Raw genomic sequence first — 144,179 nt, 5'->3', positions numbered from 1 at the left:
TCAGGTTTCTATAAGATAAGAGCATGTGTTACATTATCTACAACTGCAAGAATAGGATCCTAATTACAATAAGTTTTATTCCATGTATGTATTATATTTTAAAAGGTACTCTATTGTCATATATTTCTAAAAAGAAGAAATAAAAATTAAAAATGAATTCCAAGGTAAAAAAAAAAAAAGGGATCATATGTTAGCTAATATGTCACTGTGAACATAATACCTGAGAATAACCAGTTAGAAGAGAAACCATGTACTTCGTGCTTATAGTTTCAGAAGTTCAGTGCTTACAGTTTCAGAAGTAGTTCAGTGCGTGGTCTACCTGACTCCATTACTATGGGCTCTAGATGAGACTAAGCATCATGTCAGAAGGGTATGGTGAAGGAATGCTGATTAACTCATAGAAACTGGGAAGCAGGGGTGTGGGGAGGGAGATAGAAAGAGAAATAGGAAGAAGAATGTAATCCTAGTAATCCTATGGGGAAAACCAATAGTGATCTACTTCGTCCATTCATGCCCTTTCCTAGTAGTCTAGTCAAATTATTAATCTGCCAAATGGATTAATCTGCTGATGAGCTTGCATTTCCCATTACCCAATCTTTTTATTTATGAATATTTCTATTTTACTTAACAGATAAGCTTTTCAAGGGACATTGTTAGATCCAAACCATAATATATCATAAATAAATCATTGTGCATATAAGCAACAGAAACTTATTTATCATTGTTCTGGAGGCTGAAATGTACAAAACCAAGGTGACAACCTCTTTAGTGTCTCGTGAGGACTGTCTTCCGATTTGTAGAAGGAATTTTCTCAATGAATCCTTACATGGTGGAAGAGGTTCATGAGCTCCCCCTATATCTCTTCTATAAGGGCACTATTCCCATTCATCAAGAATCAGCTACTAATGAAGTCATCACCTGATAAAGTTCTCTTCATAATACTGTTATGTCCTTTGCTCATCATTTGTCATATAGTTTGGTTTCAAACAATAAAATTGGGGGGACATAAATCATCAGAACATAGAAACACAGACATGTATATGCACACATATATAACACACACACACACACACACACACACACACACATATATATATATAACTAAACATGACAAAAGAAAATACATATGTAGCAAATATAGATTGTGAAAATAGTATGCTGTATTCATTTGTTTTCTATTAAACTTATTTTGGATCAGTGGTTTTAAAAAGGAACATATGATGCATTAAAGTGAAAGTTTTTAAATATAATATGAGGGCTCAACAATTCAGAAAGTATTCAGAATAATATCAGGAACAATGTATTAAGTTATAGTTTTTACTACTACTATTAAATTTGTTAGGTTTGACTATGAGAGACATTATTTAATGACTGAGTTTTTGCTAGTGTAGTGAAATTAGCTGCTGCAAAGCAATATTTGAAGTATTATGAACAATTTACTTTTAAATTTTCATAAAACTACAAACAAGATCTAAGTAATTTATTTCTTTTTTAAACATCTCTCAAATTCTAATACACACACACACACACAAACACACACACATACACACACAAACACTCCAAATTTTGTAGGAACTATCTGACCTCAGCACTGCTGTGAAAGTTTCACAGAAAAAACAAATTAGAAATATGTGCAAGCATTTAAGCAAATTGTTAGCACTCTAACTGAATAGAAATATTAAAGTTTTAAGATACTCATTTATTATATTTTATTTATTTGCAAAGTTAATACTTTCTGTAGTAATTGTAAATAAATGTATTAAATCTGCTTCTAAAAGCTTTAAATAGTAAGCAAGGAAAATGTCAGCAAAGGAATGGGCGGGATGTTCCTGTCAGATAAAGTAGGTCATTGTACAATCATAAATATAGAAAAAAACTAAAGCATTAAATATTATCATGACTATAATAAAATTTACTCGATCCACTGAAAGTTATTTAATATTCAGATATTATGATCTTAGTTTTTGATGTGTGTTCTATGTGCTCTAAACACTGGGAACTGTGTCAACCTTTCCTTCTGTTTATCTTTGCCATGTAGTATAACAAAAGACTTAAAAACTTATTATTAAAGTTCAGTTCTGGTACCCCCCCCCAAATTATTGGTAAGTTCACGACATAATCTGGAAGTGATTTATTGGTGTAAGCATGAAGGGTAATAAAGTCACAGTTGGTGCACTGTAACTACTTGTTCCACATAGTCGAACTGTATCACAGGAAGCAATGTCCCATATCCTACACCCACTATCCTCCACCCACACCCCAGAAATGCAGGAAGACTTAAGAGGCACATATAACTATATAAACATATCCATCATAGTAAAGAGAGGCCACTGAACTCTTGAAATATTTTCTAATATCAATCTAGAAATGGGAAATTATAACAAATATTGTTTTCTATTGAAATCTATTTTTTTTTAATTTTGAAAGCATTTCATTTTCCATTTGTGGAAAAAAAAAAAAGCTTTAGTTTCATGGTCCACACCTTTGTAACATGAAGCTGTATGCATCACTTAGGATCTACCTTTACATGCTATAATATTTTGCAGAACGGTTGGAACAATGAAAAAGCATTTATCCATACCAGGTCCACTTGTATCAGTTTTCCACAGGCAAGACACAGTGAACTCATTAATGGCAAATTGAAGCATCAGACAGAAAGACTTGACCATGGTGTGTTAGAGTATTTTATGCCTCAGAATGACTTAGTTTTTAACTTATTTGAAGAACTTATTGAAAAGTATTTTGAACATCGTTGAAGAGTAACAAAGTGCATGGTCTTCAAGCTCAACTTCCAAAAGTGGACATCACTTTTGTATTGCTAAGAAATACTTTTGTTCCCTGTGAACTGCAAACATTAGCAGACTGCTGTCTCATTCAGAATTACAGAATGATTCACATTCAGACATCACAGGTGAGTTCTTAAAACAAAATTATTATTGAAAGTCATTTGTATTATTTTAATAATGAATTTTCAACATTAAATCTTATCACAAAAAACAACTAAATACTTTTTTCCAATTTCTATATACAGTCATCCTTCAATATCTGCAGAGGATTGCTTCCAGGACCTCTGAGAATTCTTTGAGTTTGTGGATGTATAACCTCTTTACATAAAATGTGTACTAACTGTATATAACCTATTAGTTATAATACTAACTCAATGTAAATACCATGCAAATAATCATTATACTATGTTGTTTAGGGAATAATTAATATATTGTTTAGTAAATTAAAATCTGTACCTGTTTAGTTCAGATGCTACTTGGATTTGTTGTTGTTTTTGTTGATCTCAAGTATTTCACTGGTCAAAACAAATCCTGTGGTATAGAATTCATAGCTACAGAGGGTCAATTAATATGTATTCTTCAGTTGATGTTCTCATAATTGGTTAATATATAACACATCAGATTGTACTATCAAATTAAACTTCATACTGATGATTAAATTTTGAGAATCTGAAACTTGATAATTTATAATAATAATAAATATTTTCATTCCTTTTTTAAAAAATTTATTTATTTTTATTTTTACAGACTGCATTTTGATTCATTGTACACAGATGGGGCACAACTTTTCATTTCTATGGTTGCACATGATTTAGATTCACACCATTCCTGTAATCATACATGTACATAGGGTAATGATGTCTGTATCATTCCACTATTTTTCCTACCCCTCTCCCCTCTGGACTCATTTCCCTCTACACAATCCAAAGTTTCTCCATTCTTTCTCCCCCGCTCCTGTTATGTATCATGATCCACTCTTTAGAGAAAACATTTGGTCTTGACCTTCAGTATTTTGGGATTGGTTTATTTCATTTAACATGCTATTCTCCAGTTCCATCCATTTACCTGCAAATGCCATGATTTTATTCTTCTTTATGACTGAATAATATTCCATTGTGTATATATTCCACAGTTTCTTTATCCATTCATCTATTGAAGGGCATCTAGTTGGTTCCACAATCTAGCTATTGTGAATTGAGCTGCTATTTCTTTATATCCTTTTTTTTTTTTTTTTCAGTGCCAGGAATTAAAACTAGGGCCTTGAACATGTGAGGCAAGCATTTTACCCCTTATCTACATCCCTGACCCTCATTCTTTGTATAATCGTATCAATTATAACAATGGTGATAAAAGCATATTTGTTAATGTATTAGGAAAAGAAAAACAAGCAATAAAAATAGTAACTAACAGTATAGCTGATAAACAAATAAAAAATATAGAGGAGTTATGGAAATGATTTAGTTTAGAGAACTACTACTATTTTAGTCAGATTTTTGTTGCTGTGACCAAAAAGATCTGAAAGGAACAGAACAACACAGAAGGGCTCACAGTTTTAGAGGACTCAGTACATAGACAGCCAGCTCCATAACCCTGGGATGGAGGTGAGGCAGAACACCATGACAGAAGGATATGGCAGGGGAAAGTAGCTCAGGACATGACTACAAAGAAGAAGAGAGAAAACTCTGTTCGCCAGAGACAAAATATAAACCCAAAGGCAGCCCCACTGTCCTACCTTCTGCAATCACACCCTGCCTTCCTACATTACCATCTAGTTCATCCATCTCAGGTGATAAATCTACTGATTAGGTTACACCTTTTATCAACTAGTCATTTCACTTCTGGAATTTCTTGCATTTTGTGTGGGGGATACGTCATATCTAAACTTTAACAACTACTTTAAATTAGAAAATCTTAATGATTTGAGGGAGATAGTTGTCTAATATCTGGAAAGATAAAAAACAAACAAAAAAAGTTGAGATTAAAAATCCTGACAAAATTTCTTTAGAAATTTAAAGATATTCAGAGATGGAAGAATAAATCTTTCTTGATTTTTACTCTAACTAAAATTATGACTTATGTTTCCATGATCAAAAATCCAGTGTACAGATGCTCTTCAGATTACAATGGGATTATGCACTGCTGAACCCAATGTAAGTTAAAAATATTGTAAGTGTAAAAAGCATTTAACACACCTAATCTACGGAACATCCTGGCTCAGCAGCACCACACACTGTGGACTGTTGGATGATTACCCTCTTGACTGCATGGCTGACTGGAAGCTGTGGGTCATGACTGCTGTCCAGCATTGAGAGTGTCATTATAGCATATCACTTGACCAGGAAGAGATCAAAATTCTAAACTTGAAGAGTGGTTTCTACTGAATGCATGGCACTTTCACATCATTATAGAGCTGAAAAATCTTTTTGAGCCATGCTTTGTTTTGGCATTTTGTAGTACCTTTCAAGTAGATAAAGCATCTTGATAACTCATTTTATACAGGTTCATTCAAGTGTTTTGCCCTGGAAAGACAGAAGGTCTTGTGAAAAAGATCCATTTTCTGGATCAAATTTTAAATCACATGAATTATTGAATCTCATTTGGGAATTAGAGACTTTACTACATTCAAAATGGCATTTCAGTTACTAGTGTATATGTGTGTTGCTATTGACCAAAATAATATAAAATGCTTTGTTTCAAAATAAATCTTGTTTATTGTTCTTATGCCATTTGAGGGAGATACTTGTCTATTCTGTGGACAGAAAAAAAAATGCAAAAGCAACCTTGAGATTACAGAACCTGACAAAATTTCTTTAGGAATTTATAAATATTTCCAGTTCTTGGAAACAATTATTCAGAAGATTTGAGAGGAAGACAAGTGATTGTTGTCACATTTGGTTTCTGGACAGATTCCATTAGTCAGCCTACACAACCCAACCTACACATTACACTTGGCTTCAAATGTCAGAACAGGCTGTGACAATAAAACTGACACTTGGGAGCATAGCCACTTCCTGGCACTGCAAGCCATGATTTGGGACTTTAACAAAAATGCAACAGCTGAATAAATCAGCCACTCTTTTGGGAAGAGAGCCCTACCCAGAGAAGCACTTTAAGGTGAAATATGCATAGGAAGAAAAGTACAATGAATGTCTGAGAAAAATATATCTATAGAATCAACTGGTCAGTCTCTAATTGTGATGGTGTCTAAAATTTTCAGGTTATCAATTATGGGGAGATAGGGATCTTGATCATTCAAGGTTGTTTCACTTCTCTTCACCCAAGTAGACTTTTAGGTAAGTGGTTGTTTTGGGGGAGAGATGATTGGTCCTACAAACTAGAGTGCACCTATGTTTAAGAAGCTAACCTTATCAGGAAAAAATAGGACGGATGTTCTGGGTTTCTAGTTTAGGACATGCAGAGAATCAAGCAATATGTGTCCTAAGACCTGATCAGCTTGTTTCTTTTTATTGATGCTATGATCCCAAAATAATTGTTTCACCACATTGTTTGCTTAGGTATCAATGATTTAGTGGTATCATCTGTATTTCTTTTTGCTGAGATTAGTTTGTTTTTTTATTTTTAACTTTTATTGTCTAATTAGTTGTACATGATAGTAGAATGCATTTATACATTTTGATAGATCATACATAAATGCTGTTTATAACATGCAGAGTGTAAATACAATTTTGAAACATTCAAGCCAAAAGAGGCCTCATGAATCATTTGATTCAATTGTGTGTTTTTAATTAGTGAGATTACACCTCAAAAAGTTTAGGTGGGGGCAACACTTCCCTGCCGGGAACATAGGCCAAACCAGCACACAGCCACTGGGCGAGACTTCCCTTCTGGGGAAGTAGGCCCAGAGACCTGGGACGAGACCAGCCATGCCCCATCCCACAGTCTAGTGCACCTGTAACTGACCATCTGTCAACATGTGGAAGTGCTTCTGCCCACTAGCAGGGAATATACCCCACCTGGAGTCCACCACCCCTAGAAGGGCAGCATGCTTTTTGGGATCACTGCATTATCAAGTTCCTCCAAGACTTTATGCTACTGAAAACTAGGAAAGGGAAAGATACATGAGTAATATGAGAAAACAAGTGAAGAAAGTGTTCTAAACAAACCTAGATGCTACAGCAATAAAATCCAATGACAGCATGGCAGAAGAAATGTCTTAAAGGCAGTTCAGAATGTACATAGTTATGCAAGCATTGAATATCATAGCAACAAACAGTTAAAAGAGCAAATGCAGGAAGCTAAGGATCATTTCAATAAAGAGATAGATATTTTGAAGAAAAAAAGATATTCTTGAAATGAAGGAGACAGTAAACCAAATTAAAAACTCCATTAAAAGCGTAACCAATAGGATACAACACCTGGAAGACAGAACCTCAGGCATAGAAGATAAACTATTTAATCTTGAAAACAAAGTTGACCAAACAGAGAAGAAGGTAAGAATCTCCAAGAATTATGGGATATCATGAAAAGACCAAATTTAAGAATTATTGGAATTGAGGAAGGCACAAAGAAACAAATCAATGAAAGGAACAAACTATTCAATGAAATAATACCAGAAAATTTCCCAAATCTGAAGAATGAAATTGAAAATCAAATACAAGAGGGTTATAAGACACCAAATGTACAAAATTACAACAGACCCACACCAAGGCACATTATAATTAAAATACTTAACATACATAATAAAGAAAGAATTTTAAAGGCTGCAAGAGAAAAAAAATCAAATTACATTCAGGGGGAAACCAATATGGATATCAGCAGATTTCTCAACCCAGACCATAAAAGCTAGGGGCGCTTGAAACAGCATTTTTCAAGCTCCGAAAAAACATGGATGCCAACCAAGAATCTTATACCCAGAAAACTTACATTCAGGTTTGATGACAAAATAAAATTATGTTATGATCAACAAAAGCTAAATGAATTTATGAATAGAAAACTGGCACTACAGAACATTCTCAGCAATATATTTAAGGAGGAAGAAATGAAAAACAGCAATGTAAGATAGCAAAGGGAGGAACTACCTTAAAGAAATAGCCAAAAAAAGGAGAAACTAAGTCAAGTTAAAAATCAAAAATAAATAAAAATGACCAGGAATACAAATCATATCTCGATAATAACCTTGAATATTAATGGCCTGAACTCATCAATCAAAAGACACAGCCTGACAGATTGGATTAAAAAGAAAGATCCAACAGTATGCTGCCTGCAAGAGACTCATTTCATAGAAAGAGATACTTTCAAACTAAAGGTGAAAGGATGGGAAGAAAAATACCATGCACATGGACTTAGCAAAAAAGTGGGGGTATCCATCCTCATCTCAGATAAAGTGGACTTCAAGCCAAAGTTAGTCAGAAGGGATAAAAAGAGTATTTCATACTTTTAAGGGAAGCATAAATCAGCAAGACATAACAATCATAAACAATTACAAATGCCCCAATGACCCATTCATGTACATCAAACAAATCCTTTTCAATTCCAGGAACCAAATAGACCACAATACAGTAATACTAGGTGACTTTAACACACCTCTCTCACCATGGGACAGATCTTCCAAACAAAAATTGAACAAAGAAACCATAGATCTCAATAACACAATTGATAATTTATACTTAACAGAAACATATAGAATATTCCATTCATCAATGAGTGAATACACTGTCTTCTCAGCAGCACATGGATGCTTCTCTAAAATAGATCATATGTTATGCCACAAAGTTACCCTTAGCAAATACAAAAAAGATAGAGATATGACATTGTATTCTATTAGATCATAAAGGAATGACATTAGAAATCAATGACAAAATAAAAAACAGAAACTACTCCAACACCTGGAGATTAAATAATATGCTACTGAATGATACATGGATAACAGAAGACATTGGGGAGAAATAAAAAAATCTTAGCGGTAAACGAGAACAGAGATACAACATATCAAAATCTCTGGGACACTACGAAAGTAGTACTAAGAGGAAAATTCATTTCATGGAGCATATTCAATAAAAGAAGAAAAAATCAACAAATAAATGATCTTACACTACAGCTCAAAGCCTTAGAAAAAGAACAGATCAACACCAAAAGTAGTAGAAGAGAGGAAATAGTTAAAATCAGAGCTGAAATCAATGAAATCAAAACAAAAGAAACAATCAAAAAATAGAATAAAAAGTTGCTTCTTTGAAAAAAATAAACAAAATTGATAAACATTTAGCCACACTAACAAAGAGAAGGAGAGAGAAAACTCAAATTACTAAAATTCAGGATGAAAAAGGAAATATCATGGCAGACATGATTGAAATACAAAACATAACTAGAAGCTATTTTGAAAATCTATACTCCAACAAAACAGAAAACCTCGAAGACATCAACAGGTTTCTAGAAACATATGATCCACCCAACCTGAATCAGGAGGACAACACAATTTAAATAGATCAAATTCAAGCAATGAAATAGAGGAAGTCATCATAAGCCTACCAACAAAGAAAAGTCCGAGATCAGATGGATTCTCAGCTGAGTTCTACAAGACCTTCAAAGAAGAGCTCATTCCAATACTCCTCAAAGTATTCCATGAAATAGAAGAAGAGGGAACCCTTCCAAACTCATTCTATGAAGCTAATATCACCCTTATACCAAAACCAGACAGAGACATATTAAGAAAAGAAAATTTCAGACCAATATCCCTAATGAACATTGATGCAAAAATTCTCAACAAAATTTTAGCAAATTGCATACGAAAGTATATTAAAAAGATAGTGCACCACAATGAAGTGGCTTTTATCCTAGGGATGCAAGGTTGGTTCAACATCTGGAAATCAATAAATGTAATTCACCATATCAACAGACTTAAAGTTAAGAATCATATGATTATATCAATAGATGCACAAAAAACATTTGATAAAATACAGCACCCTTTCATACTCAAAACACTAGAAAAAATAGGGATAGTAGGAACATTCGTCAAGATTGTAAAGGCTATCTATTCTAAGCCTATAGGCCAATATCATTCTAAATGGAGAAAAACTGAAAGCATTTCCCCTAAAAACTGGAACAAGGCAGGGATGCCCTCTTTCACCACTTCTATTCATCATCGTCTTTGAAATTCTAGCCAGAGAAATTAGAAAAACCAAAGAAATTAAAGGTATAAAAATAGGAAAAGAATAAGTCAAACTATCCCCATTTGCCAATGAAATGATTCTATATTTAGAGGAGCCAAAAAATTCTACCAGAAAACTTCCAGAACTCATAAATGAATTCAGTAAAGTAGCAGGATATAAAATCAGTGCTCATAAATCTAATGCATTTTTATACATAAATGATAAATTCTCAGAAAGAGAATTAGGAAAACTACCCCATCACAATAGCCTCAAAAAAAAATGAGAACTATAGAAGAGTAAACACTAAAGAAAGAAATTAAAGAAAACCTTAGATGATGGAAAGATTTCTCATGTTCTTGGATAGGCAGAATTAAAACTGTCAAAATGGCCATACTAACAAAAGTGCTATACAAATTTAATGCAATTCCAATTAAGATACAAATGACGTACCTCACAGAAGTACAACAAGCAATTATGGAATTCATTAGGAAAAATAAGAGACCAAGAATAACTAAAGCAATTCTTAGCAGGAAGAACGAAGTAGGGGGTATCACAATACCAGACTTCAAACTATATTTTAGAGCAATAGTAACAAAAACAGCATGGTATTGGCACCAAAATACACAGGTAGATCAATGGTACAGAATAGAGGACACAGAGAAAAACCCAAATAAATACAGTTTTCTCATACTAGACAAAGGTGCCAAAAACATACAATGGAGAAGAGATAGCCTCTTCAACAAATGGTGCTGAGAAAACTGAAAATCCATAAGTAGCAAAATGACACTGAACCCCTATCTCTCACCCTGCACAAAACTCAACTCAAAATGGATCAAGGACCTTGAAATCAGACAAGAGACTCTTCATCTTATAGAAGAAAAAGTAGATCCAAATCTCCATCATGTCAGCTTAGAATCTGACTTCCTTAACCTGACTCCCAAAGCACAGGAAATAAAAGCAGGAATCAATAATTGGAATAGATTCAAACTAAAAAGTTTTTTTCTCAGCAAAGGAAACTATCAGCAATGTGAAGAAAGAGCCTACAGAGTGGGAGAATATCTTTGCCATTCATACTTCAGATAGACCATAATCTCCAGAATCTATAAAGAACTCAAAAAACTTTGCACCAAGAATACAAATAACCCAATCAACAAATGGGCTAAGGAAATGAACAGACACTTCACAGAAGAAGATCTACAAGCAATCAACAGATATATGAAAAAATGTTCAACATCTCTAGTAATAAGAGAAATGCAAAACAAAATTACCCTAAGATTTCATCTCACTCTGATTAGAATGGTGATTATCAAGAATATAAGCAACAACAGGTGTTGGCAAGGATGTGGGGGAAAAGGTATACCTATACATTGCTGGTAGGGATACAAATTAGTGCAGCCACTCTGGAAAGCAGTGTGGAGATTTCTTAGAAAACTTGGAATGGAATCACCATTTGGCCCAGTTACCCCACTCCTTGGCCTATACCCAAAGGACTTAAAATCAGCATACTACAGAGATACAGCCACTTCAATGTTCATAGCTGCTCAATTCACAATAGCTAGATTGTGGAACCAATCTAGATGTCCTTCGATTGATGAATGGATAAAGAAACTGTGATATATATATATATATATATATATATATATATATATATATATATATATACACACAATGGAATATTACTCAGCCATAAAGAATGATAAAATTATGGCATTTGCAGGCAAATGGATGGAATTCGAGAATATGTTACTAAGTGAGATAAGCCAATCCCAAAAAACCATAGGGTGAATTATCTCTCTGATAAGCGAATGATGATACATAATGGGGGATGGAAGTGGGACAAGAATGGAGGAAGCATGGATTGTATAGAGGTAAAGAGGGATAGGAGGAGTTAGAGGAAAGGAAAAGTAACAGATTGAGACAAATATCATTATCCTATGTATATGTTTGATTACAAAAATGGTATGACTCTTCTTCATGTACAACCAGAGAAACAAGTTTTACCCCATTTGTTTACAATGAAGCAAAATTAAGATAAAAAAAAGTTTAGGTGATTTTTTTTTAAAATCACTGTCATTAATATTATTAGTTTCTTTAAAATTTAAGTCTTCCAATTCCCAAACTAGTCTTTATTCCTCTCCAAGTGCTTTTAATACTCCTGAATTTTGTTTTTATTTATATCAGAACATTGGTCATATATTTTGTTATGTAATTAGTTACAGTCAATAACAGTATATTAAAGTCACTTTACTGAGATCTTTGAACATTAACAAAAGGGTTGCTTAGAATTCTTAGTTGTTAATTGAAAAGGATTTATTTGTATGTGAATTTTAAAAGCTAAATATCAATTTTCAGTCTCTTATAATATACCAGACACAATGATAAGTACTTGACATATAAAAACTTAAACAATGTTTGATGGAAATGACACACAAATTCAAGGCACAGGGCATACAGTGAATTGTCATTATGTATGAAATGTTATGTATCAATCAGGCCACACTTTATAAGGGTCCTGTTATCTCTAATAAAAGCTAGCATGAATTGGATTGAATAGTTTGTTCATCATTTTACAAATAAGATCATTTTATTTTCATAAAATATCCTTGTTTTTTCTCCCCAGAAACAAAATTGCATATAAGAAAAATAAGCCTCAAAATTTTAATCATGGCCTACTCTCCAAACTCAGTCCCTCAGTAGTCTTCCACATGTACTATCTATTCTAAACATACATGCATTTCCATTCTGTCAGGTTCATTGTCTCATTATTTTCAAATTGTCTCAGCATATTATTCACTTTGCCTGGAATATTACTGCAGATTACATTCCTACCTTTCCTTCATCTATTTCTTTTTATGGATGAAACCACCATGGATTTGGGGTTATCTTTCACATCTGCATCCTCAGAACTTATGTGAAGTACTTTCAACAGAAAAGGGCCCATTCAGAACCTGGTATATCAGTTGCCTCTGATGTCAGTTACACAGGCAGAATTCCACCTTGGAACAGCTCTTCCATCAGGATTCTCCACAGGAACAGATCCAATACTATGTATGTATATTTATGTCATCAAAGTTTTTGGAAGGAGTTAAACTACATGGTTGAGGTGGGAGGTGAGCAGGCTGGAAACCCAGGCAAAAGATGAAGTGTCTTCAGGCTGACATCTATGGGGTGATCTCTCAGGCAGGAACTCAAAACCGGATTTTTATGTTACAGTCTTCTGTCAAAATTTATTCTTCTCGGGGAAACCTAAATTTTTGCTCTTAAGACCTTTGATTGGATGAGTATCTATCCACATTATTAAAGGAATTTTCTTTCAATTCGTGTCCACTGACTATAGATGTTAATCACACCTACAAAGCACTTTCACATTAACATCTAGTGTTTGATTAACATTGAACCCTGTAGTTCAGCCATGTTGATGTAAATTTAACTATCACAAACTCTATAGATTTCATCAAAACTTAGTATTTTACTGAAGTACAGAAAGGAAGCTTTGATAATACCTTTAAGTACATTTTGTAAATTCTTATTAAGTCTGGATAGAGATTGTTGAAGATGCTCCGATGTGTCAAAAGAATTCATCCCCCCTAGTAATTTACCCACAGCATGTGTTGTATGTGAACTGGAAGAAACCTGGTAAATCCTGGCCACTGCTCTCTGTCAACAATCAGGTCCAAACTGTAATGAGAAGCCAATACAAACACTACCCTCCAAGCTTAAGTATTTGCTTAAGGTTTGTGAGTTTTAGTGTTGAGATACTGGATAGTTTTCCATGTCAAGAATAACTGGAAAAGACATAAAATGGCTAGAATTAATGTTTGATATTAAAAAGAAGGAAACTCTCCATAAACTTTTTTTTTTTTTTTTAGTTTTTAAACATGACAGTAGAATGCATTTATGCATTTTGATAAATCATATGTAAATGAATTATGGTTTCTCATTTTTCTGATTGTACATATTGTAGGATCACATGGGTCATGCAGTCATATATGTATATGGGGTAATAATGTCTGCTTCATTCTACTATTCTTCCTACCCCCATATCCTCCTCTCCCTTCACTCCCTTCTACCTAATATAAAGTAACTCTATTCTTCCCTATCCTTCCCCCACTTATTATGAATTAGCATCTGCATGTCAGAGAAAACAGTCATCACCACAGATCTTCATAATCTTTTGAGAAATCTAACCATTTGCAGTTTTTATCTGGAATTTCCCTGTGAATTTTTTATGCTTTCAAAGTGTTCTTGATCTTTGGAAATGTAGCTGCTATTTTTAAATTATTCCTAAGAGCCTAAGGTCTGGTATATTCCCTAATCTGTTTTCAATCTCAAATACAATGCTTATGGCATGAAGCATAGCACTTAAGGAATAATTTCTTATGAACAAATCCTGGATTTGTCACATAGAAGACATTCATGATGATGCATTATCTGTTTTCAACAAATAGAATGAGATTTAGCAAAAATTAATTCAGTTCTTTATGGGAAGAGAACTGAGGTCAAAATATGCGCTCCTACTGCATATTTCCTTTTAAAGCATGCCAGAGTGATAGCCCAGAAACCAATCACTCAAGCCGATGAGCCTGTTGCAGACAACTCTTCTGTTATCAAAATACACAGTATATATGCTAATAATTAAAGTCCACACTAGCATTATTGCAGTCATTTATGAATATCTATGAAATGAACATTTCTAGAAAAGTATTTTATTTGTGTTGATACAGACTGGAGTTAAAGATTAACATTAGATTACAAAAGGTGTTTATAAAGTAAAGGCACAAGGTAAAAATGCAGTTATAAAAAATAGTGTAAAGAAAAAATTAAGATTAAAAAGTGAGTGTGGAAATATTTACTCAGTTCTCAATTCAGTTACCCTGACCAGAAATTAATTTTCTTTACAGAAGGACTGATAACTCAAGCCAAATCAGTATTTTTTGCTAAGATAACTAATACTATAAAGCAACTGTAATAGCAGCATGCAACAGGAGTATCTCTTCATTGTCATGCATAAATGATGACACAAAAGTCAATAGCTATTTGACATTCTCTGTAGCACCTTCATGCTGGCAGAGTTGAACTTACTGAATGTCTGTTTTTAGTAAGATTGTAGGAGCAAAGGTTTTTTTTTTTTTTTTTTTTTTTTTTTTTTTGAGTGCTCTATTTTGTTTGTTTTCTATAGAATGAAAACAACATATGAATTCCAGCAAAGCAGTTGATGGATATATTTTTAAAAAGTAATCAAATCATTCTTTACTTACAGGGGTTAAGTCAACTTTCACAACCAAGATAATTGTCAGATTTTAGCCATCAGCATAGATTTCAGTCTTATTTCACGTCAATGCCTCTACTCTGAAGGTGAGAAGGAAGCCAAATGTAGTTTCATAGAGGACCCACACTGAAGAACTCTCTAATTCTTCCTTCCTGCAGTGATTTTGAATTTTTCATGACTTAAAAAACATCTTATTGCAGGGTTATTTATTCCTTAGACTTTCATTTTCCTAGTATTGGAGGCTTTCTGTCATGCTTTTGGTCACTTTTTTTTTTTTTTTTTTTTTTTTTTTACTTAAAGAATGGATTAGCAAGGAGACTGGTACTTTCTTCAGGTTTATAATAAATTCTTTTTCCTGAAAGGCAAGATGATACTGACTTCATGTACATGTTCCCTTGAATGCACATTTTAAAACTTGCAGTGGAAATGAATCACACACACACAAAACACTGACCCATCTTCTTTGCAGTTTTAAATTACCAATTTGAATTACACATGTTGAACTTGCTAGTATTGGCCAGTCGCCTCAGGGAAGTATTTAAACATTGTATTTAAACAATTTAAAACATTGACTTTGAAGAGTCATAGTCTCTTAGGATAACCAATTTTGTACATATCAAAATCTTACTGCTTTGAATTTAAGGGTAAAATATCAAAAATTCTAAGATCAAGCTTTCTTATAACTGTGCTGATATTTGACTCAAGAAATGCTGTTTATGGTGTTTGATCAATACGGGGAGAAAACAGATTGTTTCTTTTTTCATTTTTATTGTGTACTTGTTAATCTATTTCTAAAGGTATTATGCTAATTATAACACTACTCTTCACATTAAGAATCCAAATTGCACATTTTCAAGTTTTTCTTTTTTTTTTCAAATTGTAATCTGTTAATTACTTGTTTAATGGAGTGTGTAATTACCTACTTTAAGTTAGGAAACTGTTTCCATTTCAAAGAGAGAAACCTATTTAGAAATGAAAGAATATAAATGTAATCCTTTCTGATACAGAATATAACTCTTTAGTTCCCTTAATGGTTCTAAGTGAGAAAATGAGATTGAAAAACAGCTCATTATATTTTCTCTTTATGTCTTTGAGTATACCACATCAAACTTAGGTAAAATTTATGACAAAGATAGCAAGTTGCCATTTAACTAAACGTTTTCGGGGTAATTTTACTCTCCATTCATGCCATTTAAGCAACTAATCTCTAGAGCAGAAAGAAAAACAAGTTATTAATGAGATATATTTTTAAAGGGTTTTCTTTTTCAAATACCTGGCTAGAGTAGAAAACAAAATCATAAAAGAGATTAAGTGAGGAAACAAGATATAAGAGAAGTGGAATAATTTAGGAAATACAACAAATAATAAATAAGATTAATCAAGTTGTAGGTTTGTACATAGCATTTATGGCTTATAAGGATGGTTTAATTCTATCTAGGCAACAACAAATGTGAGTATAACCAGGATGCCTTTTTGTCACATACTGGGAAACTGAGCCTTCCAGATATGAAATAAAATGGGTCATTGTCACTCAACCATGAGCGGTACACACTCCAGACTATTGTATCCACCATAAATGCTAAGTATTTTAATGAAAACAATTAGACATGTAATTTTAGAACATGAAGGAGAATACACTTAAGGAAGATATTTTAATGAAGACTATTTACTCCTTGAGTGATCTACAATGATGGGAGTTGAAAATCAATCAGAAGAGTCCTTGAGATCAAAATCTCTATATTGCATAGGAAGAGAAGCACCAAAGCAGGGCTTTTCTTTTAGTTGGAAATGTTTGTAATCTGAGGATGACTTACTGGGAACCAATGTCAATGTCTTTAAAAAGTAATGGCTAGGTGGAGTGGTGGAAATAAATAAATAAATAAATAAATAAATAAATAAATAAATGGCCAATTTTGGAACACCAAAGTTTCTAATATCATAAAAGCAAGGAGAAAGATTAAAAAAAAAATGATGAGAATCAACCATTTCAGATTCCTGGATAAAAATGAGTAGCTTAAAAGAATTTGAAGAAAGGTTTATCACTCAAAAATGCTTGAATCTTAGTAGGAATTTTGTATCAATTTTCTATTTCTCTCTTTCCTGGTGGTAGCCTTCAAAGTCAAAAAACCTCAGAGTCTGGTACCAGAAGAGGGCAGAAGAAAAAGTTGGTGCTCCTTCAAATCTTCACTCCCTAAGGATCAACATTAATTAACTTGTCTGATAGTTGACTAGAAGGCTATCAAGCAATGATGTCTCTGTTTGAACTGAGTTTAAGCTTACCCAAAACAAAAGATCTTTTCCCAGGAGTTATGCCCAAGAAATTGGAGCCAGTAAGGAGTTAATCAAAAAGCTTAAAAGTAAAATCTTGGGAATCAGATGTGCTATAATATGACCATACAGATTTTAACAATCTCTCATTTATTCCTGTAAATCTAGCAGGATGTGGGCTTATATAGAGCTTTGCACCTGCTCAGAAAAAAGGGGAAAAAAATAGCTCAAAAAGCCCCTCAGCTATTGACTCTGTTCAATCTTGAGGGGCTCTTGGGATGCTGAAAGTAAAAGCCAAGACTGAAAGAATTATTAAGAAAATATCTGTCCAATAATTCAGCAACTATTGTCCTAACTAAACAATGACTATATTAGCTACAAACTACAAGGAATCTAAACTACAAGGAATTTAACTTTAAAAAATGAGTTCAGAACAGTCAAGGAAAAAAGAACATGAACAAAATGATCATATTCAGAACAAAACAAGACAAAACCTGGAGAAAACAGAGAAACTGATTTCCAGAGCTGTCATGTTATATTCTTCAAAACATTCAACTGTCAACAAAAAGGTAACCATAAGATGTTTGGCTCATCAGAAAAAAGTTATTAATAGAAATGATCATTGGGGAATATATAGGATGCAATTACTAGACATATATTGTAAATAAGTTTTGTTTTTGTAGTTTCTTTCCTTTTTCAATGGAGAACTTTTACCATTTTGCTCAGAGGAAGAATTTTCTGTCTCTTTTTGATGTATTCACATTTCCAGCATCACTATTTTTGTGCTTTGGAGCTTGTGATAGCTATTAAGTTTGGCTGTCAAGGTATCTGGATTGAAGGATGCTTATGTAGGGTGTTACCAGAGCAGATTTGTATGCGGGTCAGAAAACCGAGTGGGGAGCTCTGTTCTACATGTTGGCACCATCCAATGGGTTCAGGACTCGCATACAATGAAAAACATGAAGAATAAAAATCTGTCTTCAATTTCTTCAACCCTTATTGAACAGAAATGCTTTTTGCTGATGTTACACAATGACATTAGACAGCAAGTTAGTCATCCTTTGATTGTTGACTAGTACTGCTGCCTATTTAGGAATTCTTCCAGTTTTGGATCATAGACCAGGAATGCGTTATTGGCCTATTTTTTCTTCTGAGGTTCTTGCCTCCTTGCACTGACCAGTTATCCTTACTCTCCATCCTGCAGATAAACACCATGGGGCAACTTAGGCTCTGAATGTGTGAGCAATCTAATTCTCTATTGTAATCACACATGCTGAAAAACTCTAACACTGTCTCCCACTAAGTAAAATAAGATTTCCTTAAACACAAGTGTCATGATGCTACTATAGCCAATCTGATCACTGAGGTGGCTTCCAAATACAAATAGGTAGGTAGTGAAGACAGAGTAGATATGCTGGACAAAACCATGAATCTCATCCCAGGTAAGAGGAAGAGCAACATTATGAAATTTCATTATACTATTTGAACAATTACTTTTGGAATTTTCCATTTAATATTTTCACACTATTATTGGTCATGGGTAAGTAAAACTGGAGAAAGAGAAACAAGATAAGCAGAAATTTCTGTAAAGAAACTCAGAAAAAATAATGTTTTTTTGAAAGGATTCACAGGCTCATCTGAGCTTTAGCTACACTAACCACAAAAATAAAATAAAGATGAGTCAGGGTATTACACTGGAAATGAAAGAAGGGACATTAGTTCTGGCCTCACAGACATAATAGAGATTATAAGGGAAGATTATATTAATGGTACACTGAGAAATTAGATGACCTAAAGGAAATTCAAAAAATGCCTTCAAAGACATAAACTATTGTACTAACAAACAGATATTTACTGTAAAGACCAACAAGTAGATCTAATAGTTAAAGAAGTATCCACAAGAAAAGGTAGATGACCGGACAGATGACTTCACTGTTGACTTTTATCAAATATTTTAAAAAAGAATTAACACTAATTCTTCACAGACTCTTCAAAAAATTAGAAGAGGGAATGATTTCACACTAATATTATGAAAGTATTTTTATTCTAACACAAAAATCAGACTTCAGAGGTAAAGAAAACTCTATATCAACATCTCTTATGAATATAGGTGCAAAAACACTAAAAATTCCCAACAAAATACTAGCAAAACAAATACAGCAACATGTAAAATGGATTGTTACCATATCTACATGGAATTTATTCCATGAGTATAATGTTAGTTGGAAATATAAAAATTAGTCAATATAATGTATTTTATTAATACAATATAGGAAAAAATGCACACAATCATCTCAATAGATGCTCAAAGGATCTGACAAATTCCAGTATCTTTTAGTGACACACTCAAACTTGGAAGAAAGGGGAATTTCTTATTTTGCTAAAGGACATCTGAAAAAAAATTAGTTGATATCAAAATACTAAGAAAAAAAGATTAAAAGTTAAAGTATATCCAGATTAGAAAGAATTATATTTCTATGTTTAGAAGATATAATCTCATATGCTTAAAAAATGTGAGGGAGTCACAAAACAAAACAAAAAAACAGAAACCAAAATTTTAGAGCTAATAAATAGTTCATTAATATCAATGGCAAAAGATCAATATACACGATGTAATTATATTTTCTCATTAGCAACACATGAAATGAAAATTAAATTTAAAAAATAGTTAATTTACAAAAGAATAAAATCTTAGAAATAAATTTAATAAAAAAATTAAAACACTGTAAGTCAAAAATGACTAAACATAATTTAAAGATATTGAAGGAGACTTAATTTTTTAATAATAATACCCTATTTTCATAGATTAGATGATTTAATACTGGTATCAATAAATTGTTAGCAATAAATCCATATATATCTGAGCAATTTGTGTTTAAGAAGTGCTAAGTCCATTCAGTGGGAGAAATAATAGTTTCTTCAACAAATGGTACTGGGAAAATGGGACATTAAATTGCAACAAAGCAAATTTGGGGCCCTACCTCATACTATACACAAAAATCAACTCAAAGTAGATTCGAACCTAAATATAAGAGATTACATGTAAAATATTTTTTATAAAAGAGGAGTAAAACTTCATGACTTTGGATTTGTCATGAGTTCTTAGTTATGACACTCACAGTATGAGCAACAAAATGAAAAATAACGAGTTAAACTTTGTAAAAACGTTAGAGGTTGTAAATGCAGCTCAGAGGTACAGTGTGAGCTTAACATGCATGGGGCCCTGGTTCTATCATCAGCAGCACGTAAACAAACAAAGAAACACATTTTTTAAATATTAATAACACTAGACAGAAAAAAAAATACAGTTTCTATAGTGGGAGAATTATTTGGAAATTCTATACCGTATATGGATCAAAAATTTAGAGTATTATAAGTAACTGCTAAAGCTCAACAACAGAAAATCATCATCCCAATTAAAAAAAAAATGACAAAAGATCGGAATAGACCTTTTTTCAGGAAAGATATACAAATGAGCAATAAGTGTATGAAAAGATGCTTTACATCCTCAATGCTTAGCAAATAAATGCAAACCCAAACCACAATGAGATACCACTTCACACCAACTGGAATGGCTATAATCAGGACCGATAGTAGCAAGGGTTGATGAGGACTTAGACAAAGAGGAACACTCAGAGGAAAAAAAAAAAAAAAATGGGGCAGCTGTTTTTTAAAAGCACTTTGGCAGTTCTTCAAAAAAATATTTTTAAATGTTAAACATAGAATTACCATATTACTCAGCAATTTCACTTCTCGATATATACCCAAGAGAATTGAAATCACATGTTCATGCAAAAAGTAGTACCTAAATGTCCACAGGAGCACTATTTGTAATAGCAAAAAAAGACAATGAAAATAATCCCAGTATTCATTCAACTGAAAAGCTGATAAACAAATAATTGAATATTATTTGACTATATAAAATGAAGTATTGTGAGATTATACAACATGCGTGAGTCTTGAAAACAATATTTTAGTGAAAGAAGTCATAAACTAAAGGCCACATGTTTTTATTTCAAATATATGAAATGTCCAGAATAGGAAAATACATAGAAATAAAAATAGTTTAGTGGTTGTGAGGAACTGCAGGTAGGAAATGCAAAGTGATCACTAATGGGTATGGAATTTCCTTTGTAGTGATTAAAGTACCAAAACTGGTCAGTGGTAGGGTTTTGAACTATGAATATAATAAAAAACACTAAACTCTGCATTCTAAAAGTGTCGACTTTGTGGTACTTGAATTATATGTCAGTTAAGAAACAAAATAAAACAAAAACGTACTATTGACTAGTTATCCATTAGGAAGGAGTGTCTTACTTTCTACCCCACCTCAGTGAAATTAGACAATAAACTCTCAACTGTATGCTGCTTATCAAAGTGAATTCACAATAAAATTGTCTTTTCATTTGAACATCTCCTCATGCATTTATTTATGATATATACGTTTCCTCTCCCTATACTGACTTGCTTTGCTGATTTTTTTGGTCAGAATTTATCATTAAGAGTGTTTCTTTTACTTGTTAAAGATAAGTTTAAAAAAATAAAAGATGAAGATTTTGACATGCAAAGTTTTCATTACAGGTCTGCTTATTTTAGTACTAAATGAAAGTATATAAAAATTAAAATCACTTTGGTTGATAATTAATAGTCACAAAATCTATTACAGAAACCAAAAAGCTTTTTTTGTTTTAATGAATTTCTTTTGTTGCAACTAATCGTATCTTCTGTTTTGAACATTCCCATTTGGCTGAATATTTTTAATGAATATTGTATTCATTGAGAATCTCAATAACTTTCCACATTGTGGTTGATGTATGACAGATTCTGTAGCACAGACACATGCTGTATTAAATAAATTATGTTTTACTTTGATAATTTGGTTCGATATAATTCTATTATCAACTCAATTTATATATACATGTATTATGTACTTTCGTAATTTGATCTCATCTTTTCAATTTCCTTGTCTTTTTCAGCTATTTTTATTTTTTCACCTGCATTGCTATATTCCACAAAGAAAACTGTGATAAAAAGAGTTCTCATTCCCTCAAATTTCACAAGTATACACATTTTAAAAAATGTCATTTTAAAAAATCAATAATTATATTATTCTACATGTTTAAATGTGTTATGGAAAGAATACTAATATATTTCATTATTCAAATTTGCATTTGACAAATGTCAACACCAAAATATCATTTGATATTGCTTAATATTCTACCTCCTAGATAACAAAGATGTTTTTATGTTACAGGAATAAATACAAATATGTCATTATATTTCCACGCTTCGAGTGAGTTTACTATACTTTACATATTTCCAAGCAAGCCATTAAAAATTTAACTTTATTTATTTAACTTTATTAAGAAGGTGTACCTTGTTAGATCATATGGATTGTTTGCATATTAATAGCTAGACAACTGGTAGTACTTCCTATTGACCAATCCAATTTAATCGTTACAACGAATGAAAAGATTGAAAGGATCATTTGTGAGTGATATATTTTAAATATCTCTATGAATGAACAAGCAGCAATTTATTTCTCAAAGTCCAGCTGTCTTAATTGTAAAAATGAACAAATTTTTATATGTAAATTATTTTTTCAACATATTATGTGTAGTGTAAAAATGACTTTCACAGGATTCTGAATAATTAAGAGGAAGTGTGGTTTTATTTCAAGTTTGTAAATTAGTCTAAGATTGAGTGTAGGTGATAGTCAAACAGCTTGTTCTGTGCCTTTCAAAGTCTTCTTTATGGTTATTTTGGCAAAATAATCAATTTCCTTCCTCCTTTGGTTATTTATATATGAAGCGTGAGAATGAAATACAGATATTTTATTTCTAATCTGTAATAAAATTTATTTCTAATGTGTACATTTAAGATGCTTCTATATAAAAAAATTCTTATTGGCCCAGAGTTAATTTTTCAACCACCAAACCATTGACAGGACATTTGAAGAGTGAAAAAAACAAACAAGTACTAATGTAACAAAAATTTTATAATTTTACAACTTTTAACCTATTCTCCCAGTAGATCCGGCTATATTTTGTATTTAAATAACTCGATAAAAACATATAAACTAATATATACAACTAAAGTCATGTCTAGGTTCATTCATAAAACAAATTAGTCATTCTTTCCTTTTTGAGCATTCTAATACAGAGAATCCCAAGTTTTTTTTTTCCACAATATTAAAATATATTCTAAAAAATAATAGAAACATCAATAAAAGATATGCAATTTTAGCAAGGTTTTCTAGGTTTCTGTAGAATGTTTATGTTTTGGTGCTCTTTCCCCTTTTTACTACTTTTAGATATTTTCCCATCAAATTCTCAAAATCCTGAAAATAAGTTCAATGCTTTCTTTACTTTCTATTAGTTCTTATATTATACTGAATTAAGAGATGTTTTTATACTGTTTTGATTTTAGATGCACTTTCCCTGTTTGTAATATCATGGGTAAGAAGAATAAACATCTTATAGGTTGTTGGTGAATAAGTTAAACAATAATATTATGAGGAAAACATATGTCTGTTATGTAATAAATAAGCCTTGTCTTTTCCAATGTTTTTCTTTATTTTTAAAAAATTCATATTTGTTATGGTTTCCATGGGAGGTGTCCCCCAAAAGTTCACACATGAGACAATCCAAGAAGGTTCAGAGGAGAAATGCTTGGGTTAGGAGAGCCTTAACCCAATTAGTAAATTAGTCGCCCAGCAGGTGACTGAATGCAGGTGGTAATTGAAGGCAGGTGAGGTGTGACTGAAGGAGGAGGTGGAGCACTGGGGGGCTGGCTTTGGGGTATATATTTGTATCTGGCAAGGGAGATCTGTCTGCTTTCTGATCATCATGTGTGCTGCTTCCCTCTGCCCCATTCTTCCTCCATGATTTTCTGCCTTACCTAGAACCCCAAACAACAGAGCCGGCCTTCTATGAACTAAGACCTCTGAAACCATGAGCCCTCAAATAAACTTTTCTTTCCTAAAATTGTTCTGGTCAGATCTTTTAATTACAGCAGCAAAAAACCATATTACTATACGAGTATATGTCAGATGCTCTCAGTTACAAGAAAATCATTCAAAAATAGAATAAAACCTTTATCACCTAAAAAGGCAGAATTCAATTGATTACTGTATCAGCCAATAGCTTTTTTTCCCCAAAAAGTTATTTTTATTTTTAGAAGAATTTTTTTTTTGGCATGGAATTAATATTGTAATTTGTTGCAATATTTTTCAAAATTAACCAGTGAAACCATTTCTAATCTGTACCTGGATTTGTCTTCTAGAAAAGGTTTTCTTATTGTTTACTAGTTTCAATTACTTTAATAAGTGCAGTGGTACTCAGGGAATCTATTTTTTAAAATTTTTTATTTGTTCTTTATAGTAACACATGACAGTAGAGTCTTTTGACATATTTATACAAATATATACTAAAAGCTACTAAACATCAAATGAGGGAACAACACTGGTCTTGGCAAATAATTAAAAAATCTGAACTAGTACAGAGAGAATTTATTGACGACTGTGTCAGTAAGTGGGGGCAGGGCAATGGAACAGGAGCATGTAGACTTTGCAATAAGAGGAACTCTACTGAAATAAAAAAAAAAAACTGCTGTGAATCCAAGATATGAAGTGTCTCAAATACTAGGCAAAAAGAGTTTATCTTCTACAGGGAAGAATAAACAAGTCTAGAAAGAACTGGCTGTGGAAAGCAGCATGAAAGGGTGGGGTGATCAGCGAGTAGATCAGAGCAATTTCACCCTAGGGACAGCCTGTTGTCAGGAGAGCTGTCAAAGAGGTGGTTTGCTGGCTGAGCTTGAGGGTTCATCAAAGTTCAGGAGCCTAGAAGAAGATTAACCAAAGTTTAGTCAAGAAGTATTTTGTTCCAAATAATCAGTGGGGACAAAGAGTGAAGTTAACTATGAGGCAAAAAATGAGAATTTGGAAGATTTCTGTCTGGCTTTGAAACAATGAAGGGATGCATCTGGGAGTCTTACCTAAATGACAGGAGAAAGGTTGTTTGCTAGCAATAAAGAGGTGGGGATAACCGGGCATGGTGGTGCATGTCTATAATCCCAGTGACTCTGGAGGTTGAGGCATGAGGATCACAAGTTCAAAGGGCTGTGGATGTGGCTCAGTGGTTAAGCATGCTGTATTCAATCACTGCCCCCAACCCCCCCAAAAAATGGTGGAGACATTTCTAAAACAATACATTCCCAACAGCAACAGACTTAGGTAAAATTCAACTTTATCAGTTTATCAGTTTTTCTCTATGAAATATGGATTAACATAGACCAGAGATGTGTCTTTCCAAGAGGACAGAATTTATTTCATAATAATAAATTCTTAAGCTACATCAATCCCAGTGGCTTTGGTTTGCTGGGTACTCATGACTCACTTGGTATCATGACTATGGCAGTCATAGTTTTTGGCTCCATTCCAATATTAATTACTAATACCTATAGTACTCAACGGACATATCACACTTTACACAATTTTATATCTATCTAGCTATCTCTCTCTCTATATATATATAGAGAGAGATCTATCTATCTATCTATCAATCTATCTATCTAGAGAGAGAGATTACTAAACAGCTAAGAGAGGGCTAATAGTGGCCACAGATTTAAAGAGGCAGAACTGAAATCAAAAGCAGAATTGATACAGATTGCAGATGCCCAGGTCACTTCAGACAGTCAGATAAGGCACAACCCAGCTGAAGAACTTGTTAGGAGGCATGGAACTTGTTCCGGGTGCAGAATTATTCAAGGCAAAGCTAGGTCCAAATGGCAGGCCATTTTTCGTGGTCTGCATCAAACAGGGAGATCAAGATGAGCTTAAGCTGTGACAGTCAGGAGTTTGTCCTCTATAGACCTCGTGATGCATTTACAAGGTGGTCTGATATGATGATTAGTCAGTGTGTGCTGCTTTGCAGACCTCTCCTTTCTGGGTCCTACCTTCCTTTTATGTGTTTCAGGTAAGAGGGTTACTTCTTTGGGTGATCTGGTGTGTTTGATAAACTCACAGGACTGGTTTCTCTGATATATATTTGATACATACATACATCCATGTGCTTCTGAATTAATTCAGATAGTTCACCAGTAGTCACTTTTTAAAAGCATGATTTCCTTGGTTATCCATTTGTGCCTTAGGATTGTGCTGTGCAACTGAAGGTCATTATTAACTAAGTCTGTATGCTCCATCTATAGTGGTTGTCTGCTTGCACCCAAAAGTTAGGCTTCTACCTTAGCATTTGCACTCAAAATGAAGTATCTCAGGGCAAACTGCTGCTTTATAAGATGGAATAACTCAAAGACAGGCACATCCTCCCCCCATCAGAACAACAATATATATTATGTTGAAACACCAATAACTCTCCCCATGGACCCTTACTATTAGTAAGTTTGTTTTAGATGCCCAAGACTTCCTTGGAGACTGAGAGACAAAAACTGCAATCCTGTCCAATTTTCTAGTTTTAATGACTATGGAAAAACTAATATCTTGAACTGAACTTTCTGAGGTCTTGCCTTAGTCTCACATGACCTAAATGTATTCAGGTCTTACACTGTTTTCTACCAGGGAAATATTTTACTGAGGACTTTTAAATTATATTTTTCCCTTTATGTGAACTTGCTTGTTCACTAACTATAAATCAAGTTTATCTTATTCCCTAAGCAAGAGCCATATACTGAAACCTATAACAAAGATATGGTTGAACATTTATATCCCTAGGAAATCATAGAGAAATATGTTTATGTGTTTAGTTTTTGTAGGAAAGATTTCAAAGCTTTCAAAGATAAGAAAAGTATGTGATGAATGTCAAGAATATCAAGAATATATGTTTTTCCTTATTAAATGCGTTAACCAACTATTCGTTAGTGTAACAAATACATGAGATTATCAACTTTTAAAGAGTGATGGTTTACTTTGGCTTCTAAATTCAGAGGTCTCACTCTATGATCAATTGGCATTGTTGCTTTTGGACTGTGGTGAACAGTGCTTCATGATGTGGAGCATATGACCCAGCAAAACTGCTCACCTCGTGTCATGCAAGCAAAGAAAAAGGGAGAGTTTGAGGTTCTACAGTACCCTTCAAGGGCACACCTTCTATGGCCTGAAGATTTTGCATTTGACTCCATCTCTTAAAGGTCCCACCATCTCCTAATAGTGCCAACCTGGGAGCAAGCCTTTTAAACACATGCACCTTTGGCGGACCTCCCAGATCCAAACCGTCACATGTATTTTTTTTCTCATAGTAACATTTATTTACACTCAATGCAATACATTTTAATAAAAGTTGATCAGTTGAAATTGTTTTCAAAATTTTAATGTTTATATTTTATCATGAGTAGACATAACTTTCCAAGCATCATAACATTAAGACATATTTTGAAGAAAGAGCTAGTGAGTTCAGGTAGTTTTTAACTCTAGATATTGTACCAAATTAGTTTATTAGTTTTTCTCTGGTCATAGAGCAAATTTCCAATGCCCAGTCTATTATTTTTTAAGGGAATTAGGCAAAAGAGCATATTCAAGCCTCTATCTCAGAAACAAGGTAAATGAAAAGATGTACTTAGGCTCAATAAATGACTACTATTTCATTTCATATTACCATAACTTTTGTTCTCCACATTTTTTATTGGTGCATTAGTTCTGCATATCAATGGGATTTGTTTTTACATATTCCTACATGTACACAATACAATAATGTAATTTGGCCAATGTTAGTTGTCAGGACTTTTGGCTGGGGAGTCTATCTCCCTCCCTACCTCCCAACCCTTGGTCCCTTTCCTCTACTAATCTCCCTTTGATTTTTATGAGGTCTGCCCCCACCTTTCTTTTCCTTTTTCCTTTCTAGCTTCCACACTTGAGAGAACATATACAACCCTTACTTATTTTGACTTATTTCATTAACATGATGATTTCTAGCTCCATCCATTTTCCTGAAAATGTCATATTTTCAATTTTCTTTATGGCTAAATACAATTCCATTTTGTATATGTACCACATTTTCATAATCTGTCCATTCATCCATTGATAGGCACCTAGGCTGGTTCCATAGTTTGACTTTTTGTTTATAGTTTGTGCTGCTATAAACATGGATATGCATGTATCACTGTAGCAAGATGACTTAAATTCTTCAGGGTAAATACTAAGAAGTGGTATAGATAGGTGATATGGTGGTCAACCAATGAAATATTTTAGCTTGTGAGATTATTACATTTTTAATTAAAACTGACAAATTAGCCAGATTAATCAATTCTGATATTGTACATCAGTCTTATAAACTTGAAAAGTGCTACATTTTCAGTTTCTCTGCAAAAATCAAATTAATAAGTTTAAAGGACTTAGTGCCAAGTCCTCCTGTGGTCAACAGCAAATTCCTTTGGAACTTAAAACTATTGGCCATATCTCATCAGTGGAAAACTCTTATTATCACCCATCTTTGATGAATACAAATATTTTGTCATTGATGTTATTTGGATTTCTATATTCTAAGTCATTAAAAATATGAGTCAGGTCATTGAACTCTGTGGCATACATACAAACAAGATCAGTTGCTATGCATGGACTGAACTGTGCTCCCCCAAATTTCAAATGCTTAATCCTAACCCGAAATGTGATTGTATTTGAAGACAGGACTGTACAAAAGGTATTCAGTGTTAAATGAGTTCATAAAGTGGCTTCCTGATCTGATATCTACTATTCAAAGAGAGTCCTCAGGAGAAACAACCCTGCCATAACCTTGGTATAGGATTTTTAGCCTCTGGAGAGTTAGAAAAATAAATTTTGTTGTTTAAGATGCCCAGATTATACTATTTATGTTTTGACATGAGCAGACTAACATAGCAGTTAAGAAAAAAATATTGCAGTTGCATATCATACATTGAAGTTATTAATAGACAAAGTATTACAATTTAATTCTTTTTTCTTCTGTTTTCAAATTTAATTATACAGATGACATTCTCTAACAAAATTAGAATTTAGGAAGATTATCTTCCCACAAAAACACAGCAGAAAACTTCAAAATTATTTTTTAAATAAATACATGAATAAAAAAATCCCAGAAAATTGAAAATGCCATGAACTGAATGAAAACTTAGAGGTAGAAATTTATAACCTTAAGTGTTTATCTGAGAAAACAAATACAGGGAGTTATCATCTGATAAAAATGAGAATTTACAAAAGTAGTATTTATCCACCCTGGTTTTTTTGATATAATTAAATTCTTATGAAACTTACCTTTTCACAATTAATATTATTAGATGGTTAGAAAGCAACCTATATTTACATATACCGTAAGTAGAGCATTTGAAATGGTTTTAATATATGGACCATTTACATAATTTTTTAAAGAAGTAAATATTGTGGATCTAAGATGTTTATAAGGATAAATGATTTTTTTATAAACTGAAACATCTGTTTCTGAGACATCACCAGTCTACAATCAGAGAGTAATCAAAACTAGTTTCAGTGCTCTGAAGAAAGGATATTTCAATTCATGGAAATTAGGAATGTCTGCTGTGGTAAGGGAACTGCTGTTTGGGTTCAATATTTTGCATTTATGTAGATCGAGAACCGTCTTGAGTATAAAGCTGCACCAATTTATAACTTGAATTTTAATTAGTAAGTAAAATTCATATTAGACAACATTCTTATATGATATATATCCTGGCTTACATAGTTCATACAGGAAGGAGTTCCTTTGCTGTCCATGCAAACATGGACATTAAAGGGTATATTGGTATTTGGGTCACAAAGATAATAAGATAATAATTTGTACTAGAACTTCAGAATCCAAAAACACACTGATACATTATTAAAATTTCAATGATGAAATATCCACCAAGTTTTTTAAGCTTAAATGTTTTTATGTATGTAAGTATATACATGTATGTGTGTGTAAATAAATATATATCTACACATATATGGCATTAGAAAAAGTCACATGTCTGTTACTATTAATAAAAGTGGCGAAAAATTTGGAACATTTATAGAAAAAGGCAGCAGGAGGGTACACCAAAACATGAAGTAGGCTTATTAAAACAAAAAAGAAGTGAAATTGTCCCTATCCATTAGGGGGAAAATATTCTAATGAAATGCACAAAAATATATGCAACTGAATTAGGAAATTCCTGACTAATTTGGTGACCATTCCTTTGAGCCTTAGGACACTTAAAGTGTTCTGAAAACTAAGATTATAAAAGAGGAAAATCTGTGTTTTTAACTACAGTTTAGTCTCACAATTGCACAATAAATGAGAAATTATAATTTTTGCATGTAGGAAAATAAGCAATACTGATCATTACATATATCTAGTTCAGTCCACACATAGATGTAAAAACAAGGAGCTAAACAAAATATCCTTGTTTGGTGCAATTCTTCCTTTATATTCTCTAATTTGGGGGCAGTTTTATTGAAATCTGATATAAAGATTAATAGAAATTTATATATATGTATTTTTTCATGTATTTATTCCAATTTTGCAGACTATCTGATTGAAATGTTCTGTACCTTTGAAGAATCTTTCTGTAGGTAAATAAAAATGAATTAATAGTGACCTAAAAATTATGTTCTTCAAAATGATCCAAAAATGAGCAAAAGAGATGTAACGTTATCATAGGATGATCATAAGATAAAATTTCAGAAGTAGTTGACACAGAAACTGATTTTAAAGTGGTACTTAAAATGAATACATCTGATAAATTTGACTTTTTAATGGTTCCACACATAAAAAGTTGATGTCAATTAGCATGGATAAATATAAAATTCTTGCAAATAGCATGAGAATCAGCATTATTTTTTTGAGAATCAGCATTTTAATGCTCTTGACGTGACAATCCAGATTCAGAAGAAAAGGTCATTCATATATATATGTATACTGTATATATATATATATACACAGTAGACTTGGACTTTTTCAACTTTAAACTTTCCTTTTTTTCAACTTTAAACTTTCCTTTTCACCCTTTCTCCATGGAAGCACACAATTTTTTAATGCAGATTTCAGAGAACCCCAAATAGCCATTGAACTTATAGGCTCTGGGTTGGGAAATGACTTTGAAGAAGGATTCATTACTTCAAAGAATATCCATAAAATATTCTATAAAGAACCTCTGAGCACTTAAATGCACTTGTTAAATACATAAATTAACTGAAAGCATGACCATCAGTGTGGCAAGCTTAGAGTGGGCAGCAATTATAAGAAAATGGCCTACAGGGCTTCCACTAACTTTAAAGTTAGGTATGTACAAGCTATCCATTGAGTCTTTATAGAATTGTAATAAGGAAATCAATGTATGTAAATATCTGTATAGAGATAGAGATTTATAAATAAAACTATTCCAGAACATTAGCAGAGTGTAAATCAGGGTTATGAGAATAAGAATTTTGTTAGAATCTGAATTTTGTCCCCCAAATTCCTATGTACAAGTTCTAAGTTCTGGTACCTCAAAATGCTAGCATGTTTAGAGATAGGGACTTTAAATAGGTAAGTAAAATTAAATGAGGTCATGAGTGGGCCTAAATACACATAACTATTTTTGGAAATGGACCTGCAATGAAGTAATTAAGTTAAAATGAGACCATTAGAGTGTGACCTAATCCAATCTGAATGGTATCACTTTAGAAAAATAGTTCACACAAAAGGAGATACCAGAGATGTGTACACAGAGAGGAAATACCATGTAATGACACAGTGAGAAGGCATTCATCTAGAAGTCAAATAAAGAGGATTCATGAGAAGTCAAATCTGCTATCTTAGTAGTCTTAATTTTATGTGTCAAATTTTGTTTTATAAATAAAGTCTTTGTGACAGTGGAACATGGACTGGGTACTTATGTCTTCTCCCCATCACTTCCTAAGAGAGATTCTCTGCTAAAGGTTTTTCATACCCAGATGCCTTATTCCCCACAACCTTTCCTTTTCCAGTGTGTTTACTAGTCACCTCCCATTGCCACCAATCTCCAAGGACGTGTCTTGAAGGATTATGGGAATCAGGTACCAATACCACTTGGTGTCTCTGACAAGGACTGAAGTTGACCACCATATTCCATTAGATATTGAATTTAATGGGTCTGATATTCTCACCTGTTGCATTCACATATCAAGTGTATTTTGGTGTAAAGGACAAAATCTGTGAGCATTTAATCTGCACTAAATTGAAACAACATGTTGTAGAAAAAGAGTATGTTTGCCTTAATTTTCCCTTCTGATAGTCATTGTCATTTCTCAACACTTATCATGAAAGTAGAGTCTTCAATCCAAAACACATCGTAAGTAGTTAATGTTTCTATGGGGACACTTCTAAAGAAACCTTGGTATCATTCACTGTTGAATATTTCAATACTTTTATGAGACCAAAGTCTGGTTTCATTGACAATTTTATTCAAATTGCAACCAGTTATATTCTCTAATCACTTCCTCATTTAGTTAACAAATACAGCCACAGTTCTAGAAATTTAGCAGAGAAAAGAAATAACTTTAACCAAACAAAAAAGACCCTGCTTTCCTCAAGCTTATATATTAGTAGGATAGAACTAAATATATAAAAAAAGCATATAGATGAAAATTATACTACCATGTTATAGATGTGCTCCCAACTAGGTCATAAAGACTTTGAGCTTAAAAGTAATTAAGACACACCACATAAATGTTTAGACAAAATGTATGAAAGTAGATTTAATCAACTCTGTGACCAGTTGACTTCTACTTGGCCCAACTTTAATGTAAATGTTCATTGGCCAAATGTTACAAAAATTGTTATTTAAACTCTGTGAAATCTATTCCATATTGCCCCATTTGGCTACTGAGCTGAGAGATTCTGGACTTGGCGATTTTACTGCAATCCTTTTCCTTGAAGGTTATGTTATTGCACAATATGGGAAACCTCAATCATAATCTATTTGAATCACAATCAAACTTATCTTTCAAGCTGAAAGATGTTATGAGTTAAATAGGATCGTTTTTTTTTTTTTTTTTTTTTCTCTGTTACCTTCTGTTTTGTGCTTTTCCTACTTTTTCCTGGGGTGAAATTTTATAATATTTGGGGCAGCACTACTTGTTTACTTCTAATCTTCATTTCAGATATTTACTTATACAGAATGGTGAGTATAAGTGTGACATATTCATATATGCCTAAAGATGTAACTGTTTCATTTTCAGTTTCATTTCCCATAGCTTTCTTACTCTTCCCTCTTCCCTCCACCTGATGCCTTTCTTCTGCCTTAATGTTCTTTCTACTTTCATGACATCCCTTTTTCTTGCTGTTTTTTTCTCCCACCTCTGGCTTCCACCTATGAGAGAAAACACATGATACTCTTCTCTCTGAGTCTGACTTAGTTTGTGCAAAATTATGATCTTGAATTCCATCCATTTTTCTGCAAATGACATAATTTTGTTATTTATGGCTGAATAAAACACCATTGTGTCCATATACCACATTTATATGTACCTAGGCCAATCTTGGCTATGGTGAATTGTGTTGTGATAAGTATGGATATGTGTGTCTATCTAATGTATGTTGACTTTAATTATTTTGGATGAATGGAAAGAAGTGATGTAACTGTGTTACTGACAAGAGTTGGAATTGGGTTCCTGTTTCACAGAAGGGAAGAATGAATGCCATGAATGCTGGGGTAAGCAAGCAAGCAAAAATTTTATTAAAAGAAAAAAGTGAAAGAAAGATTCGGAACTCCCAGTGTAGTGCCACAAGAGTGCTGTTTAAGATTTGCAGCATTCTTTCTTTTAAAGGCACATAAGAGAATTTATAAGCTCCTCTTGATTGGTTCTTGATATTTCAATTATCCCACATAGGTGCAGACCGGATTACTCAGTCACTCTGGGAGATGAAAACTCTCCTGCTAGAATCACCCATTAAGCTCCACTTAACAACATATTAAAAGCTTTTCCAGCTTGCATTTATCAACTTCCCAAAATTCCACCTGCAAACCAGTTCTGAAGGTTTCTGAACTACTTGGTTAAGTGAATCACAGTAACAACTCCACTTCCCAGTACTAACTTCAAATTTAGTCAGGTTTTATGTCACCATGACCAACGTACCTGACAAGAACAACTGAGGGGGAATGTTTGTTTTGATGCTCATGGTTTCCAAGTTCTTAGCCCATAAATGGCTGACTTCATTTCTCTGGGCCTAAGGTGAGGCAGCACACCATGGGGGAAGGACCCAGCAGAGGAAAGCTGCTCAGCTCATGGCAAGCTCAGGAAGCAGGGTGGGGGAAGGAGTCACAGACAAGACATACCCTTTCAGATCATAACCCCAGTGACCCAACCCACCATCCATGCCCTATTTGCCTACATTTACCACCCAATCTGTCTGGTCAGACTGGATGGACTGATCAGGTTATAGCTCTCATTATCTAAACATTTTACCTCTGAATATTCCTGCATAAATAGAAACTTTGTGGGGAACAACTCACATATAAACCACTACAATATGGTAGTTCTATTTTTAGATTTTGGAGAAACTCCTGTGTTGATTTCCATAGCAGCTGTACCAATTTACATTTCAACCATCAGTGTATAAATGTTCCTTTTCCTCCATGTACTCACCAGTATTTATTTTTTATTTTGCATTTTTGATGATTGCAATGAGATGGAATCTCAGTGTACTTTTGATTTGAGTTTCCCTGATGGCTAAAGATGTTGAGTATTTTTTCATGTAATTGTTGGCCATTTGTAGATTTTTTCTTTGATGTGTCCATTTAGATTATTTACCCACAACATTAAGAAGACTAACTTAAGAATCATAGGTCTTAAGGAAGGAGAAGAAATCCAGGTCAATGGCATGGATAACCTGTTCAATAAAATAACATCAGAACATTTCCAAAATTCATGAAGGAGATGGACATTCAGATAAAGGGGCATTTAAAGCCACAAATAGAAACTAAAATGATCCTCTCTATGACAAATTATAGCTGACTGTATGCTTTTTGAATAAATATGAGACCACTGAGTGATTTAAACATTGATGAAGAGAAGGTATTACCTAATTGGAGATCATGTAAGACTTGGAAAAAATAATTTCTGAGATGAAAGGAAAGTAAGAATTGGTATATTTAACGGATGAAAAAATTAAGGAAAAATAAACTCATTATTAGATGATGATAATGAGAAAGAAACAAAGTTTTCTAAATTTGTTAATTTGAACTTTTGATGAAATAGAGATGAAGTTTAACTAAGTTCTCCCTTGCCCTTTACTTAATTTAAAGTGTAACTTTTGATGAATTACTCACTTTTGTATTCCCTTTTTGTGGTCTTAAGCAATGTATTATGTTTACAAGTAGTTTAAATAATTGGCTATATTCCTTCATGTAATTGGTTTTAATTTCGATTTTTGTTGTTCCAAATAATTTCATTGTTCTTCTTGTTGTTAACATTGTATAATTATTAATGCCTTTGTTTATTTCTTAGATAAAATTTTCTCTCTAGTATTATATAAAAAGTAGCAAGTTTTTAACTTTGGAAATAAAACTGTAAACTCTAAAGTAGTCTGTATGAATACTCAGAAAAGAAAAAAAGGATCATAGTGTATGTAAAAGAAAGAAAGATTTAGGTCAGAATTTTAAAGCAAAAACCTCATATGTACTTACTGAGCTTATGGCATAATAGAACTGTGAAGCAATTATTTAAAACTTTGCATTCCATAGTTCTTTTAATATAATGTCCAGTCTTATTAATGCTAATTTAACCTTAAGGTAATATCACCTTACAATAATTTTGCCCTAGTTTGTGTATGTCAACATGTGAAGCACTAGAAAGAAAAGTGACATTTTTTTCTGAAATCAGGCTTGGAAGATAGCTTTTCTTGGGTGGCATAAACTGCATTTATTGTTTTAGGATTTTGCTACCAAGTCTTTCAATCTTAAATATGAAAGGGCCAATTTAAATTAAGTCTGGATGGAAGACACATGTAAGCAGATGTTAGAGGAGACTCAGTGTAGAGATCCATTTTGAGCATATATTAAATTTTTTAAAATTTGTATTTGTTTAGAGCATAAATGAAGAGATTAAGAAATTTCTTTTTTTACAAAAAGTAATTCTTTCTGCTTGCTTAGCAGTTTATATTTTGAAAGTCTTTATGCCTATAATATTTCATGAGTCTCAGAATACTGCTTTGAGGTAAAAGAGGCAGCTGCTTTCCCCCATCATATGAATGAAGTAGGAGCCAAGTAGACAAGATATTTGCATATGTCTTGTATGTGAAAGGAGTGAGCCCAGACCCTCACTTTGAGTCTTTTCCTTTTTCCTTTTATTTATTAATTTTTTTCTGTATTGTGTATTAAACACAGGGTCTTGTCCAAGGTGGGCAAGCACTCTACCATACAGTTACATTCCCAACCATGATTCCTTTCTTCAAATATCTTCCTAGCATGCCATGCAGCCTTATCATTACCTTTTGATAAAATAAATAAATAAATAGCAAGTTGATCCAGGCCAATCAAAAGAAGGTAAGTGTGATTTTTTTTTTTTTTTTTTTACTCTGAAGTAAAAACAAAACAGAGCAGTGTTGTTTGACATTTTTATTCATTGTGAAAAGACGGAACATTTTGTCTGAGGAAATCTTTAGAAAACATGAAACCATGTGAGTTATCATTTATTAAGTACCAACTATGAGTCAGAGAGTTTGTCAATGGATATTATTTCCTTTTTAAAAATTAGCAAATACAGTCAATGTCCCCACTGTATCTGTCAAGGCTCTTAGTTTTAAGACATGGAAACCACTGTGGCTAATTTAAGGAACTTATTTAAGGGTATTAATGATTTCCTAACTCTCTGAGAGGAGCAGGTAATGAATCTATTTCAGAGGCCAGAGTCCCTGCGAGCAGAAGAAATGCAGGTTCACTTGGAATGCTGCCAGAGGGATCGCTATCATCTGTTTCTCTTGACTATGCAGCATTAACTGAAAGAGGAAATATTTATAGTGCCTTCCCCAAGTCAAAGTCTCACAAAGAGGTATCTGATTCATTAAATCTAGGTCACATGACAAAGTCACTTAGCTCTGTCACATGAGTAAGTTGGAAAGAAGCTGGGAATCTAAGCTTTGGTACCTTTACTTTCCTTTTTCTTCTTCTTCTTCTTCTTTTTTTTTTTTTTTTTTTTTAAAGTGAAAGCAGTGCTTATAAGATGACAAATTCCTCAAATAAAGAACTGCTAATTAATTTATTTGTGCTAAAAATATGACACACGACAAATATTCACTATACCACTGTGGTAGATTTCAAAAATAGTCATGATTTTTTAAAAAATATATGCTCAGGCCTTTACAATGTAAATATTGCAGTTCTTCTAATAAGAAGGTAGAGTTTCTTTTTCCTGACCTTAATCCTACGCAGGACTGTGACCTGCTGGAAAAACGTGAGGAAGAAAAAGTGACATGTGCTAGTTCCCTCTCTCGCTTTTTCCACATCTTCTGCCTGTCTGAGAACCCTGTGGTCCCAATGGGAATATTCAGGCTACTTCTGAATGAAGAATAAAGTCCATGTGAACCAGTGTTGTGACAGCCAAAGTCCAGACACAGTAGAGCCAACCAGGAGCCGGAGGCATCCTGCAGCTGATGATGGATGTACATGTAAGGTCCTTGGAACATCCACATTGTCTACACTGGAACAACTCAGCCAACCTGTAAATCATGAACTCATATTTGCTTACTGTTGCAAGCAGTTTAAATATACGGTGGTTTGTATGCTGCAAAAACTATCTGATCAATTTCCAAAGCAAGTCATTTTCACAAGGCATTCCTGTGTATGATAAGCTTTGCAACTCAAAAGTCTTTTGGAAGGTAAATGAGAGTAAGGTGAATTTTTTTGACTGCACTACAGGTAATTTGTTTGAATCTTTAGGTGTACCTATGGCACCCTGCACAGAGGGTCTTAGGCTCCTTGTGCACTTGATTGTCCTAAGAGACAAGGGATTTACTTCCTATTACCTCAAGTGACTCTAAGGCCAATATTGCTTTTTTCACAGCCTGCAAAAGTAAGGTGATATATTTATTTCCACATTCTCATTCAACTATGCATATTGTGTATTGTAGAGTTCTGTTCTTATCTGAATAGTCTCTCAATGGTTGTTTATTATAATATTTGCCACATAGTAACCTCCTTCTGACAGCAGGGTAATACAGCTTAATGAAATACTTGTAAAACCCAATGAACTGCACAGAAGTGTGCATTTGAATTCTAAATTATGTTTCTTACTAACACTATTGAAACATGTTTTTCTCTCTTGTATGTAGTTGTGACTTCAATGAACCTTCCACACCAATCTTTCGATCACGCAAATAATCTATGAATGATTCTCATGCCCATTGTCTAGGTATGGCAGATTGTTGAAGCTGTCCTCACCAATTTGGGAACTAAAAGAGAAAATAATGGTAAATTATTAAACTCTTTTTCAATATTTTTTTCTTGATTTTATGATGATCATTACATTTTAGAACCTTTTTCCCCCTGGCATTATTTAGACATTATTATTTAATTGCATCATATTATTAATGGCATCTGTTAATCTCAATGTGTCTAAATTCTCTTCATTTAGACTCTTATATCTGAGATCATGCTGGGCTGATGAATCACACATTGTAAAAGATAAAAGGAAGTTTCAAATTGATATATATGAAATTCTTAATATAATGTTTTGAAGGCAGTAACTAGTCAATAAACACTAATGAATTAGTCATTAGCCAATAGACATCAGTTGTTATTTTTATTACTAGTATTAAATCTCTCACTTTAACAATGAGAAAACTGTAGGTTCTATATGAATATTGCCAGTGACATGACTGCATGAAATGTTGTCTTTTGTAATCTGAAAATATTGTTAAGTACCTCCTATATTAACATATATGGAATATGGATGAGAAATATGTTGTGTCCTTGTACTGAGAGTTTATTGAGTTTAATGCTCATAAAAATAAAAGTATGCCATCCTTCCTTCTCAGGTGGGTCAGTCCTTAGTGATTCTTTGCTATGATTAGTGTTCTGATTAGGAGGAACTTGCGTGTACTAGTGTATACAATACAAAATGCAGGAAGGTACAGAACTGGACTATCCTATTTAATAAAGGAATGGTGATTTTGAAGTCCCTTGCAGAAAATCAGCACAAAAGAAAGGAGGCAAAAGAATAGGGAGGAAAGAGACAATAAAAGGAAAAATGAAAGAAGGGAAGATGAAGGGAGGAATACAGACAGAAAGGGAAATGCAAACTAGAATATGTATTCTGGCATATGAGACTGTCACCTCTCCTGTGTCTCCTCTATAGAGGCTGTGCAGAGCTCCCCTTTTGACTTCTCCTGTTTCCTTTAGCAGCTTTTTTCTCATCTCCATTAGTATTCTTTAAAGACACCTTCAACAGAACACATCTGAGTCCTAACTCTTGATCCTACCATTTGGTCTCTGCTGAAAGTCCTTCTCAAGGATCAGGTTGTTAATAGAATCTTTGCCTCCATGGTTCTTTGTGTCGTTATGGTGTTTAATTTCCTCTAAGAATGGTATGAATCTACTACCATATTTGTTTACTTGCATACATATTCTGGTTTGAAATGTAAGCTGTATATGAATGGGGACTTGCAGATTTTGTTCACACTAGTATTTTATTATCTAGAATTACAGTGCTTCAAAAAATCAATATTTAGCAAATGTTGAGTAAATTTATGAATAAATAATCTACTCCCTAAATTTAGTTCTCTTACATCATTTTCTGTCTCACAGAATGGCATCACTAAGTATCTAATTTTGCAGGTGCTATAAATGTAATAAACCTTAAAGAAATCTCTCAGTCCTCAATTTGCATAACCAAATATTCACATTTAGTACTAAATTTTACCTATTACCTTTTATGCATTCTTAAAATCAGTTTAATTCTCCTCATTTCCACAAGCATTACATTAGCAAAGGTAGTGTCTACTTTACACTCTTCCTTCTACAACCTCTTTAATGGTGAATACATATCCTCTCTTGACTCCTTCTGACGAAATTTCCATACTTCAGTCAGATTCATTTTATGGAAAAGCAAACATGATAATGTCACTCCTATTCTACCTCATTCCTACCCCTCAATAAAGAGAATTCAAAGTGAAACTTAGTTTTTAAATACATAAACACTTTTATTATCCATTACTGATCTGGTCTGTAAGAAATCCCCTACTAAAAATAGCACCAACTTTTTGTCATTTTGCTCCATGTTTTTCTCTTCTCCCTTTCTCTCTGGTTTTTGAATATTAGATCTTAGATGAAAAAAAATTGAATTATTTATGAGCTCTGCTTTTTAATAAGTTCATGAATGACCCTTTGTTTTGTATTTTAATCTTTTATATAATAAACCCTTTCTGAACCATTATCCAATTCAAGAACTGGAACAAGAACACATTTTATATATATATATGTGCTCTGTTTTCCTAAGGCAACTACTATCATGAAACTCAGCATGTGTGTGTTCCTGTGTATCTATCTTCCTTGCTAACCGATTCTGACCCAGAGAACTAGTTTTTGTTTTTTTTTTTTTTAAAGTGAATTAATTAATCATGATCTTTTACATTTTAAGTCATTGTAAAACAATATCAGAAGTTTCTGGTTTCATGGAAGTCATTTTTCTAGCAAGTAGTACATATTTTTACATATATCCCAGGTCATTCATTTTGGCTGATATTCATGCTTCATTGAGAATATACTACACCTTATCATGTCCATTCACTCTGAGCCTGCTTCAGTTCTTCCACCACACTCTCCTTCATCCCAACATACACACCAGCTCTTTCTTTAAGTGTTAACATGAATTCTTTTCTTGGCTCTCAGCTAAATCATAATTTCTTAGGGAAGCATGCTTTGCTTTCCCTGACCATCTTAAAAATGTATGTACTACATCATATATCTCCATGGAGGAAAGTCCACAGTATTATTTTTCTTTCTTTTTTTTTCTGATGATTTATTCCTAGCATCTAATATAATACTTGGAACTTAGTCATATGTGTTAACAGAATAGATGCACTGAATATTTCTTACTCTTGTTATCATAAGTGCAGGGACATTCTCCTGAAATAACACAAAATATTATTTTACATTTTTGGGGGATACAAAATCAAATGGGCCAAATTAAAGAATATAACAAAATGAAAACAACTGACATCAGGGTTATGTCCAATGCTAGTTACAATAAAATGTATAAGGACCACATAAAGTCCAAGAGGGATAGATGACAAGCAATTTTACTTGTTAGGTTTGCAAATGTTCATACAAATGATCTGAATCAAATGTTAAGATTTGTAAAAGTTGAGTAGAAATTAGCTACCCATTTTTTTATTTGAAAAATTAGAAGACAGAGCTAAATTATTTTTATTTTTATTTTTTTAATTTTATTTGTTCTAATTAATTGCACATGACAGTACAATGCATTTATACATTTTGATAGATCATACATAAAAGGTATGTAATCTCTCAATTTTTCAGATTATGCATATTGCAGGATCAAATTGGTCATGCAGTTATACATGTACATGAGGTAATAATGTCTGTTTCAGAACTAAATTTCTAAAAGTATTTTTGAAGCTTCCATTTTGTTTTACAAACATATTGATTAATTAATTTATAATAATATTGATTATCTATCTTTATCAGCAGTTTCTCTTGGGCAAAACAGTTTTATCAATGAATGCTATATTATTGTGTTGAATGAACACTCAGGATCTGTTGTCCTGACTGTTATACCACACAGGACATATCAACTTAAAGCAATCTTGTTCTTATAGCATTTCCTGAAGTATTTTATCATCACTACAATGTCAGATGAATATTAAATATTTGCCTAAAGAATATAACAAGGCTGGGAGGATGTAACTCAGTGGTAGAGTACAAGGTCCTAGGCTGGAACAAGAGAGAGATACAGTATAAACACATATATTCATTTTATCTCTTTCACATGATTGTATTTGTACATCATTTTTATTATTTGTTTCTTTTGACATTATAGTATCTATGCTGTTGGAAGTATGGAGCATCCTATGACATCTTACCTATTTATGTTGGGGTACAAAATCAAATGGGCCAAATTAAAGATTCATCTAATTTTCTGGTATTGGGGATAGAACTCAGGGACACTTAACCACTGAGCCACATTCCCAGCCCTTATTAATTCTTTTTTTTTTTTTTTAGAGACAAGATCTTGCTAAGTTGCTTAGGACCTCGCTAAATTGCTGAGACTGGCTTTGAACATGTGATCCTCCTGCCTCAGCCTCTCAAATCACTGGGATTACAGGCATGTGTCACAGCACCTGGTTTAAAGATTTGTCTTGAGAGTCACAGAACAATGTGGTACCAATTGCTTTAAGCAAAGTAGTTGATTTTGATGAAATGTTTTGCAAGCCAGTTCTGAAATTCAGTTTTGCCTTTGGTTTGTTTTGCTAATTTGCCACACACCTATAATCTTTACCATCACAAATTTGACCACAGCAAGGATGAGATTCTGTCTTCATCTCCTTTAAGGAGAACTCCTGTTTAAAAAAAAAAAAAAAAAAAAAATAAGGAAATACAAAATAAAAAATGTTTGAAAATATACGTGATTAATATCAAACAAAATTAACTTCTAAAATATTTGATTAAATGCTTTCCCTTATAATTTTTGTAACTGCACCTGCTTTTATAATGTACTAGGTTCTTGGAAGGATCCTCAGGTGTATTGTCATAAAGTGGATGGCCTATGCCTCCCTGTACCTCTATTCAGTTCTTTTCGGTGAGTTTACTTGCAGTCACCTGCTCTTACCACTAGATGGTGGTAAACACAGAAAGGCAGTCAACGCGCCCCTGGGTAAGAAACCACAGGACCAGCAGCCCCAGAAGTGAAGTTTAAGGACTTATTGGACATAACATAGTAAATCAATTACTAAAATGCAAAAAAGAATTTTCTCAACTCAAAATTATGAAATATTTTCTCATTCTCCTTCATGTAGTTCAATAGAACTGTACTTTATATTCTTTCAAACTTCACTGAATGAAATTTCAAAAAAAAGTTACCTAATCTTCTCTTTGATGTCTATAATCACATCATTGCATTTGAAAAACAATGTAATTCTATAAGAATGTTTTTATGAACTATCCTATTTACTTGTTAATATGCACAGTATATAGACCCAGCTTAGATTTCAGAAATCAAATCACTATTCTCTCTTGTATCCCTCATAGCAATTATAACAAACAGATAAACACACCCGGTCCTTCATAAATGCTTGTTGAAAGATATGATGCTTACTCCTGTTCAAAACAGATCAGGTCATCTGACCCTAGAGCCTTTTGAGTATTATTTCCATGAAATTAATAGACAAGTACCTCTAAGAAAGTTAGAGAGGCCAAATCTTGGAAATGGTGACCTCATTACGTCCCCAGTTTATTCTTCTGCAGCACATGTGTTATAATTTGTTAAATCTGTGACTAAAATCTATCAGGCGCTTTTCTAGCTTGCTGCTGTTCAACCTCGGAGCTTCACTGTTGTCTGTCCTCTTTTGTAGCTTTGTCAGTTTCCAACAGTGGGTTTTGCCTTTCTTTCGTGGGTGTCCTCAGCTAAGTATAATAATTATGAAGTCTCCCACGCATCTCTTCTTCATGTCTTCTCCATAGCTCTACCATAAGTTGTTAAAGGAAGGAGGAGGTGAGTGGGTGAGATTTAATGAATGTCATCTGTAGCCCCATACGTTCTAGAATAATATGCAAGAAAAGGAAGACTCTTTTGAGTTTCACAGTATTCAACAAAGTAGCAATTTGCGCCATGATAAATCTACTTTCCCCCCAGAAAGCATGAGAAAAGGTGTCTTGTTTGTTCATTTTCTTTCTTTGGTCAATCTTTCTTCCAATTCCATAAAACAGAGTTAAAAGAATGGAATGTACATTTCCTTCATGAGACTTGGAACTCATGATGTTAGGAGCTTTACAATTTTCACTCTTGTCATCCAGAGTAGGAGTTGGCAAATTCAAGACCCACAGCTCTCATTGTCCTTCTGCCCGTTTTTGTAAAGAAAGTTTTTAAGGAAAAGAGCCATTTATTTATTTATGTATTCTGTATCACTACTTTCTGTACTGTAATAGCCGAAATAAAAAACAGTGACCAAAATCATATAGACTGCAAAACTCAAAATATAATTATTCTATAGCCTTTTACATAGATTTCATGCTTGAAAAAATGTTGTTCAATAACTGAATTAATGAATAATATTACCTGTATTAATGCCTGACTTTAAAATGAAAATACTGTTCATTAAAACTGCATCATTGCTTGAAGTGAGACAAAAGTTGATTTATGTAGTGAGAATACAATGTGAATTACATTACTTGATTTAATCAGCTTGCTAAAATAACCAGTTTGTTTTTTTAATAGATTAGTTTGGAAACAGAAACTTTTGAGTCTTTTAATTACCTTATCAAATTTCTGATTCATTTTTGTATCATATGGACTAAATGTTTCATCATATGGGAATGTGTTATTTAGATTATAAGTTACATGACCAATACTAGAAATTTTTGACAAAAATTATCCCATAATCAAGATAGTGTTTTTAATATATTTTATTTTAGAACAGTATTTTTTACATTCACAGAAAAATTGAGCAAAGTTTTTTGATGAATTCACTGTCTCCCTTCTTATTCAGGCACCCCATTATCAATATTCTAATCAGAGTAATACATTTGTTGCAGTTGATGAACCTACACTAATGGATCATTATCAGCCAAAGTCTATGGCTTACTTTGGTTTATGGTTTGACTTATGATTTACTCCTGATGTTCTACTTTCTATGAATTTCAACGAATGTATAATTATATACTCACCATTAAAATATCAAACAAAAATTCACTGCCCTAAAAATCCTCTGTGCTTCACGTATTTATTTCTTCCTCCTCCTAACTATTGATAACCACTGATATTTTTACTGTCTCCATAGTTTTGCCTTTTCCAGAATGACAACAACTTAGAATCATACAAATTGTAGACTTTTCAGATTTGCTTCTTGTATTAGTGTGTTTGATATTGCTATAACAAAATACCTGAATATAGATACATTATAAAGATTTTTCATTTTAGTTTACAGTTTTGGAGGCCCAAGAGCATGGCACCAGTGTGCTGGTGAGGCCTTTCCTTCCCTCTTCAAAACATGGTAGAGTTGTGGAAAGGTAATTGGCTGTGTGCAGAAGGGGCCAAGCATGTAGGTGATTTTGCTCTATAACAAGATACTTTCGTGAAACTAATGCAGTCTGGAGGCCAGCATTAATACCTTCTGGGTCAGTGTGCCCATGACCTAAATACCTTCCACTGTTCACAATGTTATGTCACCTCAACACTGCCACACTGTCACATGAACGGGATACACACTCAAACCACAGCCAGGCTATAACACTCTTTCCATTTTCTGGATGTTTCACAATTTATCTCTTCATTCACCTCCTGAAGGACATCTTCATTGCTTCCAAGGCTTGACAATTAAAGATAAGTTGCTTTAAACATCCTCCTGCAGGTTTTGTGTGAATTTAAGTGTTCAATTCATTTGTATAGATATCAAGAAATGTGATTGCTGGGTTATATGGTCCTACAGTTTGAATGAATTTCCCCAAAATTACGTGCTGGAAACTTAATTCCAAAGCATCATGTTGGAAGGTGGACCCTAATGGAATGTGGTTAATTCTGAGGCTCTCGGCCTCAAGAACCAATGAGTGCCAATCATTAAAGTGCTTGAGGCTGTGAGCTGTCTTCACTCCCTCACACATTCTCTCTTGCCCTTCTGCTTCCCAGCATGGGGTGACCCAGCTGGAATACCCTCACAAGATGCTCCACTTTGATCTTGCACTTCCCATCTTTTGGAATTCTGAGAAATACATTTCTTTTCTTTACTCACTACCTGGTTTCAGGTATTGTGTTATAACTGCACAAAATAGACTCAGACATATAGGGATACGTTTAGTTTTGTAAGAAATTGCCACGCTCTCTTCCAATATGGCCATACTACTTTGCATTTCCACCAGCAGTGAATGGGAATTCCTGTTGTTCCACATTTTCTCCAGTCTTTGGTGTTATCAATGTTTTAGATTCTCATTATTCTAGTAGGTTTGGTTATGTTTTTAACTATAAGACTGTGTAATACTTTCAAATTTAAAAAATAGGTATTATATATTTGGTAATATGGTAGCATGTATAACATTTCTCAAAATAAATAGATTTTGAAGCATTTCCCCATGTGATAGCTTATGAAATGAATGTTCCTGGGACACCAATGACAGCTACATTGTGGCACATAGGATCTGTGTGTGAATATTTGCTGAATAAATGAATACTTGAGGTAGGAGCTCATGAAGCTTGAATGAATTTAGATAGAATGGAATAATCTAGGGTATTTAGTGTAAAAGAAGGTAGCAGTTGTATGCAAGGAAGCAGCGACGCTTAAACCAAAGCTATAATGTGAATATTCTATCTTAGCACAACAGAGGAATTAGTTAATTCTACTACTGAAATAGAAACAGACATATGAGACCAATTAATTGCTTTTTTATGAGTTCGGATATTTGGCTAATATCTCACCATAATTCAGTATTTTTTGGCAGTCAACAGTTGCTGATAGTAGTTTGCTTTGTCAGAACTGTTACCAAACTGTACTATTAAAAAAGATTTATTTGGTGAGATCTGGGAGAATCTGTAAGAAATAAGCAGGCTGTCCAAGCTGTTGTCTAACATACAGGAATTTGGAGAGAAATTTCTTTATCCTCTTGGCTTAAACCACAGTTTGTCATATTTTGAGTATGGTCTTAGAAAACTTTTCCAAATGTATCTTGTACAATTATACATTTAAGCCAACATTTTATTTAGAAAAGAATGTTTCTATAACTTTGTATTTGGCTTCATATATTCATTTAATATAAAAAAAGTTGTGGAAGCAAACACTTTCTCAGTTCCTATTTTAAATGGCAAATTCATGCTATTACGTTTTTACGAATGAAGAAGCTAAATTCTGGAGCAGGTTTCAATGAAATTTTAACTCTAACGATATGAGGGAGAGTGTTGTTTAAGATCTTAAATACTAAATTGCTTTTAATCCAAACTTCTATGATGATTCAATTTCATTTTTTAAAAATTTTTATATAGTTTTTTATTCTTTATGATAATGAACATATTGTAATTATTTTCACTTTCAGTGTTTAAAGACTCCTAAATGATTTTACCTTTGTTTCTTGCTTAAGTTCTTAAAAGCATTATGGAAGGACTTTTTTCTACTGTGAAAATTTTGCAAATATACCAAATGTGATAAAGAGTCTTCTAATAGTTGAAATTTTAGAATTGCTGCTAGAATGTAAATTTAAGTATGACCAATTTTAATTTTCATAATTCTTTTTTAAAAATTTTATTATTTTTTTGTTTTTACAGACTGCATATTGATTCATTGTACACAAATTGTACATTGTACATCTTTTCGTTTCTATGGTTGTGTACAATGTAGAGTCATACCATTCGTGTAATCATACATGCACATTGAGTAATGATGTCTGTCTCATTCCACCATTTTTCATACCCCACTCCCTCTCGTTTCCCTTTACGTAATCTAAAGTTCCTCCATTCTTCTCTCACCCTCTCCCCCCCATTACATATCATCATCAACCTATCAGGAAAACATTTGACCTTTGGTATTTGGGATTGGCTTATTTCACTTAGCATGATATTCTCCACTTCCATCCATTTATCTGCAAATGCCATAATATTATTCTTTTTTTATGACTGAATAATCTTCCATTTTGTATATATACCACAGTTTCTGTATCCATTCATCAGCTGAAGGGCAACTAGGTTGGTTCCGCAATCTAGCTATTGTGAATTGAGCTGCTATAAATATTGATGTGGCTGTGCTACTGTAGTATGCTAATTTTAAGTCCTTTGGGTATAATTCTTATGTTAATATATGATATTAAAATATCTTAAAACATATTTTATGATCAGGAAAAAATTCTAAACTTAGAATGTTAAAACATATAACATGCAGTGAACATAGGTCAAATAAAAGCCTTAAAATAAAATATAGTAAAAGTGATTTGTTAATCATTTTTGGAATACTTGACTACTTTTCTAATGGACAATTATATTAATGATTATTAACCAGTTAGAATTTGCCTGGAAATAATGTCAAGGAAGAAGAGAGAAGACTATTGGTAGAAGGTTTTGTGTGCCATGATAAAATTTGAAAAAAATAAATCTTATGTATATATGAAATAACTAAAGGTTGCCAGGAGATCTAGGTCTGATTTGGAATTTTAAAATTTGTGTATGGGGAGAATGTCTTATATAGACGCAATTGAATTTAAAGATGACAAATTAGGAACCTATTACAAAGTTCCATGGGACTTATGGAAGTAGATCATAATTCATAGTGTATACAGTGGTGGGGGAGTCTCCAAATGGTTAGTGAGAGAGAAAGCAATAGGTAAACAAGAGTGGTCTCACAGAAAGAAGGGGGTGGAAGAGTGCCACAAGGTGAATAATCAACGGGGTAGACCTTAAGGAGCCAAAACTGGAAATGGAAATGGGAAGGAAATCTGGGGCAGCAATTGCCTGTGAAAAAGAATAAAGAAGATTGTAGAGGAGAGAAAACAAATCAGGGATTTTTCCCATTTATTGTATCCAGGGACTACACACAATTGAGTGATGCACAATTGGAAGTTAACTGCATATATGTGATGTCACCTCTATGACTGTGAGACAGATATTTGGCTCAAAGGAGCACCTATATAATGCTGTATCATTAAGGATAATTTAAAGCTACTCAGGTACATATGTATCTGAATATAATTCAGAGATATAGTTATGGAAATATACTATGTGTAGAAGTTCTTCTAGGTCATGTTATATGAACTCATTTAATTGTTTAATCATATGATTCTCAGATTTCATACTATGAGGTTAGTGATTATAGCAAGATGTTTTGTAGAAAAATAAAAAAAATATGGTTCTATGCTTATCTTAAGACCTATTACTGAATCATGGCACTGTTAATATAATGTCATATGGTGAGTTTTAGATTGTCTCACATTTAGGTGAACTGATCAATATATATTTTTGATGATAATCACTTATGTTCTTATTTTATTTTCTTATTAAAGAGAATGGAACAAGGGCAAATGTAAGTTACTTTTTAATTCATAATCTCAGTTTGCTATCTTTTTTGGTTAATATTTATCTGGACTCCTGTTGAAGAAATTGGGGGGAATAATAAAAAAAACATATTTGATGACATACAGAATTTCTTATCAGATTCAAGTACAAATCCATCTAAAAATGTGTATTCATCTACCTCCTGCAATATGAACTTCAGTTAATAGTAGAAAGGACACACTTCTTGATAACATACTCAGAAATTAATCGATTTTGTACATTTACAGCAGCTACATTCACCGGCTTAGTTAAATTTGGTTTACATTCTAAAATGTCAGGCTAACTGGGATTTTAAGTCTACTGGATCTATGACTGGTCTAGGTATAGTTTTGGCACCCAGTCAATACAAAATCAAATAGCAATGACTCCAATAGCAATTTGGATAATGTATTATTTCTTATGGGGCAAAAGACATTTAATTGTCTTTTGCACCATTTCAAATTTGTCCTTTGGGTTTTCCTAAATAAGTTTCATATTACTGGAGCATTTCCCCCTAATTTTGTTTAGTGATCATTTCAATAATTTTTATAGTACCATTTTATTAACATTTATTCAGAAAGCAATTCATTTACTATTATGTAAGAATATTCAAAATATATTTTAGGGGATCCCTAATAAAAATGTTTTACAGAAGTAAGATTTATCTTAGAATTAAAATAATGAAGTATAGCACAGAAAAGAAGTCATTTTTATTTTGTTATATGAGTATGTGTGTGTATAAAATTTAGAGGATTATACTCATTATGAGCATTTGTGTGATGGGTATAAAATATATTAAAATGAAAGAGAAACTTTTAAGAGGTGATACTTCTGACAAATGGGAGGAAATATATGGACAGAGTTAGCAGAATACTATAATTAATAGAAACAGTGTGTGTGTGTGAGTCTAATTGTGGGGAGGTTGGTTGGTATGTGGATGTGTAGCCCAGAAATCTCCCTTTTTTGGATAAATTCTCCATTTGCCTCCAAACTTCCTTGGCAGAAATCCACAAGCTTGTGACCAAGAGTGTCTCTGGGCTTCCATGTTCTGTGTAATACCAGCCTCCATCAACTTAGGATCCCTTTGCAGAAGGCAAGGGACGGGACGGGAAAAGTCCTATTTGCTGTGAAACAGAAGTATGATGAACAAGAGGGAAGCAGGAGCTCATGGGCTTGTCAGGTTAATGCTGAGATTTAGAAACTTTCCTCACACCAGTGTCTCACAGTAATACACCTTTAAATTCACCAAAACTAATCCAATTTTACCATTTATCTCTGTGTCTTCCAAACTCTAGGAGACCAACTCTTCAAGGTCATGACTCCCAACCTACACACTCATCCCTCAGTAATTCATCTAACCTGACCTCATTTTACATTTTCTCTGATTCAGGAAACCTTCCCAGGTGTCCTCTGTGTCTTACAGTGCCTCACCAGCACGATTCCCTCTAGCTTTAACTTTTCTTAGAACATTTCTTTGTAATTTGATGTAACCCTAACTGGGCAATCTCTTCTGCACAATGTGGTTTCATTTCAGTCCTCCCAAGGAATGTGCTCATATCCGCATACTGACTGTTTCCTCTTCCACATCCCTGATACCGGAGTCTTTTTAGTTCTTATTGTCGATTGCAGACCAGATTTTCTCCTTCCATTCAAATCTTTCTAATTTAGAATAACAAGTCATCTGACCTTGGTACTCACTAGTGTCCTTTTTGCATTTATCTAGAGATTCTCAGGCTCCTCTAGCTCATTTCCTGAAGAGTTTAGCTCTTGGCTCAGTGTCACTCTCTACAGCTACTCCTGTCATAAGCATTAAGAATCAACCGTCCATAGACAGGCCGTCCAAATCTATAGTTTCTTAGTAGCTTGACCTGGTCTCCTTCAAAAGCCTTACTCTTCATGTTTTCTCAAACAAACGTCCCACATCACACTGTGATATTGTCATTCTGAATAACTGGAAACTTTCTGGAAGCTGACTGACATTTCATGTTTAGTATTTGATTCTAAAATGGTTATTCTTTGACCTAAATTAACACAATTTATTGATCAATTTTTACTTACACTTATCAATCTCAATTTATATTCAGTGGTAATAGAATATTTTTGCTTACTTATTACCAGTAATACATCTATGTTATCCTCCAATCTTTGATTCTCAGCATTAACCTTATTTGAACTTCATACAACTTGTACTAATTTATTTCTTCCTCATTCTTATTATTTACTATTTACTCTTTTTTTATGAAACCAACTTCTGATTTTTCTGTTCCCTTCATGACTGTTCCTTCTTGTCTTCTTTGCAAGCACCTCCTCAGCTCCTAAACTTCTGAGTTTGAAGTGGATCAGGCTCTTGTTCCATGCTTTTAATGTTAATATATATTATGTTCACTCTCGCTTGTGTCTGTTCCCTAAGGCTCTGCTCTGAACTTTAGACTCTCATGATTATAAAACATTTTCACTGGGAAATTTAATAGACATTTTAACCATTCTCATGTGTTCCATACTCAATTCCTCATACATTTATTTATTCACTTCCAATATCTTTGTCTTGTAGCTCCACAGACGTAGGAAAATTATCTTTCCAAGTGACAAAAGCAAGCTATGATCCTGGAGTTTTCCATAACATGTCTTAGGATAGTAAAGAAGGCTCTATTTCTGGACCTGAGTTAGCATGCAAGATGAGAGACAGATTGTCCTGTGTCTGGGATGTCATTACTAGAACTCTGGCTTTTGATGAAGGTTGAGATGCATAGTCAGTCATTGGAGAGTTTCAAGTACAGAAGTGACAGATCTAATTTATTACTGGATGTTCTTTAAAGTATGGACTTTAAGGGTCAAGTAGAGAAGCTGAACAACCAATTAATTGTTTTTTACAATGACCCAAGTGTCAGATGATGGTGCTTTTGCAGAGTGTCATTATGGAAGAAGAGGAAGTGGTCTAAGTCTGGATATTTGTAGCCAAAGATGACAGGATTTTGTTGTTTTCCACACAACTTTTTCATGATTTTTTCACTGAAATCTTCTTTCCATAAAATGCTATTAAAATGAGTAAGTGGGCATAAAGAAGTGACTATCTATTTGTAGTATTTTTAAAGTATAAGAAGTGGACCGAATTGATTACATGCAAAACTCTTAATCTAGAGGTAGAATAAAAACCATTAAAAGACCATGTCTGAGTGGGAACGCAATGCAGTGCCTAGAGAAAACATACTCCTTAGATTTTAAATATATAAACAAGCTCAGAAGCAAAGTTCCACTGGAGTGCAAATTGTAAGACCGGAGGTAGAGGAAAAAAGAAGTCCGATCTTAAGATGTCAGATCATCAGAGGAATTACACATCACATTTAAAAGCATGAACTGTATTCAACTGTTAACTAGGCAATCAGGGGTCAGTGAAACATCTTAATCAATTTTTTTTCATTAGAAAATCATTGCATAAAATTGCTGAGGCTCAAAGACTAAAACATCAAAATGGAGAAGGGTTTTAGAGCACAGGAACATACCATGTGGTTATATACGAAAGCTTAAATCCTGGTTAAAACAGCAAAGTTCATGTGTTGAACACTTTGGTTACCTTTAGCATATTTTGAAAACCAATAGTTCAAACAAATTGGACTTAGAAAGCTTGAAGAAGTTTGCTGCTCACAATGTTTAGTCTTTAGAAAATGACTTTGTAATGCTAAGGAACTCTTTGAAGCAGTCTGATTTGAAAGTGTTAAATTACATTTCCTTTTCTGCTTTATGGAAATGATGAAGAGGAGAAGATTTAAATTGCAGCATAATAAAGTTAGGTCCATTATTAGAAAATCCAAACACTGTATAGAATGAAAATCGGACACTCCTGAATTTTATAAATACAAATACATCATTCATAATAAAACAACAATAACAACAAAAATTTCAAAACAAAAACATTCAATGTGATTGATAAAAATCAAATTGTTGAATCCTATCATTGGAGCCCAAAGTATAGTATTTAGAACACTGGTTTTAAAGTATGTCAAGTAAATGGTAAATTTTTGTTTTCCAGGTCAGTAGACATAAGGGCAGGAAGAAACCTACTGAAAGATTCTCCAAGGAAGTAATAATTTAGAAATCTGAAATAATATCTACCTGAGAGCACAAAGTCAAGAAGCATAATTGGGACATCCAGTGAAATCAAGAGAATTGTCAGAAAAACATTCCCTAGAGCAATGAGGATTCCAAGTTCACAATATGATGGACAGAACACAGCAAGAGTCCACTTTTGTTCTGCAAAACAGGCTGCAATGGTGCTGAACACAAGCAAGAAAGTTATTTTATCAGTGACATTATCTTACAAAAATCATTGGTGTGCTGTTACATGAGCTGAAAGCCCTTGTAAGCCTTCCTGCTGAATGCAAAGTTTAGCCAATTGAGAGGTTGACATTCATCCAGCAGCATGAAATAGTTGGTGGATAGATGAGTCAGACTAGTGCCTTCAGCAAATTCCAGCTAACTTCTCAGTTATAATTATCATTTTGGATCCACCGTCCATGTTTCACTCTGACAGGGAGAGGGAAAAAAAAAGAAAAAAGAAAAAGAAAAGAAAAGAAAAAAAAAAAAAGTCTTTTGTCAGTAGTAAAATGTGTGTGCAAAAGCCCTGTCACTCACAAACTGTCTGTATCTGACTGTCAGAGGAATTTCAGGTATTTTCAGGATGTTAATGAATAGGCATCCCTATCTGTATCTTGCACCTGAAGTCAGATGTCACAGTTAATGTGCACTGAGTATCATACTATGCTTCCACAGAGTATACAAGACACTCCAATAGCAGCACCCCTGGTCCCTTCGGGAACAATGAGTATCAAAACCCTGTGGTTTTCTAGATGAGTCCAAGTCCACTGACTGAGACGTGAATAATTCAGTCAGCCCAGTTTTATATGACATTTGTTTTAGTGTTGTATAGACATTAGCTTAAAATAAAAATTGGGTTATATTGCTAAGCACTCTTCATTGATTATTTTAATTTCTTAATTTCCTATAAATTTATGCTTCTATGAGATAATTTTCTGATAGCTAATTTTATTATTATAATGCAAAAACCCAAATAAGTAAGAGAAAAATAAAATAATTTTCTCTTTTATTCATGGAGCCAAGAATCTGTTACACACAAAAGTACTTTAGGGGAAGATTCTGGGAAGATGGTGGAATAGTAAGCCCATGGACTCTTTCTCCCCACTGGAACAACAGTCGCATGGTGCAATTGGCCTGATGTAACTATTTGAGAACTCTAGGGACTGTTGAACTTAGGCTTCCAACTTAGTTTGGGTGAATTTCAGCTCTTAGCACAATGGCACTCCATATCCCCAATCTTTTCAATGTGACAGTGCCAGTATTCTCAGAGCAACTTGCACAAAGCCTGCACAAACCTGGGTTGACATAAAGGGCCTTATCCTCCAAATACTGGAGACCAAATCTGATTGCTAGTTGCTGCTTCTGATCAGAGAAGAACTACAAAATGATGAGAGACCATTGTTGTTTCACCATCTCCCAACTTTTGTAAGTCCCTTCAAGTCTGGCTAGTGTCCAGTCAAAAGATATATAAACAAATACAGTGTATACACATACAATGGAATATTATTCAGCCTTAAAAAGGAAGGAAATTCTGACATGCAATACACCGTTAATGAACCTTGAGTATGTTAAGTGAAATGAATCAGTAAAAAAAAAAAATACACATATAACTCCACTTTTATGAGGCACTTAGAGTAGTTAAAAATTAGAATGTCAGAATGTAGAATATTATATTTTATTGTTTGCTAGGGACTGAGGGAATACAGAATATAGAGCTTTTTTTTTAATGAGCACACAGAGTTGGTTTTATGAAATTAAAAACAATGAAGAGAATGGTGGTAAAGTCTGCATAACACTAGGGATATATTTGATACCACTGAGCTATACGCTTAAAAAGGACGAAGATGGTGCAGCCACTCTGAAAAGCAGTGTGGAGCTTTCTCAGAAAACTTGGGATGGACCCACCTTTTGACCAAGTTATCCCATTCCTTAGTTTATACCCAAAGGACTTAAGATAAGCATACTATAGTAACTCAGCCACATCAATGTTTACAGCAGCTCAGTTCACAAGAGCTAGATTTGGAACCAACCTAGATGCCCTTCCACAGATGAATGGATAAGGAAACTGTAGTATATATACATAATGAATATTATTCAGTCATAAAGAAGAATGAAATTATATCTGCAGATAAGTGGATGGAATTGGAGAATATCATGCTAAGTGAAATAAGCCAATCCTGAAATACCAAAGAACAAATGTTTTCCCTGATCAGTTGTTGATGATATGTAATGGGGGTGGAGGTGAGAGAAGAATGGAGGAACTTTAGATTATGTGGAGGGAAATAAGAGGGAGGAGGGTGCAGGTATATTAAAAATGGTGGAATGAGACAGACATCATTACCCTACGTGCATGTATGATTACATGAGTGGTATGAATCCACATCATATACAATCATAGAAACAAAAAGTTGCACCCCATTTGTGTACAATGAATCAAAATGTAGTCCGTAAAAATAAAAAAATTATAAAAAAGATGCAAAAGAAACTACAGTAGAAAAAATGGTTTACAGTCAGAAGCTATTACTGTAAACTATTACCTTAAACCACTGTATCCTTATTTTCAAAATGAAGATATTAAGAAATCCTACCTCAGAGGATTTTCATTAAGATATCTATTTACTAGCAGCCATTGAAAAGTAAAGCATTATGGAGGTTTAGTTGCCATTTTGGAAAAGGTCTTTGTTTTTATGGGCGTTATCACTTAATTTAGGAAAACTACAATTTTTGTGAATCCAAGTAAAGCATATTCACATTTATAAAATCAGAATACACAATGCAATAAAAAATGTGCACACATACAAAAAAGGAAGCTTTCAGAAATGATAGATTGACTCTGTCTTCTCTTTCCCTGTGCCTGAGAATCAGCATGCTTATGTAGTAACCTCTTGAAGAATGAGAAGACATGTGAAGAGTGCTAAGCAGAGCTGAATAGAGCTGACAAGAAACAAACAGATCTCAAAAGATCCCAAAAGTAGCATAAATAAAAAAAATTATTACAAACAAAAAATGATGACAATGGTAGATTTTATTTATGTGTATTTTGCCACAATAAAATAAATTGGAAAAAAAGTAACCTGACAGGTTTACTTCCTTGATGAGCAATAACTTCTACAGAACAGGGAAATAAGCCCTTAAATATCACACTGTTTTGCCAATAGATAGGATATGGCTGTGATGGTTAATTTTATGTGTCAACTTGGCAGGAAGCATAGAGCCATGAAATATATTCAGACATTATCCTGGGTATTTCTGAGAGAGTGTTTTATGGAAGAACTCGAAATTTAAATAAGTGAATTCTGAGTAAGGCAATTACACTTCACAGTGTGGGTGGCCCTTTTCAATTATGCCAAGGCCTTAATAGAAGGACCTCTACCACAGAAGAAGAGATTATGCCATGCACTGCCATTGGATACCAACTGCAAGTCTTCCTTTATTTTCCAGCTTGCTGGACTACCCTACAGGTTTTGGATTCTCGCTCTCTCTTTATACACACACACACACACACACACACACACACACACACACACACACACATACACACACACACACATTGTTGGTTGGTTCTGTTTCTCTGGAGAACCTCTCAATGAAAACATATACTTTCTGTATTTTATGTATGGCTGCATTTGTGAATTATTTATACAATGCAACCTGGGTCCACACCAGTGTGCATTTAAACTAACAATAAAATTACATTTATTGTTGAGGATTTTATAATTTGAATTGAATGGAGAAAAAAAAAAGAAATTTAAATAATTATAACAGACAACTATCAGGAAAAAAGATAAAGTTAAAATATTCTAAATCTTCAATGAAAGTTGGGGGGACAAGAGGAATGAGGGAATGATGATTTAACTTACATTGGAATTTGATGAAAATTTTAGAACTGTCTCAAATTGTGCAAATATTTATCCAGAACACAGTTCCATTTGAATCAGTGACAGTGTCTTGGGACTTAAAAGTAGTATGTGTTATTTCTCGTACCTTGCATTAAATGTGGAAGCAATTTTTAGTAAGATAGAATAATGTGATTCTCACAAAACTCAATAGGGAATATGCTTGTTTAGAGAGAAAGAACATTAGAGATATCCAATAATTAAATTTTTAAAAAAATTTTTTTAGTCGTCAATGAAACTTCATTTTATTTTATTTATATGTAATGTTGAGAATCGAACCCAGTGCCTCACACATACTAGGCAAGCACTCTCTACCACTGAGCTATGACCCCATCTCCAATAATTATATTTTCATAATGTGAAAAAGTTCTATGAACTTATGAGAGATGACTCTTTGTGTATAGATTGTATTTTGAATAAATAAGTAGGTAATATTAAATATTTTCTCCCTATATCAATAATGATCAGTATATCCACACTAAAAAAATAATTTTTCTTGACTGAAAACTGAAAAAAGAAGCACTAGAGGCTGTAGAAATCAGCAAGGCCTGGATGATGAACTCTGAGTGGTGATAACTTGAAAACTGTGATTCACAGATTATATACATCATGCGTTGAAGGTACTTTGCACTTGTCATTTGCACATGAAAAGCAGGATACAGAGAGAAAAAATTAGATATTCACTGCTTATTGTGTTTTCATTAAAGAATTCATTTTAAATTTGCTGTGTGGTTAACTTATTGAACTTACTTCTGTTTCAATTGATGACCAAAAATGTATTTATAAACAGTAATTTATTTTTTATTATTATAGACAGTGATTTATTGTTGTTGACAGTGTACATCTATACTTTCCTTAAACATGTGAAAAATTCTTTTATTCTGATATTTTTTAAGAAACATAAGACAAAAAATAAAAAGGAGGAAAAAGAAAAAAAACACACAATTAATGAAATGTGATAAATATGAAGATGACTATGAGAAGAAATCTGTTTTGCTTGATGTTTTCCAAAGATGTGATTCATACATAAATTAAAAAAAATACAAATGCCTGGTTCAAAAGCTAATGAGAGATGAAATATTTTATGGTTATTTGTGTAATTGCCAAATAGTTCCTTCAACTTTTCTGATTGTTTTGTTCCTTGCCAAGTTGTTTCTTCTGAATACAGATACCCTCTTAGTACAAACATAAAAAAGAAAAGAAAGAAAAATTTGCCTTAGCTTGTAAAATAAAATTAGAACATTGGTTCAAAGAAAAATTGGGTAAGGAATCTAAAATAAAATTGTTGTAAATCTCAGTTTTTTCTCCATTATATTTTTCCATTACTTTCTTCAGAAAAATATGACCTATTACAAGGCCTTATACATAGAGTCATTCAAAAAATGTCTGTTCAATTGAATTAAATTGGATCGAATTGAAGAAAACCACTTTTATTTTGCTCCCTTTCAGTTAGGTTTCTATTGAAAAAACTCCTGCTGAGAGTAACAAATCTTTTTTTTTTTTTTTTTTTTTTTTTACTATTTATGACTTCTTTTGCTGCTCTGATGTTTTTATATTAAAAAATAACTTGTAGATGAAGATAGACTGTTAGCTAAATTTTGTGCACCCATGTATTTATTCATTCTTTTATTACCATATTTTCAATAAAATAGAATCAGTTCACAAAATCTTCTGCTTTTGAAACTCTCTCAGTTGTGTCATGTGTTTTGACTTTGTGTTAAAATAATTTTGTTCTGTTTTGAATGAATTACCTATGGTAATTTTTGAAATGAATATTATGGTTTTAGAGACTTTTTTGTTATACATGACAGTAGAATCCATTTTGACATAATTATAAAACCACGGAATATATCTTCTAATTCTGTCCCCAGTACCTTTTCTTCCCCTTTCCTCTTCTCATCTACTACTCCCTTCCCTCTATGGCTCTTTCTACCATTTACCCAGTGTTCTTTTTTTTATTATGATTAACTTCTTGTGGATGTACATGATGGTGAGATTCACGGTGGTGTATTCATATATACACATAAGAAAGTTATGTGGGGTTCATTCCACTGTCTTTCTTTTTCCCATCCTCCTTCCTTCCCTTCATTCCCCTTTGTCTATTGCACTGAACCCCTTATTGTAAGTTAGCTTGCACATATCAGAGAAAACATTCAACATTTTTATTTTGGGGACTGACTGATTTCATTTAGCATGGTATTCTCCAGACCCATCCATTTACCAGCAAATGTCATAAACTTATTCTTTATGCTATGGAAATAGTTGTTACACCATATTGCTTAAGGAATAATGACCAGAAAATTGCCTTGCATGTGCTCTGGGCAGACACAATTTCTTTTCAAATATTTTCAATCTGGCTGTTTGAATTTGGTTGAATCTACAGATGTAGAACCTGATTGGTACTATTTAATTAATTTTTATATCACTCTCAACTTTGAAATATACACTCTTCAAATATTGCTTTTTGTCCTATGCTTCCTCTCCTCTCATCCTAAAGGAATTACAATTGAATTGCAATTTGCTAGAACTTCTCCTCCTAGTCTTTATTTTTTATTTCTCTCTCTCTCTCTCTCTCTCTCTCTCTTTTTTTTTTTTTTTTCCTATATATTTGTTTTTACTGTCTGTACAACATTGTAGATACTTTCTTCTGATCTATATTCCAGTTTAGGAATTCTCTCTTCAGAAGTGTATAATCCATTTTGAATCTAAATTAAATTCTACAATTTCTACTATTTTTTTTTTTCCCTCCCTGAGGATATTAAGAATGTTAAGTCAATCTCTGGTAACTCCAATTTCTGACACTTACATAGCTGTGTTCCAGTTGTTGTTTTTGCCTTAGGGTTTTCAGTAAGAGTCATGGCTCATTACATGTCTGGTCCTGTTAATATTGAGAGCTGGAAATTATATTTGAAGAAAAACAAAGGCTAATGTTATTGCTATGTTATTGCTATTGTTTTCTTCAGCAATGATAACAATCTGATCTTCTAGGTGGGTCAGAATTTCCTGGAAAATTCAATTCAATTTTAACCACTGAGATTATTTGGAAATTTTTTTCTTCACTTTTCTTTTCTTTTCTTTCTTTCTTTTTTTTTTTTTTTTTTTACTTAGGAAACAACTCAGTTCTAGATTGTCAGAGGCCCCTAGGGAGAAAAATTGAGTTGCTGTAAATGTGACGCTCATTTAGTTATTCTCAGTGCTTCACCCCACAATTTTTCACTGTTTATTTAGTGTTTCACTATGCCTTAAAGTGTATGTACCTTTGATCACAATACACTTTTTTCATATGTTGTAGTTTATTACAGTCTTGGTTTTATTTATTTATTTTTCTTTATTTTAATCAAAAATCATAAATTTACATAGGGCAATATTGTTTGACTCATTCTGTTATTTTTTTCCCTTCCCCTCCACAACTCCCACCCCTCTTTTCCCTCTATACAGTCCTTCCCTCCTCCATTCTTACCACCCTCCTCATCCCTAACCCTAAACCTAATCCTAACCCTAACGCTAACCCCTCATACCCCCCATTATATGTCCTCATCCGCTTATCAACAAGATCATTCGTCCTTTAGTTTTTTGAGATTGGCTTATCTCACTTAGCATGATATTCTCCAATTTCATCCATTTGCCTGCAAATGCCATAATTTTATCATTCTTCATGGGGGAGTTACATTCCATTGTGCATATATGCCACAGTTTCTTTATCCATTCATCAATTGAAGGACATCTAGGTTGGTTCCACAATCTGGCTATAGTGAATTGAGCAGCTGTGAACATTGACGTGGCTGTATCTCTGTAGTATGATGATTTTAAGTCGTTTGGGTATAGGCCAAGGAGTGGGATAGCTGGCTCATAAGGTGGTTCCATTCCAAGCTTTCTGAGGAATCTCCATACTGCTTTCCAGAGTGGCTGCACTAATTTGCAACCCCACCAGCAATGTAGGAGTGTACCTTTTCCCCCACATCCTCGCCAACACCTATTGTTGCTTGTGTTCTTGATAATTGCCATTCTAATTGGGGTGAGATGGATTCTTAGGGTAGTTTTGATTTCCATTTCTCTTATTACTAGAAATATTGAACATTTTTTCATATATCTGTTGATTGCTTGTACATCTTCTGTGAAGTGTCTGTGCATTTCCTTAGCCCATTTGTTGATTGGATTGTTTGTATTCTTGGTGTAGAGTTTTTTGAGTTCCTTATATATTCTGGAAATTAGTGCTCTATCTGAAGTATGAGTGGCAAAGATATTCTCCCACTCTGTAGGCTCTCTCTTCACATTACTGATAGTTTCCTTTGCTGAGAGAAAGCTTTTTAGTTTGAATCTATCCCAGTGGTTGATTCTAGCTTTTATTTCTTGTGCTATGAGAGTCCTGTTAAGGAAGTCTGATCCTAAGCCAACAAGTTGAAGGTTTGGACCTACTTTTTCGTCTATAAGATGAAGGGTCTCTGGTATGATTCCAAGGTCCTTGACCTATTTTGAGTTTAGTTTCATGCATTGTGAGACATAGGGGTTTAGTTTCATTCTGTTGCATATGGATTTCCAGTTTTCCCAGCACCATTTGTTGAAGAGGCTATCTTTTCTCTATTGCATATTTTTGGCACCTTTCTCTAATATGAGAAAATTGTATTTATTTGGGTTTGTGTCCATGTCCTCTATTCTGTACCATTGATCTATCCATCTGTTTTGGTACCAATACCATGCCATTTTTGTTACTATTGCTTTGTAATACAGTAGAAAATCTGGTATTGCGATACCCCCTGCTTTGCTCTTTCTACTGAGGATTGCTTTAGCTATTCTGGATTTCTTATTGTTCCAGATGAATTTCATAATTGCTTGCTCTATTTCTGTAAGGTACATCATTGGGATTTTAATTGGAATTGCATTGAATCTGTATAGCATTTTTGGTAGTATGGCCATTTTGACAATATTAATTCTGCCTATCCAAGAACATGGGAGATCTTTCCATCTTCTAAGGTTTTCTTTAATTTCTTTCTTTAGTGTTCTGTAGTTCTCATTGTAGAGGTCTTTCACCTCTCTTGTGAGATTGATTCCCAAGTATTTTATTTTTTTTGATGCTATTGTGAATGGGGTAGTTTTCCTAATTTCTCTTTCTGAAGATTCATCACTTATGTATAAAAATGCATTGGATTGATGAGCATTGATCTTGCAACCTGCTACTTTACTGAATTCACTTATGAGTTCTAAGAGTTTTCTGGTGGAATTTCCAGATTCCTCTAAATATATAATCATGTCATCAGCAAACAGGGATAGTTTGAGTTCCTCTTTTCCAATTCGTATCCCTTTAATTTCTTTGGTTTGTCTAATTGCTCTGGCTAGAGTCTCAAGAACGATATTGAATAGAAGTGGTGAAAGAGGGCATCCCTGCCTTGTTCCAGTTTTTAGGGGAAATGCTTTCAGTTTTTCACCATTTAGAATGATATTGGCCATGTGCTTAGTGTAGATGGCCTTTACAATGTTAAGGAATGTTCCCACTACCCCAAATTTCTCTAGTGTTTTGAGCATGAAGGGATGCTGTATTTTATCAAATGCTTTTTCTGCATCTATTGAAATAATCATGTGATTCTTGACTTTTAGTCTGTTGATATGGTGAATGACATTTATTGATTTCCGGATGTTGAACCAACCTTGCATCCCTGGGATAAAACCCATTTGATCGTGGTCCACTATCTTTTTAATATATTTTTGTATATGATTTGCTAAAATTTTGTTGAGAATTTTTGCTTCAATGTTCATTAAGGATATTGGTCTGAAATTTTCTTTCCTTGATGTGTCTCTGTCTGGTTTAGGTATCAGGGTGATATTGGCTTCATAGAATGAGTTTGGGAGGGTTCCCTCCTCTTCTATTTTATGGACTACTTTGAGAAGTATTGGAGTGAGCTCTTCTTTAAAGGTTTTGTAGAACTAGGCTGAGAACCCATCTGGTCCCGGACTTTTCTTTGTTGGTAGGCTTTTGATGACCTCTTCTATTTCATTGCTTGAAATTGATTTATTTAAGTTGTGTATGTCCTCCTCGTTCAGTTTAGGTAATTCATATGTCTCTAGAAACTTGTTGATGTCTTCCAGGTTGGAGTACAGATTTTCAAAATAGCTTCTGATTATGTTTTGTATTTCACTCGTGTCTGTTGTGATATTTCCTTGTTCATTCCGAATATTAGTAATTTGAGTTTTCTCCCTCTTTCTCTTTGTTAGTGTGGCTAAGGGTTTATCAATTTTGTTTATTTTTTCAAAGAACCAACTCTTTATTTTGTTAATTTTTCCAATTGTTTCTTTTGTTTCAATTTCGTTGATTTCGGCTCTGATTTTAACTATTTCCTGTCTTCTACTACTTTTGGTGTTGGTCTGCTCTTCTTTTTCTAGGGCTTTGAGCTGTAGTGTTAAGTTGTTTATTTGTTGATTTCTACTTCTTTTGTTGAATGCGCCCCATGAAATAAATCTTCCTCTAAGTACTGCTTTCATAGTGTCCCAGAGATTTTGATATGATGTGTCTTTGTTCTCGTTTACTTCTAAAAAGTTTTTTATTTCCCTCCTGATGTCTTCTGTTATCAATTCATCATATAATAGTGTATTATTTAATCTCCAGGTATTGGAGAAGTTTCTGTTTTTTATTCTGTCATTTATTTCTAATTTCAATCCATTATGATCTGATAGAGTACAAGGTAGTATCTCTATCTTCTCGTATTTGTAACAGTAGCTTTGTGGCATAAGCCATGGTCTATTTTAATGAAGGATCCATGTGCTGCTGAGAAGAAGGTGTATTTGTTCTTTGTTGGATGGTATATTCTATATAAGTCGGTTAAGTCTAAATTGTTGATTGTGTTATTGAGATCTATGGTTTCTTTATTCAATTTTTGTTTGGACGATCTATCCAGCGGTGAGAGAGGTGTGTTAAAATCGCCTAGTATTGGGCTGGGGAGATAGCTCGGTTGGTAGAGTGCTTGCCTTGCAAGCACGAGGCCCTGGGTTCAATCCCCAGTACCGCAAAAAAAAAAAAAAAAAAAAAAAAAAAAAAATCGCCTAGTATTATTGTGTTGTGGTCTATTTGATTTCTGGAATTAAGTAGGATTTGTAGATGTCCATGGATGAGCCAATGTTCGGGGCATAGATATTTATGATTGTTACGTCTTGCTGATTTATGCTTCCCTTAAGCAGTATGTGATGTCATTCTTTATCCCTTCTGACTAGTTTTGGCTTGAAGTCCACATTATCTGAAGAGAGGATGGATACTCCAGCTTTTTTCTGTGTCCGTGTGCATGGTATGTTTTTTCCCATCCTTTCACTTTTAGTCTATGTGTATCTCTTTCTAAGAGATGAGTCTCTTGCAGGCAGCAAATTGTTGGATTTTTCTTTTTAATCCATTCTGCCAGTCTATGTCTTTTGATTGATGAGTTCAGGCCATTAACATTCAGGGTTATTATTGTGATATGATTTGTATTCCCAGTCATTTGACTCATTTTTGTTTTTTGACATGATTTGGTTTCCCCTTTATTTGGGTATTCCTTTAGGCTAGTTCCTCCCGTTGCTGATTTGCATCGTTGTTTTTCATCTCTTCCTCATGGAATATTTTGCTGAGAATCTTCTGCAATGCTGGCTTTCTCTTTGTAAATTCCTTTAGCTTTTGTTTATCATGGAAGGATCTTATCTCATTGTCAAATCTGAAAGTAAGTTTTGCTGGGTATAAGATTCTTGGTTGGCATCCATTTTCTTTCAGGGCTTGGTAAATGTTGTTCCAGGCCCTTCTAGCTTTTAGGGTCTGGATTGAAATATCTGCTGATATTCTTATTGGTTTTCCCCTGAATGTAATTTGATTCTTTTCTCTCGCGGCCTTTAAAATTCTGTCTTTATTTTGTATGTTAGGTATTTTCATAATAATGTGCCTTGGTGTGGGTCTTTTGTAATTTTGTATATTTGGAGTCCTATAAGCCTCTTGTACTTGGTTTTCCATTTCATTCTTCAGATTTGGGAAATTTTCTGATATTATTTCATTGAATAGATTGTTCATTCCTTTGGTTTGTTTCTCTAAGCCTTCCTCAATCCCAATAATTCTTAAATTTGGCCTTTTCATGATATCCCATAATTCTTGTAGATTCTGTTCATGATTTCTTACCATCTTTTCTGTTTGGTCAACTTTGTTTTCAAGGTTAAATATTTTGTCTTCAATATCTGAGGTTCTGTCTTCCAGGTGTTCTATCCTATTGGTTATGCTTTCTATGGAGTTTTTAACTTGGTTTATTGTTTCCTTCATTTCAAGGTTTTCTGTTTGGTTTTTTTTCAATATCTCTAACTCTTTATTGAAATGATCTCTTGCTTCCCGTATTTGCTCCTTTAACTGTTGATTGGTGTGATCATTTAATGCCTGCATTTGCTCTTTTATCTCCTCCTTCAATGCCTGCATTTGCTCTTTCATCTCCTTGTTTGCTTCCCTGATTGTTTTAATTATGTACATTCTGAACTCCCTTTCTGACATTTCTTCTGCTGTGCTGTCATTGGGTTTTTATTGATATAGTATCTAGGTTTGTTTGGGACATTTTCTTCCCTTGTTTTCTCACATTGGTCAGTTATCAGTGGGACTTTGTGATATTGAAGAATTCTTCTATTGTCTTATAGTGTCCCTGTAGATTTCCAGTGTATCACCTTCCTACCTTCAGTAGCCTGTAGTCTTGGAGCAACTTGATAATGCAGCGCTTCCAAGGAAAGCTGCCCCTAGCCCGCTACTGGTTCCAGGACTTGGAGCTGGCTCTGTGTGGAAAGGCTGTCACTGGGGGGCCTGCTCCGAGAAGCTAGCCTAGAAAGGCACTTCCCGCCGGAGGGGGCTGGGCTGCGGGCTGTTTGGGGAAGTCCCTGGCTGCCCTGTCCTGGTCCCTGAAGCACCCTGTGGGCAGGAACTCGCCGCCCTGGTTCAGGTACTTGAACCTTGGTTCTGTGCAGAAAGGCTCTCACTGGGGGGCCTGCTCCGAGATGCTGGAGAATCTGGCCCTGTGGGAGAAGCCCACCGCTGGAGTGCCCAGGGCTGCCTGGAGAAGACTCTAGCTGCCCTACCGTACTCTAATAAGCCACCCGAATCCGGGCCTGCCACCTGGGCAGAGCTTCACCGGTTGGGGAAACTCACCCCGTGGCTCAATTTTATTCGGAGTCTCTCAATGCCTCCCCTTCTTGAATCCTGGGTTCTGGAGCGACTGGAGATGCAGTCACCCTCTAGTCCGCCATCTTGGATCACCCCGTGGAAAAAACCTGCGGCCAGGGGGCGGGGGGCGGGGGGGGGGAGGTCTGCCTGGAGAGGTCTCTGGCTGCCTTGCCCTGGTCCCAAAGGCTGCTTGCGGACCGGAGGTCACCGCTCTTGTTTTATTTTTTTATCTGGAATTACTAATACTGACACTCGCATATTTACTTAAAAGATAGTACGTGTTCACATTTATGGCACAGATTTATATAACATCTTTACATTAGTGAAAAATTCATACACCTAACAAGTACCAAATTAGATAACTAAATAGATATGTTGGTAAAAATAATACTAAAAACAGTAGCTGATATATTTTGTATATTTGCTGCTGCCTAACAATAAATTATTCACAAACAATAAATCACTAGATATTCTTATATAACTCATTTGCTATACTTTTAAACTTCTTATTCTGTAGGTGAAAACTTTACCTGATGATGTGAAACTATCATTTAAGTACAATACTTTTTTTCTGAGGTGTCACATTAGGGAAACTCACAGTTACTGAAGGCTATGACATAATCAGCTCACAGACACATGTTCACATATTTGCACACACAGCACACATACTAGGTAGTTAAAAAGTGATACAGAGACAGATTAGTTAGCAAGTGCATAAGTCTACCTGGGTAAGACCAAAACCTGCTTCTCTAAATGATTTACTAGTGTGGAGGGTAAGCTCATCTAATAGTCACCAACTCCTGACTTTTTAAGTGATACCTTCTTGAGGTTTATACACGTCGAATATTCCTTCTACTTTCCTCTCTTGACCTTGGGCTGTACTAATCTACCTTTAAAAAATCAGAATATCAGTCTTTTTGGAAAAAAATGTTATTTGTCTTTGTTCCTTATAACACACCAGAGGCAAGCTTGCATTAACTGTATAGGGAGAACAAAGAAAATAATGTACAAGAGGCATTAAAGATCACACATGTTTAGGAAAAAACAGGTTTGTGTTTCTGTAACATTTAAGTAGCTTACCAGGATGAAAGTCTTATTCTATTCCCCAGGAATGTTACACTCCAACCTCAGATGGCTGAAGCCACTTTGCAGGCAATTTACCTGACTTCAGGCTCCTCTGCCTCCCAGGTTTCTCCATAGGAGGAAAGCCGTCTTTCCTGCAGGGAGCTGGTCAATTGCCCAACTTATTCTTCCTACGATAACTGTAAAAAAGAAAATATCCCAAACCTGCTGCTGACCTAGGATGCTCTTACTCAGTTCCAGCTTTATTGTGATTGGCAGGCCTGTAGCCTTCATAAAGGGAGTCACATACATCCAGTAATAAGAGGATTATTTTCCACCGGTTTACAAGTGGGAGGTGTGGGGTGGGCTATAACTAGGCAGTTGACTCTGAATCTATATCTCAGCTTCCCAGCTACAGGAGAGCGACATTTTTCCAATTCAATAGCAATAACTAGGACCTGGGGAACTGATATCACCATATTAATTTCAAGAGAGGCTTATTTATAAGCTTTAATGGCAATTGTATAATTTTAGCTGAGAAAAACAGCTATGCGATCAAAATGATCATGCTGCCACTGTTCTCATAAGCAAAACATTTGAAAATCATCACAAAAGTGACGTTTTTCACCATGTCTTTGAAAGCTCACAATATGCACAGTTTGAAGATTCTGATTTTCATGCACAGACTTAATCAATGTGCTTTTAATGTAATAAGACATTCATTATATAAAACTAAAAATTATAATGCATGACCAAATTATGCTATTTCTATTTCCTTTCCAGGTAATTAAAAACATTATGAGGTCTCTAATTGTTTTTTAGGAAAAAAAATATATATATGCCTGATTCTATTTTATTCTATTTCCATTAGCCATATCATACAAAGGAAGTCTAGTGATTCCACTATTACGAACCCGCTCAAAACTGCTGGCTAGTATGAAAGGAGAGGAAAATTTGTCAATTATCCAACTAATTATCTCAGTGCATGACAGCCAAACCAAATAATCCCAGTCCCCAGTGAACATTCTCAACTGAATTTTCGAGATAACTGCCATGCAGATTCAATAAAATTTTTGAGGATATAAACATTGCTGTATCTGTTTCATTAATTCATTAATGAATATACCTCCAAATTGTTCATATGAGTCTTCTAGAATAATGATGACAATAAAAAAAATTATAAGAGCTAGCATTTATTGACTGCTTAATATGAGCCAGGCAATGTGATAAGTGATTTCTATGCATTCTCATTTAATTTTACAACAAGCCCATGAAGGCACCAGTGTACCTGGCACAAAATGGAGCCTGCAGTTCCCAAATATCTCTTTAGTTTTATCTGTGTAAACAGCTTAGCACATATATTACTCAAGTAAAATTTCCTCTGTGTAATACATGAGTTCTTTTTGATTCAGTGTTTTCTTTTCTCTCAAAAGCAAATGAATTTCCTTTTAGTCATCTTTCTGGCATTTTTCTGGTTCTCATATCCTTTCCCTTCCTCTGATTGCTATCTTGAGGACAATGCTTTTCCCTCTGTTGAATTATGCTAAGAATTCATGAATTTATATGTGGTACTTAGAATGTTGCATAAAATTTTATTCCTTTATATTTCATGAAAATTGCAATTTCTGTTACATTTAAGAAATGAAAAAACAAGTTGTGTATAATAATGTCTAGTTGTCAGAGATTGTACACCTGATTAGATCAGAACATGGATTTCACAGTGGATGGCATGCAAATGGTAAGGTGCTTAAGTGGTGTGAAGTTTCAGCTATGAATAGATCACTAAGGAGGACAGTTTCCATACAAGTTAAGGACAGTGAGGCACAGAGAATTCGGATTTATTAAAATTAATGAATTGCAGATGGATCTTAAATGCCCAAACAAGTCCTTAGTAGGGCACTTTAAAAAAAAAAAAAATGAGTGCAGCATAAGTTACCTGTACCCACTTTAGCCTCTTGGAAAGTTATATTCAAGAAATTTTTAGTTCACGAGAAAGTTATGAAATATTGGAAAACAAACAGAATTTGAAGTAAGGCAATCTTTGATTCAAGTCCTGACTTCAAAGAATATTGACTTTGTGACTTTGGAAAACATTAACCTCTTCAGTTACAATTAAAATAATAATACATATGTCCTGTGCTTAAGAGCCTTATTTTTTTCCCCAGAGAAACAAATTTTCTGCTAATATCTTTATGGAAAATATGTTTTCTTCTTCCTTAGTTACTGCATTTCTGCAAATTACAAAGAGGTAGTCTCTATGCCCTTAGCAATCACTTGACTGTAGGGATTATTATTGTTGCTTTGCTATATTAATATTTATATCCTACTCTTAAGTTAAACCATGACTAGACAGTCTGTTTAAGGTTGTTTGAATTGAAAAGAGATGAAGGGGATTAAGGTATTTTTCATTTTTAGAAAATACATTTGAGAAGTATTGAGATTAATTTCTTATGAAATGAGAGTGGAAACTGAATATAAGAAAAGATATGCAGAAATTATGGGGGGAAATCTGATTCAAATATTAGGCTAAGAGTAATATCAAAGTTACACTAATATTAATATTATAATTAGTGGGTTCTGAAACATAGCACTCAGGAATGGACTCTATTTATTATCTTCTGTGTTCAATAATAAAATTACCAATTTTGAGAAAGATTAAAATCATTGCTTCCTATATACCCTTTCATTAAAAAAATTTTAAGGATGTACTTCAAAGAAACTGTATACCAAGCAAAGTGAAGGAAGCCAGGTAATCCAATGAGCAACAGAACCAAGCATGCTCCAAGAATGTTCAAAGTAACAGATGAGTCATAGGTCTCAAACAGGATCAGACTAGAGTAAATAGGAGGCCAGTGGCAACATGTCCTCAAAATTAGGAATGTTTTGGTTATTAAGTATCATACATCATAAAATTAAAGTACTGAAGAACTAAGAGAGAAAATGTGCACAATTTCTGCAAGCAATAAAGAAAATAAGACCACCAATATTTCAGGCAAAACAGCAATATCAAGAGTAGTATGAGAATTTTCATAGTCTGAGTATGAAACAAATTATAATGTAGTGTAATTGTAACTCCACTACACATTGAAGACAATATTTGTCATATATTTAGTGTTCAAGGTTATATTTTATAATAATAGGAAACAACATGTACCCCAATATACAATTGTTTTGCAGTAAGTAATATTTACAGAGAAGAAACAATACAGTGAATGAAGTTTTACATGGAAGATTAGTTACTGTAAAGTAATGTAAATGTAATCTTTTTGAAACGTTTACTTTTTAGGAAAAGAATCAATTTCTTTCCCAACCACTATGCATTTGTGACTGATGTTTAGAACTGGAAGGATGGAGTGTGAATGGGCCATAGGAAATGGACCCATGTAGGAATACTCATTTTACCAAGTTTTTATTGATTATCGCTCAATATTCCTGGATTTAAGAAATACAACAAAGACTAAATTAAGATTTTTAGAAGTAATTAATGAAGAACTAAACATAAATATCAAGATTAAAAGAAATTGAGTCACATTTGATAAAATGTTTATTAAATATAATGAAATGAAGGTAAATTGAAGAAATATCAGAATATGTAGAAGAATATACCGAAATATAGATAAAGGTCACTTTGTAATACCCTTAGTCAATGATTACTATCATAACTTTGGGGTGCATTTTCTAATAGTAAATAAATGAATATATTTAGGTTATACAAACTTGAGTTATATAGTGTTTTTTCCTACATCAAATGTGCACCACATTATTTTTTAATGTAAATTTAATAACATAGTAATGTTCATGATTGTTGACTCTATCTAAAATTATACAAAGTTGTCTCTTTCATATACCATAGTTTATACCAGGGTGTTCCTGCCAATGTAACTGAAATAGAATGCCATGAATTCTTGCCAACATTTAGTGGTTTTGTTTTCTATCATCTGAAAAACTCCCTTTTTAAAAAAATGACAAAAAGCACATGTGCACACTTTTGAGATACTGTCAAGCCATGAAAACTTCCATAGTGACTTCAGTTGAACTAAATTAATTTAGACCATTACCAAATATTAACTATAGTGTTATAAATGAGATATGTATAAAAGCTAAATATTGTGGGGACACAGGATAGTTATTCATTGCATTGACAGGAAATACACTACCCATATGAGGTAGACTCATTATTATAAAACCGTCAAAGTCCTTTTTGAACTCCATTAGACTTGCTGAATTTCACTCTTATTAGATAATATTATTTCCATTTGTCATCAGATATTGTTTCCTGTTTCTGGTACATGACTTAGTCCTTACAGTATTATGGGTTATATAACTTGCACTTCTCTTGTATAGCCCCATGATGTCAATCTTAGTTGGGGATACAAAAGAAGTAATTAAAAAATGCAAGTGGCCTCAACATGAGAGTTTTGTAATGAACAAGAAGCAATAGTTTTACAGCTGAACTGACAAATGCCTAGGTTTCTTTTTACCCATTCCATTATTTTATAAAGTGTTTAAGTGGTTTAAGTGTTTGGCTTAAAAAAATTGTAAAAGTGGAGTAAAACTGTAGATATTAGAAGTATTCTGTTTTACAATCAATACAAAGGTCAGAGGGTCTTTTGTACTAAACAAAATCTCATCAGGGTAGTTCATTAACACAATTAGACAAAATTCATTCTCCAGCTTCAGCTACCTATTCATTTTAAGGCACTTTCTGCCTTGCTTAATCAAATTTAACATGGGAGACTTTTTCCAGCTACATAATCAACATGTAAATTAAAATGCACAGAGATAGCTAAAGAAAAAAAGTTAATTATTTAATCGTTTTTTCCCTCTATGTATTGAGTTGAGAAGTTTTAATTAAAAAGAGAAAAAAGAGAAAGTAAATGTATCCTTAACATATGTCTATTTCACTTGTATAAAAATGCGACTATAATTAATATTAAAATAACATGGAATATTGAATTTATTGCCCAGTTTTGATAATAGAGATTTAGACTAATATAAGGTTGTCATTTTAATTGGAAAACTTAATTGATAGTGATAAACAGAATTTGTAATTGTTTTTCACATCCTCTATAGTACATACCATGCCACTTATTTTTAAGACTTTGAAATGGCAATATGTTCTCATAAAATATGATAGCTTTAAGTGATATTTCCTTTTATTTTAAAGTGACCAAGTAGTTACAAGCAGTTTACATTTGTGAAAACTAGAAATATTGCTGAGGATTAAAGACAAACTGAAAATTTGTTTGATATTTTATTAATAAAGTTCATCAACAGTTCATTTGGAGTTTAATGTGCCTTTTGAAGTTTATAATGAAGTAAGAAAATGGTGTGACTGTTGATTTGATTTCTATACATTTTTATTCACACATTTTTGTGAATAAATTTATTTCCACCCTGATTTTTCTGACTTCTCAATATCTTTTGTATTTTTTCAAAAATCCCAAAATGTTGAGATCCAATAAGTGTTAGTCATCTTTGTTTTCCATTTTCCAGTCACATAATTCTGCAACATATAAACTTCTTTTTAATATTCTCAGGCCAACTTAGTTTCCTCTTGAGTATGACTACCACAATTTAAGTCAATGAAAATGCACTTAATTTTGCTTTCAATTATTCACCTAGTGATGTGTTCAGTTATCTCTCAATCTTAGACTTAATGTTGTTAACTTCAAAGACGACAACCATTAAGATATTTTACCAATCTTTTTAAAAAACAAGACCCATGGCAGTTATTCAGAAATGGTTTCAGAGTTCCCTAGGGATTTGTGCCATACTAATACCCTTACAAATCACTTCTCAGAAAACTAATATATGTATAATATATTTATCTTTGAAAAGTTTGGTTTTTATATGCTGTATATATTTTGGCAATGGGAACATTGCAAATGCTCTTCAATACTAGCATATTAGGGTTCCAAGTAACATTAATTCAGTGAACATTTTTAAAGCGTCTGTGATTTGCTGTTCTGTGCAGAGAGTACATAAAGATAAATCAGGCCTGATTTGCAACTAAGAAAGAAAAAAAAATCAGAATACTATATGTGGGTGCCTTCTGGGATAGTGGAGACTCAAAAAGCCTCAGAATTTATCTAGAAATTTAATAACATTGGTTACTCAAGGAATGTATTAACATAATGACATGCAAATTTAAGACTATGTTGTTCTTAAAAGATAAAATAATTCAATTGCTGAGTTAAAATGCATGCATGCTATTATATTTAAAAACTTTTGTGTATGTTTGTATGCATTTGTATTTATGTTTGCTTGTATTTAATTCATATTACGAGAACAAATATAGGTTTTGAGATTCTTAAAAGATCATGCTGCACAACCATGTAATTAGATGTATATGAAATTCAGCAAAAAACTTATATGGGACTTATTATGTGATATAGTAAAACATTTATACTCAACAGTCAAAATGTGTATGAATTTCATTTCCATTATACAGCTAATAAAGCAAAAATACAAAAAGAATTTAAGTTACTTGTATATGGTCATGAAGCTTATAAACAGGAGAGCTGAATTTGAAACACAACAGTTTCAACACCCTAGAATCGGCTCTAATATCCCTAATATCTTCATCACCTGAGTTAGGATAAATTTTGAGAAATCCTTGAAGAAGTACAAAGAAAATAGCTAGAGATAAATTTTGTCAGGCAACAGAGCAATGATCATGCCTTTAGAGGAAATAACACATTCAGCAGTTATTTTGCACTCTGTACTTTATCAGGTAATTAATATATGTCTAATTATCTCATTTATAATTACAGTATATAAATATGGTATGTTTATGTATATAATTTTTATTCCATTTTGACATCTGTGTATTTTTTTTTCTTTTTCTTTTTTCATTAACATAGGCAATGAGATCTAGTTTAACTTTCAAGCAAGTACAAGTGTGCATTAAAGTTCTTGCCTGGGGCAATTAGTAACACTGTTTAAGCTGCTTTCTACACACTTATTCAAGAAACCTAGAATTGCAAGGGTTTATAACATTGTAACTTTAACCAGTACAGGTATTATCTAGAAAAGTTAAAATACAGTTAACTGGTAAGAGAGTAGACTCTGAATACAGTTAGCATGGTTGAACCCTAATTCTGCTTGTCTAACATCCATGAATAAAATATTACCATCTCTGTCCCTCAGTTTGTTAATCTATAAAATAGGAGTAATGATAATATTTGTTACTTTAGATCACTGGTTCTCACCTAGTTATGATTTTGCTCTCTAAGAGATATCTAGTAAAGTCTGAAGATAGTTTTGGTTGCCATAAATAGGGGGTGGATTGTACTGGTATTTAGCAGGTAGATGTCACTGAAAACCTACAATAGAAGTAAGTATAGGTCACTGCAACAAAAAAAAAAATCGACTTACCTAGATTATCAATAGCTGCAAGGCTGAGGTACCCTGTTTAGTGTATTGTGAGAATAAATTAACTAATACATAGAAAAATTTGGCATAGAGTAAATTCTCAATAATTGATAGCTAATCTTTTCCTTTTAGAGAGAGGAACATTAAAAAACAAGATAGAGATGCAGACTGGGGACAAATGTAGGAAAGTCGTATATGACAGACTAGTAACATGAAATTCCATCTTGCAGGAAAGGGAATTCATTTACTGCTTCCAAACAAGGAAGTGATATTTGAGGATATTTTAGAAATTAAGGGTTATATTAAGGAGAATTTCTTTAGTACTATACATATATATTATAGCATTGGCCTTATTTGGATATTGCTTGATCATCTTTACATGGGGAGTTGTCTTAAGAGTAGGAAATAAATTTTTATCATAAGAAAACTAAATACAGACTAAACAGTAAACAGACTCCAAGGATAGACTGTTTTGGCGGAATTAGGAGCCATTAGGAAAGGTTCCTGATGGAAGGAAGATACACAGACAAGTAAATGTCACAGGAAGTATTGTGAAATTTCAGATTAACATTGAAGCACTGTGTCTTTTTGGTTGTTATTTGTCATTGTACTTATAAATATTCATGAAATTCTCCAATTACCCAAGGAGCTAACAGGAACCATAAAAAAACATTTTGTTTTTGTGGTGATTGACCACATAAGTATCAGTAGAGCCAGCAGGCATCTCTCTGTGGGATGTTTGTACAGCCCATGGGAATAAACATATGTACATTACATATAGACTGAAAAGAACTTTCCTTTAGTTCTTTTTATTTTTAACAATTATTTTTGGCAAAGGAAAGGTGTTGCTAAGCAGTAATCTGGGCCTCAAATTTCCAGATCCACTGGTGAAGAATTAATTACTGAACTTCTCCAATCGTACAGGAATCTTATAAAAGCCATGGTGTCGTATTATTTACCCAAATAAACAGCATTCTTTAGAAGAAAACAGGCAGTTTTCCTAATGAAAAATGTAAATTCTAGCTTCATGTGTTATTCATGAATGCTCTGATACCACAATTGTTATTTTCAAGTGTTTAGCTACTGTGAAAAGCATCTTCAGCAATGAAGTTGGATGTTGACTGTGAATGTCAGAAATAATGATCTTGCTGCACTGTAATCTTTGTTGAATGAGATCTATTATGTATCATATTTAGAAGGATATTTGTGTTGTTGAACAATTTTAAACTAATTATCTAGTACTGCTTATGTTTTATGAAATATAGTAATAAGGATACAGAAAAGTTTACTATTAGTACTGCTAACTCCAATTTTGTACATCATATTTGAGAAATAAACTAAAATTGACACATTCATCAGAATCTATATAAATTGTGATTGGAATGTGGGCACAACATATGAATGTTTTCCTTGCTTTCAGAAGAGCTCAATTTAAATTCAAAAGTAACAGCATTTCATCTTAGACTCCTTATAATGATTATGCTATTTTCATATGAAAACCTAGGTTTAAATAATACAAAATAGCCAGATTCTCTTAGAACAACTTAGCTACTCCCTTGTCTCTCTCTGCCAGGAATAAATTAGTAATTTATTGAAATAGTGGTCCATTGCAAATAAGTTTGTCAGCTTGATTTAAACCATCATAACTTTTTACTGAACACTTTTGAGCATGGCAGAATATAAGATCTCAAAAATTATTTTCTTCCAATTTTTGTTAAAGATAAGTCAATAACATGTCCCCAAATTTAGGGGGGAGGGGCGTTCAATGAGCATTATGTAGTTGCTATTTCTTGGTTATAGAAAAACAATGAAGAAAGAAAGTTAAATTATGGAATATGTTTATCTTGAAAAGGGGAACCCATTTGGGAATGAGGATTTTTTTTCACTTCTATGAAGTGAATGTGCAGTTATCAGCTGAAGAGCAACAAGTGGTAGTTAATGGAGGAAATAGATGTTATAGTTGTACTGTGGGAACTGGAGAAATAGAAAGTGAGAAAATGTGAATGTTGTGACATGACTTATCCAGGGTGGAATTGTAAACTGAGGATGATAGCAAAACGAAGACTTCATACCATGAGCATTTTCTTCATTCCAGGAAATACTCTTTGAGGTGATGAAAGCATCACCCATTAGTCATCTGACACTGGAGCTTCTGCTGCACCTTTGGAAAATGCCTGCCAGGTCCTTCTGAGCATTCGAGTTACATTTTATAAGAAATCACAGATAATATCACTTCATTCTCTCTTTCCAGTTGAGCAGTCCACTGCCACAGTCTCCACTTCATGATCACACTTGAAGTAACCTCAGCGTTGATACTGACAATCAAGATCAAGGCAGTGCCATGAGGAGGATTCTGTTTTGAAACACATGCAAATCCTTCCCGTTGCACCAGAGTGGGGCAGCAGACAGGGAGAAATGCATGACGTGTATTTAGAATATGGAAAGGGACAGGCAGTCTGCGTGGTCAGTTCAGTGTTACAGCTCATTAACATAGCTTACTTGTGTTAAGAGACTCACAAATTCTCTTTTACATGATATTGTCAGCTTTAGTCCTCAGGGATAAATAGCTAAGTGGGGGCAATGATTGAGCGGGAGTGAATGTTTATGTATGCAGTGGGTGATGGGAGGAAATGCAGAGTTCAGAGAAAAAGGAGACGTGTTGTTCACTTCAGTAATTCCAACACAACTGCGGGATTTGCCAAAATTTCCACTTTCCAACATATTGTTTTGATATCTGGGAGCATCACAAGAAGTCCACTAGGACAAATAAGTAGAAATAAAAGAAAAAATATGTCTAAGATTTAGGCAATACTGAAATTAAATCTTTGTACCCATTGCCAGATGTATATACACTATGAAAGTTAATATCACATGGTAGTTCTGAGTCGAAGTTATTCACTTTGCATTATTCTGTGGATTATGATTATATGCATTGTAATTTTTGACATTTAGAAAAATCATGAGTGTCTTTACACAAATAAACTACAGATTCCTCTACCCCCCCAACACACTGAATTTTCTTGATTACTTGATTTATCTAACACTACCCAATAATTCCTTTAATTATTCTCTGACAAGCTTAGGTTTTTATTTGCACTTAATGTGAAGAAATTAATCTACTTAAAATTAAAATCATGTCTAACTATATGTTAAATAAGGACAATATATTTTTGAACCATGCATAATCTCCCAACACAGGTGTCATAAATAGAACAAAGTTACTCACAGTTATTTACAATCTCACTCAATATTAGAAAATAGATACACTTTTAGGAAGCTTTGCCTAAGATAGAATCAATATGAGGCTCATGAAAATACATTACTTATTAGCATAGAGTAAGAAACTCATTTTTCCCAAAAGTGAAGTCTTCTACTTTATTGGAAGGACCCTTGAGGACTGATCACTTGATTAATGAATTTTTCATTTTTAATCAGTTATTTGGTATTCTGGAAATACAAGACACCCTAAAATTACTGTTCAGTTTATGCAATAATTGTAAACCAAAAGAGTTTTGAGACATTTAATTTATTAGTGATATAAATGATTTATCTCTGAAGTTGATAATTATAAAAATATTTCCATTAAGCTTTTAGTACTGAGTGAAATATAATTCATGAAAATAACAGAACATATTTTTCAAATATTTTTTAGCTTTGTATACTTTGGAAATAGCAGAGCTCATTTGGTTAAGGCTGAAATATGGAAAATTTAAATTTTATTACATTTTGTTCTTCTGTTTCACTTTCAGAATATTTCCTTAGCTGTAACAGGTGGTAATTTATATACTTAAAGTAAAACTTACCATATTCAGTTTCTCATGTGATGATTAAATTATGATGAATAATAAGCTCACACTGGAAATATTTTACAGTACTATTGATAATGGGATATGTTAAAACCAAGGGATAAGACATATTTTTGTCTCAATGAATGCTTGAGAGGTAAGAAGAGTGAGTCATTATTTTTTTCCTCAATGGTAAAGCTCCAGGGTTCAGAGAATGAAAGGTAAAACTTGACAATTACAATAAAATCTACTATCTAGAAAATGCAAGATAATAATAAAAAGTGGAAACCTTTAATATAATGATTATCCAAGCTTATGTGGAGAACACATAGAAGTTTGTCAGAATTTCCACTCAAAACCTCATGGTTTAAAGTGCTGTTCATCTGGCTCTAGATGATTCCCTCAAAGAGTAAATAGACTTAACTAAAATATAGAAAACAAATTTAGCTACATTCAATAGCACGTTATAAAACCTACACAGTGTATACACACACACACATCCATAATGTTAAACTTAACAGGTGGTAGTTTGCGAATTCAATTCAAGCAATTTCAGAATGTATTGAGCATTCATTATATACCAGAAATTCTTTCCTGTTTCAGAAATAGGTAAGACTATCATTTCCCTGACTCTGCAGTAACTTCCATTGACAGAAGGAGAAAGGCATGAGACCAACTACTCATATGATGTAACAAGTGCTAGAGTAGAATTAAGACAAACCACTATGAGAATGTAGGAGGGTAAGCAGTTAGCCCCACTTGGTCCTTAACTGCCCACCAGCATATCATAGTTTTATACTTGTGGACCACAATCTGACCAGTCTCAAATGAGTTTCCTCATTATGTATTCTCAAAATACCTGTGTTTTCAAACAATTAACACCTTTGGTCCTGAGTTTCTTTACTTTCCTCCTTTTTGTAAAATTAGTGCATTAGAGTTATACATAATATTTGGGTTTATTCTCACATAATTTTATAATATAATTTGCTCAAATTCAGTCTTTAGTACTTCCACTGTCCCTACTCTCCTTGTCCTGTTTTCTTTCCTCTACTGGTCACATACACACACACACACACACACACACACACACACACACACACACACACAATTTTAAAATTAGCATACATATATATTTTAATTAATGCTTTATATAGATAAACACTTTCTCCGGTCATACAAAAGAAATAAAATGATGGCTGGTAAATGGATGAAACTAGAGAACATTGTGGTAAGTGAAATAAGTGAGACTCAGAAAATCAAGTGTTTTCTCTCATATGTGGAAGCTAGACCAAAATAAGGGGCAAAAAAAGGGTGGGGGGAATTTCATGAAAATGGAAGAGAGACAAGTGGAAGATAGGAAGAGGATTGAGGGGGAGATGGAGGGAGGAAGGACAGGAAAAGAGATTGTTTTAGTCAGCTGTTTCACTGCTGTGACTAAATGACCTGACCAGCACAAATGTAAAGGAGGAAAATGTTATTTGAGGGTTTACAATTTCAGAGGACATAGTCCATAGAAGGCCAACTCCACTCCTTGGGGCTTGAGGGGAGGCTGAACATCATGGTAGGAGAGGATGGTGGCGGGAAGCAGCTCACATCATGGTGATCAGGAAGCAGAGCGAAAGTCCACTTTCCAGAAAAAAATATATGCCCCAAAGCAAGGCCCCAATCCCTACCTCTTCTAGCCACACCCTGCCAATTCAAATAATTCCACCAGGAATTAATTCACTGATTGGGTTAAAACCCTCACAACCCCATCATTTCTCCTCTGAACCTTCTTGCATTGTCTCACATGTCAGCTTTTGGGGGACACCTCACATTCAAACCATAACAGAGGGGAAGAGTGGATTGAAATAGAGCAAACTATCCTATGAACATATATGAACATACAACAGTGAATTTCACTTTCCTCCGTTTTGAACAACTAAATTTCGTTTTCACTTTGTTTCCTACAAATGCATTTCCTCCATCATTTCTTTCTCGTTATTGACCCTTTTCATCATTTTCCCAGCATCTGAATGGGCAGAATCTACCTCAGCTTTATCTGTTTCATTGTTTGGCTATAAACTATGGAGTAGTAACCAAGAAAGACTAGTGAATCATGGACTCATGGCTTCAAACCTCAACTTAATCCTCAAGACAACCCTGGACATTTTACTAATCTAATAATTTCATTGCTGTGCACATGTGTATGAGTTGCATGGCTGTATTTTCAAACTATTCTACATGCTTACTTTGCTTACTAGATATCATTACTTAGATATTTCGTAGCCACCACATAGATAGTATTTTACTCAATCAAAACAGGTATCATCTTTTGCTTAAAGGTAGCATCAATTGCCAGCAGTCAAGTCAGGGAAATGGCATCAGCATGTTCATTGAATTTTTGTTTTTCTTTATAGTAGAGTGTCTATAAAAGAGCACATTTGAAATTAGTATCTCCTGACACTCATTTTCTATGTTGTTGGGGGAAAAATCCCATAGAAAATAGTGCAGCATTAATTTATAACTGACAGAACATATACCTACAAGTAGTTTCTTTAATTTACTAAGAAATAGATATTCTATGGAGGTAACAAAAGCAAAAGAACGCTTATTAAAAAAAAAAATTCTGAAAATTACATTGATGTCTCTACAGGAATAAATTTCTTGGATTTTTAGCCAGTATTTATGTCTTACTGAGCTGTCTGGTCTTAACAGTAATGGGTACTAATGAAAGGAAGTGAAATCCATTTTCTTAACTTTGCCTTTGGAAGAGAAAAATATTTTACATTACTATTAATGGAAAGGCCCTGTTAAGCCTATAATGCAGTTTTGCCTTGGCATGGCAAAATTAAGTAGCAACCTTGGTCCTGGCAGTAGAGTTCATGCCTAGTTTATTGTGTGTATTGCCGCTTGAGAAAATATGTTCTTTAGAAAATACTAATTACATGCTCTTTAGGTTAAGCGTTCTTTAAGGCAAAGGCACAATTCTTCAACATTTAATGTGTGGTCAGGATAAACGCAGTCCAGCCATGGCAGGATGAGGAGTGAACATACATGCATTGGAGTAACGAGTCCCTGGTAGGTAGCAAGTGCTTTCCATAAACTATCAAAAAACCTTAAAATTCAGCCCAACCCAAGTCACAAGTTATAAAGTCATAAAGGACTTTGTGTTAAGTGAAGTCAATTGCAACATAGCTACAAATGTTTCCCATGTATTTTTTTTTTTTTTTTCAGAGAAAAGGCAAAAAGGTTTTATTTTCTTTCATAATGGCCAGGGTAAATAGTTTATTTGTTCTGGGTTCATTCTATATCAGCTATTATGTAATCTTCCAACTAATCTGAAAATTGCTAGGAAAAGCTCTCTCTACATTACTCAGTTTATCTTTTGAGTAAACATTAAATTTGAAAACAGCATAAAATCCTATATATTGCTATTTTCCCCAGTCTTGGTTTGCTTATAGGTTTAAGGGTCCCAAGGTTCAATGTTTTTATAAAGTCAGGGAAATATTCCAATCCTCTTTTCAGTAAACAATACACATACTTCTTGTGATGCTCAATTCAGAATGTGAATACAAGAAACAAAACAAAGAACGCCATAAAAGAACCTCTAAAAAATAATGGTTGGAAATAAAATACTTACTTATTTTAAAGACTCTAGAATTTCATGAAGGTAACCCAAATTTAAACTCCTTGAAGATAGAGATTTTTGTATGTTTTGCTCATTAATGTATTCTGAGGACTAGGATACTTCCAGGTACACCTTAATCAATTTTAAAAAACAGTAATAAACAGAATTTGATTGATTGATGAAATCATATTCTGAAATCAAATGGGACTGGGAAATATTTCTATTTTCTATTTTCTGTAAGTGCATTTGATATTAAAAATTAGCAGTCTGATTTCCCTCCTGGAAAGAATGAAATCTGGGCAGAGAAAATATCTATACTATATATATACAGTAATTTTAAATTATCTTGGTTACTGAAATAGGAAGGAAATCAGAATTAATATGTTCTCCAGGGGATCACACAGTCTTCAAGGACTCCCCAGAGTTTAAAGAAAATCCTTCAGACTTACTATCATATGAACAAAAATATTAGAATCATCTTTCAAGTTCTTGATTAACTCAGGTGTTTAATAGAGAAGAGGAAATGCAAGTTTTTGTGTGACTACAAGAAAGCAATCATTGAAATGGGGTGAGAAACTCTGAACTGTATTTGTGTGGCTCATCGAACTCTTAGAAGTGGAATTAGAGAGGAAGTTAGAGGTCATTTACTCTAATCTTATATCTGAGGAAATGATTCTTCAATTACTACACACACAATTACAATACATTTTCATTTATCTGGAGTCTGAGTTCCTAGAAAGCTCAACTCACTAATTTATTTTCCCACTTGACTTTTATGAGAAAGAAAGAAATTACAAATAATAGGAAAGATAGTTAATACATTTGAAGATGACTCTGGGGTACTTCAGGACCCTGAAGTAGCTTTTCAGTCATCAGAAAAAAATACAATTATCTTCAGTATCATTTTAGTGCTAACTCTTTAGCTTTATACCCTGGCAGGCAAACTGCATTAGACAGATACTTTGTGGTATGAGATTTGCCGTAGAACATGTGAGCATTAGATAAATCTGGAAAGACACAAAGCTAAAATAGTGCTGAAGGCAGAGGTGAGACACCTCAGAGAAGACAGCCAGCAGAAGGGGATTGGGATTGGGGGGCGGGGCTGTGGGGAACAGGAGACAGCCGTGGGGTTTGCTCCACAATGGATGGAATTTAACAAACTTGAAAAGACTATGCTGCAGGAGGCTAAGAAGGGGCTGAGAAGTCCAGCGTCCCTGGGTACAAAGGAGCATACTCCTTTTTTCACTGATTTTCTTCCCATTCTCTGAGAAACTGAAGCATACAACTACTGCTTGACACTTCCTTCCCACGTTCTGTACAGTACACCACAATCACCAAGGCAACCTGCCATAAGAAGGTTGCTGTTACTCAAAAGCTTAGAAGTATGCAGAGTGAGCAGCTGGCAGTCAGGGCAAAATTATTAGCGAACTCTGATAACCAAAGCATTCCTACCATGAGAAACTAACTTCTGCCTCAAGTTCTTCCAACCATGCAGGGGTGGGGGAGGGCACCAGGACCACAGGTTCTTTCAAAAGTTCGTGTAAGATGCTGAGGCCTGCCTTGGGACTGCCTGTCTTTCTCTCTCATATGCTCTCTCTCTCTCTTTTTTTTTTTTTTTTTTTTTTTTTTTTTACCAATGCTTGCCTTGTACACCCCTCACCCCTTCTGGCTTTTTCTTTTGTTCTTCTGGCTGTCTTTGTCTCCTTAGTCCTTCTTGCCCAACCTCTGCTCTCTTTCCCCTGCTTCCTTCATTTATAAATTGTTTAAATAAAGTGCCAAAGTATATGCTAGAATAAACTATGCAAAGTGTTAACTGTTAACTGTAGAGACTCCCTGTGTGTCATGGTAATTATTCAGCACATGTAGCTAATGTATTCTTAAACAGTAATCATTACTACTTGCTAAGAACAGGTAAAGCTATTAAGAGGGTCTCAAAACAGAATAACCTTTAACACATCTGAGCAATAAAAGGGTTTGTAGTAGAATTTATGAGGTTTCAAATCCCAAATTCTCATTTTAAGAAAAGAGTCATTTGGGTGGTATTTTCTACCCTCAAAGGACCAACTATTGCTACTGTCATATTTCATTATTGCATGAATCACTGCTATAAAATGGTTAGTTCAAATGAATTGGAATAGCATAGACAATATGTTCTCTAAATTTTCTTGACTTAAATCATGCTTGTAAGCCAAAGCACTTTCTATAAGTCAATTTTAAATGTGGTATACTAGAAAATTGTGTAGACTTTGATTGTAGCCCAGATACTAATTTCACACCTTATGTTATCCCTATGTTGAACTTGACTTCTCTTTCATCCTGACTATAATTTTCTCATCTGTAAAACAGGTACAATGCCAGCTTTGCAGGATTATCAGTAGGATAAAATCAGCATACTACAGAGACACAGCCACATCAATGTTCATAGCTGCTCAATTCACAATAGCCAGACTGTGGAACCAACCTAGATGCCCTTCAATTGATGAGTGGATAAAGAAACTGTGGTATATATATACAATAGAATATTACTCAGCCATAAAGAATGATAAAATTATGGCATTTGCAGGCAAAAGGATGAAATTGGAGAATATCATGCTAAGTGAGATAAGCCAATCTCAAAAAGCCAAAGGACGAATGATATCGCTAATAAGTGGAGGATGACACATAATGGGGGGGAGGGAAGGGTTAGTGTTAGGGTTAGAGTTAGGGTTAGGGAGGGGGGCAAGTATGGAGGAAGGAAGTACTGTATAGAGGGTAAAGAGGGGTGGGAGGGGTGGGGGGAAGGGGAAAATAACAGAATGAATCAAACAACATTACTCTATGTAAATTTATGATTACACAAATGGTATGCCTTTGTGCCATGTACAAACAGAGAAACAACATGTATCCCATTTGTTTACAATAAAAAAAAATACTGTATATATGTTAAACAAAAAGACATGAAAGACAATTTAAAACACTTTATCATCCCTATAACCATGTGTCAACCTTAACCTCTTATTAACCTAAGATTTTTTTTTTGCCCATTTTGCTTCCTGGAACTTTGTTTATTTTTATACAGTTTCATAATTAGAGTCTCCAATTTGAAAATATCAACAGCCCCCAATGAAAGCACCCAGAAACCACTCCGGACAGGGGAACTCAAGCAAGAGATTTTATTAACTAGACAGGCAGAGTGTCAGCCTACAGGGTGAGAGAGAAAATGAGAGTGTAAGAGAGAGAGGGGGGGGGGAGAGGGGGGGAGAGAGAGAGAGACAAGAAGAAGAAGAAGAAGGAGGAGGAGGGGAGGAGGAGGAGGGCGGAGAGAGAGCAAGGGCAAGAGCCAGCGAGAGAGTGTAAAAGCAAGGAGAGAGAGAGCATGGCAGGGGGAGCTATTCTTAAGCAATGGAATTTCAGGGGCCAATAATAATGGACCAATGGTTGTCGAGGAGGTTCAGAGCTAACAATCTGAACCAATGACTGCTGGGAATGTCGCCGGCTGACCATCTGGGTCCTAAAATGGTGAGGGGGGCCAGAATACTGGCGGCAGCAAAAAGCAGATTTGATGCCAATACCCAAGAAATATTGAAATTAATTTTTGTGGATGATCTAAATCATACAAAATGCTTGTTAATTAATAATTTGTCCATGATGCATTTCTATAAGCTTTGTTCAGATCCCACCAATTCCATTGATTCGATAGGAGGCATTTCCTTGTTATTATAGATGCTCCTTATTTGCCCCTTGGAACTCTCATCCATCCTGACATTAAATGTCATTATATTTGCAATTGTGTCTTTTACTTTTGCAAGACAGATATTCTAGGTCCAAGGATACATAAAAATACATACAATATTGAATGAAAAAACTTCTTTGATATTTAAGATTTCTACCCATTCATTTAAACACCATTTACTGACTATTTATGGTAAAAATACATTGGGAAATACAGAAAGGAAAAGACTTTTTTTTTTTTTTTAAACCTTCAAAGAGTTCAGGAGACAAATACCTGGGTCTGTATCACAATAGACTGAATTTAACAATTGTTTTTTAAATTGTATAAAAAAGTGTATAAGAAAGCATATTGACTGTTGTAGAAGATACAAAAACAAAGACAATAAAATGCTTTCTTAAAGCCTTATCGGCACATCCAGGATTGTAAGTGCCAATAAAAATAATAGTAATTTTAAATATTATAGAGCTCTTAGATTGTACCAAATATGCTTCTAGGTACCCCACATCTTATCTAGATTTAATCACCTTAAAAATCCTATTAATACTGTTACTATTCTGATTTTATACATGAGAAAACTAAGTGCAGACGTGAGCTAATATGTTCAAGATCATATGGATACTATGTTTAACAGCCCGTATTTGAATGCATACAATTGGATTCCCACTAACCACAGCGATATATTTCCTGTTAACTGACATGTAAACAAAAGTTAATATTATAGCATGTCTAATATAATTAGTATTAGTTATGGGCTCCTAATAGGCTTTTTTTTTTTTTTAGGGTGGCATAAGAGTTAAACTTTGAATAACAAGCAAGATTTTAGTGGGTTGAAATTAAGGGTGGAACTGGTATGGGGCTGAAATGTTCTAATTGGAGAAGGCAGCATCAACAAGGGAGCTTCCATGAGATGCTGAAGGGCGTGGTCTGAAAACAGTAAAAATTCTGTTTGGGGAAAAGCCTGTAAGATAGGAAGAGTGGAAATTAAAGCTGAAAGATGAGCCAGAAGAAATTCTACAGCAATGAGAACACTTTACATCTTTTCTAGGAATCTTCTACCTGACAAAGCTTGACAGCCTAATCTTTGTGAGCATTTGAAGAGGTCACCAAAGCTGTCTAACCCAAATAACTGTGACTCCTCAGTCCCTGAAACAATTCCTGCTGAGTCAGGGGCTACCAATGGGGTTTCTTCTTAAATGACTGCATAAAAATCATTCTTAACACATGGAGCTTTAAGAGACACTGTTGTCAGATAAACGGGTTGCAACCATCTCACAGAGCAAAGGTAAGGGCATAAGCTTCATGGTTTCTTTCCAGTTTTGTCATTGTCAAGATCCATGTCCAAGCTCCTGGACAAAATGTTTGACTCAAGTACCTTCATTTTTGAGAAGATGAAGCAGAAGATGAAAATCAATTCTTAAGGCATAGCAGAGAAAAAGAGAGGCAAGTTTTGAGTTTCCATTAAACAGAATAGTTTCTTGCCCCGAGAGAGCAGCAATCAAATGGTTACATTAAAACTGACACATCTTTACTAGTCAAAAAGTAAAAATGATAGTTTTTGAGAAGAAAAACCATCTCAAAAGTTAGAGAGAATTATGTCCTTGGCCTTCAAAAAAAAAAAAATACTGAAGTCAGGCAGTGGTGCTTCCCATACCTCTGCTCTTTTCTTCCCTGTGTTCTGCATTATTACTTGCTAAATCAATTGCAGCTGCTTACCTTGGTCCAGCGCATTTTAGCCCTTTCTTGGGACGTCTATAGCTCCCTCTGAGAATTTCACCCATAACTCCTTACCAATTCCCTAAGCTGTCTTGACTTCTCTACCAGAAAATTATTATTATATTTATAACAGCATTCTGAAAATATTTCACCAAACCACTAACAGCTCCCCATTTTATACAACCAATGAATTATGCCTTCAATGTCTTTTTCTCTCTGCATGATGTCCTAGATTAATGCACTATATAATGCTTGTGAATGCAACCATGTTTCTTCTTTAAAAGTCATTAAGAGGCTTTTAATAAACATTGAAATGATTAATGTGTTAATTGGTTCTAGATAATGTTTATCAAATATTTAGGAAGAGAAAATAAAGTACTGTATGGCAAATAATCCAATTCAAGGAAGTAGCTTTTTATTGAAAGAGATTTGCTTAATAGGGGTAGAATTTCAACACTAAGAGCTTTTTTTAAATACAAATGGGAAAAGAGGTAAGAATTAGCTTAAGTAAAAGTTAATGCAACATTAGGTTTGCAAATTTAATCAAACAAAGTTAAAACATGTGTAGTTTACATTACAAAGACAAACCCAAATTAGACTATTTGGTTATGTGTGACGGTTAACATGGATTTTACATTTATTAGAATTATTTGTTAATAATAATGTTCTGCATTGCAAAACTGATGATCTCCAAAAATCTTTTCTCCTTTCTATGTATCTGAGGACCTATTTGGTCAAAGTGGGAAAAAAAAAAAAAAAAAAAAAAAAAGCAATGAAATACAGTGACAACTCTAAATAATTATTGTGATATATTTTTGCTTTCACTTCTTAATTTTACTTCATTTTGGTGCAGGAATTGAATGCAAGTTCTTGCACATAATAAGCCCATGTTCTATGACTGCAGTACATCCCCTGCCCCTGATTTCACATCTCTAAGACAGGGAATATAAGACATAGAGATAGATTTTTCTCTCTCTTTCTGTTTTTCTCTCACTTCCTATAACTCTAAGTATGTATGAGGGTTTTTCTGTTCTTGTTGTTGTTCTTTTACACAAGCTAGCAAAAGTATTTTCAATTATTACAAATTTAATTTTCAAGCGATAGTAAAAATCAATGGGTGCTAGAAGTTTACATTTAATGTTTCCCTTAATGTTTGCCTTCCAAACAGAACAAAGTACATGTTCTGTGGGAAACACTTATTTTAGTGTTTTTGACAGCGCTAAAACTCTCAAAGACAAGACAAGAAAAGGCGCAAGAGACAGGGAATATGAATAGTTTCAGGGTCTCCTTTTACCTACCTAAATGTGTCCTAGAATTTCTAATGGGAAGAAAAGGGCTTACATTCCTAAGAAAACAGTAAATTCTCTATCTCTACTTGCTTCATGGTTAGCAGCTATTCCAGTTTAATACAAAAACTTGACTTACCTTCTACTGAAGATTCATTTCTACTTTGTTTCAGTTTTCCCCTTTACAGTCTAATAGAGACAAAGAATTCTAGTATTTTCTGACCTGAGACTTAACATTTTTCCATTTGACTAATATTTTTCCACATATTTTAGAATGTATTTCTGATATTACCTATGACTTAGAATGGGGAAATTGATATGCCTGATTTTTTTACTGAAGAATTTAGAAGGGAACTTAGAAGGGACAAAGACATCAAGATATATATAGAGGAAAATATGATTTATATGAGGAAAAATATAAAAATTAAACAAAAGTTGAAATTAGCAGAAAAATAACATAAAGGAGATTTTATGTTTTAAGACTTGAAGATTTATAGGATTGTATTAGTTCATTTTCCATTACTATAGCAAAAGACCTGAGACTGGAAACTTAATAAAAAAAGAAGCTCAATATTTCATAGTTCTGGAGTTTCGAGAGCACAGTGTCCACCTTTGTTCAGCTCTGGCGAGTCTCAAGCTGTACCACATCATGATGGGGGGACCACAGGCAGCAGAGATCCTACGGCAAACCGGAAGTCAGAGATCAGAAAGGGGCCATTGCTATTTCTATAACAATCCACTCTCAGAAGCAGTGCTTTGTGAGGTGAGCATGACACTCTGAAAGCTCCCAATACGAAACTTTGGAGGACCTGCCCAAACTGTCTCTAAACCATAGCAGGGATTTTAAGGAAATATATATCCTGAGTAGATAAGGCAGAAATCCTTTGTTTCATTATATAAACTTCTACTGAATTTTCTTTAGCATTTTTCTACACTGCAAGGATCTTGTGAGATAAATGCATTTTGGGATAAGTTTCAATATCCTTGGCAAAACTCCTATTGCTTAGGTCACATAAATTGTGATTATTCTTTTAATTGAGAAAGTCATTATTCAAGATTATTCTTATCTTCATCATTATTAAATATTTTTAAAATCATTTGGCTTTATGATGCAAATTGAAGCTGTTGGTACAATTATTCCTTGTGCCATGGGCAGTATAAAGCCTACAGATATTTATTCAGGTTATTATTTGTGTTTACAGTTCATGCCAAAAAGACTACCAGGCAATATCCTGATTCTCTAGTCTATTATAAAGATTTGTACAGCATGATATTGAAGAGCTTCTACCAAGTGAGTAAAGAATTAAGAATTTTTTGCCTTTTTTTGAGAACTATATACTTGCACAATTACCTCAATGCTGAAAACATGATACATTTACATATTTTTTTATATTTTAAGATGCAGCACATTTTATTATTCATCCTTCAGTGATGGAATTAAACAGGCAGGTCTTCTATGCCTGGCACTTCTCAGTCTGTAGGGTGCAAATGTTCTTTGAACCACATCACCATCTTTGTCTCATAAAAACCAAGGCCATATTGAAGAAGCAGAGGCAACAAATTATTTAGTTCAAAAGTGAAACTGAATGGAGTGGGCAGATTTTTAGAACTCAAAAGAGTAACCTTAGTTGAAGAAAGATTGTGAAAATTAGTCAAACATCCTGAGCCTCAGTTTCCTCACTTTAAAATTTGGAATGATAATGTTTATTTATAAATATTGCAATGGTGACATATGTGAATACTGATTACTGTGTTTCAATGAGAGAGATGTTAGAATATTTCATATAAAAGGAAATACTGTAAACACACACAAACATCTCTCTCTTTCTCCCTCTGTGTGTGTGTGTGTGTGTATACATATTTGACTTCATGATGCAAATTAAAGCTGTTGGCACAATTTACGTATATACAAACATATATGTACATATTTGTATACGTGTACACATACATAAGCTTATTTAAGAGGCTTATTTTTGGTACATTGTTATAGTTATTACTGATTTTTATGTAGGCAAATTGGAGACAACTTTCCTAATAAGTTTCTGGGTATAAAAATGTTTGTTAAAGTTTAACTCAAATGTAGTCAAATGGATTTTTTTTTTCTTATTTTGTCATTTAATTTCCCTTAGTGATATGGTGATGTTTGCAAACTTGCTTGAAAAGACCACAAAGAGATGATCTTTCATGCTTCATATAAAATTATTATTATTATTATTATTTTGTACCAGAGATTGAATCCAAGGCACTTAACCACTAAGTCGCATCTCCAGCCCTTTTAACTTTACTTCTTTTTTTTTTTTTTTTAATTTTGAAAAAGCATCTCATTAAGTTGCTTAGGGCCTCGCTAAGTTGCTGAGGTTAACTTTGAACTTGTGATCCTTCTGCCTCAGCCTCCAAGGTGCAAGGTAATCCACACTCCTAGCTTCTGCTTTGCTCCAATGACCCCTTACTAGTCACAGTCCACACTGTGGAGTCTCTGTCTTCCATATGAATGGGTGTCTTTGGTAAAGGCAACAAAAGAAATGTTTTATCTTTCTGAAATATTCTGTATTGTAGACAAGGGATTCACCTATTTTAAGAGCAAATGATACTAGTAACATTAGGTCTTAAAACTAAGAGTGGCTGATTCAAATGAGAACCAAGTTGGACTGAAATTTCAATGCACCATTTAAGACAGCCACAAGAAGAGCAGTGAAATTGGAATCTACAGATGCAACTTTGACTTTGTGTCCTATAGATTTGCATTGATTTAGGATTTTCTTTGATGCTCTTAGTGCCACAAAGTCTGATTTCCAGGCACCCTGAGAGTGAGGATTAAATGTTATTTGATAGTTTGCCTTCTGAAAGTGAAGGTAAAACTCTGTTGGTCAAATATACATAAGGACATTCTCTCTCTAGAATCAGAAAGAGAAAATATCAATATTATGTATTATTAGTGAAAGTTTGAAAATCAGCTGTTAATTTTTAAAAAATTAAAAACTACTTTTTAAATTTTATCTATATTTCACAAACACAATAACATTAAAATTATAAGGTTTTGAAATATCTTTAGTAGTCCTGTTTCATAATGTAAATGCTCATCAATTTTATGTCTGTGTTGGTGGATTGCTAGTTATAATTTCTACTAGGCTTATTACAGAAATTATTAGTAGAGAAATTATTATTATTATAGAAATTATTACTTTTGAATTTTAAAAACTTCTCTACCTGAATTTTATTTAAAATGGAATGAAAACACAAACACCAACAAAATTCTGTCTCCTACTCTACCCTGAAATAATGCCTGTGTTTGACATATATGTGTATATTTATGTGTGGGTGTGTGTGTATACATTTCATGAAAAGTATATATTCATAAGACATTAAAATAAGTATTCACATATTTTACTCTTTTTAAATCACATGAAAACATTTTTAACTAATAGTGAAGCAAAGTTATTATTTTTGAATATTGAAAAGAAACATCCCAAGGAATTTATGTTTTGGCTGACAATGCCTGTTGCTATTATAGATCTTATTATTTTTAATATCACTTTATTCAACATACAGATAGTTTTTTATTTTACTCTGCAAATGCAAATTGCAAGTGACATCAATTAGCTATTTCACAACATACATTTTTTCAGTCTTTGTTTTTCTTTAATATCATAGTAGTTTTTGTACAAGCTGTAGTCTCTTCTGCATCAGTAATATGCCTTTGTTTTAAATCTCAATGTGTGGCCATGACTTATATTAATCTTAAATTTTATTTAATTATAATTAAAATCATAAATATTTCAAAATATTGATTATAACATATATAAGTATAACAGTAACTCATTATGTCTTCATAAATAATTTTAAAACGTATTGCATACATACATAAAATCATTAACTGAGTTAATTGTTGACACCACTAAATTGGTGATTTCATTATGTATTAGGGTAGATAAAATTGCTTATGTTCAACATGGTAAGTGCAATACAACAATGCTGTCTTATAGGGCAATATTATTAAAGTGAAGGTAATCCTTTCTCAAAACAACAAAGTTGTATGCAATACAATGTATCCTACAATGTTTCAGTTTTAAGTTTAAATGATCAAAATCAGGATTGATTACATTAAAATTCTAGTCTCTTTGTTGCTTTTAAATGTTGCACAATTAAGGTTTTCATTAGCCACATGTGGTTAGGGGCTTTCTTACTGATCAACTTACACCTATCAACTTACATCTAGTGGATCATGTTATATTCCTTTAAGATTTGTGCTTTCAGTGTAGCACAAAAGGTACTACAATCTCAAAAATATGCTCATTTATTTGTTGAACTCAATTTTTGTTGCTACTTCCAAGTCCAAAACACTACAACATAAATGGTTTAAAGTCTTCACCCAATTGGAAAATTTAAGATTTTCCCTATTCCTCTTTTCTTGTTTGTGATTTTATATCATTTTTAAGTCAATCATTAATGTCGATTTTGTCCATTCTGAAATCCATCTCACTCTTCACTTCTTTCTTCTTTCCTCTTTTCTCCTGTAAAGTTTTAATTTAATTCTTTTTCCCTCTCATATATCATCTCTCCCTCCTTTGTTTCTTATTTTCTTAGTTTATTTGGAAGTTGGCATCATTTGAGTATTAGAATGACATCTATTTAGCTCAAGCATCTTGCATAAAATCACTCAGAGCGGTCAAAAAGTATCATGATGCATCCACAGGAAGCTCTTAACATCCATCAACAGACTTCTCCTCTGGTCGCCTTTGTCATTGAAGTGTGAATTCTACATAAGGACATCACAGAAGTCTATAAGGTCAAAAATGAAATATATTACTCTCCAGATGAAACACTCTGTGTGCTGATTGTCATTAGCATTCCAAATACGGATGTTTCAGAATGCCGCAAAAAAAAAAAAAAAAAAATATGTTCTTTATCTTTATTTCATTTAAAAATCTTTCATCTGATTTGTGGGATGGAAATACCAAAAACCAATAAGACCTTTGCTTTCTTTTCAGTAAATATGATGTAGATGAAACTGTTTGTTAAAATATCTCAAAGTAAGGCAGTTTTTTTTTTTTTTTAAATTGCAAGTTGGCATAGACATTATTGTTATATTCTATTTAACCCATTCCAAATAATTCTCTATGGAAAATGACAAATAAATATCACATTTTAACTACCAGTTCTTTCCCTTGATCTCTTATGTTAAATAGGGTAGAGGAAATACACTTGTCTCTGTAAAAAATTTAAACATTTTTACATATAGAAGAGAAATGTGCAAGAAGGCAAAAAAAAGAACAAAAACCTAAAATCAAATGTATCAGCTCAAATGTGGAAATGAATGTACAGTATTGATTGCATTTCCATATGATAGTTCAATCAGGTAAGTTTCTCATTTGCAGGTATTTCATTCCTCTTTAAAAGATGTGGGATCCTAGAATCTGGTGATTGGGTTTTCTGTTCTTTTAGACTCATTATCTTATCAGGAGACTTCATTTATCCCATCTCATCTGCTGCATCCCCCTGTGTAGGGTGCAGATATCTTTATTTCTAGAATATTAAACAGGATTAGCAAACTATAAGCCTTTGGCTAAATCTGGTCTTTACTCTGTTTTTGTGTGCTCCACCTCCAGCTAAGAAAAATTTAAGTTTTAAAGTTGCTTAAAAAATATATGAGGCAAAGATTATAAAGTGGCCTAAAGTTAGGCTAAATTATTTGCTCTCTGGCTCTCTGGGGTAAAGGTTGTTAATTCTTGTTCATAGGGCTTAAAAAAAAAACCCTTAAGATGTCACCATTTTTATTAAATACACTGTCATGCATGACTCTTTTCACAAATGCACTATTTGATCATGACTTTCTAAAACTTGTTTAACAAAAAGACTATTTGACTTCTTATGTACCATATTTTCCTGTTTATTCTCTTAAAATTACCAATTCCTCCTGCATGCACATGGAGCATGATTGTGTTGTCAATCCATGTTTTAGAAAACTCATGCTTCTTTTTCCATTAGAACTTATTTCTGCCAATATTCCAGAGAATTTCTTGTTTATGAAATTTACCAGAATAGCATGTTTGCTCATGGAGCATCAGTGCTTGAATACAATTCCTCAGAATATAATTACACAGATAACTGTTAAATTTTTTCTGCTTTCCTTTTGGTGTATAATGTGTGGCTACCATTTGTGAACTAACCTCTGGCACCAATAATCTAGGACATAAAATCTTGGTTTGAACTACTAGTCAAAGTGTGGATAAATTCTGATACTTTGAGAGAGAAGGCACATTTGTTCTTGAAACATTAACTTATTGTCTGAAGATGTATGGTCCACTATTTTCTTATCACTCACCTGCATTAGCATCTGATCTTTAAGAACGTCACATTATATGAAATGACAGCCTGCACCTCATAACCTTTCTTCTGTCTTGCATGTCATGGCATACTTACATTAAAGATGTTTCTTTGAATCAAATATTAATGATGTATGTATCTTTGGTTCTGCTTTAATAATAAAACTAAATGCAACCTTATTATTCCTTTCACACAGCAGATGTTGCAGATCAGGATTTTATCTCACAGACATGTAGTCTCCTTCGACTGGTTCCAACCTGCTTAAGTGTTGTAAAAATTCTGATTCACTGTATGCTTTCTCTCATTTGCTATATTTGGGTTAAGAATTAAACCATCTTAAGCCCACAGCACTAATTTTCTTAAATGACAATGCCTAAGAGAAGAGAGACTTAGAAATAAGGTGTTCAGACATACCTGAACAGTGCGAGTCTGTTACTCCAGCTACTTGGGAGTCTGTGGCAGGAGGTTGCAGGTTTGAGATCAGACTGGGCAACTTAAAGAGAACCTCTCTTAAACTAAAATAAAAATGGACAAGGCATGAAGTTTAGAGGTAGAGCACTCCTGGGTTCGATTCTTTGTACTAAGTGGAAAAATCATTTCTATAAGTAGAAGCAAAAAACAGCTTAAATCTCAAATTTTCAAATTCTGAAGATCTGTAGAAGTTCCTAATGCTAATTTTTCTAACAGAAATGAGATCTACTGAAATTCCTGTGGGCATGTCGGGACTTCAGCCACTCAAAGTTTTCTAGAAAGCGTGGGCTCACTCCACAGTGGTAATTCCAGGAGATCCTGTCAGCCATGTCAATCTTTCTTCCTGTCTATTTACCCTGACATTTCACTAGTCCCAGAGAGAAACATAAAAATTCCATTTCTATGCTCATTTTTTCAAGTATTCAAAATGAATTCCCTGAAGATCTGTAATTCTTCTTTTATGACTTTTTGAGTTACCACTTAATGGATGCTTTCCACATGTTAGAATCTTCTCCTACACAATAACTCTACGTGACATAATTATTGTTGTTTTTATTTAACAAAGTAGAAAACTGAGGCTTAAAATGATAGCCTAAAATCATATAATTAATCCTTGACAGAACCAGCATTTTATTCTAAATGTTTCCAATATTAGTAGCCATGAAATCGTTCACAATTCTATACTAAAACTCTTTATTGGACATGAGATGAAAGACCATTCAGTACTATATTCTTATGTCAGTTTGAATCTTCTAAGGAGCAGCACTAAACTGGATTGACATGACAAGTTTGATTGGGTGAAATGCCTGTGGAGAATAAGGGGAAAGAGTTAAGTAAATTTTGAATCTGATGCAGGTTGGACACCTCAGACAAAAACAAAGAAAAAGGAAGAAGTCAGTTTAGAGACTCATTCTACAGAATAATTTTGAGAAAGGTTTACTGAGACACACAAATGAGTGAGGACTTCAGTTGCTTCACTTTGCAAGAATGGGTCCTTGTGTGTATAGGAGCATACAATAGGATGATATCAGTCTGGTGATCTCAAGACTGTTAAGATGAGCTGGTCAATCCCCAGCCTTAGACTGATGGGAGCTTTAATATTTGTTTAAGAAAGCACTGAAAAGTCTCCTACCTTCTAGTTTCCTCAAGATGTCTCGTATCTTTGCTTAAGAGGGATTAAATAACAGTGCTCAGTAGATTTATAGATTTCTCAGGAATTTGGGAGTAGTAGGCCTGGGGAATAGAGTGACTTAGGGAGTGACAGGTCTGGAAAAATATACATAACTTTAAATTTAAAATTTATTCCCTTCTCTTTCCTTTGTGTCTCCTTTCTACCTAATTCTTTTTCCTTTTATCCTCCCTCACTAACTCCTCACATGAGTTTCTCTCCCTTCCTTTCCTGCTCTGTATCTTCCTGAAGTCATCCATCTTGGCAAGACTCCTTGAACCTCCAATCTAACCCTTCTCAACCAAGTGTCCTTTTCACAATGATTTACTACTTAGTAAGGTTAGAGATGAACAATGATTGTTGTTGAGATTCCTCCCAGGGAATTACATGTTATTAGATAATTTTTTTTTTTTTTTTTTTTTTTTTTTTTGCAGTGCTGGGGATTGAACCGAGGGTCTTGTGCTCACAAGGCAAGCACTCTACCAACTGAGCTATATCCCCAGCCCTATTAGATAATCTTGAAGTCCCCCAAAGCACTTTTACCATCTAAAAAAAAAAAAAAAAAAAAATTCTCAAATTATCCACTGAGCTTTGTTTATTATCCAGGGTGAGTAATTTTAGATTGAGACTAAAACTAACTGCTTTTTTGTGCTACTAACTTGCCTTAAGTACTTTAGGGGGAAAAAAGTTTATCTAAATGAAATTTTGAACTACATATATGTACACAAAACAAAACACTAAAATGAAGTATTGAAACTTGAATGATTCAGATAACAAAATGCTGCTGTTACAGATACACGCTTGATCTAATTTTTGACCTAGTTTCTTAGTTTGAAAGTCACTCAGACTTGTTATTTGTCTCCACAGTGGTTTTGATGTGCACTGTTTCACAATTGCACACTTTCATTTGCATTCTTCCACATCCAGGGTACAGTTCAGCTCCTCTTCTACCACCAGTTATTTTCTTTTTCTGAACTATTATCTAAATGTCAATTGTGATTAAAAAAATTAAGTAACAAGTTGATAAATCCTAGGATGGAAACATTAAAGGGCTTCAGAATATTATCTTAATTGTCTTCTAAGGTCTTCTTCATTCTTAACTCCCAGCTAGAGTTTTAAGCAATAAGGGGGGCATTTTAAGCCTCCCTAGGCCCAGTTCATTTTCTGAGTTTGCAGGTCAGAGCTGTCCCAAAAGGTTCCTTTTTCTGAATTTTATTTTGGAAAAGAAGAAAAAAAATCAGTCTTAAAAATACTTCTTTCTTAATTGTGACCTTTATACAGTAACAAAGATGTATGCCATTTACTTCATACTGTAAATCACAATAGTGAACAAAAATATCAATTGACATTAAAAATTAAAGATTTTGAAGTATTTGAAGAATTTTAAAAAATTTCCTACTACTGAATGTAAAGCTAGGTATGTTTTATTGACTGATTGATTCAGTCTAATTTCAGTCAGATTCCCTGTATAAATATTCAACTATCCAAGGGCAATATTACTTATATAAACACAATCATAACATTATAAGTTTTAGCCTTAAATTTGCATTATTGTAGCTACTTCATTTAAGTAACCCTCACATTCTACTCTTTCTTATATTAACTGTTCAATTATCATCAATTATACAATACTTAAAATACATGAGACTTTACTAATTGACTTAGCCCATAATGCATTTCATCTTGATTATTCCACTCTAAAATACTAATAAACTAAATTTTAATATACCAGTATGATATCAAGTCATATTATTGCAAAAGATGTTTTGCATCGTTATAAGGGAATGTCCCCTTGAAAATTATAATATGGACTTCTAGGACAGACAGGACACAGCTGCATTAACTGGACTGTTGAGAATAAATACATGCCCTGTATTCCATGTAGTGTGCATTTTTCATTCACATGCTCATCTGCCAAAACTTATGACTCTAAATTATGTTAACAGTTTTGGTTTAGGTCAGTGCACACAATTTAAACACCAACACAATAGCTTGTATTTTCTTTCCTTATTAAAAGTCTCTATTCAGCAGGGTAGATGCATTCAGAAAGCCAAAGAAGAGAAGGAAGTCTGTGGGCAGTCTTCCTTAGTTATTTTCATGTGAGCTCACATACTGTCTGACCTATTTTACTGATGTTGGGGAAATTTTATGAGCAATCTTTTAAATCCTGAAAGATCAGGTGCAAAATAAAGTATGTAGTATATAAACACACACATACACACAAAATGAACAAATAGTTGAACTGCAGGAATGTACATTTTTTACAATATTTTTGCTAATTCATGAATTGGACACACACACAAACACACACAGACTATTGTCATATTGCATATGACAATATGAGGGACTTTTTAGCTATAAAATATGTATGATGTGTGGAAGGCACTGAACTGCTTCACTGTTTTTCAGAGGAATGCTTACGTTTTGACCACTGAATAAATCAGCTAATGTCCTACAAGCTAAAACTGAAATGTCCTATGTTTAGGCTAAGTACAATTTAATTAGTGTAGAATTGATCACAGTAATATTCCTTATGTGTGGGAAATTCCATAGGTTGATGTTTTATGCATAAATATATATGCATGCTTTTGAAAGAGTGTTCTCTTTTTAAAAGCAAGTATTTAAACACTTGCTGCCTTTTCAGAGAAATCTTTTCCTTACCTTCTTATCTTCCTCAGAGATATTTTCTTGAACTTATAGTCCTATGTGTTATATTTTCACTTATTCAGGAGGTAACCTCTTTTGTATTTTTGCTCCTACAAATAAATGTGAAGTGTGTACATTAAGGTAAATTTAGTTAAATTTTATGTGTAAAATGTAACCATCATGCCACTATAAGATCCAGATGTAAAAGAGTTTGAGTGTTCCTCATTCCTTGAATAAATAACAACAAAAAACTAGATAAACTGTTCAGTGATTTTTTTGTTCCGTTAGAGAACTGAGATTGAAGGGTAAACTTCCACCTTGAAATTTGGATATAGACACATCCATAAAGAGGGAGAGCCAAAATCTGCTCACCTGGGGCAGGTGCTCCTGGAGAGTAAACTGATAGAAACACTTCCATGGTAATTTTGGCTAATTACTATAGGTTCAATGTGGACTAGCCTCAGGGTAGGAAACTGCAGGGAGCTTTAGTCTTATTTGTGTGGATTTTACTTCCAGGAATAACATCATGGTTTCATGATAAATTCAAGAAAGTTTCTCTCTTGTATCTAGAAGGGGAAAAGGAGAAAAGTGACCATTGTGAGATGTAGTTGAACCTTGAATAGCACTGGGATTAGGGGAATCAACCCCCTGCCAATTGGAAAATCCAGGTATAGCTGTTGACCCCTGCCACAGTAATAGGAGGTGGCAGCAAAACTATTGTGTATAACTATTATTGTACCATTAGTGTACAATGTACACTATAGTTACTTCTGTGCAGTTACAGTTTAAAGCTGCATCTTTACATTTGCTTAGATTTATTTTGCCTGTGAATGGCACCATGTATGATCCACTAGAATTTTGTGCATACATTGTGATGAATTATAACTTTCAAATATAGATTTGTGTATGTTTTATGGTGGTGATAAAATGGACTAGTATCTACATATTTTATGCAGTCATAATATAACATCTTAATTTTCTTCCCAAAGTTCAAGGCTACTCAGTTCATCTGTGAGTTTTTTAAATTATCACAAATCTCCAAAAATATTCTAGACCTAAGTGGACCTTCTCATTTCAAACCTATACTGTTCAAGGTCAACTGAATGCTCAAAACATTCTCAATAACACATACATACTTGCCAAAGGAAAGAACTTTGCCTCAGTTTTATTTCATGATGGGATGGGAATTCCTCTATTTCATTTATCTAGCAAATGGAGAATAAACACACAATCAAAATTTTTACAACATAATAGTGGAAACAAAGTTGAAGACTACAGGTTTGTGAGATAGAATGTTGATCTGGAACACTCTACTGTGTGAAAAGAATAGTAAGGTTGCATTTCATTTTATATTAAAGAAGAACCAAAGATATATAGAACATTAATATTTGATGCAAGGAGACATCTGTTTAGTATAAGAGTACCATGACAGGCATGACAGAGGGAGGTTATGAGATACAGGCTGTCATTTTATATAATGTGACTTTCTTAAAGAACAGATACTAATGCAGGTCAATGATAAGAAAATAGTGGACTATGCATCTTCAGACATTAAGATACAGCTTAAAGAAGAGAAAACATTAACTATAACTCAACATTTTGACAAATTAACATGAAATTTCACAATGAGCTCTTGGTTGCTTGGTTTATATTACTTAACAGAGCATGTCTACTCTTTAACAGAATAATTACAATGCATATCAAAAGAGTGAAAAATGAAGTCTGAAAGAGAAAAGAATCATCATCGTCAAACCCAGATATAATGTATAATGTGGATTTTGTACTTATCAAGCCTATTGTTTATTATGTTAAAGGCTCTACTACAGAAAGTGAGCATGGCAATAGAAAAAATGGGTAATGAAAGCAGGGATATGATGATATTAAAAAGAATCAAAGTAAGATACTGGAAATAAAAAAAAAAAAAAAAAACACTACCAGAAATGACGTTGTCTACATCAAATATTAATGTTCTACATGTCTTTGGTTCTGCTTTAATAATAAAATGAAATGCAACTTTATTATTCTTTTCACACAGAAAGTCTACAATAGGCTCATCAGTAGACATTACAGAGATGCAGAAAAAATCAGTAAGTTTGAAATATGTCAACCAAAATGGAATGAAAACAAAAGTTAATAAATCTCAGAATCACATAGAATAACCATTTTCAAAATTAAAATCATATAACATAAGCATAATTGGAATACCAAAATCAGAGAGAGAACAAAGCAGAATGAATATTTGAAGTAAACATGAGAGAATTTGTCAAAATTAGTGACAAACCTCCACATTTCAGATTGGAACACCTAAATGAACACCTAAAATGCTAACATTAAAATACAGAACAACAACAAAAACACATCTGTGCCTATCATATTCAAAATGAGAAAACAAAGATAAAAACAAAATATTGAAAGAAGCCAGAGGAAAAACATTCTTTACTGAGGGAGTTTTGTTGGTAAGAATTATACTTGATTTCTTGTCAGATGCCACAAAGCAAGAAGAGAATGCAGTAAAATACATAAAGTTTTAGGGAAAATAGACACCAGTCAAGAAATCTATGGCCAGGGAAATTACCCTTCAAATGTGAAGAAATAAAATCTCTCCAGAAAAACAAAAAGAGAGAGAGTTGTTTGTCACTTTACCTGCATCTGGGCACATGAAAAGAAGGTATTCAAGCAGAAGGACTGGTCAAAAATGACCATCCTCAGATCTACATGAAGAAAGAAGAACAACAAAGGAATAAATGGAAATAAATTTAAAAATCTGTTTTTTTTTCTTATTTTAATTAATATAAAAGATAACTGTCTAAATACACAATATTCACAGTAACCATGTATTATTTGATTAGAATGGATAAATAAATGAAATGACTAGCAGCGGAGTCAGGAAAAATAGGAGGGAGGAATTGTGAATAGTCTAAGGTCCCTGCATACACACAGCTTGGTGTACCTGTATTTGAAGATGAATGTAGATTAGTTTAAAATGTGCATTATATTCTCTAGGGCAAACACTAAAATTTTTTGAAACTATAATTGTGAAGACATGAGATAAAATGGAATTATAAAAAATCCACAATTAAAACTGTAGAAGACAGGCTATTAATGAGAAATGACAAAACAAAGAACAAATGCAGTAGAAATATGTACAAATATGGTGCATATTAAACCAGCTATACCAATGAGCATTTCATTTTTAAAGTAAAGTAGACTAATTTATTTTTAAATAATACATAATAACTATACATATTTACAGCATATGAAGGGATATTTATGTATATATATGTTTACATATGTGTGTGTATGTGTATAAAATGTGTACTGATCAGATTAAATAATATACCATTTACATCTGTTTATGATTTCTTTATGCTTAGATCCTTTGTGCTATTCTTTTCTAGTTCTTTGTAAAATATATAATAGGCTATTGTGAACTATAGTCACCATAGTGTGCTGTAGAACACACTGATCTCCCCTGTTTATTTTTTTACTTGATATCTGGGCTGCCTCTCCCTTCCCCTTTCCCTTTCTAGCCTCTAGTAATTACTATTGTACTTTCAGAATGACTTTTTTAGCTTCTACATATGAAAAGAATATGTGGTATTTGTCTTTCTGTTCCTAGCTTATTTTACTTAACATAATGTCCTCCAGTTCCATCCATATTGCTGCAAATGACAGGATCTCCTTCTTTTTCATGAGCCAGATAACTTATTTTATCTATATACCAAATTCTTCCTTATCCATTCATTTATCCATGAACACCTAAGCTGATTCCATAACTTGCTATTATAAATACTGTTGGAAAAAAATTCATGAGAATGCAGACAATCTCTTTGAAATGTTTATTTTGTTTCCTTTGGAGATACACCCAGAAGTGGAATAGCTGTATCATATGGTAGATCTATTTTTAGGTTTCAGTGAATTTTCATACTATTCTCTGTGATGCCTGCCTTAATTTACATTCCCACTATCATAATTTGAGAGTTTTCTTTTCTACATATTCTTGCCAACCTTCGTAATTTTTAAAATTTTTTCATAAGAGCCATTCTGACAGACATGAGATGCTATCTCATTGTGGTTTTAATCTTCATTTCCCTAATGATTAGTGATGCTGAGCATTTTTATTTTGCTTGCTGATCATTTGTACTTTTTCCCTTTGAGAAGTATCAATTTTGGTCATTTGCCCATTTTTTAAAATTGGATTATCATTTTGATTTTTAGTTTTTTGAGTTTCTCATACAATTTGGATATTAATCCTTTATCAGATGAATAGTTGGCAAGTATTTTCTCTCTTTCTGCATGCCATCTTTTCACTCTCCTGATTGTGTCCTTTGTTGAACAGAAGCTGTTTAGTTTGGTGTAATCCCATTTCTGTATCTTTGCTTCTGTTTTCTGACCTTTAGGGGTCATATACAAAGCATCATTATCTGTACTGATGTCTCAAAGTTTTTGCTCTGTTTTCTTCTAGACAGTTTCAGTTTCAGGTCTTAGATTCATTTTGTGTTGATTTTTGTATAGGGTGAGAGATAGAGGACAAATTTCATTCTTTTGCACATATATATCAAATTTTCCTAGCACCAGACATTGAAGAGACTGTCCTTTCTTCAAGGTATATTTTTGGTCCCTTTGTGGAGAATCAGTTGGCAGTGGATATGTGGATCTGTTTTCAGGATCTTTACTTTGTTCATTGGTCTATGTGTCAGTAGCAGCACAATACTTTCTTGGTCACTATAACACTATAGGGGGTGGTATGGGAGATCAGAGATTGCCATGTCTCCTGCTTGTTTCCTTTTGGTTAAGATTTCTTGTATATTTGGGATCTGTTGTGCTTCCACATGGATTTTTATCATTATTTCTAAGTCCTTGAAGATGTCTTTGCTATTTTGATGTTTATTGTAATGAATCTGTAAATCAGGTGTCATTTATTAATTCTTTGATTCTTCACCATGAGAAATATATATATATATATTTGGTTTCTTCTCTAATTTCTTTTATCAGTGTTTTGTCACTGTAGAGATCTTTCCCATCCTTGAGTAAGTTTATTCCTAGATATTTTATTGTCATATCTATTGCGATTGGGGTTGCTTTTATAATTTTTTTTCTCAGTAAGTTTGCTATTGGTGTATAGAATGATATTGTTAGATGTTAATTTGTTAGGCATTTTTGCAGAATTTGCTCATTATTTCTACCACTCTTTAAAGGAGTCTTTAGGTTTTCTATATTTAGAATCATATCATCTGCATATGTTTAGTTTTACATCCTCACTTCCTATTTTATGCCTTTAAATTCCTTCTCTTGCCAAACTCTTCTTGCTAAGATTTTCAGTGATAGTTGGAAGAAAAATGGTGAAAGGGCACATCCTTTTCTGGTTCCAGATCTTAAAACACTTTCAGCTTTTCCTCATTCACTATGACATGGGCTGTTGGTTCTTTATATACAATCTTTATTACATTAAGTTATGATTCTTCTATTCCTAATTTGATCAAAGTTTTTGTCACAAAACCAGTTCTAATCTTATTGAATACTTGTTCTGCATCTACTGAGAGAATCGTATGATTTTGTCCCTCATTCTGTTCATGTGGGGTATGACATTTTTGATAAGCATATGTTGAGCCATTCTTGCATCCCTTGAATAAACCCCACTTGATCTGGTGAAAGATCTTTTTGATGAGCTTTGTATTTGATTTGCTAATATTTTGATGAGAATAATTTACTGTATGATAACCAGGACTACTGAGCTCTCATTTTCTTTCTTTGTTGTATGCTTATCTGCTTTTGATATCAGGGTAAAACTGGCCTTGTAGAATATATTTTCAAGAGGTCCCTTACTTTCAATTTTTCGGAATTGTTTGAGAAGAACTGACCTTAGTTTTCTTAAGAGTTTGTTAAAATTTATTTGTGAAGCCATCCTGTCTGAGGGTTTTTCTTTTTCTGGGAGATTTTTTATTATTGATTTTCTCATTATTCATAATTGGTTTCTTCAACTTTTATGGTCTTCACATTTTAAGTTTGGTAGATTTGTGTGTCCAAAATTTATTCTTTTCTTCTAAGTTTCCCAATTTTGCCGTCATATAGTTACTTATATTAGTCCCTAATGGTCCTTGAATTTCTCTGGTATCAGTTTTAAGAATTCTTTTTTTATCTTTGATTTTATATGTTGAGTCCTTTTTTGTGCTTGATTAGTCTGCTTAATTGTTTGTCAACATTTTTTAACTTTTCATAAAACCTACTCTTTGTTTCATGTATCTTTTGGTTTTATTTTAGTTTAGTTACTATTTTTTTTTTTCTAGTCTGAAATTTGTTATTTATTTCCTTCTACCAGTTTGGGTTTGTATTGCTTTTGCTTTTCTAGTTGGTAGAGATGCATCGATAAGTTGTTTATTTGAAATCTTCTATCTTTTTTTGACATAGGTGTTATTGCTACCAACTTTGCTCATAGTCCTAGTTTTTGCTATATCCAGTAAACCTAGCATGCTGTTTTTACATTATTTTTGGTACTGGGGATTGAACTCAGGGGCACTCTACCACTGAGCCACATCCCTAGCCCTATTTTATTTAGAAACAGGGTCTCACTGAGTTGCTTAGCGTCAAAACTTTTGTAAGGCTGGCTTTGAATTCAGGATCTTCCTGCCTCAGTGTCCTGTGTCACTGGGATTACAGACGTGTGCCACCATGGCTGGCCTGTGTTGATGTTTCTATTTATTTCAAGAAATTTATTAATTTCCCTATTGATCTGTTGTTCATTCAACAGCATGTCATTTAATTTCCAGGTATTTGTACTAAGGGAATTTAAAGAATGTCAGAAACTGGTGACCCTCACAATGCATTGGGCTAACAGATGTGCCTTACTTGTTTCTGTTTTTATTGTGCAAATATATGTTTGCATGTTTTAGATGCCAACATTTAAAAATTGGAATTCTTCAGATGAAATATGGGTTTCCAGCTTCTTTGAAGGAGCAACACACTGGTCAGTAGCACTGTTTCTCTAAAACAGAATCTTGGAGCTTCCTCATCTAGTCCATTGTGCAAGGCCGTTCTGGCCATTTGTAAACTAGCTCCTAGTGAGGAAAGGATTCTTTGAAATTTATGAACAATATTGATTTTCTGAACATGCTAAGGGAAAAGACTCCATAACTTTTGTGTTTGGAGCTAATGCTTTAGAGAAAAATGGCACCAGTCTAAATCTATTGTTCATGTTAAAAATCAAGTATATTTAAATTGACAGACTCGTTTTATCTTTCCCTTCCATTCTTTCTTTCCCACAGATCCTGATTCCAGCATTAAAAAAAAAAAAAAAAATGCTTTTGCAGCAAATCAATAAGTATTTATAAAGCTCAACTCACGAATTGTTAAACTGCCCTTATTTTTTCTCCTGTCACACAGAAACATTAATTTAGCTTAATATTTAATGTTTTCTTATATTGACTCTGTCTTCTCTTTGAACTATAACTGCTGTGTGGCTTTAGTATGCACCATGAACATTACATAATTTTAAGATTTTATTCTGGAGTCACAGCTTTCCTATTCTTTGTTGTATATGATTTTTAAAAAGTCACTAGCAGGAATTAATGAAGCATCAAAAACAGAAATAGATATAAAACATAGTCTTTATTCACAGGACTAAAGTGTGGTCTTAAATATTTAGCCATAAGCAAAAACAATTAAAAATAAGACAAAATCTATTAATCCATATGTAAATTTTATACCTCTCTTAATTGCATTGATATAAACTGAAATTTGAGTATCAGTTCTTCAGCCTTTTTATTTACAAAAAGAAATTGTGTCCTTATGTTGATACCCTTGTCTTAATTTAACCAACTGTCAGTGAAATGTCAGAAAAACAGAGCTCTTCACAAAAATCATGTATTTGTATTAAATGAATTCATTGACTCATGTCACAATTGTCATTGAAATTACCATTTGTAATTTGATTATAAATACAGTATAAACGTGTCTATTGTAGATGAGCCCAAAGTTAGTATAAAATTGCTCTAAATTGACACATAGTATGTTCTATTTAGTTGCAGTAGTTTAACATAGATTATATAACTAAATCTTGTTATAACAAGTGTGTGTCCCAATCATCTCAAATATTTTAAACGTCAGTTGGCTATGGAAAAAATATTGGGATAAAATCATATTTACATATTCATTTGAAAAAGCAGGTTAGACTGGAGGGTTCATACTCAAAGGCTGTAAGATTAGAGAACCCAAATGTCACCACATATTGTTCCTTTCCCCAGCAGGTGTCCCCACTCAGGGTCCCAGAATGGGTTCACAAAACCAATGGAACTGGAGAAGTTACTTCCAAAAAAATTATTAAGCTAAACAATAATATTCCCTTGATCAATTAAAAAAAAGAAAAAGAAAAAGAAGGGAAAGAAAGGAAGCAAGGACAATTAAAGGAATATTATTTTGCTAAGGAATATATAATAAGTACAATGTTGCTTACTAAAGTATTTTTAGAGGATTTTTATGCCCTGGGGACAAAAAAATCACATGAGAAAAGGCCTCAATCATAATAACAATAACAATAGCTTCTGACCTATTTTATAGATTTCCATTATTTACAAATAATTTTTTCTAACCATAATATAATCTCATTTAATTCTCATAATAGCCAGGTAACATACATCTCACTACACATTGCACATTTGGAAGCATATTAAAAGTGGTAATGCTTTGTGCCTAATTTCTTACTAAGAATGAATTAGAATAGCAAATTGCTTTTATGTTTTTTTTTTTTATTTAAGGAGTTGTTTATTGGCCACCTGCTACTTATCAAATATTCTTCCCAAGTTCTGGAGGTAGAAAAACGAGTGTATACATAATCCTATCCTCTGTGAGATCATGACCACATAGGAGAGATTCCCTTTTTAACTATAACACAGATATATGATATGTGCTATATGATTTTGCAAAGCTAATTAGTGTACACACCAGCATGCTAATGGTGTGTTGATAAACTGCCATTCTGGGAGCAAAAGGGAGATAATCATAATATGTCAATTTCTTTGGTATAAATATTCCCACCATGGCTGATTTTAAACTCTTAGCAACTTAAAAATTGGTTTGGGGTCAGCACAGTGGTGCACATCTGTAATCCCTCGGCTCTGGAGACTGAGGGAGAAGGATAGCAAGTTCAAAGACAGTCAGAAGAATTTAGTGAGACCCTAAGTAAGTTAGCCAGAACCTGAATAATATGTAAAAAAAGGACTGGGGACATGGCTTCGTGATTAAGCACCCATGGGTTCAATCTCCAGTATTAAAATAAGAACAACAACAACAAAACAATAATAATAATGGGTTTGGAATTTCTGAGTATTTTACAATCACTTCTCATGTGTGGGTTTACATCTACTCCAAGCTACCACTCTCCATGTGATGAAAACTGACATCTGCCTGGGGTGCAGTTGAGAATGAATTCAGAATAGACAGAATTTGAGCTTAGCCTTGAGGATGAGGAAAATTGTAGAACGTGAAAGGTGAAGAACAATTTTCCTAATAATTATAATAAACTTCAAATTTACAAAGTTGTTTTTCAATAGTCCATGTGTATATGTATATGTAGAAGAGAAAATGGAATAAGACTGAAGTGAGAAATTATCTTTTAAAAATGTAGTCAATAATTTAAAATATTTAATAAAGATATTTATCAAATCAGGCATAATACATATGTATGTGAAAAGTTTTATCTGTATTTCTAACTTTGCCAGTCTACACTATACAGTTCATGAGAAACCTTAGCTATTGAATGAGGATGCTAGAATAGTATTTTTTAATCTTTTGCTATAGTATTTGAATTGCCTGGTTAAAAAAAAATAAAAAAAAAAACAAGAAGGGATTTTTCTTAGTGTTTATTTGCTCCTTTACTCTCTCCTTTTATCTCCCATTACTATTAACATTATTTGGACAACTGTTATGTGTTAAGTGTTAATAGCTGTTGAGGAGTTTGGATGCATATGCACAAATACTGTGAAAACTTCATGTCATAAGTTGTCTGGTACTGACAAAATATCAGTGGGGTTTTATCTATCTTATTATTAGTCCAGAAAGGTGATTTTCTTTCTTTTTTTTTTTGTTGTGGATCTCAAAGAATTTGAATTATGGCAGCTTGCTTTCAAATTTTAAAACGTCTACTTTTAATTAATAAAACTTTATAAATAAAAAAGTTTTATTCATATAAATTCATGTGCATATAGTTTATTCAAACATAATTGACATGTCATAAAATTAATCCATTTGTAGTGTTCAATTCAGTAGAATCACCTCCATCAATTGTGTAATATTTTCAACATCCTAAGAAGAAAGCTAAAACTTATTTGTATATAATATGAGTATCATGCCAAGCCCACCCCATGGAAAATATTAATCTGCTTTCTCTTATTGGCCAATTCTGAATATTTCAGGTAAGTGGAATCATATACTATATAGAGTTTTGTGAATGACTTCTATCACTTAGCATGATGTTGTCAAGGATCGTTTGTTCTAGCACTTACCAGTGATTTTTCATGGATGAATCATATTCCATCACATGGATAAAATACTTGTTGGTTTATTCATCAGTTGATGGACATTTAGTTTTTTACCATTTTTGCATATTATATATAGTGCTACTGCTATGACCATGTATATACAAGTTTTTAGGAAGAAATATGTGTTTTCAGTTTTACTCTGGATATAAATAATTGTAGAACTGCTTCATTATTGAGTAACTGAGAATCAGACAGTTTTCCAATCCTTCTATATTATTTTACACTCCTGTCTTCATGTATGTGGGTTGTAATTTCTCCAAATACTTACCAATAGATTTTGGTGGGTGTGAAATAGTATCTTATTGTGGTTTTGATTTGATTTCCTGAAATTTCCAACATCAGTTTATCAATCCTAAGAGACACATTGAAGATAGAATACACACCATTCATTCCAGATTTATCCCTAGTGATATATCATCTTGAACACTTATTTGTAGATATATTAGCTATTTGTCTATATTTTTTGGAGAAAGGTCTATTCACAGTCTTTGCAAAATTTTTAATTTTGTCTTTTTATTATTGAAATTTAAGTTTCTTTGTATATTCCAAACACCAGTTATTTATTAAATACTGGATTATAAATATTTTTTATCATTTTGTTTTGTTATTTTCATTTTCTTGATTATATCCTTTGCAGGCAATTTCACATGTTTCAAACCTGTGAAATCCAATTTCTCCATATTTTTTTATTTCATAATTTGTGGCTTTTAGTGCTATATCTACAAAACTGTTGGTAATCAGAGAGCAAGGATTTATTACTAAATTGTCTTTTAAGACTGTTGCAGTACTAGTCTTAAGCTTAGGGATCTTTATTGATTTAGTTTTAATTTTTTCTCCTCATATCCCTCCCCCTCCCTCTCCTCTTCCTCTTCCTCTTCCTCTTCCTCTTCCTCTTCCCTTCTCCCCCTCCTCCTTCTTTTCCCTTAAATATTGAACCCAATGCCTTGCACAAGAAAAGCATGCTCTCTATCACTGAGCTAGATCCTCTGCTCTCACTAATTCTTTTTTTTTTGTTTTTTTATTTGTTCTAATTATTTGTACATGACAGTAGAATGCATTTATACATTTTGATAGATGATACATAAATGGTGTGTAATTTCTCATTTTTCTGATTATTCACATTGTAGGATCACATTGGTCATGCAGTCATATATATATGCAGTCATATATGTATATAAGGTAATAATGTCTTGGAGAGCAGCTCCAAATTCTCTCTTTGGGATGTGGATATTTAGTAATCCCAACACAATTTGTTGAAATTATTATTTTTCCTTACTAATTGACTATATAATATAAGGACTTTGGGATTCTTTGACTTTTAATTTTAACCCATTGTATGCTTATTATTATGTAAGTTCCTCAATGTGTTGATTATCATCACTTTATAATAAGTTTTTCAAGAGGGAAGTTTGAGTGATTATGCAAATGATATTTTTATCCATTATGAAAGACAATATAGTCTAATAATTATTACTTTATGCAGTGGGCTTTTAAATTAAGCAGGAAAAGTATGAAAAAAATATATTTATACCATCTTTCATAGTTTCCTGTGTAGTTAGTTACCTTTACTGGTGTTTCTTATTTTATTTTTATCTGGATATTAGCTAATGAGTAGTGTTCATCTTTTTTCGGTCTATGGGCTCTTATTAGTATTTCTTGGAGGTCGTGCTTTTAGAGACGAATGCATTCAGATTGTGTTTCTCTGAGAATATCTTAATTTATCTTTCTTCCTAAAAAGAGTTTTGATGGATATAGAAGTTTTGGTTAAAAATTTTTTTCTTTCATCATTTTGAATGTGACCTTTCACTGTTTTTTGTCCATCTCCATACTAATGGAGTTTTGCAACTGCACAGGAGATGCACATACCACTTACCTGGTATTCCCCTATGTTTCCCGTTGGCCTTATGCTGGTCTCAGTGGTGTTGTTGCCTTAATAAGTTGTAATGTTAAGATGTTGTCATTGATATTTTTGGATAAATATATCCAAAGATATAACTATTTTCACAGACTCAAGATCAAATAAAGACATTCTTGGAATGAAATTTTATAGGGAGCTAACAGACATGTGAAGTGGTGATGATTTTGTGATGATGAAGTTCTTTGGGAACTGCAGTCTCACTGACCCTACTCTAGTGGCTGCAGTCATCTTTTAGGGGTACCATCATCTCAGGGCTATGCAAGCCATCTCAGCCCAAAGTCAGACACCCCAAATAAAAGTGCTATTGCTGTTGAAATAAGGAGAGTATGGAGGTAGTTGTTTTATCATGACAAGGCTTGTTAGTATTACAAAAAGTAAGAGCTGATGTCAATTTTCATGTCATTAGACTATGAAGGGAAATACTGACATACTACTACTGGAATGAAACAAATAATATAGCTTGTCACTATTTTGTCTCTTTTTAATATTTTAATTTTTGCCTTGAGGAATAGACTTGAAGATTGAAGAGTGTTAAAAGAATTCTTAATAGCCTTCTTAAATGGATTGCTATTCTTCATGAGAGAGAGGACAGAAAGAGGGAGAGAATGATTGGATGTCAGTGTCCTAGGCCTGACTCTATATTGTTGGGATTGAATTTAAAATAAGAGAGTAATTACTGAACAAAAAACCTCCACAGTAAGTATTTTTCTCCTACTAGTTCCTTTGTTCTTACCCTCCCTAATTAGTGGACATTTTCATAATCTCAGCCTTGCCAATCTGTTTCACTGGCCTTGATCTGCTTATGATGCAGTTAACACAAAAATCCTTTCAAACATAGACTGGGAGGCAGTGTGGTGTCACCACAAGTCCTCACCCAGGCATCTGGTCATTTGGACTCTGGTCCTGCTTCCATTTGTACCAGTTGTGTAGTGTGCACCTCACATAATGTCTCTTTGTCTCTGTTTCCTTAACTATTGTGGTGAAGATGATAGTGTAGATAAAAAGTTGTTTTGAGTTTCTTTGAGTTCTAAGTTTCTATAACTAAATATATCTGTATGTATATTCTTTTTCTTTCTGGAAGTCCTCACTTTAACCTTTTAGAAGAAAAAAAATTTTCTCAAATTCTCAAAATCATCCTCTTTTATACAGAAACAGTGTTGCCTAGGTCTCCTGTTTTTATCCTATTTCATCTTGCAGCATCTCATATTCTTTCTATTAGTGTCTATGTGGTGGCATTCTGTTTGACTAACAGGTATACAAACTTCATGTACAGCGTGCTTGATTATTTTAACCAAAGAACCTGAATGTGTCTCCAGTAAAATGCAAATATTCTCAGCATGTTTTATTTTAATTATAATCAATTGAGAATCAATGGTTGACCTTTCTCTCAAAAGGAGCTTTGCCACGTGCTGGATACAGGAGACATTTTCCTAAGTTGCTCATTTATATCAAGTGAATATATCATTTAGACTTCTGCAAACTCCAGAATTTTTTACATAGTTCGCTTTTTGTTTCTTTTGACGATATTGAGGTTGAAAGTACAACTGTGAAATATGATATTATTTCTAGGAAGATTACCTTTAAATGAGAATATTGTGTTCATATGCTTTTCAGGTGCTGAGCATTCGCTTGCTTCTTTTTTACATAATCTATTTATTTTACTCCAAGTTTTATTTTAGGGAAAAGATAAACTTCTTTCTTTATATTCCTTAGTCTCAGTCAGTTTGATGACTCCTCCCCCTCTTCTTCCTCTTTTTTCTACTTTCTTCAAAAGTTGGAGATCAAGAGATTGAAAAATTTTAATAAAAAACTCAGAAATTGATGGTTACATTTACAATATTTTAATATATATGCAATGAGGTGAAGTGAGGAGAGAATAGGACCAGACACTGTAAAATCATATGCATCTTTAACATACTTTCTTAGATTATAAATGTTGACACTGATACTCATAATAACTAACTATTCTATAAACATTAAATGCTGCCATATACCATTTAAAGCACTTTAAATATATTAATCCCCCCCAAAAAAAACCCTATGATTTTTAAAATCTTCACAACAACAATGCAATGATGTAAATACTGCTATTATACTGATTCTACAAATAGAGGCGCACTGAGGTTAAGTAATTTGCCTAAGGCCACGGAGCAGACTCCAGAGTGAAGTCCATAAATTATAACACTAAAAGAAATTAGGCAAAGAGACCAAGAAGCAACTGTCGCTTCTCTCTGGCTTGCATTGTTATGTATCATCCTTGCTGTGCTGGGTTTTCAGGAAAATTAATTCTCCATTTCACATTAAAGTACAAAATCAGGTTGATCTCCACACTCTGGCAACAACACCAGGTTCTTCTTGCTTTCTGACTGTGTTTATGTTTTAAAACAAATACATTAAGTGAAAGAATTGACTGACTGCACGCCTCCATCAATTTTAAACCTTTTCTGTTTGTCAATTTTATTCATTTGTATATCATTTGAGGTCCTGTAACCTTACCATGTTAAAGTGCATTCCATGAATCTTGATACCACTATAAATTGAAAATAATAATAAAAAAACCTCTGGCCTGTTTTCCTCATACTAGTTCCATAGTGTTCCGTTTCTTTCTCTAGATGTAGTCCTGACTGACTATTTTAGGCAAACTTCTACATGTACTTTCTATTGGCTGAGAAAAAGAAAAGTATAAAAAGGCCTCAGGCAAATACTAGAATTGATTTGATAAGACAGGGAAGGACAATTAACAGGGCATGATGATATTTTTCCCCCAGTGGGGAAAATCAAGGTATCAAGTTGCAGATGACTGATCCTCAGGAAGCCATTGCCTGTGGAAGTAAATGATGGAAGTTAGAACCATTTCATCTCTTTATTGTTTAGTTCTACCATAGAATTAAATTTGTAAGCTGCTGTTAACATTTTCGTTATTTATTATATATACCTTTTGAAGCAGAATAGTTTCCTAACTACATTTAAATATGATAAATGAGACAGAACTAAATCATAATAACCTTTTTCTTAACACTAGTACACGTATCAATATATACCTACACCCATGCCCATTTAAATGTTTTCTAGTTAGAACCTTGAGATCTTTCCAAAACCTTTTATTTTCCTCATCTTGTATTCCCAAAGACAGTGATTTGGATGCTATATTGTGAGTTGCAACTCTCCAATATAACATGGAACATATTTAATCATTAATTAGAGGCACATTGATGTCAGTTGTGTACTGGAACTTTGTGATAAAAAATCAGTTAAGTTTCCATTCTCACGAATCTTGCATAAAAAAAAATCTTAATCACATAAGATCACACACTAATGTAAAAGTTCACCTGTGATTAAATGTTCTAAGAAAGACAAAAATGTACTGTTAGACTCTACAATGTATGAATTTAATACAGGAGGATGGCATTCATGCGATCCATGGAAAGTGGAGGTGAGCGAGAAGAGCATGAGCAGATCTCATTAGTGGAAGAAGATCAGTGTGTATTGAACATGAATTAAGGTGCAGGTGGAGGATAAAAGTTCAACATGTTACCAAAGATGTCAGCAAAGCTGTGCCCTTGTCACAGTCAAGGCTCCTACTTGAGAAGATGAAACAAACAGAGACTTGAATGAAAGTAGAGAAAAACCATGCCCAGAAAATTCCAGATGGAAGAGAGAGCAGATTACCTATTGAAGAACACAGGGCATGTGTGCTTGGTAGGCCTGAGGAGGGCCAGTGTGGGTGGAAGAGGGTAGTAGGAAGTGTGACCAAGACTCTTTACTTGACCAAAATCTACTGAGTCTCCTCTGTCCCCTCTTTCTGATTAGCACCAACGTTGGCCTATGAAGACTTGGACAGATGTAGAATTTAAAACAGCTGCATCACTAGGGTCTCCCACACCCTGGACCCCTTGAAGTGCCTGCCTGAGAAAACTCAGGTCAAAAGAAAGTACTTTAAGACTTCAATAAGCATCAATTTAGCAAACTCCAAGGAGTTACATGTAGACCCACCCTTTCTTCCTGTTTTTTCCCTAACTCTGCTTAAGCCCCACCATTTCTCCTCCCTGTTTCCTGATGCTCGATTTAAAGACAGTCACATCTGCAAATGTTAGAATGGAATTCACCCTTTTCCCTCCTATCAGTGTTAACAGATAAAATCTGTTTTCACTGCTTTACTAATCTCTGCCTGTGTTTATCTCTGAGAGCAGTAAGACATAAAATCAGAGATATTAGATGGAACCCTGGGCACATTAAAGCTTGTATTCTGTAGTACTCTGGATTTTACTTAAACTGAGTCCTTTAGAATCTTCCAGCAGATAAGAGGAATGATAAGATTCATATTCACAAAGATAATATCTTAGTCTATGTGATGGTCAATCTGGATTGTCCACATGATTGGATTAAGCAATTCTTAAAATTAAGAGACTTTTAGGTGTGTCCTTGAAGGTGTTTCCAGAGACTACCGGCACAGAGCATAGCAATCTGAGTGTGGGGTACCCACCCTGAGTGTGGGAGCACGGCCCAAAAGCAGAAGAAGGAGGAAGTCACAGGATGTAAGCTCGATTCTTCTTGAGCAGGTTTGTCTACTGCTGCTGTCATTTGAGAACATAGGACTCCAGTTCTTTTACTCTTCCTACATGAACTCTACCAGCAATTTTCCAGGGGCTTCCTCGCCTTCAGTTTCAGAATGTAGCTGCAATATTTTGCCCCTTGGTTCTGAGGCTCCAGCTTCTTAGACTGAGTACTGCTGTTCTTCCTGTTCTCCAGCCTGCAGATGGCCAATGTGGACCATACAGCTTCTAATCATGCAAATAATCCTAATAAATCCCCTTTTATAATCACACATATACATATTCTGTTAGGTCTGTTTCTCTAGAGAACTCTGACTGATACGCTCTATGTGGGGGAACACCTGCCAATGGGCAGGGGGGAAAGAAATTAGATCACTAGGGGTGAGATAAATTAGTCTCAACAAGAGATGACAGCACAACCATACAAATTAATAGAGGTGGAGAACATGGAAATGATCAATTTTGGGTATATTTGATGATAATGCTACCTGGATTTGCTTGTGTATCCTAGGGGCTCGGGTTTAACCTACATGAATTATTTACTTACATATGCACAAACATAAATTTTATACTTTGTTCACATAGTCATGTCAAATTTATAAATGATGATAACATCTCTCCAGAACAATTATTCTATTTAAGAGAAGATATTGTTATGTAATTAGAAAATCAGATATATGATGTAAGTTTTCCACTTTATTATTTTTCCAGATAATTTAAAAATGGAAACTCTGATAAAGATAGACAATAGCAGGGCAGTAATTAGAAGATAGAAATAAAAGGACTTTATTATTGATAGTATTCTCTACAGAAAATGTCATATTATGTTCCAACAGAACTTTTTGCCTTTTTCACAGGCATTAAGAAAATTAAAAATGTTGTTTAAAGAAATGACTTGTATTTTAGAAAGTATCTTTATATTTAAAAATAAAACTTAAAAACCCAAATGTAACAACTGAAAATTGTTTTATATGTTGCAAGTAGGACAAATAACTAGAATCCAGGTCTTTTTAATGATAGACAGTTCCTGTTAAAGAACTATGCACTCTTTAATGGTAGTGTCATCCTAAATTTATTAAGTACCACACACTTATAACCCTTTTCCAAGCATTATGAGTAATTATACACTTCCATTCATTCACCATCCACTCTTCCAACCTCAACTAATGGCTACAGAGAATCATTTAATGTTTCTCATCTTTGCAATGGTATAGACATGTAGCTGAAACTGAAGTTGCTAATGGTTTGAAATAGTATGTTTTTCTTATATTTGAGTAATTGCAAACTATTATTTTTCTATTTGAAAATATAAGAAAAACATCAAAAATGTGCTTCAAATGCTTATTGGAAAAATCTGCAAATTTGTACTAACCAAGAAATTTCTTTGGGAAAGTTCAAGTGTGGAAGTATGTGACTTTTTGCTTTCTGAAAATGCAGTAATGTTTCAGGATTTCATATACTTGACAGCATATGACCCTGAACGGGAATACTGCTTCTATCACTTACATGTTCTGTAATTTAGTGTGATATATAACTTCTCTGAGTCTTTGCTTTCTCAACTGTGGAATGGGATCAATAATATTAATTGCATAAAATTCTTACAAATGTTTAATGAAATAATGTAATTGAGTGCTCTCCAAATTTCACTGAAAGGTTGCAACTCAGTATGGAAATATGGAAATATTCTTTCTTCATTGATTTATTTGCCTTAAGGCAGTTAAAGTTTAGTACTTTTCACAAGAAAATAATTAATAAATAAAATTGTCTAACAGCTACATTATTGCAGTTGTGTACATTTCCATATTGGTTCACTTTGAATGATCCAAATTTGGCTTACATTAAAACGGTACTGCACTCTAAAATTTTTGCATGGACATATTGATAGCATGAATAGAAAGCTCTAGCTGCAGTCACCAAGGAAGTAGAGGTGGACAGGTGGTAGGTGACCTGTTGGTTGGTATCTGAGAAAATACAGTTCATATACTAGAGACGGACTTGTGTTGGATCACTATGGGGTTCCTCCCCGACCATGATAATCCTGTTCCTAAAATAGTACCCACTGTACACCTTGCTTGCCATATTCTTTTGCATCAGTTTGGAAGCTATTTTCTTTTCATCTATGATCTCGATGACTATTAAAATGATATTTTGTTAAGCCTAATTTGTAACACGCATACTTAAGAAAATAGAACAATAGAAATAAAGTTAAAATAAGAATGGACATCCATCTGAATTTCAGGAAAGATGCAAAACTCATCATGCAAAGAATAACAAATAAAAATTAATTTATAAATTTATTTTTCTATCAAGTTTTAGTTACTGTGCATGCTGCTAGTTACACAATGATGTACAAACATAAAATGTAATTTTTCCACCAATGTTAAGAAAACTTTTGGAAGCACATTTTGGGCAGCAAACTGTTATTTCTCTTTATAATTTTATTATTCTACATATTTCATCAAAGTGCTATCTAGAAAAAAAAATTACCATAATTTGAAGGGCTTTCTAGTGTCCTAGGCCACATTTACTGATCTTTATAAAATGGATTTTCCTCATCTCAAAACTTCCTGTATTTATGGAATTATAGATACATAATAAATTTTGCTTTCCTTAAGTTGATGGGCAGGTTTTCCACCTGTATCTAAATCTGACCTGGAATGAGGTATTGTGTTTGTAGGAACAATCTCAAGTGGAGGGATGTACATACAACTAGAGATTTTATTTTTCTTCACTGCTCTGTGATGTTCTGAGTTAAATCTCCCTTCCCTGAAGTTTATTAATTTCCTGATTACTTTCTATCACAATATACTCCTGAGATTAAAATGTTCATATTTTGTCTTAATTCTCCTTCTTTTCACTTGGCTTGATTCTCAGCAACTTAGGACTTCCTTGTCCCTCACTTCACAGTTTGTCTGCTTCTTTTAATTTCCTCACCTGGGATTTGATTCCTGCAGAATTGATGTGACAGGGGCATCGGGTGAGGGAATGTGAAGAAACTCTCCAGCATAATAAGTTACTGCTGAAATCCTTTCTGTTAATTGTTTCTGCTTCTCTTGGCTTGCACTGAATTGATTCCTCTGCTTTTTTACAATAGCTGGTCACACTAACACTTTCATTAGGCACATGTGAGGATTCCTTAGAAGGTTCTGTAAGGAACTTCTCCATGGCCAATTCTCTAGATTTTTCTTGTTTCTTTATTCAACCACCTCCAACAATATACTCTCTATCTTTTCCTGGAGGAGTTTTACCTGCCTTTCCTGATAGAATAAGAGTGTGCAAGGTATGTGTCATTCCACCCAGATCCATCAACTAGCTTGTTGGTGTCCAGTTGCAGCCATTAACCAAGGTAGCAATAGCCACTCATAGCTCTCCACTCTTTTTTTTTTTTTTTTTTTATTTTATTGTAAACAAATGGGATACATGTTGTTTCTCTGTTTGTACATGGCGCAAAGGCATACCATTTGTGTAATCATAAATCCACATACAGTAATGTTGTTTGATTCATTCTGTTATTTTTCCCCTTCCCCCCACCCCTCCCACCCCTCTTTACCCTCTATACAGTACTTTCTTCCTCCATACTTGCCCCCCTCCCTAACCCTAACTCTAACCCTAACACTAACCCTTCCCTCCCCCCCATTATGTGTCATCCTCCACTTATTAGCAATATCATTCGTCCCTTGTCTTTTTGAGATTGGCTTATCTCACTTAGCATGATATTCTCCAATGTCATCCATTTGCCTGCAAATGCCATAATTTTATCATTCTTTATGGCTGAGTAATATTCCATTGCATATATATACCACAGTTTCTTTATCCACTCACCAATTGAAGGGCATCTAGGTTGGTTCCATAGTCTGGCTATTGTGAATTGAGCAGCTATGAACATTGATGTGGCTGTATCTCTGTAGTATGCTGATTTTAGATCCTTTGGGTATAGGCCAAGGAGTGGGATAGCTGGGTCAAATGGAGGGTCCATTCCAAGTTTTCTAAGGAATCTCCACACTGCTTTCCAGAGTGGCTGCACTAATTTGCAGCCCCACCAGCAATGTATGAGTGTACCTTTCTCCCCACATCCTCGCCAACACCTGTTGCTTGTATTTTTGATAATCGCCATTCTAATTGGGGTGAGATGGAATCTTAGGGTGGTTTTGATTTGCATTTCTCTTATTACTAGAGATGTTGAACATTTTTTCATATGTTTATTGATTGCTTGTACATCTTCTTCTGTGAAGTGTCTGTTCATTTCCTTAGCCCATTTGTCGATTGGATTATTTGTATTCTTGGTGTAGAGTTTTTTGAGTTCTTTATAGATTCTGGAGATTAGTGCTCTATCTGAAGTATGATTGGCAAAGATATTCTCCCACTCTGTAGGCTCTTTCTTCACATTACTGATAGTTTCCTTTGCTGAGAGAAAGCTTTTTAGTTTGAATCTATCCCAGTTATTGATTCTTGCTTTTATTTCTTGTGCTATGGGAGTCCTGTTGAGGAAGTCTGGTCCTAGGCCGACATGTTGAAGATCGGGACCTACTTTTTCTTCTATAATCTGCAGAGTCTCTGGTCTGATTCCAAGGTCCTTAATCCATTTTGAGTTGAGTTTTGTGCAGGGTGAGAGATATGGGTTTAGTTTCATTCTGTTGCATATGGATTTCCAATTCTCCCAGCACCATTTGTTGAAGAGGCTATCTTTTCTCCATTGCATATTTTTGGCGCCTTTGTCTAGTATTAGAAAGTTGTATTTATTTGGGTTTGTGTCCGTGTCCTCTATTCTGTACCATTGATCTACCTGTCTATTTTGGTACCAGTACCATGCCGTCTTTGTTACTATTGCTTTGTAATAAAGTTGAAGTTCGGGTATTGCGATACCCCCTGCTTCATTTTTCCCGCTCTTGTGGTGAATTGCCTTTGGCCAAATGGGAGCTGCTCCATCCTAGAGGCTATGAGCTGTTCGTCCCTGTGAAACCCTCTGCTGACATGACTAATTCTAGGTATAAAGTCAGTGCTTTGTTTTGTGGTGAACATCATCTCTTGGTTGCATTTGTGCGTCATAGTTTTGCCTGGTTCAGATTAAAGTGAGGTGTCCTTGTCTTTTTGTTGATGCTGTTTTTGTTTGTTTCTTTTTTTCTTCTTTTTTGCATCACCTTACACATGCAACTCCACCAACCCTGAGCCACAACCTTAGTCCTTGAAGTAAGTCTTTCATTGAGACCATTTTCTTTCTTAGTTTAAATCCAGTATATTATTCTGTTTCTTTCACTGTTCCTGAGAGCACACCCATAATATATCCATTTAATGATAATCTTTGTTTCAGGTTCTGCTTGAGGTAATTTAACCTGAGATAATAAACAATATGATTATAGCCTGACTGTTTTTTGATGTCTACTTGAATCTTCTTCCAAAGTTCCTGCATCTAAATGTGGTTACTCACTGTCTCCCAGAGTTCTCATGCTCTCTGACATTGTAAATCCAGCCCAAGCTATATATACAAATGCTGCCTAACTAGTTCCAGTAGGAATTTAGATTTTTTGAGGGGTGGGTACCAGTGATTGAACTCCAGGCACTCAACTACTGGGCCACATCCCCAGTCCTATTTTCGTATTTTATTTAGATACAGGGTCTCACTGAGTTGCTTAGCACCTCCCTTTTGCTGAATATTTAGATTATTAACCCACAACATACCAACTCATTCCATTTCTGGCACTTCTTTTTCTTAACCATATTAGAAATTTATGACAATGGTAAATATTTAATACTGAAGATCAGAACGAACTAATATTGTGAATGTTTTTCATCTGGCAAGCAATGTGCTAGGCAATTTACATGTAATAATTAATTCTCTTAATTGTCCTTTGACATTAGTATTATGATCTTTCACCTTAAGAATGGAGGAATAACTAAACCACAAGAACAGGATTCAGGATTCAAAAACAAGACTTATAAGAGATTAGGTGAGAATACAATTATGTAACTTTGAAGTCTATAGTTAATGAAAACTCTATATGAACTAATACCATAATTTGACCACCAAAAAAGACTAATCAAACTTGGGATATTTCTAGAGAAGGAAAGTATCACTTGGGAGATACTGTGGTCTAGATTTCACTATTTAGGAAACACATAAGACAAACTGATGCCAACTTTAAAGGAGACTGATCAGAATATGACATAAAATTCCACAGTAGGTTAAGATAGTAACATCACTGAAATTGTTTTACATAAAGAATGGTAGAATGAAAGGGAAGTGATCACCTAATTTTAGAAATTATCACCTTGATTATTATAAGATTTGTTGTACTGATCAGAAGGGATTAACCTGAGATGGATTACCATTTGGAATGAAGAATTTTCTAAGAGAGGATTCTCATCAGTCTATGTTTCAACTATATGATGATGTAGTAAACAGAATAATGACCCCTGGAAAATGTCCATATCCTAAATCCTGAACCTATAGATAGAATACTTTACATGAGAAAAAAATAAAATGAAAGACTTTGCAAATGTGACATCTTTAGGTTCTTGAGAAGATTTTCCTAGGTTGTATATGTGAGCCAATATAATTACAAAGTATTTGTAAACAGGAGAAGCTAAAACTACAAAATCAGAGGTCATAGTTTTGCAGAGCCATGTGCCATAGAGTACAACAACCTTAAGAAACTGGAAAAGGTGAGAAATCAGATTATCCCTGGATCTCCAGGAAGACATGACGCCAACCTTACTGCTTGATTTCAGGAACTCTGACCTCTAGAACTCGAATATATTTCTCTTGTGTTATGCTAGAAATTTTGTTGTAATTTGTTAAAGCAACAGTGAAAAATACTTCTGTATGCCTTCTAACTAAAGAGGATTTAATATTCTTAGAAATCCCTTGTAGTCCTAAAGTTTTATTATTTAAAAATTAAAGCCTACACAAAGAGTTATGCTAACATTCAGTTCTGCATCAAAATCATAAGACAACATGGTGTAATGCAGTATTTTCCAAACTATGGTCTTATTTTTTAATTCCAGGTGCCATATGAGATGGTAATAAGGAAATTTAGTAGGGTTCTCTAAGACAACCTACTTACTTAGGTTTCCTGGAAGAGGAAACTCTGTAATACCTATTTTAAATGAAAAATTACTATCACTTTTTAAATCAGTTAAATGTATTTAAGAAACAAAACAGACATAACAAATATAAAATAAACAATATGATACAAGTGTTCTTGAATTCTTTTGGGTTTTTGTTTGTCTACTGAAGGATCTAAATCTGAAGTCTGCTCTCTCTCAAAATAAGAGAGACTAGAAAGTCATAAAAAAATGCCAGAAACATTCTTGCACCACTGTATATTTCTCTTTGATTGAGGATTGAAAGAAAATTGAAAGGACAAGAGTCTTTTTAAATGAAATTCTACATGTTGGGTGACATCTTTGATCTTCCTCTTAAGTGTCCCCAGTGATTCATGACCCATAATTTAGCAAACATTGGCACAGCGTCAAAATGTGGAACTTTGGTTTAAGTTACAGGTTCACTGCTGTTGTAATCCTTAAGTCTTTCTGCAAGTGACTTCATTTCTCTGTACCCTAATGTTTTCCCACAAAAGGGAATTAATACGCTTACTTCAGATTTTTGTATCTTAGACTAGAAATAATATAGATACTCAGTAAAAGTAACTAGTAAATTATTATTTAAATTCTACTAATTTCCAATCTTTCTTTGTTTTTAAGCTTTCTTTTATTTATTATCTACAGGAAGATGGAGAGGAAGGGGATGAAACAACCACCTAAATCTGTCAATAAGTTACTAAGACCCTATATTGAGTAAACTATACTCAAGTTGAAAGCAAGCACTATACTTAATCTATCTTTGTTTATCTAACACCCAGGACACTGTCTGAATATGGCATACACTAAAAAATGTTTGTTAAATCAAATAATAATGAGCTTGCTTCAGTTTTATTAGTTGGCCCCTCTTTGTCATGTCAGGCTCTTTAACAGAGTACCATACATGGGGTTCTTAAACAACAGAAAATTACTCCTGTGAAATCTAAAATCAAGTTGCATGCATGTCTGGTATTTGGAAAGAACCCACCTCTGGTTCATAGACAGATTTCTCCTTGTGTCCTCATATATCTGAAAGCAAAGGGAAGGAAACAGCTCTACTATCTTGTAAAGGCACTAATCACCCTTAGAAGGAGCCCACTCTCATGACCTAATTGTTCCCTAAGGATTCCTCCTCCTAATTTTATCATACAAGTAATATACATAGTATTATGCATATTATTGGGGGTTAGAATTTCAATGTGAGAGTCTGTTTTTGAGATACAAGCATCCAATCCATAGCATGTTCCAAGAACTAATTTCCAATCTTTTCCAAGATCCGTGATTTTCAATCCTTAACATTTTGGATTAAAATTAAAAAAAAAAAAAAAAAAAAAAACTCAGGAAATAAATATATCAGAAAGAGAGTTCTTAAATATATAAATCCAATCAGTCTCCGCATTTCAAACATTTCAGTGGCTCCTTCCAACAGCATCTCATTTAACGTATTTGAAAAAAAAAATTCCTTATGGGGCTTTCTGCCTTAGAAGTCAGCAATCATTTTCTCTAAATGTTCATATGGTAATATTTTAGGCTTCGTGGGGCCATACACTTTTTAACTATGCAAGTCTGGTGTAGCATGAAAGCAGCCATTGACACAACATTAATGATAAAGAATATTAAAAAAGAAAATTAAGTTTCTTATATTTCTAATATATTACAAAATATTATTTTATTTTGATTGCTTTTTCCAAATATTTTAGACAGTAAAAACCATTCTTATATCAGTGGTCTTATAGAAAATTCTTTTCTAACCTTGTAATTAAAAATAAACCTTATTTTAAAATTCTTCTAAGATATCATGAAATTTTTTTCTTCATAGCATATGTATGTACATGTACATATACATGTATATATATGTGGATGACTGTATATGTATTTGTGTAATTATTTTTAAAAGCATTTCTCACACTGTATGTACTCTTTGGGTATTAATGTTCAACACAACAGTGGTCTTCAGCCTCTTGTCCAGTGCTCAAAGTTTAGTAGGCAGTTAATACAAATTTATTGAGAACATTTTTAGATCCTTGTGTATGAAACTTTTAACAAAAATAACTTAGTGGCACATTCCTTACCTGGGAGTATGCAAGAATTGAAAGAACATAGCCTCCTGGGTGAAAAGGTGTCAAAAGAGCACCATCCAATATACTGAAATTAAGTGACTTCATGTTTACTGGCCCATCGTGCTAAATCATTCATGTTCTTTCTTCCCTCTTTGGCACTGTGCCATAGGTCATCACAGGGGTATTACACTGTGTTAATATGCTAAATTTCTTCTGTGTTGCTCACAGCAACTATCTAACCACCACTATTGTAAGGTACATTCTATTTCTGAAAATGTAAGGAGCAGAGAGGTTCATAACTTTCCCAATATCGCACAGTTATTTTAGTGGTAGAGCTATAGTTAAACCCCACCTTGAGCATGACTATAATTTTGAAAAACAAAATCACTCAATACATTTCCTTCTTTCTCCCTCTCCTTTAGTTGATGCTCTTCCCTTGAGAAAAGTTAATCAACCCTTTCCAAAGTATTCCTGTAGTAAGTATTGAGAAAAATACAGTCATATCTTAAGCAATTCCATATAAGTTAGAGACTTTCTAGTTACAAAAATTTCCCATTAATTTCAGCTTCCCACAAAAATACACCAATACTTTTATTACATAAGATTAAAGTGAGGCCCTTCACTTACACAGATCTTGTCTCAAAATTATAAAAGTTAAATCAGCCTGGGATGTGACTCAGTGGTTAGTACCCCAGTACTAAAAATATTGAGAGAGAGAGAGAGAGAGAGAGAGAGAGAGAGAGAGAGAGAGAGAGAGAGAGAGAGAGAGAGAGAGAGAATGAGAATGAATAGAAAGTGCAGAACTCCGCTGAGAACACATCTGGTCCCGGACTTTTCTTTGTTGGTAGGCTTTTGATTACCTCTTCTATTTCATTGCTTGAAATTGATTTATTTAAGTTGTGTATGTCCTCCTGGTTCAGTTTAGGTAATTCATATGTCTCTAGAAACTTGTTGATGTCTTCGAGGTTTTCTGTTCTGTTGGAGTATAGATTTTCAAAATAGCTTCTAATTATGTTTTGTATTTCACTCGTGTCTGTTGTGATATTTCCTTGTTCATTCCAAATTTTAGTAATTTGAGTTTTCTCCCTCTTTCTCTTTGTTAGCATAGCTAAGGGTTTATCAATTTTGTTTATTTTTTCAAAGAACCAACTGTTTATTTTGTTAATTTTTCTGATTGTTTCTTTTGTTTCAATTTCGTTGATTTCAGCTCTGATTTTAACTATTTCCTGTCTTCTATTACTTTTGGTGTTGGTCTGCTCTTCTTTTTCTAGGGCTTTGAGCTGTAGTGTTAAGTCGTTTATTTGTTGATTTCGACTTCTTTTGTTGAATGGGCCCCATGAAGTAAATCTTCCTCTCAGTACTGCTTTCATAGTATCCCAGAGATTTTGATATGATGTGTCTTTGTTCTCGTTTACTTCTAAGAATTTTTTTATTCCCCTCCTGATGTCTTCTGTTATCCATTCATTGTGCTCAAAACACTAGAAAACATTGGGGGAGTGGGAACATTCCTTAACATTGTAAAGGCCATCTATGCTAAGCCCATGGCCTATATCATTCTAAATGGTGAAAAACTGAAAGCATTCCCCCTAAAAACTGGAACAAGGCAGGGATGCCCTCTTTCACCACTTCTATTCAACATTGGTCTTGAGATTCTAGCCAGAGCAATTAGACAAACCAAAGAAATTAAAGGGATACGAACTGGAAAAGAAGAACTCAAACTATCCCTGTTCGCTGATGACATGATTATATATTTAGAGGAACCTGGAAATTCCACCAGAAAACTCTTAGAACTCATAAGTGAATTCAGTAAAGTAGCAGGTTACAAGATTAATGCTTATAAATCCAATGCATTTTTATACATAAGTGATGAATCTTCAGAAAGAGAAATTAGGAAAATTACCCCATTCACAATAGAATCGAAAAAAATAAAATACTTGGGAATCAATCTCACAAAAGAGGTGAAAGACCTCTACAATGAGAACTACAGAACACTAAAGAAAGAAATTAAAGAAAACCTTAGAAGATGGAAAGATCTCCCATGTTCTTGGATAGGCAGAATTAATATTGTCAAAATGGCCATACTACCTAAAGTGTGCTATACAGATTCAATGCAATTCCAATTAAAATCCCAATGGTGTACCTTACAGAAATAGAGCAAGCAATTATGAAATTCATCTGGAAGAATAAGAAACCCAGAATAGCTAAAGCAATCCTCAGTAGAAAGAGCGAAGCAGGGGGTATAGCAATACCAGATCTTCAACTCTATTACAAAGCAATAGTAACAAAAACGGCATGGTATTGGTACCAAAATAGACAGGGAGATCAATGGTACAGAATAGAGGACACAGACACAAACCCCAATAAATACAATTTTCTCATACTTGACAAAGGTGCCAAAAATATGCAATGGAGAAAAGATAGCCTCTTCAACAAATGGTGCTGGGAACACTGGAAATCCGTATGCAACAGAATGAAATTAAACCCCTATCTCTCACCCTGCACAAAACTCAACTCAAAATGGATCAAGGACCTCGGAATCAGACCAGAGACCCTGCATCTTATAGAAGAAAAAGTAGGTCCAAACCTTCAACTTGTTGGCTTAGGATCAGACTTCCTTAACAGGACTCCCCTAGCACTAGAAATAAAAGCAAGAATCAACAACTGGATTAGATTCAAACTAAAAAGCTTTTTCTCAGCAAAGGAAACTATCAGTAATGTGAAGAGAAAGCCTCCAGAGTGGGAGAAAATCTTTGCCACTCATACTTCAGATAGAGCACTAATTTCCAGAATATATAAGGAACTCAAAAAACTCTACACCAAGAATACAAATAATCCAATCAACAAATGGGCTAAGGAAATGAACAGACACTTCACAGAAGAAGATCTACAAACAATCAGCAGATTTATGAAAATTTTTCAACATCTCTAGTAATAAGAGAAATGCAAATCAAAACTACCCTAAGATTCCATCTCACCCCAATTAGAATGGCGATTATCAAGAACACAAGCAACAACAGCTGTTGGCGAGGATGTGGGGAAAAAGGTACGCTCCTACATTGCTGGTGGGGTTGCAAATTAGTGCAGCCACTCTGGAAAGCAGTATGGAGATTCCTCAGGAAGCTTGGAATGGAACCACCATTTGACCCAGCTATCCCACTCCTTGGCCTATACCCAAAGGACTTAAAATCAGCATACTACAGAGATACAGCCACATCAATGTTCATAGCTGCTCAATTCACCATAGCCAGATTGTGGAACCAACCTAGATGCCCTTTAGTTGATGAATGGATAAAGAAACTGTGGCATATATGCACAATGGAATGTTACTCCGCCATGAAGAATGATAAAATTATGGCATTTGCAGGCAAATGGATGAAATTGGAGAATATCATGTTAAGTGAGATAAGCCAATCTCAAAAAACTAAAGGACAAATGATCTTGCTGATAAGCGGATGAGGACATATAAAGGGGGGTAGGAGGGGTTAGCGTTAGGGTTAGGGTTAGGTTTAGGGTTAGGGATAAGGAGGGTGGTAAGAATGGAGGAAGGAAAGACTGTATATAGGGCAAAAAGAGGTGGGAGTGGTGGGAGGGGTGGGGGGGAAGGGAAAAATAACAAAATGAATCAAACAACATTGCCCTATGTAAATTTATGATTTTTAATTAAAAAAAAAAGAAAAAAAAAAAAAAGAAGTAACTTAAAAAAAAAAAAAAAAAAGAAAGAAAGAAAGTGTAGAAAGTCCAATCATGTTTGCTAGGCAAAGGCAGTAGTCAATGTCTTAGTCAAGAGGTTTCAATTTACTTACCTATGGAACTTTTAGATGCATCCCATTTGTAATCTGCAGCCAGATAAAGAAATGTACCAAGATAGCAAGTTGTTTGAGACAAAAAATAATTTGGGGATTTTAAGAATGTGAATTTGATTGTTAAGATGTTCCAAGGGGATATCAAGTTGAATGCTATTAGCACTTATGAAACTACTTAATTGCATTTCCTGATCCTTAAAGATCTCTCCTAAACTTGAGATGATGAGATATTGCCTTTCTTTGTCATATAAGATATTTTTGTTTGTTTGTTTTATGGTAACGGATGAGGCAGTTCAGGATTTTAGCATATAATTTGCATGTGCATAATTGCATGTGTGCTGGTATGTATGTGTCCCAGTTTGAACTCAAACGGATGTGATACTTTCTTATAGATTTAGATATCTCAAGGGAACATCTGGTAGACTGTTGCTTAGGAAGCAGATGCCAGATGTATGTGTGAATGGGGAGATGGGTAAGGTGGCCTTGTGGTGATGATTAGTGTTTAGTTAGGCAAAATAGAATTCATGAGGTGTTTGCTGGAAAGACAAAGAATCAATCTAGAAAAGAACTAGTCCTAATGGGAGAAACACATTGTCCAGATATAATGGTTATGCAATCAGAGAGAAGATTATTTCTGAATAAAACATGGTGTCTATCTCTCTCTTGTATTCTGTTGCCATGGATGCTGCACCTGTATCTGTTTCAATAAATACACATTAAATAAATGAATGAGGGTAAGTTAAAATGGAAAAAGGGCTTCACAAAACAATAATTGTGTAACACTAGACAATGAATTATGTAATATTTTCACTTCTGTTTGGAGCACAGAATGGCTCTTTTCAACATAGTATATCACCTGCTCAAATTCAGAAAATAACTAAATAGCAACATGATATTATATTCTTTCCTTTATTTATGAAACACCTGTGGAGCACATAGGGCATGTGAGTTGCTGAAAGTCAAGCAGCTAGTTAGGGATAAAAGTACATTTCAATATCAGATTAAGGTAACTTCAAATTTGAGAAACAACCACTCAATATACTGAATAAAGATTTATTTCATCAGTATTGTGGATATACCTAGTTACAATTAGATATGGCATTAGACTAGGTAACAAGTGTCCTAAGGTCAGAGGAAGGTGTTTTGGATTACGTTAACAACACTTGAGAAGATACTGTTCTTGTCCCCCATGTTAAAAATCTTTTATTTTTATATTTTTGTCTTCTTTTAGTGTTAGTTTGGAAATATCTTTTTTCTTCATATGCAGAAAAGTGCTTTGTAGCTGGTGTAGCCTAATACCATCTTTTCAGGATTATATGTAAGACAATGCTGAGGACACCTAGAAATAATGAATAAAACTTGAGTAGGTCCAGAACTAGTATTATTCTATATCAGTTGTGCTATAGTTCTTGAAGGATTTGGAATGTCCTTCTAGTGTTCATGTGTGGAAGGGTTCGTGTCCAGGGTGGTGGAAGTTTTAGGATGCTGGGCCTAGTGAGAGGAACTTACTTTCTAAAATGATTGTGGGTTTCCAGTCCCCTTCTGGCTCTCTTTGCTCCATGGGTCATGAGGAAAATGATTTTGCTCTGTCATGCTTTCCTGCCATGACATGTTGCCTTACTTCAAGCCCAAAAGTAAATAGAGGCACTCCATCACAAATTGAAATCTCCAATAATGTGAGCCAAAATAAAGTTGATTCTATCAGGTATCTTTTATAATGATGGAGAGCTTAGGAACATGATTCTCCAGGAGAAAAAAAGCCTTTATTTCCCAATCATGCATTATTTGAACCAAATATTTGCTTGAGAATACTCTAGGTGAACTGAACCTGACTGCATTATACAGCTAACGAGGATTTGGGTCATTCTTTGTTAGATGACTTTTCCATCTCATAGGTAATGTTTATTGGTATACATAATGCCCTTGGCTTGTATGTACCTACCAGGCAGACTTGACTTTTCCCTATTTCTTAGTTTCCCATTCCACTAGTTATATAACCCAAATATCTTTCTCATTGCCTTCCATTCTCTTATCCAGTCTCTTAGATTAGATATAGGCAAGTTCATGTATGAACAAGAAACGAGAACTCTCAAGGTAAGGAAGATTTAAGTATCTTTAGACTTACTCTCATGCTTTGGGAAAAAGAGAAACTTCTTTTTTCTTCACTTTCACTGTCCTGATTCATTATGGAAAGATACATTGGGAGATAATTTTTGTTCTGTTATTTTCGAGTTAGAAAACACCATCTCCACCTCTACTTCGTTATATATACTGCCACTTATAAATGACCTATCCATGAGCTGGGAAAATTTAGGTTTGACTTTACAAATGTGCAAATGGAAATAATCCAAGGATAGAGGAGCTATATGAGAGTGAAACTAGGGCATTTCTAAAAATCCAAAGAAGGGTTTAACAGCTAAACTTCTAGAAGTCAGGGATAGAACCTAGAATGCAAATCTTTCCCTGTTTCTATCTTTATTCTCTAAAGAGGTTGGTTTATGATTTTTCTACATGTCTTGAAATATAGTTGCTGACAGCTCCTGAATATTGCATCTTACAGTTTCAGTGGCAATAAAGAGAATGTTGTGACTATTTTTTGGAATCCAAAAGTTCCTAGAAGAAATTTTATTGCAAGGATTGGCCCAGGTGCTCACCCCAAGAGAAATCAATTTTGATAAATTAGCAGTATCATGTCATGCTAAGGGAAAGCTCCAATGATAACTTTGTGTACTTAGTAGGGCAGACTGGACATTACCATAGAAAGGTGCTATGTATTAAAAAAAAAAAAAAAAAAAAAGCTCTGTGTCTTTGCCAGTATGTACTGTATGCTGATATTTGATGATGGGGCACATTATTTGGTATAATTAAACTGAACAAAAAAGTTAAGACCACACGTTCCATTGCTTGGGAGGGTGCTAAGATGAAGAAACCCAAAGGAGATCTCTCTGAAATTGTCAAGCCAACATTCCAAGGTATGCTTTCTCTTTTAGGTTGTTTAAAAAAATGTTTTGCCTGAATATGACTAAGTCCTTATTATTTATTGGCCACATGGTGGTGGTTCTGAAGACTGACATCTTTATGCATGTACTAGAGTCCTTCTCTTCACACACCAAAAATCTAGAAATTTGACCAAATTTTCTATTTTTACAAATTTCATTTGCCCTAGGAGAAAAATGATAGGAAAATCCTGTTTCTAAAGGCTCTTCTGTTCTGATTAGGCATAATTCATAACAAATGTTTGTAACACCAAAATTCTACTCCCAAGAATATTTTTAAAAGTAGATTTGCACAAAATACTTTACTGTAGATCTAATTCTTTATTAGATTAGACAATTAGGTTTTCTGGAGAGCTTATAATTTATTGAAATATTATAATAAATTATAAGAGCATAGATTAATTTTGATAAATAATTATACAAGAAAAGTAATAATGTCAAGTTTTTTGTTGTTGATATCTTTCCAACCTAGTAACTTAATTTATAGTTTTATAGAAATAGACTATATTATCAAAACTGTACTTTTTCCCCCAAGTTTACTTTTCCTTCATGCTAATAATTTACATTCAGCTCATTTTTAAAAATTTATCTGCAAAACATACAGTATTGAAGGTGTCACTTGGAATCAAGCACATGGTTATACCTGGGACTTCAATTGCATGTCACCTTCAAATCTTAAATACTAGTTAGAATATTTTTCCTTAAAATATGTAGTTGCACCAAGATGTTTGTTACATCTTGTATTCCATCAGAATAATTTGTTCATTTAAGAGATACTCTGATATTTTTTATGAGCAGTAGTTTTTTTCTTTGCTTGTGGATTGAAATAAGCAAATAATGTCAAATATAATCCTGTCCCACCATTATGGTTTGAATGTGAGGTGTCCCCAAAAGCTCACGTGTAAGACAGTGCAAGAAGGTTGGAAGAGAAATGATTGGGTTATAGCCTTAACCTAATCAGTGGATTAATCCGCTGGTGGGATTAACTGAATGGAAGCTGAAGTGGTAGAGTGTGGCTTGAGGAGGGTAATAGAGCGTGGCTTCTGGGTATATACTTTTTATCTAGAGTATAGAAATTTTCTTTCTTTCTGCTTCCTGATTATCTTGCGAATTGTTTTTCTATGTCACACTCTTCTGCTGTGATGTTCTGCCTCACCTCCAGTCCTGAGGAATGGAGCCTGCCTTTGTGGACTAAGACCTCTGAAACTGTGAGCCCTCAAGTAAACTTTTCCTCCGCTATAGCTGTTCTGGTCAGTTGTTTAAGTCACAGCAGGGTAAAGCTGACTAAAATACCCACCATGTTACTGATATGTGCAAAATATCTGTCAAGCAATTTTTTTTTCTTCGCCTAAGAAGTAATTGATCATTGCCGAAAGTATCTTTTTCTTGAATAATACACTTATCCCTATATGTATTTATGTAAACTTCTTTTGTATAAAACTTAACAAAATATGACCTTTGTAAATGTCACATTGTACACAAATTTTGTCATTTGATATATAAGAGTGAGTTCACATAAAAATCTTTGTGAAAGCTGTTGGAAGAATTCAATGTTAAAAATGACTTAGAACAAGGTCTAGATAAGAGATCTTATTCAAAACCCACTTCAGAACTTGATTCCTAGTACAGGTTAAACATTCCTAATCTGAAATTTTGAAATCTGAAATGCTACACATTTGAAGGGTTTTCATTATCAACATAAAGTCACAAGTTGAAAATTCTACACCTCATTTTTTGTGATGGGTTGTCGTTAAAAACACAGGTGCACTAAAAATGTATAAAATAACCTTGGTTTTGTGTGTATGGTATATAGGAAACAAAATGAATTTTGAATTTGAACTCAATACTCACAAAATTTTGCACTATGTATGTGCAAATATTCCAAAATCTTTAAAAAAAAAATCTAAATCCAAAACATGTCTGGTCTCAAGCATTTTGGACAAAGGCTACACAATCTGTGTGAGAGTAAATAATGACAGTTAAGTTTATTCCTTGTTCTGGAAGGTTTAGTATTAAATATCTTGCAAAAAATAATTATGAATTGGCTATACTCAGGGAAATAATGGAAGAATAATTTCTTCTTTTGTTTTTGTGAAATGAAAGCAAAACAGCTATATAGAATTATCCAACCAATTTATTACCAGAAACATTGGGTGAATCTGAATTCTGCAAGTGAGATTCCATCATTAATACCATGTATGAGCTTGAAAAATAAAGGCATAAATAGGAAAAAGATTGTATACATGTTTAAAATAATCCCTATTTAAGAAGTCACATTTTAAATCGAGTAGAATGTCAGTAATTTCTCACTACTTATACCTTTGTTCAAACTGCTATAACAAAATACCTTGAGATGGAAAGATTATATAAAACAGAAACTTTTTTCTCCTAGTTCTGGGGGTTTGAAAGTCCCAAATCAAGACGCTGAAAGATGCCTTGGTGAAAGCTTGCTTCCTCACAAATAACATCTTTCACTGTGTCCTCAGGTAAGGAAGTTGTGAGGAAGTTGTCTTTGTGAGCCCCTTCTATAAGGACACTAATCCCACTTATGAGGGTTCTACCCTCAGGACCTAATTACATCTAAAAGTCCTTACTTCCTAATCCCATCACCTTAGGTTAGGAATTCATTATAGAAATTTTGGAGGGGCACAAACATTTGGAGTACAGCAGTTGGGAAAAGGAAATATAAATTTCTCGATAGATGACAAATGCATATTATGTAGAGAGGTATATCCGTGAACATATATTTACATAACGTAAAGTAGTTCAGAGAAGGCCTTCAGAGACAATTCGTCTGGGTATGACTTCAGGTTTTCACATTTACTGTCCAGATTTGACAAGGACACATTTTAAAATATTTTTGTATTAAATTTGTTATTTATAAAATGAGGATAAAAGTAATATCTACCTTATACGTTGTAGAGAACCTTATAAGTTTCTGAATGTCTAGTTTAAAGTAAACACTATGTAGATATATATTTTAAAATATTGTAATTTTTTTATCTTTTCTGTTTCTGAAGAAGGTCCTTAGTATGAGTAGAAGGTATGAGAAATTAGAACATCTATATTGATCAAAGACCCGCGTTTCCTATTCTGCTGTCACTTTCTACCTTCTGTACTAGAGCTGCAGAAAGCGAAGACAACACATCAAAGTTCATGATGTTTCAAGTTCACTGACATTTAAGAAATAAATGCACATATAGCAGAAGCTCCTAACTTTGTATTTCACCATAAGCATTTCACACTCTTTGGCAAGGGGGAGGGCATTCCTTAATTAACACATGCCTTCCCCTAGCTGTCGATGACTCACTGATGAGCTTTTAGCTGAAGAGCATGAAGCCTGAGTCTCTTGCAACCCTGAACAAAAAAGGATTCTGTATCTCCATCTGTGCTTAGCAATGGCCTCCAGCAGGAACATGATATATTAGAAGAAAGTAGCAGTTTTCCAACCTTTGCTTCCTGTGGCACGTGCCTTCTCTCCTATCACTAACTGAACTTCTACTTTACCCAGTCCTCCTGTGTATACATATCCTATCACTTATTACTTAGTTTTGAAATAACATGTATACCTCATATAAAAATATGTTTTGTAGTGTCATTAATTATATTAGCTTTCTTTTTTATTTTTATATATTTTTTTATTTGTTCTAATTAGTTGTACATAACAGTAGAAGTATTTATTCATTTCAATAGATCATACATAAATGGAGTGCAATTTCTCATTTCCTGATTGTACATATAACTCACAATAGCTAAACTATATTAGCTTTCTATAATAATGATAGTCTATTTGCCCATTTGGCACATATCTATATGCATCTAATAGTTGTTCAATAATGTTTATCTTGGTTTGAAGGCTACTGCATCTCTGGATTATCAAAACATGCTCTACCATTCAGGGCTTATTAGTGGCTTGCATATAAACTAGCATGAATAAATGTTGCAAACCCATGAAATAAACTAATGATAAAAAACTTTAATGAAGACATTTATTATTTATTTGCAGGAAATTGGATGGAATGAAGCAAAATAAGTCAGAATCAAGAGGACAAGTATGCATTTTTTTAATATGTGGAATCTAGAAAATAAAAGACAATATGAAAATAGAATGGAGACTATTTTGAAAGTGATTATTCAGAACATTACTGACTATTAGCCAGGGGATCAGGGGGTGGGTGGGAAGAGAAGAGAGGCTCATATGGATGATGAACATGAACAAAATACATTATAGGCATATATTAAAATGTGAAAATGAAACTCACTGTTTTAAAATTAATGGATGCTAATAGTAATATAAAAACCCACATACATAAATTGAGTATATTTGAAAATGTTTATTTATTTTTTATTTGTTCCAATTACTTATATAAGAAAGTAGAATGTATTGTGACACGTCATAAAAAAATGGAGTATACTTCCTAATTTTTCTGAATGCACATGAAGTAGGACCACACTGGTCATGTATTCATATGTGCACATAGGGTATTAATGTCCAACTCATCCTACTATCCTTCCTACCCTCATACTCCCTCCCCTCCTTTCACTCCCCTTTGCCTAATACAAAGTACCTCTATTCTTCCATACTCTACCTGCACTTATTGTGAATTAGCATTCGCATATCAGAGAAAACATTCTGCCCTTGGTATATTGGGATTGGTTTATTTCACTTAGCATAATATTCTCCAGCTCCAGTCACTTACCAGCAAATGCCAGAACTTTATTCTTCTTTAAGGCTGAATAATATTCCTATACACAAACACACACACACACACACACACACACATATATATATAAACATATATATATAACATATATATAACATATTCCATTATATATATTTATATATATAACATATTCCATTATATATATTTATATATATATTTTACATATATATATATATCACATTTTCTTTATCCATGTATCTGTTGATTGGATGGATTCCATAGTTTTCTATTGTGAATTGAGCTGCTATAAACATTGATGTGGCTGCATCACTGTAGTATGCTGATTTGATGTTCTTTTGGCATGAACTGAGGACTGGGATACTTGGGTCAAATGGTAACTCCATTCCAAGTTTTCTGAGGCATATCTATATTTCTTTCAATAGTAGTTGCACCAATTTGCAGTCCCACCAGCAGTGTATGAAAGTACCTATTTACCCAATTTTTTGCCAACATTTATTTTTTCTTGTATTCTTGTTAATTACCATTCTGACTTGAGCGAGATGAAATCTTAGAGTTGTTTTGTTTTGTATTCCTCTAATTGCTACAGATGTTGAACATTTTTCATATATTTGTTGATTGTATTTCTTCTGTGAAGTGTCTGTTCAGTTCCTTAGCATTTATTAATTGAGTTATTTGTTTTCTTGGTGTTAAGTTTTTTGAGTTCTTTATATATTCCAGAGATTAATGCTTTATCTGAGGTGTATGTGGTAAAGATTTTCTACCATTCTGTAGGCTCTCTCTACATGCTATTGTTTCCTTGCAGGGAAGAAGCTTTATGTTTTGAATCCATCTCACTTATTGATTCTTGATTTTACTTCTTGCACTTTATGGTGAAGATCTAGGCCTACTTTTTCTTTTATTGCGTGCAGGGTCTCTGTTCTAGTGCCTAAGTCTTTGATCCCCTTTGAATTGAGTTTTATGCAGTGTGAAAGAGGTTTGATTTTCATTTTGCCAAATACCGCACCATCTGTTGAAGAGGCTATCTTTTCTCCAATAAATGTTTTTGGTGCCTTTGTCTAGTATGAAATAACTGTATTTATGTGGGCTTGTCTCTGTGTCTTCTATTCTGTACCATTGATCTATAGTATGTTTTGGTGCCAATATGATGCTGTTTTTGTAACAATGGCTCTGTAATATAGTTTAAAGTCTGGTATTGTGATGCCTCCTGCTTCATTCTTCTTCTAAAGATTTCTTTAACTATTCTGGGTCTCCTATTTTTCCAAATGAATTTCATGATTCTTTTTCTAGTTCTATGAAGAATGTCATTGGAATTTTAATAGGAATTGCATTAAAACTGTATAATGTTTTTGGTAGTATGGCCATTTTGACCATATAAATTCTACCTATTTAAGAGTATGGGAGATCTTTCCATCTTCTAAGGTCTTCTTTAATTTCTTTCTTTAGAGTTCTGTAGTTTTCATTGTAGGGGTCTTTCACGTCTTTTGTTAGATTGATTCCCAGGTGTTTAATTTTTACTTTTTTAAGGCTATTGGGAATGGAGTAGTTTTCCTAACTTCTCTTACAGTGGATTCATCACTATATAGGAACATGTTTGATTTATGGGTGTTGATTTTATATCCTGCTACTTTACTGAATTCATTTACTAGTTCTAGAAGTTTTCTTGTGAAGTTTTTTGAATCTTCTAAATATAGAGTCATGTCATTGTCAAATAATGATAGTTGGAGTTCTTTTCCTGTTTATATCCCTTTAATTTCTTTTTTTGTCTAATTGCTCTGGCTAGAACTTCACAGATGATGTTGAATAGAAGTAAAAGAGGGTATCCTTGTCTTGTTCCAGTTTTTAGAAGGAATACTTTCAATTTTTCCCCCTTTAGAAGGATGTTGGTCTTGGGTTTAGCACAGATAGCTTTTACAATGTTGAGGTACATTCCTACTATCCCTAGTTTTTCTATTGTTTTGAACATGAACAGGTGCTGTATTTTGTCAAATGTTTTTTCTGCATGAATTTAGATGATCATATGATTCTTGTCTTTAAGTCTATTATTGTGATGAATTAAGCTTATTGATTTCCATATGCAGAACCAATCTTGCATCCCTAGGATGAACCCCACTTGAACATGGTGCACTATCTTTTTAATATGTTTTTGTATGTGGTTTGCCAGACTTTTACTGAGAATCTTTGCATCTATATTAATTAGGGATATGGGTCTGAAGTTTTCTTTCCTTAAGGTGTCTTGATCTGGTTTTGGTATCAGAGCAATACTAGCCTCATAGAATGAGTTTAGAAGAGTTCCCTCCTTGGAAAGGTTTTTTCTGAATTCTCAATTGTGTTCTATAGATCTATGTATTTATTGATACTACCCTTCTTATACCTACAACATATTATTTTCACCACTGTAGTCTTCATGGTATGTTTTAAAAATATCTGTGTAGTACTTCAACTTCATTTTTATTTTTCAAAACTGACTTGACTTTCATATGTTTTAGGATTTGATTGTCAATTTCTTTTAAAAAATGCTAGATTCTTGCACAAGTATTGTTGTGGAGAATTGTTATGCTGAGACTTCTTAACCATAAACATTAGATTTTTACATAATCTGTAATTTCTCTCACTAATGTTTTAAATTTGCCTTTTACAAATTTGTAAATGTATTCCTAAGTATTTTATTCTTTCTTCATCCTATTGCTAATGGAATTGGATGCTTAGTTTTATTTTTGGTTTATTCATTTCATTTCTAGATCACTGAAACAATTGATTTTGCATGTAGATATTGAGATTCTGTATATAGATTTTACTTGTATATTTTGTACACAGATTTTGTATGTAGATATTTATATGTATGTATTAATTTTCTGAAACTGCAGAAGATAATAACTACCAACTTTGTGGCTCATAACAATTGCAATTGAGGGCTGGGAGTTCAGTTCACTGATAGAGCACATGCCTAGCATGTGCTCAGCACTGAGTTCAATCCTGAGAACCAAAATAAATAAATAAATAAGTAAAAAGAGAGAGAGAAAGAGAGGGAGAGAGAAAGAGAGCACACAAAATTAATTAATTCTCTCTGAGTTGTGAATGCCAGTCGTTATGTTGGTAGGACAGACAGTGCTTCCTGTACATATTTATGGGCAGTTGTCGTTGTCATTTTCTTCTGTTGGTGACTGAAATCCCTTGGCATGCCTTGGTTTGCTGCAGTTATCACTGCAATGTCCACCTCCATGTGCATGTCATTGTCTTCCACATACCTCTCCCCTTTTGTCTGATCTAACTCTGCCTCTTTCTCTAACATGGTTGCATTCTATTGCAATTAGGACCTTTTCAGATGCACAAGGGTAAATATCTCCTCTCAAAGTGCTTAAGCTAATAATGTCACTTCTCATAGAAGATCATCTTCACTCTGTTACCATTTAAATTAATATTTATAGGTTCCACGATTTGAATTTATTTTGAGTGCCACAATTCAGCCAACAGAAATGTCATACCTCCAACCTATTTAAAATTTTTGTTAGCTCTTCTAGATTTTTTTTCCTTTTTGTAGATTCCATGCAATTTTTACATTCTTGATTTTATAATCTATAAATGAAGACTATTTCACTTCTTCCATTCAAATCTGATAACTTCAATTTCATGTGTATATAAATTATATTTCTATGTATATAAAATATATTATACTTTTTAAGTAATATGTAATTCTCATTATTTCATTGATTATGATCTCTAGACAATATTGAACAGCCATGGTATCAGATGATATTTAAGTCTCCCAACCTCAGACTAGTAAAACCACTGTACCACCACTTTCTCTGGTCACAAAGATTTCTACTTTTGCACTTGGCAATGGCATTTTTGCTTTTTTCTTTGAGTCAAGTGAGTTGCCTCTGGCAGGAAAATTTCTGGTTCCCCATCCTGTTTTTCTCTATCAGTGTTAAAGCACTGACCACTCTGAGTGGGAGATGAGGAATCTCTGAGTGAGAATAGTATACAACTCACTGTTATTTTCAGAGGTTGAAAATATTTCCATGGATAAACACCGATTTATTATATGTCTTTTGTCCATTTTTAAGAGCTTCAAAATTGTTGCCTTTGACAAATTTATTCAGTTTTCCTGTTGCTTTATTAGGGACATGATTTGCCAAACTTTCTAGTTTATACCGAAACTATTCAATTTTCAATATTTTATATTTGAATCTCACATTTGACCAGCTAAGGAGGAGGAAATGAGTGTGATTTAAACATCTATACCTACAAAACAAATATCTCCTCACTTTTCCATCTGGTACTTTTCCTCAGAGGTGGCATTTTGTAGTAGAGAATGCATGAACTAACAGTTTAATATGGTGACCGAGTAGTTCATAACTTATGAAAGTTTACTTAAGTTTTCTGATCAAAGCTCCCTTAACCACAAGGTAGGTGAAGAAGAAATATATTTATACAACTTTTTTAAAGTAGAAAAACATACAAAAATGCATAGTGGCACACAAAACACGTGCTTACACACACACACAAACACACAGACAAATATATAATCATTAATTCATTGCACGTAAAGTAAAAACATGATCTCTACATTAACCAATTTTTCCCATCATCCCAGATGTGAAACACCCATAAAAATTTAAATACAGACTATAAAGTGTAATATAATTATATAATAATTCTATGTCAATATAATTGCATTATAATATGAAATGATGATACAACATAAATTATTGTTAATTAATATAATAATATATAAGCTCTAGATTATACACCTATTTTAATGCACCCATGTCAATTTTGCTGAAATACCCATAGAAGAGAAGACATGTTAAAAACACATTAAAAATATTCCCTACTCTTAATTCCCTACTCTTAAATTTCTTTTCTATACTTTTTGACAAAGGAAAGATAAACATATATGTGTACTTCAATATTTTGATTTTTTTACATTACAGGTGGAATATCTTTTATCCAAAACACTAAAGACCAAAATATCAGATTTCAGAACTTTTCAGGCTTTGGAGTATTTGCACAGACTTTACTTGTTGAGCATACCTAATTCAAATATCTGAAATCAGAGTTGCTCCCAAATACAAAACTGTTTGGGTATCTGCACTGAAAAAAAAAAATAAAAAACTTTAGTTTTGGGATCATTTTGGATTTTGTATTTTAGGATTATGAATTCACAATGCATGTTAAATTGCTCTTTGTTCCTTTAAAGTGATTAGGGCTAGGTAGGAATATCCTGTCCTCTCTCTCAAGCACATAATGTAACTATACTCCCCTAACCCCCATTTCTTGCTGTTTGACTTGGTTTGCAATGGAAATGAGAAGGGTGGAAAATAATGATACTTGAAGGCCACAGTTTTAAAAGCCAGGCATGATTTGCCACTTGCCATTTCCTCTTATTGGGATCTGGAAGTCAAATTCCATGTGGAATAGATTCTTCTGCCAACCTACATTGGAACTGATTATCTAGCAAGAAATAAGCTTTTATTTTTCTAAACCCTATGATTTTTGTGCTAGCTAGTTAATGCAGCATAGTTTGGCCTGGCTTCACTAATATGGACCTTTAAAAGATAAGATTCATTGTTTTGTGCCCTTCCACAGAAGTAGTGCCCCAGAATGTTCTAAAGATTCAGGTACCTTGAATAAAATTTTAACTAAAGTCTTAAAGTATGCAAAAGTGTTATAAAAATTTTTGGAACCTCAGTTAAAGAGCTTACGTTATTTACAGATGAGTTCTACAGTTACAAAATAATGGTAAACATAAATTGGTGGCTTAAAATATCCAAGCTAAAAGTCATTAAACTAGAATAAGCACTTGAAAATGAATATAGACTCAGATAAATGCATATATTAAGTTGAACATTTCTGAAGGTACTTTCTGTAACTGGGAAATTCAGAAGCACAGAAATAAATGCAAGTAATTTGAGTGCTCTGCACTGGCATTTAAATACAAGAGAAAAAAATGTTAATAGGATAAGTACCAGAAAGGATTAAGTGACGCTAAACACCAAAGAGGATTAGTTATTATCCTGCCTTTACAGGCACCCAAGTTTCATGTGGCCAAGTAGATAGGAAACAGAAAGCCAATGCTATAAAATGGGATTTTTTTCTTTTTGGAATAAGCTTATATTAAAATCAGTTTTATTATGGCACATAACTAAATAAGTAACATAATACTTAAACTTTCCTCTGGATAATCTAAAATGTAGTATACTTTTAAATATATTTTAGAAATTTTTAAAAGTGTTTTTTACCTTCTACATATTGCCTTTTAGATAGTGCCTGAATTTGCAATTAATAGATATCCTATTTTTGAAACCCTTTATTCATATCTTTACAGAGAGAACTTTCCCCAGTATTGAAGTCAGAGATACCTGTAGAGATTCAAGTATTCTATTTCATTCACTACATGTATTTTGCTAGCATTAATGTGAAATAAAAAGTATGCGTTTGTGTATATGCAGACACACATTCAAACATAAACAATTAGAATTTAATTTGCGAAAATGAAATGGATCCCAGTGTGGATGAAACTCACTGCTTAATTGTTTAGAAGTTTTGTCATTTCCTGTACATGTAGTAACTGATTTTTTATTCTTGGTGGCATGGCTGAAATGCTGCAATCTCATTATTTCAACCAACAAATCATTTAGAGTTTATATGAAAAATGAATGGGAACCCTGGTGGTTGTATGAGAAC

The sequence above is a fragment of the Sciurus vulgaris genome (genome assembly GCF_902686455.1).
Source record: "Sciurus vulgaris genome assembly, chromosome: 9".
In the NCBI taxonomy this organism is placed as follows: Eukaryota; Metazoa; Chordata; class Mammalia; order Rodentia; family Sciuridae; genus Sciurus; species Sciurus vulgaris.
The sequence above is the reverse complement of the archived record's forward strand: the minus strand, read 5'-3'. Positions refer to the sequence as shown.